Source organism: Ceratotherium simum, chromosome 4 (assembly GCF_057802395.1).
Source record: "Ceratotherium simum simum isolate JZ-2026a chromosome 4, ASM5780239v1, whole genome shotgun sequence".
Classification (NCBI taxonomy): domain Eukaryota; kingdom Metazoa; phylum Chordata; class Mammalia; order Perissodactyla; family Rhinocerotidae; genus Ceratotherium; species Ceratotherium simum.
This window is the reverse complement of record NC_141903.1, coordinates 27,536,687-27,658,188: the sequence shown is the minus strand read 5'-3', so window position 1 is coordinate 27,658,188 and position 121,502 is coordinate 27,536,687. Positions and strand designations below refer to the sequence as shown.

The 121,502-nt window shown below is 45.7% G+C and overlaps 1 protein-coding gene, 1 long non-coding RNA gene and 1 other non-coding gene across 6 annotated transcripts in view; 2 read left to right on the top strand and 1 right to left on the bottom strand.

Moving 5' to 3' along the window:
• The first annotated feature begins 14,651 nt into the window (after window positions 1-14,651).
• Window positions 14,652-67,689, top strand: ARHGEF37 (Rho guanine nucleotide exchange factor 37). Of its 4 annotated transcripts, none has more exons than XM_087429583.1 (14): window positions 14,652-14,704; window positions 30,730-30,926; window positions 32,097-32,220; window positions 40,770-40,917; window positions 47,787-47,986; window positions 49,440-49,570; window positions 50,248-50,352; window positions 52,085-52,195; window positions 52,871-53,200; window positions 55,653-55,781; window positions 58,783-58,978; window positions 60,569-60,726; window positions 60,805-60,942; window positions 64,720-67,689. In XM_087429583.1, exons 2-14 carry the CDS (start codon window positions 30,741-30,743, stop codon window positions 64,927-64,929), a joined length of 2,166 nt encoding a protein of 721 aa, XP_087285709.1. In that variant the 5' UTR covers window positions 14,652-14,704; window positions 30,730-30,740; the 3' UTR covers window positions 64,930-67,689. The 4 variants fall into 4 exon arrangements, with proteins under 4 accessions (XP_087285709.1, XP_087285710.1, XP_087285711.1 ...); XM_087429584.1 differs by lacking the exon at window positions 14,652-14,704 and adding an exon at window positions 14,746-14,911; XM_087429585.1 differs by lacking the exon at window positions 14,652-14,704 and adding an exon at window positions 14,746-14,934.
• Window positions 39,450-39,557, bottom strand: LOC147917225 (U6 spliceosomal RNA). The gene has a single exon (XR_015552111.1). It is a non-coding gene; the product is annotated as a U6 spliceosomal RNA (small nuclear RNA).
• A 34,405-nt stretch (window positions 67,690-102,094) lies between the features above and the next one.
• LOC147917224 (uncharacterized) overlaps window positions 102,095-121,502 on the top strand; it is a 37,819-nt gene continuing 18,411 nt past the window's right edge. The window contains exons 1-2 of the long non-coding RNA XR_015552076.1: window positions 102,095-102,254; window positions 103,954-104,064. This is a non-coding gene — a long non-coding RNA (uncharacterized LOC147917224). The remainder of the gene's footprint in view (window positions 102,255-103,953; window positions 104,065-121,502) is intronic.

Genomic DNA, 121,502 nt, shown 5'->3' with positions numbered 1-121,502 from the left:
TAGATGTTAGTTAGCTCAGGGCGAATCTTCCTCAGCAAAAAAAAAAAAAAAAAGATTCTAAAGATTGATAAGTTCCATATGTATGCTACCCAATGATCTTTTAATAATCGTATATATATATAAAATGTTTACTGTTCTTTTCCTTATAAAAGTGACAAATTATTCATTTGAAAAATTTACATGTCAGAAAAAAAACAAAAATCTCTTAGCAATAATCACCAAATGTTAACATTTGCTGTATATAAATGTCCAGTCTTTTTTTCTATGCATATTGTGTATGTGTGTGTATATATATATGTTGGGTGTGTGTACATCTATCAGTATTTGTATATACACATATTTAATTTTATTTCTTTTTTTTTTTAATTTTTATTTATTTATTTTTTTCCCCAAAGCCCCAGTAGATAGTTGTATGTCATAGCTGCACATCCTTCTAGTTGCTGCATGTGGGACACGGCCTCAGCATGGCCGGAGAAGCAGCGCGTCCGTGCGCACCTGGGATTCGAACCCGGGCTGCCAGCAGCGGAGCGCACGCACCTAACCACTAAGCCACGGGGCCGGCCCTAATTTTATTTCTTAAAATTTGCAACAAGTGGGGGCTGGCTTGGTGGCATAGTGGTTAAGTTTGAGCGCTCCACTTGGGCGGCCCAGGGTTTGCAGGTTTGGATCCCGGGCACTGACCTATGCACTGCTTATCAAGCCATGCTGTGGAAGGCGTCCCACGTATAAAGCAGAGGAAGGTGGCCATGGATGTTAGCCCAGGGCCAATCTTCCTCAGCAAAAAGAGGATGATTGGCAACAGATATTAGCTCAGGGCTAATCTTCCTCACCAAAAAAAAAAAAAAAAATTGCAACAAGTGGTTATAGTGCACAGTTTTGAGACCTGTTTTTTTTACTTAATGATTTGTTGGAGATATGTTTCCATATAGCTAAATAATCTTCCAAAATATCATTTTTAATGTCTGTAATATTAAATATGTATCATATTGATGGAACAACATTTAACCAGTCCCAATTGAGTATTCCTGTTATTTCAAAACTTTTGCTAGTATAAACAATGCTTTAATGAATTTAGCTGTAGCTAAATCTTTGCTCACATCCAAAATCAATTGGTTAGGATACATTTCTAGAAATGCTACTGGTCTAAAAACCCCTTGATCGTAAACAACAACTTCGAATTCTGTTTTGGTACAGTGTGTGATGATTAAAGCCATATTCATGGGCTCTCCTATCTTCTCATTTCTTAAATTTATCTTTATAAATTTAAATCCAGGGGCCGGCCCCGTGGCTTAGCGGTTAAGTGCACGCGCTCCACTACTGGCGGCCTGGGTTCAGATCCTGGCCGCACACCGACACACCGCTTCTCCGGCCATGCTGAGGCCGCGTACCACATACAGCAACTAGAAGGATGTGCAACTATGACATATAACTAACTACTGGGGCTTTGGGGAAAAAAAGGAGGAGGATTGGCAATAGATGTTAGCTCAGAGCCGGCCTTCCTTACCAAAAAAAAAGAGGAGGATTAGCACGGATGTTAGCTCAGGGCTGATCTTCCTCACAAAAAAAATAAATAAATAAATTTAAATCCTAATCTTTTCATTCTATCCTTAAAAGAGGTTGTTAGGTTTTCTTTTCTGACCAGCTGTTGTTGTAAAACCTAACAAACAATTAGAAGAGATCTTTTCTTTGCAACTTGCCTATTCTCTTCCCCACCCATTTCAAAATCTCAAGAATTTTGCAAGTTTGTGGTTTGCAAGGATGTGCTCATAGGCTTGAAAATGTCCCTTTTATGGACGCAGCTAACAAAACACATTTGTTGGCCATTAGTGAAGCAATTGTGTTCTACAGATATTTAGATTTAGTTGAAGGAGGGGGGAAAATTAGTTTCCTGTAAGAGAGAATGGAGGTCAAAGGACCCTCAAAATCAAGAATATAGTTAAGCAAGTATGAAAAACAGAGTAATCTCATATATGTTAAAATCTCCCATATTTTACATGAGCTCATGTATTTCCTCATAAGTAAATGTGTGCTCCCACAAAAACAAATGTGTGAGGTTTTAGAGATGGGGAAGAACTCAATTTGTCACTGTTTCAAAACTGAGATTAACCCAGACTTTACTACAGAAATCTTTTAAATGCTTGAATTAGGCATTTCAGTGTGCTTTGTTAAATGAGAATGTGTCCCTTTCCACCTATGTAAGTAAAATGTTGCCATCTACATTTAGAGTAGTAGAAGACCGGGAATTTTTCCTAGCTTTAAGTAAAAGCCTGTGGAAACAATACTTGAATAGTGGAAATTTATTTTATTCTTAAAAAGTGGTTTGGGGTGGGAGAGGAGAAACCAAATTATCCCTTTACTTAGGTATTTGAGGGCTAGGTTAAGTGGTTTAAGGAAACGCATCCTGACCTAAGTAGTCAGGAAATCTGAATTTTAGTTGTGACACTACCTTAAATATTTTCCCGGGCTTCAATATTGTAATCTTTTAAAAGAGAAGTCAGATTCTAAATTTCTTGCTAGCTTTAAAAATATTGTGCTACTTACTGAAGATGATTCCTATATTTTGAAGTAGAAGGAGCAAATTAACATGCTCTTTTCATTTTACAGCTTCTTAAAATTCAGAAAATACATAAAATTCTGATGGGCAGGTCTTTACCCATGCTCCTTAATACTTAATTGTTAGGAAAATCACATTCTCTAACAGTGAAACATAGCAATAGACAGTCAGAATTAGAAGCGACTCCCAAATTAGAAGAGATTGGGAAATATCTTCTTTTAAAATGTTTAAGAAAGGCAATAATTGTTTTAATTTTAGGACTAGCTCTCCCTGGAGGTGGAGGAGGGGTCTCACTTAAATGACCTCTGTAGCTCCCTTTTAGTCTAAAAAAAATCCTTGCTTAGGTTCTCATAGAGGGAAAGCTCAAAATGATTCTACTCTTTAACACAGTCTCATTCTTGGCAAGGAATGAGATTCAACAGCGAAAATCAAGCAAAGCTTGTTTCATTCCTCTTATAATAGTGTTTCCACTAGCCCCACCCCTCCCTCTCAGAGTTGTTTGAAATAATGCCTGAGGCTTTAACGCATTTGTCTGCAATGAACATTCTGTAGTATAATATTTAAATACCGGAGATATGTCCTGACGGAGGAAGTTCAAATCATATTCCATGTACTCAATGAAAACCTTACTAAGGCCAGGACTTGAAAGGCACCAATAAAAGATGAAATGCCTGAGTTTCCCCTGTTGTCTCCAATCTACCCCTATTATCTTATTCTGGCCAGTGTGTGTGACCTGGCAATATTCAGATAATCAAATTATATTTTAAAATTTCTATTTTAATCACACAACCCATTAATTCCTGGAAATGCACTATCATGCATGGCATTTGGGGATATTTGTGTTGGCTATTTTTGTTTGAAAGAATTTTATTCGTGTTTTGGAGTTTCTGCAATTTCTATGTCCCTTTCTTAGCCTCTGTTCTCTTCCTCTGCATTGTTCATTAGCAAGGGCAAGAGACTGTGCTCCCTATGACTCATTATTACTCACTACAGTAATCTACTCTTCCTTATGAAACTAAATTTGGAAGATGCTTGAGTTGCCATTCCTGAGGATAGCTGGTCCTAAGAGCACATCCTGTTAACTCTCAACTCTCCATGCTAATGCCAGGAAGCACTGACACTGATCACAGAAAATGCTGCTCACTCGGGCCTTACCAGTGTTAATTTCTCCCTTTCAGATTCTAAAGCCACCTGACTTATTTAAATCTTAGCTACCCACCGGATTTACCAGAGCTTCCTTACTTCCTGTTGGACTTTGACCCTGATCTGAACTCCTAAGACTACTTCTTATCTGTGTTCTCTAGGCTAGGCAAATGATAGACAAAAGACTCTCCTTACCTTCCAACTCCCTCTAACCTATATGAAACTCACGTATTTTTTATATTTTCTTTTGTTGCTTAGAATTTCAATTTCTGTTGACCTTCTTAGCCTATATTTTCTTGCCCCACACTCTATCATTGATTACCATAGCTTCTGCCCTAGTTGAAATAGGATATGTAAAAGCACTTTGCGTAAGCCATAAACCTCATACAAATATACCCTGCTGGTGTTATTATTAGGCAATTCAAGCCAGAGGTGACTTTCTGATCTTTCTGGTGAAGGAAGACAGGCTGTCAGCTGAAATAGGAGCTTCACAATTATTGTCCAAAACCAAAAAAAAAGAGAAGTGTAACAACTATGACACTACCACAACTGATTTCTTTATACAAATGATTCCTTTTGACAAGGTGACCACCATGGGCTTTTAAGATGTGTCACAGGAAACAGAAATCAAATATTCTAGGCTATTCTAAAGGCCTCAGAACCTTTCTTCTAATCAACTTGAAGATACTGAGTTTTCAGATGGCATCTACCCTGATTGATTTTCCCATGCTCAAGTAATAATTACTTTAAACGTTTATACAGCATTTCATATAGTATTATTCTTACCTATATTATCTTAAGTCATAAAAAAGATTTTAGGGAGGCCGCCCTGTGGCCTACTGGTTAAGTTTGGTGCACTCAGCTTCAGCGGCCTGGGTTCAGTTCCCAGGCATGGACCTACACCACTCGGTGGCCATGCTGTGGTGGCAACCCATATACAAAATAGAGGAAGATTGGCACAGATGTTAGCTCAGGGCAAATCTTCCTCAGCAAAAAAAAAAAAGAGAGATTTTATGGGGAAAGTAATTTCATTGTTTAAAATTTTTAGATAGGGCAACTGAGGCCCAGAGATCTTAGTTAACTTGCCCAAGTGCATTAAATGAGTCAGGAGTGCTTCTTGTGCTTGAACTGAGATTTTTCTGACTTCAAAGAACCTGCTTTTTCATTTCTCCAGTCCATCCATCTCAGAACTGTAAAACACTGTAGGAAAAAAACTGCTCATTTATTTCAAGATTAAGTGAAGATATAAAAACAGACATCCACTCAATAGATTTAAGGATGTGCCACCAAAGGGTATGGTCAGGAGCCCATGCAGGATCATGGTTTTCAATAATGATACCATGCTGCCATCTTGTGGATGTGCTCATTTGCTGTTGTTTTAGCTGGTTTCTGTAGCCCAGCATCATGCATGGCCAGAAATACCTAGTTGGATCTGAACGGTCAAATGTTAAATGCCCAGGAAAGGGCTGGAGTCGGGAAAGTTAGAATAACATTTGAGGGGCTAGGCAGGTGTTAGGAGATTGAGGAAACCTATGGCGCTTTCTGAACAGGATCAAGCATTGCATTGTTTCTTGTTAACAATACTTGAATGCTACGACATAAAGTCAATGCATCTTGTGTTACATAAGGGGATAAGAGAGGGAAGAAAACAAAGATATAGTCTATGTATGTTTATATTCCATATGGATAACCAGTTATTCCAGCATCACTGGTTGAAAAAACTTTCCTTTCTCCACGTCTTAGTCAGTTCAGGATGCTATAGCAAAATACCATAGATAGACTGGGTGTCTTAATGGACAGCGATTTATTTTCTCACGGTTCTGCAGGCTGGAAGTCTGAGATCGGGGGCCGGCATGGTGGAGTTCTGGTGAGAGCCCTCTCCTGGGTTGCAGACTTCCTGTGTCCTCATATGGCAGAGAGCAGTTAACGGGATATCAAGGAGAAGAATAAACATCACCCAAGGACTTTGTACCCTCTTCTGGGAAAGAGTTAGTGTGTTTTCAGTTGTATACTAGATAGTTGTATCATGATAGTTGGAAGTATGACCTTGTGATTGTCTTCATTTGGAGACTAAGTATGGTTTAAGGAGATGCTTATGGGTGCCAAGTTGACAAGGGATGGGCTTGTGATGGTTAATTTTATGCGTCAACTTGGCTGAGCTATAGTTTCTGGATAGTTGATCCAACATTATTCTAGATGTTTCTGTGAATGTGTTTTTTGGATGAGATTAACGTTTAAATAGGGGGACTTTAAGTAAAGCAGAATACCCTCCATAACATGGGTGGGTCTCATCCAATCAGTTGAAGGCCTTACTAGAACAAAGACTGCCCTCCTCCAAGCAAGAAGCAATTCTCCCAGCAGACAACCATTAGACTCAAACTGCAACTCTTCCCTGAGTCTCCAGCCTGCTGGCGTACCTGCAAATTTTGGACTGACCAAGCTTCCATAATCACATGAGCTAATTCCTTAAAATAAATCTTTCTCTCTCTCTATACACATCCTGGGTTCTCTTTCTCTGGAGAACTCCAATACACCCTCTCACTTTATTCAGGTCACCGCTAAAATGTTCTCTTCTTAGAAACACTTTTCCTGACCAGATTGTTTAAAATAGCCCCTTATGCACATCCCCTCACCAGACACAGTTACTCCTCAGCTCTTTACCCTATGTTATTTTCCTTCACAGCACTTACTAGTATCTAAAATTATATATATATATATTTTTACTCTTATATATTGACATAACCTCCTTCACTAGAACATTCACTCAATGAGACAGGAGCTTTTCCTGTCCTGTTCACTAATGTATCCCCAGCACAGTACCTGCCTCAGTAATATCTTTTGAATGACTGAATGGATTATATAGATTTGCATATGTACATATTAAGCATATGGCTCTGAAACCCGCTTTTTTTTCAGTTAACCATATATCATATCTATAACCTGGACATCTTTAAATGTCCACATCTATAGCTAAACTTTGTTCTTTTTATTGGCTGCATAGTATTCCATTGTATGGACATCCTGGAATTTATTTAGCTCCTGCTGATAGTTATTTGGGGTAGTTCTAGCTTTTCACTTTGATTTTTTTTTTTTTTTGGTGAGGAAGATTGGCCCTGAGTTAGCATGTGTTGCCAATCTTCCTCTTTCTGCTTGAGGAAGATTGTCCCTGAGCTAACATCTGTGCCAGTCTTCCTCTATTTTGTATGTGGGATGCCGCCACAGATGAGCAGTGCATAGGTCCACGCCAGGGATCCAAACCCACAAACCCCGGGCCACTGAAGTGGAGTGCACAAACTTAACCACTACGCCACCAGGCCGGACCCCTTGATTTTTTTTTTAAGTCACAATAAACAACCTTATGCATGTATCTTGGTGCACTCATGTGTGGACTTTTATAGGATAAATTAATAGAAATGAAATTTCTGAGTCAAAAAGGTTTTATCAACTTAAACTCTTACAAATTACTTACACCCTTGCCCACACAATTGCAGGTCCTTAAATGTACAGCAACAAGCCCTTGAGGCTGTATTCCAGGGTAGTGAATGCATATTGCAGGAAAGGGACTTTGTTTTTCTCACTAGACTTTTTTCTCATGCAGTTTCCAGGAAAGCATTGCACTGACAGAGGGGACTTCCAAATAGAAACCAATGAATAAAAATCAGATATTCCAATAATTCAAGCAATACTTGAAAGGGTATTGATAAACATATTAACTGTAGTTTTACTTAGTGTGTGGGGGACCAGATGAAAACACAGCAGTTGAAGGGAATTGTTCATAAGGAAGTCTAATAAAAGGCTGGCTCTCCTCTCAGCTCTATCTGAGTCCTTCTGCTCAGTCTTTTTTGCCAGCTCCCGTTTCTCTGCTTGCCCCTTGGTTGTGTTCACCAGGTCTTTGTCCTTAGCCCTCGTATTTTTATGCCCTTCCTATTTTTCCAAGGTGAACTTGTTCACTTCTATGGCTTCACGTATGATAGGTATACCAGTGACCTCCAAGTCTATATTGCCAATCCAAACTTCCCTGTCCTGGAACTTTACATCCATCTTCCCACCGGACACTGTCACTTGGATAACCCACAGGGGTCAATTAGTCCCAAACTGATCTCATTACTTTCCCCCAAGACTTTGCCCCAAACCTGTTCCTTCTCTAGGATGCCTTTTCTTTTTTTTTTTTTTTTTTTTTTTTTAAAGATTTTATTTATTTATTTTTTCCCCCCAAAGCCCCAGTAGATAGCTGTGTGTCATAGCTGCACATCCCTCTGGTTGCTGTATGTGGGACGCGGCCTCAGCATGGCCAGAGAAGCAGCGCGTCGGTGCGAGCCCGGGATCCGAACCCGGGTCGCCAGCAGTGGAGCGCGCTCACTTAACCACCAAGCCACGGGGCCGGCCCTAGGATGCCTTTTCTTTAGTGAAGGCTACCACTACCCACCTCGTTGCCCAAGACAGAAATCGCAGAGTCAGTCTAGGCCACCCATCCTCTTACATCCTGTAGGTTATCAAATTCGATAGATATTCCTTCAACATTTTACACTTACCCTCCCCTCCTCTACTTCACTATTACTACAGCCTTAACCTGAGGCCTTATTATCTCTCCCCTGGCTGAAAGCTACACCTTTCTAACTGGTCTCCCAGCTTGCAGCCTTATATCCTGCTAGGATCCATTTCCCATTTTCTGGACAGATGATCTTTCTAAAATTCAAATAATATCATGCTATCCCCATTTCTCAACGGCTCCTCCATTGCCTACAGATAAAGTTTAAATTCCTTAGCATGGCATACATGCCTTGCATGATCTGGTGCCCGCCTACCTCTCCAGTCTTATCTGTCACTGCACACTCCAATGTATATCATTCAATCCAGTTATAATGAAATGATTGCAGTTTCTGAAAAACACAAGGTGGTTGCATATTGTTATGCCTTTGCATGTAGTCCCTTCTACCTGGCATAACTTTCCATGCCTATCTATTTGGTAAGAATTCTCTCTTTAAAGACTCAGCAGGAAGAGTCACCTTATTTTTGGCTCCCCAACTTCCCTGTAGAATTGCCCACCCCCTCCCGTAGCAGATACTGTTGGCTGCCTACCCAAGAGCATCCCCTCTTGTCCTTCCTCTTTCCCAACAAGACTCCAATTTTGTTAAGGCTATATAACTATATGCTTCAGAAGGGGGCTGGCCCAATGTTGGGTCTTCATTCATCTAAGCCAGTCAGTGATTGCTTCAGGTATGGTTAGGTATGGACATGCTATTCTAGTCAATAGGATAGGAGGAAAAGTCCACTGGAGAGCTTTCTCTCTCTTTCTCTTTTTCTTTCTTTTTTTTTTTTTTGAGGAAGATTGGCCCTGCGCTAACATCTGTTGCCAGTCTCCTTCTTTTTTCTTTTTTTCTCCCCAAAGCCCCAGTACATAGTTGTGTATCATAGTTGCAGAGTTGTAGCTCTTCTATGTGGGACGCTGCCTCAGCATGGCTTGATGGGCTGTGAGTAGGTCCATGCCCAGGATCCGAACTGGCTAACCCCAGGCCACCAAAGCAGAGCACGCGAACTTAACCGCTACACTACTGGGCCAGCCCCACGGCTTACTCTCTTGAAGAGACACACAGGCAAAGATGGTCTTTTCTTCTAATGGACTTTATCGTTTCTGCACGAGTTGGATTTCTGGCACTAGAACCAAACAAAGGAGTTCTGACTAATACAAGGAGTATGGTAAAATTAAAGCAAGTTCCCCAAAACTGGGCTACAAAATCGTGATGGTCACAGGTTAAAACCAATTGCTAGGGTCGGCCCCGTGGCTTACTGGTTAAGTGTGTGCACTCCACTACTGGCGGCCCGGGGTTCGGATCCTGGGCACGCACCAACGCACCGCTTCTCCGGCCGTGCTGAGGCCGAGTCCCACATACAGCAACTAGAAGGATGTGCAACAATAACATACAACTATCTACTGGGGCTTTCGGGAAAAAAAAAGGAGGAGGATTGGCAATAGATGTTAGCTCAGAGCCTGTCTTCCTCAGCAAAAAGAGGAGGATTAGCACGGATGTTAGCTCAGGGCTGATCTTCCTCACACACACACAAAAAAACAAAAAAACCAATTGCTAGAACAGAAGCACTGACTCAGTGATGGAGTTCCAGCAAGGTAGACTTGGAGGGAACCTCCTAAGCTTCAAAGCTAAGGCTCCACATATTTCTACAGATTAAAAACAGGACTGTTCCAGAGCTCAGGGCTGAGACTGTGTGGGGAGGTTGTGGCCTTGCCTGTGGGAGGAGCGAGCTGGAAAGCCTGAAGGGAAGAGAGAACAGCTTTGTTGTTACAAGGGTTATTTTACCTGCAAAGAGCCAGGAACCCAGAGGGAAGCCACTGGAAGCCGGGAAGAGAAAGAAATAGAAGAGATACTAAGTGGTATTTCTCAATACAAATTATAAAACCAGCCCAGAGTGGGTATGACACACTGGAAGAAACGCAGGCTTTGGAGTCATCCTGCCGAGGCTGCAGTCCGGATGCTGCCACTTCCTAGCAGCCAGGCCCTGGCAAGTTTCTGAATCTTTCTAAATCTCAGGTTTCTCATTTGTAAAAAGAAGACGGTAATACTTATCTTTTAGGACTGACTAGCAGAGTATCTGGCTTATAATATGGCCCAGTAAAGCAGACACTCTTGTTATAAAAATGTTTATACTTTAGTAATGAGGTTACTACACTTGCCTGTTATCTAATGAAACTTTAATTCTGCTAAGCACATTGTGTTCAATAATTTCTTGACTTGTCTTTCTGACAACTTAATATCTCAGAAGATGGAAGAAATAATTCGCAAAACTTACATTTTCAGACTTAGTAGAATTAAAAAAAAATGATGATGGGCATCTTTGGAGAAAGCAACCACGTGAGCGACAGTATGGCATAGTAATAGATTTGGCTATGAACTTGTCACCTAGGAGCCATGTAATCTCGCACGGTTTACTTAATCTCCCTAAGCTTCAGTTTCTTCATCTATAAAATGCAAACAATATCTATTATATATGGTGATTGTCAGGATTAGAAATAACCCATGAAAAATTTCTGACGTGTATTGGGCACTCAGTAAGTAGTACCCGTTTTTATTATTACTGTAGAAATTAGAGTGGTAGATTTCACAAAGTTGAATGAAAAAAAGGTATGATTCCAAGACTGAGACTCTAAAAGAGGTAGGCAGTTTTTTTTTTTAATTTATCAGAAAAATAAATTGGATTTATTAGGCTCATGGCACTGCCTCTATTGCACTAAGTACACATTTGGCACAATTACCTCTTTCTTCTCAACCTTTCTTTGCTCGACTCTGCAATTATAAGTGATTCCAACAAGAAAGAAAAGGGGAAGCTTAGGAAGAAAATATTGGTGCGGTAAAGAAGTTCTCTGGCTAGCTAAAGTTTTAAAAGGTTGAGTAATAAGTATGACAGCCACCTCTTCTGGGTTTTGAGAGTTCAGCTAAAGTGCTGTATTAAGTGTTTTATACAGATTATACTCTTTAATTCTTGTAGTTTTTGGCCTACAAATTATGAGAAGATGACTGCATGGTGGACATTTGTCATATTCCTGGTTGCCCAGCCTCCACGTTGCCTTTATGAGTTTGGGAAACAGGCCCTTGTGTGAGCAGGGCCCTGCATCTCACTCATGGAAGCCAAACGTATCAGTTTTTCCTGATTGATGACTGCTGGGGACCCAAGCATGACTGAGTAGCTAATCCCTCCCCGACTGCGATTCTGGTGATAGGAGTCAAGAGAAGCAGGCAATGTGTAAAATTTATTCTGGTAGTGGCGGCATTCAGTGTCTGGTGGCAGTGATGGCAGCTGGGTCAGCTATGGCACCCAGTCCCCAGGGCATTGCCAGTGTCCAGCAGCAGCATCCTTCCTGTGGCAGGATTTGCTCCGTGGATCTGGCCACCCAGCCTCCCGTGTGCCTGCCTATGTTCCTAGCCTGGTTCTCCAGCCCCTCCACTCATTCTTTGAGCTCCCCAAAACTCTTTCAATAAATTCTTCTTTCTGCTTCGGCTAACCAGAATCAGTTTTTGTTGCCTGCAACCAAAAGACTCCGGCTAGTATATAGTCTTTAGGTAATACTCAACCCAAAAGAGTCAGACACTGCTGCTTTAGTACAAATATCTGGATAAAGTCATGGTCAAACTTACGACTGGTCTGGGAGCTCTGTCTGGGTTCCCTTAAGCCCATGCACCTCAGGCAAAATGTCTGCTGCCCCACCCTAAACCACCTCTTTCTCTGTCTCCCACAACTTCTTGATGCACACTCACTCATCCCCCCAGTGAATAAACACTTATTCAGCACCTACTATATACAAGGCAAAGTGCTAGGCACTGAGAGGAATCCAAACATCAATAAGCCGTTGCCCTCACAGTATACTTTTGAATTTCGAACCAGGCAAATATACTTTCTTTTCAAAAAATGAGTTTAAAAACTGCTCACTCTGTTGAGGGTAGAAGTGAAGGGAAACTTTTTATCCCTGAATTACTGTCAGTGGGGGCAAGATGATGTCCATTTCTCGGTAAATGTTCTAGAAATCAGTCCAAAAAGGCAACTGGATTCCTTTTTTTTTTTTTTTTAAAGATTTTATTTATTTTATTTTTTTCCCCCAAAGCCCCAGTAGATAGTTGTATGTCATAGCTGCACATCCTTCTAGTTGCTGTATGTGGGACTCAGCCTCAGGATGGACGGAGAAGTGGTGCCTCCATGGGCACCCGGGATCCGAACCCGGGCCACCAGCATTGCAGCGCACACACTTAACCACCAAGCCACAGGGCCAGCCCTGGATTCCTTTGTTAGAAGTTTCCAGTCGAAAACAAACAAGTAGCTCCCTAGAGCACTGAGAAAAGAATGCCTCTTCTGAAGCTGACAGCTAGATCGCTGCTCATCAGTATAGCTGTGGCTAGGATGAGAGACAGGGAATTAGTGCCAGTGCATGAGAAATTTAACTCAAGATAACTCAGAGTCCTAAAATAGAATCAAAGAAACATCACTTTCAAACGAAAACACTGTTCAGCTTGTCTCCTTTTCCTCAAATTACCAAATAAACACTTCTCCAGGGGAGTGGGGACCCTGCTACCTCTGGGACCCCTATAATACAGCAATTGCCCAGGGGTTTTGACACTTGTATCTGAAAACACAGAATACTCAATAAAAGCAAGGAAGAAGGGCATACATTAGTAATGTAAAGTAAAACAGGTAAATCAGATGATTCCACACACCGTCAGACACACACACAGATACACACACACTTTACAGGAGCAACTGAGGTGCTGAGTGCTCACAAGACCCTTATCCATAAACAGGAGGTCTGATCTAGAAGTCAGACTTGGTTTTGGGACTTCGGACAAGTCACTTAACCACTCTAGGACTCAATTTCCCTTCAGAATTCCTTCAGAATTGGAAGGAAACTTAGAGATCACATAAACCAGTCCTTAACTTTCACATGACTCTTCTTTGAAGCATCCCCAATAAACTTCTCTGCTTGAATGCTGACTTTTAGTGACAAGATGCTCACTCTCTCCAGGCAACTGATGTCACTTTTGAAATGCTCTGATTGTTAGAGAAGTTCTTCCTTACATATTTGCAACGTGTCTCCCTGTAGCTTTCCCCATGCTAGTGACCTGTCATATCGGCTAAGTCTAGTCCACCGACAGTTCTTTAAGAAAGCTCTCAACTTCGTTTGCTTTTCTTGTCTGCAGGCTCAAACCACCCCCTCCTCTTCTATTGCTTGCAATCATCACATTCAAGATACAACACCATTCTGGTCTTCACTCTATTACGGGTATAGAGTAGTGGTTAAGCATCCTGAGGCCTCAGACAGTCTGCATTTGAATACTGGTTCTGTCACTTAGTAGCTGGGTGACAGTGGGCAGGTTATTTTCATTTCTCTAGCCTCAGTTTTTCTCTCTAAAATGAAGATAATAATAATAATAAAAATAAAGAGAAGAAGCATACCTATCTCTTAGAGAAGTTGTGAATGAGATAAATGAGAAAATACAAGTAAAATGTTTAGGATAGTACCTGGCACTTAATAAGCCATATTACTGCTATCACTAATAATAACAAATAACAAACCTTAATAATGACAATGAGAATAAATGTTAGAACCAGGAGGATTTAGAAAAGTTAATCTAGTCCATTCATGAGTCCACAAATAAGGTTTGGTTGCCCTGATATGAAACTTTCCATATTCTACATAGCAATTATCACCTTCAATTGTGTAGTTCAATGTGTGACCCACCCCGAAGACGGCGGGGACCTTGTCTGTCGTGTTGACTGCCCGATACTTACTGCCTAGACCAGTGTCCCGCTCACAGTAGCGAGAGAATGGACGAATACCTTCATATCATAGAAAGGAAACCGGGGTGCAGGGAGGCTGGCAGGTTTGTCTAAAATTGCGCACAGGGCTCCCGGGAGAGCTAGGACAAGAACTCAGAGGTCCTGGGCAGCCGACACTTAGAATTAAATCAAGGTCCAGCCCTGAAGTTTGGTAATTAGGGCAGGAGCACAGATATCCAGTGATTCAGAGTCAACGTTCCCACCGGGTGGCCTACGTGCTGGCCCCTGTTTTCGGAGTGACGAGCCCGAGCAAGGAGAAGACGGCTTAATGAGAAGCCGCGGGTGGGTGGTTCCCCAGGCGCGGCGCTGACACCCGTTTGCAACGCCTCGCGCTGGCTACCGACCAGCGCTCGGCTGCTGTTGCGGCCGCCGGGCCATCCCGGCTCGGGCAGGGCCACCCCAGCCGCGGCCGACTCCCGGGAGCAGCGAGGGGAAAACAACCTGACTCCAAACAGACAATTAACAAAGGCAAGAGGCCGGGGGGGGGCCCTCGCGGCGCACGCGCGCACGCAGCGTGGGCAGAGCCGCGCCCGCCCGCGCCCTCCGTGGGAACAGCGGCGCCCGGGTGCCGGCGCGGCGCGGGTCCGGGGAGTCCGGCGCCCTTCCCGCCGGGTCTGCGCAGTCAGCGGCGGCCGAGCTCCGCGCGTGAGCGCCGGCACCTTGCGCGCGGTGAGTCCGCCCGGGCGATTGGGGCCGGCAGGATGCGGCCGGAGAGGGGCGCGGGAAAACAGCTGCCGGTCAGATCCGAAAAGGGAGACGGGGGAGCGGGGGAGCGACGACACCCGGTCCCAGGTTGCTAGTGGCTGGCTTTGTGGCTTGAGCCTTCCGGGAATGCAAGCAACCTGATCCACGTGACCCAACCGCGTCGTTTTACAGGTGGGAAACTGAGGCCCAGAGAGGTAAGCTGCTCTGGTAAAAACTAATTGGTATTCTTTGTGTCTGTTTTTATCCTACCTACTTCAGTGTAGGATTTGGGGCGACTGTTAATAAGAATCCATACATTAGAACAATGGAATAATACCAACAATGGTAAAGAATCCTTGCCAAGGAAAGTATAATTATAAATAGTCAAGGCCAGGGAAAAAGAGAACGGAAGTGTGCGGTCCCTAAGGTGAGCTGCCTTGGGCGAGGCCCTCAGAAAAGTAGTACCACAGCTGGGGCTAGGAGCCAGAACATCCGGCGCTCGCCCTAGTGCTCCCTGCATGGTGAGCCCCAGGAACTTGTGGGGAAGGAGAAGCTGACAGCCTGCCCAGGCACGGGTTCTTAGTCTTGGGATCACTGACTCCTTAGAAATCTGGGTCCCCTACCCGCAGAGGGGTTCACACACAACCTTGCATACAGTTTCAGATTTGACATGAAGCATTCCTGCTGTAGGGAACGACTGACGGCTGGCGCCCAGGCCGTTTCAGAGCAGTGTATTTGCTGCTTTGAACTCCGGTGAGGAAGTGAGTGCCTGCTGTGAGTCCACACAGCGTCCTGACGCCGCCAGCTGTGTGATCTGGGACACAGAGTGTAACCTCGCCAGGGCCCAGTTTTCTTTGTAAAATGGAGATAAGATTGTCTGCTTTGTCCTTCAGGTTATTGTCAGACTTAAGAATGGACGCTGATCCTAGTGCTGGCACGTAGTAGATGCTCAACAAAAGTGTTGGTGCACATAACCCAGTGCATCCTAACAGCTGTGCCGGTTAGGAAAGGGTGATGACCTGGAGGAAATTGGGCTGTATCTGAAATAAAATAAAACAAAAATTTAAAAATTATAAACGTGCAAATATGAAGTCAACCCTGTTCATGACGTACAACCTGGCATATACCTTGGTGATAGTAACCTAAATAAGAGTACACTTCTTTAGAATAATGTGCTACACTCGATATTTGACCCAAGGTCAAATGCTGAAAGGAGAAACTACTAGACATTCTAATGAGGACTGTTTATTGGGACTCACTTGCCTCTTTTGAATGGAGCCAGCATCTGGGTAGTTTTTAAATGAGAGGAAAGAGGAGGACATACATGGGGACCTGGGTGACACCCAGTCTTGCCTGGCAATGGAGGTTGGGCTGAGTTTCTGCCAGGGTACAGGAGTTGCTTGGCAGTTGGCTCACATCCCTCTTGGATCAGCAGCTTGCTGTGGTAAACAGTGACTTGGTTGATTCTGCTCTAGATCAAATAAACGGCTTTTTATTTAACTGATGGGGGTGTGTGTCTTTGGGGGCTGTAACTAACGCAAAATGGCATGTGTTAAGCTTGATTGTCCAAACCTATTGCTTGTTTGTTGACAGGCTTAAGAACTTTAAAATCTATGGCTCCAAAATTGTGAGGACAGGGCCTGGGCAGGCCTACTTATCTGTAAAAAGAACTGCTTTTACAAAACACTGTATTGTCTTCTTTTTCCACCATTTTAGGCCTTGCAATTAGAGCCAGGGAAATATGGCTTAGGGCAAATAGCTACTATTTAATTTAGGTTAACACACACTACCTGTCTGGTGGGTTACGTTCCTCTCCATGTTTTTATAAAGAGGAGTTTTTCCTCAGAGAGAGAGGGGGACAGGAGGAGAGAGAGAGAGAATGGCTATGTATGTGTCTGGAATTTCTCTTGCTCTCTTTCTACCTCACCCCCACTCAGTCATTTTTCAATCCAAAGTCCTTTTTATGCAAGCTTGGTGACTTTGGCAAGTTCCTTCCCTTTCTAGCTCTGTGAGGAAGTTTTTTCTGATTTGACTTTTAGGTTTCCAACTTCAGTGCCCCATGGTTATATCACAGAGCAAACATGCTGACTCTCAGGCAAAGGCCCTTCCTTATTGGAAGGCAGCCCATGCACCCCTTCCCTATGTTTTCCCTTCCAGACTCACTGCCTCATTCCTTCAACCATTCCTTAGGTGGACAGGATTAAGAGCAGAATTTCTCAAGAAATGATCTACAGACCATTTGCATCAGAATCACCAAGGAGCTTGTTAAAATGTCCCATCTCTGACCTATTGAATCAGAATATTCAAGAGGGGGGGCAGGAATTTGCATGCCTAATAAGTGCTCCTGGTGATTCTTATGCATCTTTGGTACCCATGTGTGTCCTGGGGTGGGGGTGGGGGGATGGGGATTGGTAGTGGGGAACTATTAATTCTTTATAAATTTCTGTGTTGTTTGTTTAGTTATGTAATAAATGAGTGCCTCCTTTGTAATTTAAACAAACAATAAACCCATGATGTCCAAAGAAGATATATGGGTGGCAAATAAGCACTTGAAAAGATGCTCAAGATCATTAATCATTGGGGAAATGCACATTAAAACCACAGTGAGAGATCACTTTACAGCTGGTAGGATGGCTAAAATTTAAAAAACTGACTACACCATGTGTTGACGAGGTTGTGGAGGAACTGGAACTCTTATATACTGTTATTGGGAGTGTAAAATGATACAGCCACTTTAAAAAAGTTTCACATTTTCTTTTTTTTTCCTTTATTGTGAAATTTTTGTTGTACATTATTGTTTGTCAGTCACCATATAAATGTATCCCTTCACCTCTTGTGCCCACCCCCCACCCCCCTTGCCCCTGGTAACCACCAAACAGTTCTCTCTGTCCCTGTGTTGGTTTATCTTCCACTTATGAGTGAAGTCATGTGGTGTTTGTCTTTCTCTTTCTGGCTTATTTTGCTTAACATAATACCCTCCAGGTCCATCCATGTTGTTGCAAGTGGGATGATTTTGTCTTTTTTTATGGCTGAGTAGTATTCCATTGTGTATATATACCACATCTTCTTTATCCACTCATCATTCGAGGGACACTTGGGTTGCTTCTATGTCTTGGCAATAGTGAATAATGCTGTAATGAACATAGGGTTGCATAAGCCTCTTTGGATTGTTGATTTCAGATTCACTGGATAGATAGCCAGTAGTGGGGTAGCTGGATCATAAGATATTTCTATTTTTAATTTTTTGAGGAATCTCCATACAGTTTTCCATAGAGGCTGCACCAGTTTGCATTCCTACCAGTAGTGAAGGAGGGTTCCCATTTCTCCACAGCATCTCCAGCATTCGTTATTTTTGGTTTTGGTGATTCCCATTCTAACAGGTATAAGGTGATATCTTAGTGTGGTTTTGATTTGCTTTTCCCTAATGATTAGTGATGTTGAACATCTTTTCATGTGCCTATTGGCCATCTGTATATCTTCTTTGGAGAAGTGTCTGTTCATTTCCTCTGCCTGTTTTTTGATCAGGTTGTTTGTTTTTTTGTTGTTCAGTTGTGTGAGTTCTTTATATGTTATGGAGATTAATCCCTTGTTGAATATATGGTTTGCAAATATTTTTTCCCAACTGGTGGGTTGCCTAGTCATTTTGATCCTGGTTTTGTTTGCCTTGTAGAAGCTCTTTAGTCTGATGAAGTCCCGCTTGTTTATTTTTTCTTTTGTTTCCCTTGTCCAAGTAGACATGGAATTCAAGAAGATCCATTTATGACTGATGACAAATAGTGTACTGCCTATATTTTCTTCCAGGAGTTTTATAGTTTCAGATCTCACCTTCAGATATTTGATCCATTTTGAGTTAATTTTTGTGTATGGCAAAAGGAGGAGAAAGGTGGTGGAGGTTTAGACTCAGGTGGTCTTAGAGATGGTCTACTTTCATTCTTTTGCATGTGGCTGTCCAGTTTTCCCAGCACCATTTATTGAAGAGATTTTCTCCATTGTATGCCCGTAGACGTGAGGTTTTATTTCTGGGCTTTCATTTCTGTTCCATTGATCTGTGTGTCTGTTTTTGTACCAGTACTATGCTGTTTTGATTACTATCGCTTTGTAGTATGTTTTGAAGTCAGGGATTGTGATGCCTCCAGCTTTGTTCTTTTTTCTCAGGATTGCTTTAGCTATTTGGGGTCTTTTGTTACGCCATAGGCATTTTAGTATTCTTTGTTCTATTTCCGTGAAGAATGTCCTTGGGATTCTGATTGAGATTGCATTGAGTCTGTAGATTGCTTTAGGTAGTATGGACATTTTAACTATGTTTATTCTTCCAATCCATGTGCATGGAATATTTTTCCATTTCTTTATGTCATCATTGATTTCACTCAATCATGTCTTATAGTTTTCCTTGTATAGGTCTTTCACTTCCTTGGTTAAATTTATTCCTAGATATTTTATTCTTTTTGTTGCAATTGTGAATGGGATTGTCTTCCTGAGTTCTCTTTGTGTCAGTTCGTTGTTGGCATATAGAAATGCAACTGATTTCTGTAAGTTGATTTTGTACCCTGCAACTAAAAAGTTTGACATTTTTCTTAAAAAGTTAAATATACACCTATGATGTGATCCAGACATTCCATTCCTAGGTCCAGCTTTATTATAACAGAGAAACATGAAAGAACCAATTTTGTATCCAGTGCATGGATAAACAAACTGTGGTATATCAGTACAATAGAATACTGCTCAGCATTAAAAAATAGTGAACTATTGATACATTCTACAACATGGATGTATTCTCCAAATAATTTTGCTGAAAGAAAGAAATCAGATTTTTAAAAAAGTATATACTGTATAATTCCATTTATACAAAATTCAAAGGGAGTTGCTGCTTCTTACCTGACCTCAAATTTTTGGTGGCTTCTTAGAGTTCTGTATGATCATATTAGTCTAATTCCACTTGTAATAGTGTCATTGGCAATCTGATCATCATTCTGCCCGTGTTCATCCGTGTCGTTCATTCATTAATTCAATTAATTGAGCACGTACTATGTGCTAGATCTAGAGTAGATACCAGGTGATGCGTTGACGAATAAAAGAGACATGATCTCTGCTCTTGTGGAGCTCACATGCTCTTGAATCAGCCAGTAAAACAAAGAGAATAAGAAAAATAATTATTGGGGGAAAGGAGTGGTTCTTTGGAAGGAGGTTGAGAGTCAGGGAAGACATGCCTGGGTTTTGAACAGAGAAGTAAAGCAGTCAGTTCCATGTTTTTGAGTGACCACTCCACCCTAGTGCTGTGCGTCCGGTCAGGAGGCTGTTGTACTAGTCCAGGAGAAAGGTGGTAGAGGTTTAGACTCAGGTGGTCTTAGAGATGGAAAACACCGAATCAACTGATGCATATCCTTAATAAAACAAGGCAGACCCTAGAGGTTGACACTGATCAACACTCTTTGAATTTGGTAGTTGTATCAGTTTTTAGTCCACCTTACTGTCCTATTGCCTCCCCCCACTCCCAGCCTCCATCACCACGTCTTATTCCATCACTGCATTTTATTCCTTATATGTGAGGATGTCATGAGAGATGGTCAATACCTCGCTAGTCCAGTTACACTGGCCTAGAGCGTTCCTTTGATCTGCTAATATAGTTGACTTTCAGTAAGGAAATGAGGATAGTTTGGCATGACCTGTTTTTTTTTGTTTTGTTTTGTTAACCTGTGCTGGCTCCAAGTGATCTGTTTCCTTTTCCAAGGGCTGACAGACCACGTGTTTTAATCAAGTGCCTGACACCCAACTCAGAGTGGCTTAGGCCACAGTGGGGTGGGGAATGAAAATATATTAGCTCATATAAAAAAATCCAAAGGGCATCTGTCTCCATCATGGCTGGATTGAATAATGCCATCAGGGCTCATTCTCATGGTCTCTCCATCTCTCAGCTCCATTTCTTTGGGGTTAGCTGTATTGCCACTTAGGCTCTGATGTGTAGTTCTTATTACTTATCATTATCATCATGATTAGCTGTCCTCATCATCTGCTTCAATGTGATCAGCCAAGTGTCCTTAGACAACTTCTTCATCCATCTGATCCATGGTATTGCTATTCTTTCCAGTTTAACAATAATAGTAATAGTAACAATAATAGTAACAAAAACAGCAGCTACTATTGAGAGCTTACCATGTACCAAACACTCTGTTAGACACTTTACATGGGTTATCTTATGAAACCCTATAACAACCCTATAAGGAAGGTTATATAATTATCCCAAGAAAGCCAGCCAATTGATTACAGAATCAGAATTTGAAATCAGGTTTTCTGGGTGCAGGGTCTGGGCTCCAAACCTTCACAGTGCCTCCCACAGTCACTCTTTAGGGCTAAGAAGAGAGAAGCAAAGCCATCAAATAGTGTGCCTATTTCTTACTTTTTCTGAACATGAATCTTAAAATATACTTGGCAATCGTAGTCCAGGGCAAAACTTTGGAGGTTATTCTTACAATTTTGTCAATCCCAGATCCTTCTGGGTTTTAGAGTTCTGGAAGCTCTTTGTATAGGACCCTCCCCTATCTTTATAAGCCAGGCTCATTAGCCCGGATCTCTGTGTGGCCACTCTTGTTTCTATAGGTATTTCCTCCCTTTATTCTTCAACAGAGTCTTTTACCTATCGTGATGGTTGAACTTCACCTTTGACAGCCTTCCATGAATCCTAATCTTTAGAGTTTCAGACCAGAGGTTTTACTTCCTTTTTTTTTTCCTCTTAAATGTTTAAATTGACCTTCCCCTAAAACCTGGGATGCGAGGCTAATGGATATTCAACTTTCTCTCCTTCAGAAAGAACTTTGAGATGATGGTTTCACTTGCCCTAGGCATCTGCTTACTTGTGTCTCTCCATTCAGTTCTTTCGGTTGGTCAGAATTAGGTTGGAATATCATTTCCCCTTGTTACTTCTTGTGTCTTGAAAGTGATGAAATGGTCAGGAGGTCCGTAACATTTACTTACTTAGTTCCCCTGCTTTTAGTGGAATGAAACGTGGAGGAGCAAATAACCAGCTACTTTAAATATCCTATCGTTGTTGTAGAGTCATTTTTTCTTGATCTTTATATCCTCAGAATCCAGGAAAATGCTTGGCATGATGTAGCTGCTCCAAATATTTGTTGAATGAATGTGTGAATGCCCAAATTCCTCTGTGCCAGTGTGGACAGATGAAAAGAGAATAAACTGTTTTATCCTATCCTAGAGTCAGAAGCAGTCGCTGCACAACATTCCACAGACATTTTTTTTAGCAAGTGCTAGACTGATTCTAGTTCTTAATTGCCTACCACAGGACATCAAAGAGATCTCAGAAATGAGCATGGACCAGACGATAAGGAAAACCACGTTTTCTCCAGTTTGTTCTCCAAGATAAGCCTCCTTATCAGGTCAGACCAGGAAATGGAACAAGGGCACCCAGCTTGCTCTCCCAGACTTTTAAACTGCATTTGTCCTGAGAGTGTTGCAAAGATAGTGGATAACTTAAGTTATATAATATTTTGTTTGTTTTTAACTTTTTATTTTGAAATAATTATAGATCAACCTGAAGTTGCCAGAATAGTACAGAGAGAGTCTGTGTACCCTTCACCAGCTTCCTCCAATGGTTACATCTTATTTAAATATAGCACTATATCAGAACCAGGAAGTTGGTATTAGTATAATATATGTGAATGATTGTTCTATGCCATTTTATCACCTGTGGACTTGTGTAACCACCACCTCAATTAAGATACAGATCTCTTTTATCACCACAAAGTTCTCCCTGGTGCTGTTCCTTTATGCTCACACCCACCGGCCCTCCACCCTCATCCCAAACAGGTGGCTGCTAATGTGTTCTCTGTCTCTACAAAATTGTATGTTATATCGATGAAATCACACAGTATGTAACCTTTTGAGATTGGTTTTCTTTCAGGCAGCATGACACCTTCAAGAACCATCCAAGTTGTTGCAGTGTATCAATAGTTTATTCCTTTTTATTTCTGAGTATTCAGTGATATTGCATGCACCTCAGTTTTTTTTTTTTTTTTTTTAACCATTCACCTCTTAAATTCACCTATTAAAACAACATTTTGGTTATTTCAGATTTTGGCTATTACAAATAAATTTCTATGAATATTTGTGGACAGGTTTTTTATGTGGAGGTAGGTTTTCTTTCTCTGGTGTAGATGCCCTGAGGTGTGATTGCTGGTAGGTGTATGTTTAGTTTTTAAAGAAACTGACAAACTATTCTCCAGAGTGGCTGTACCGTTTCACAGTCCCACCAACAATACATAAGAGACTCAGTTTCTCCACATCCTTGCCAGCGTTTAGTGTTATATAATATTTTTTTGTAACAGCTTTATTGAGATATAATTCATGTCATATAATTCGCCCATTTAAAGTGTACAAGTCAGGGCCGGCCCCGTGGCTTAGTGGTTAAGTGCACGCGCTCCGCTGCTGGCGGCCCGGGTTCGGATCCTGGGTGCACACCGACGCACCGCTTCTCTGGCCACGCTGAGGCCACGTCCCACATACAGCAACTAGAAGGATGTGCAGCTGTGACATACAACTATCTCCTGGGGCTTTGGGGGAAAAAAATAAATAAATAAATAAAGTGTACAAGTCAATGGTTTTTAGTATATTGCTGAGTTGTGCAACTATCACCACAATAAATTTAGAACATTTTTATCCTCCCCAAAAGAAACCCTGCACTGAATAGCCACCATACCCTAAACCCCTATCCCTTCAGCCCTGGAAACCACTAATCTACTTTCTGTTTCAAAGATTTGCCTGTTCTGGACATTTCATATAAACGGAATTATAAAATATGTGGTCCTTTCTGACTGACTTCTTTTGCTTAGCATAATGTTTTCAAGACTCATCCATGTTGTAGCACATATCAGTACTGCATTCTTTTTCATTGCCGAATAATATATAAAATTTTTAAAGAAATAAAAGTATGTTTCTTTCCATTACATGGATATAAAGTAAGAGATAACAAAATGCTGCTGTGGAGGTTTTGCGAGGCCCGCTTGGAGATCTAGCTTGCAATTAACCTAAGTGCAAATTAATGCTATTTTAAATAGTTAGTAGTTCTCGCTAAAGTATTACTTATGCTTTTTGTTTATTTAGCAACAATTCTGAGTAGTGGAACCTGAGTAGCTCTCCTGAAATCCTATCGGGATCTTTCTAGAGAAGCTGTGCACAGAGTGGTGAGTGTCAGTGATTCAGGTCAGGGGGAGGTCAGCAGACCACAGGCAGTGTTTAGGAGCTGGAATAGAGCTGTGCGTCAGGTGGATGCATTCCAGGATCTTTCTGGGCCCCTTGCCATCTGAATAACCTTGTTGTCCCCAAACACTCAGTTGACATATTATCTGATCCACAGGTCGGTGCTGATGACCTAGGACAGGAACTTCTACTGCTACTGATACATCCAAAAGGACCATTTATGTATGCAAATATGTAGTAATCACCAGTATTGTGAGGCGCAGAGGAGGACACAAGATGAATGGGTGCTCATCTTGTCTCCAAGAGCTTAGCATCTAGCCAGGGAGATGAGGCATAGCCCTAAATACCCCGAGTACATGGTTGAATGGGATGCGTTCCACTTTAAATATTAGGAAATATTTTAACCATCCAGAAGAGAATAAAGAACAATGCAGCAAATGCCCGTGTTCTTACCATCTAGCTTTGTTTAATTTTAACATTTTTGCTGTATTTGCTTCAGGTTTTGTTTTTTTTTTAAACAAATAAAACATCTCAGATACTCAGCAATACAAAGGAGGGAACTACTGATACATGCAACAACTTACGTGAATCTCCAGGGAATTATGCTGATTGAATAAAGTCAATCCCAAAAGGTCATATACTGTATGATTCATATATATGTACTGTATGATTTATATACATTCTTGAACTGACAAGATTATAGAAATAGAGAGCAGATTCCTGGTTGCCAGGGGTTAAGGATGGGATGGGGCTGGAGCCAAGTGGGTGGAAAGGCAACATGAAGGACCTTTGTGATGGAACCATTCTGTACCGTGTCTGTATCAGTGTGAATATCCGGGTTGTGATATTGTACTTTGGTTTTGCATGATGTTACCATTGGGGAAATTGGGTAAAGGGTGCATGGAACCTTTGTATTATTTCTTACAACTGCGTATGAATCTATATCTCAAAATTAAAAGCTTAACTAAAAATCCCCTCAGATGCCATTAAGTCTCCTTTGATACTCTCCCCAATTCCATTCCTCTGCCTCCCTCTCCAGAGGTTACTACTATCCTGAATTTATTGCTAATCGCTTCCATGAAAATTTTAATACCTATGCTACATATGTATATCCCTAAATAATATCTAGCATTGTTTTACATATTTTAAACTTTAAAAAAATAGTATCATGCATGCTCTATGTACCCTTCTGGGACTTGGGTTTTTTTTTTTTTTCCTCTTTACAATGTTTGCAAGGTTAGTCATGTTGATACATGAGTAAATAGTTTATTCATTTTCAGTGTTGTTCAGAATTCCACAAGTTGTTTATCCACTTTCCTTGGGACATTTAGGTTCTTTCTAATTTTCTGTTATTATCAACAGTGCTGCAGTGAACATTCTTGTCTACATTCCTTATGTATATGTGGAGAAGTTTCTTGAAGGCAGAATATATCTAGGAGTAGAACTCCTTGGCCTGACAGTGTGTGCATTTTCAGTGTTTCTAGCTATTGCCGAATTGCTCTTTAGAGTGGTTGCAACAATTTATATTATTATATCAGTATATGAGACTTCCCATTCCTCTACAGTCTCACCAACATTTTAGTTTTATATTTTGCCAATCTGATGGGCATGAAATGGTATCTCATTGTGGTTTTAATTATTCACATTTGCCTAGTTACTAGTGAATTGAGCATCTTTTCATTTGTGTATTAGCGATTTAAATTTCTTCTTTTGTTAATTACCTGTTCATACCTACATCAGCCAGCATTGGAGATAACACAGATCATTCTATTTTAACCAGAAAGGCATTTAAAAGAGGGCATTAGGTGCTTACCACATTGGTGGGGGCTGGGGTGGGTGTTGCTGGAGAAGCAAGCCACAGAATGGGCCTCTAGGAATGAGTCCCAAAGCAATATTACAGGAAAGGCCCTCCAAAGGAGCTGCTACCCTCTATAATAATCAGGGAACTGGAGAATTGGGAAGCTGCTGGCTTCAGGATTCCGTGACTTTAGCCTAATCTACTGCCAGAACTGTTGACTTCAGAACAATCCAGTACCTGCCCCATTAAATGGATACCTCAAACACCACCTCCCTTCTTACTTAGCTCAGTTCCTAATTCAGGACTCACCTAAGACCATCTGAGTGATGGGGCTGAAAACACATCTTGGAATCTTAGCTGCAAGGGAGTCTGGGAAGCTGGGTTTTATCTCTCCAGTTTTGGCATTACATCAAGACCTAATAGGAGGAGGTTAAAACTGACGTGGAATGAACCCAAATGCTGTATTTGCAACAATATCCTTTGTCTGTTTTTCTTTTTAGATTGCTTTGTTTTAATGATTCATAGAAGTTCTTTATATAGTCTAGATAGTAAACTTTTGCAGGTTACATTCATTATAAGTGTATTCTGATCTGAGGCCTCTCCGTTTTGATTGTAGAATTGTTTACAAATAGAATGTTTCAGTATAATTGTAGTCAGTTTGATCAATCTTTTTTTTTTTTTTTTTCCCCCATAGCCCCAGTAGATAGTTGTATGTCATAGCTGCACATCCTTCTAGTTGCTGTATGTGGGACACGGCCTCAGCATGGCTGGAGAAGCAGTGCTTCGGTGCGCGCCCGGGATCGAACCCGGGCCGCCAGCATCGGAGCGCGCACACTTAACTGCTAAGCCACAGGGCCGGCCCTGGTCAATCTTTATAAATCTTTTCTTTTGGGGTTTGTACATTTTATGTCTTATTGAAGAAATCTTTCTCATCTGGAGAGCATAAAAATATTTTCCTATGTTTTCTTCTAAGAATTTTAGAGTTTCATATTTAACATTTATGTCTTTAATCCATCTGGAGTTTATTTGGGGTGTGATGTGGGATTGCATTTTTTTTTTCTTCCTATATGGCAAGCTAATTATCCCATGGACCATCCTTTTCCTATTGACTTATAATGGCACTTATGTCATATATCAAGTTCTCATATTTACTATGGTCTGTTTCTGGGCTCCCTAATCTGTTCCACTGATCTGTTTGCCCTTGTGTCAATACCAAACTGCTAAATATTATGGTTTTCAAATATATCTAGATATCTGGTAGCACAGGTCCCCCTACACTGTTCTTCAGAATTGCGTTAGCTATTCTTAACCTCTTACTCTTCCTTGTGTATTTTAGAATCATTTTATTATGTTCTGCTAAAACAACAACAACCCTGTTGGGAGTTTTATTGGAATTGTGCTGAATATGTTTGGGGAGAATTTTCATCTTTGTGATATTGATTCTTCCTATCCATAAACATAGTGTATCTCTACTTGTAGTTAGTTCTTAAATGTATTTCAATAAGGTTTTATAATTTTCTTCATAAAAATCTTGAACATCTTTTGTTAAATTAAGATATTTAGGAAGGAATAAATAGTTCTTTTTTGTTATATTATTAACTCTTTTTATTATTATGCTGCTATCTTTAAGTTGCACTTTTAAATATTGTTGGCATTTAAGTTGCGCTTTTAAATATTGTTGGCATATATAGAAATATGATTTATTTTTGAATATTGATCTCCAGCAAAATTGAGGAACTCTCACTTTTTCTCATATTTAGTTTTTAGTTCACATCAAAGCTATAAAGGCATATAATTTAAAGAGATGGATAGTTCTACATTTGTTATAAGAAACAGAGACAAATAATTCTGCAGTGTTTGTTGTGAAAAACAGCCTGTCCTCTTCTCTTTCCTTCCTGCTCCAGCCACTACCAGGCAATTCCTTCTGTCATTTTTAGCTAATTATTTTAGTATTTACCTCCATATCTTTAAATAGCATGCATATACTGCTACTTCTTGAGCTTTCAGTTTAGATATTGCTTTGACTTTCCACAGTGGAAGATGAGGATTTAGCTATTTTTTACTCCTCTTTCACCGCACATGTATAGCCTTCCTATTACCCTATCCTCTCTGTATAGTTATCCATAATATTGATTAGATCACTTGCATTATGTGTGTAAATTCTGTTTATGACTGAACCAGGTAGTAACATATAACTACTTTCATCTTTTCTGCACAACTTTTTGTTCTAACAATTGTTTTGTTTTTGTTTGTTGATTTGTTTCTTTTTTTTTTTTATAATTTTTATTTATTTATTTTTCCCCCAAAGCCCCAGTAGATAGTTGTATGTCATAGTTGCACATCCTTCTAGCTGCTGTATGTGGGACGTGGCCTCAGCATGGCCGGAGAAGCAGTGCGTCGGTGTGCGCCCGGGATCCGAACCCGGGCCACCAGCAGCGGAGCACACGCACACTTAACCGCTAAGCCACGGGGCCGGCCCTGTTGGTTTGTTTCTTAGTTTCATATGTATTGTCTGTGTAATTATGCCTACGTAAACACCATATTCTCTATCAATTCAATAAATGTGTTCTCAAGATATTCTAGTACCTTCCGAAGTACTCTCATCCAGACTGTTTGCTGTCTGCCAGTAGCCAACAATCAATCCTAGGATTTCCCATCTCCTATCCTGGGGATTTCCTCGGTGCCTCTCCCATATTAGATCACTAGTTCCCTGTAGCCATGTCTTCCTCTTTCTTGATTTATTTCTCTACTTTGATGGAGCACATTCCCCCATAGTTTCCTGAGAACGTGACTATACAAGGTAAATTCTCTAGGCCTTCCAGGTTCTGCAATTTCTCCTCATCCTGTTTAGATGTTGATTTTTTTAACTTATCCTGCTTGGGACTTGTACTTCCCGAATCTAAGAATTCATATCTTTTATAAATTCTGGTCAATTCTTAGTCTTATCTCTTTAAATATTGCCTCTCCTCACCCTCTTTATTCTTGCCTTCTGGAACTCAGATTTGATACCTGGCCTTTTTTTCTTTTTTTTTTTGGTAAGGAAGATTGTCCCTGAGCTAACATCTGTGCCAATCTTCCCCCATTTTGTATATGGGACACCATCTCAGCATGGCTTGATGAGTAGTGTGTCGGTCCGTGCCTGGAATCTGAACCCACGAACCCCAGGCTGCCGAAACGGAGTGCACGAACTTAACCACTATGCCACTGGGTTGGCCCCATGGCCTTCTTATTTCAATATTCAGATCCCTTAAATTCTCTTTCATATTTTCCATGCGTTTCTCTCTTTTTGGTAGTCTGGATAATTTCTTCAGATCTATCTGTCTCTTTACTGTTTCTCTTTCCTAAATGTCTGTTTAATCTGTCCATTCAGTTTTTAATTTCAAAGACTAAAATTTTAATTTCTATAAGTTCTATTTGGTGCTTTTTAAAAATCATATAAGTCATTATTTCTTTTTATAATGTTTTTTCTTTTTCTACTTATTTTATACTTTCTATCTAATCGTTTGATTATCTGATGTTCTTGGGGTCTAATCTTGCTCTTTGTTATTTCTGATGATGCTCACTCACAGTGGAGTTCTTGTAATTTTGAATTTTAAGCTCATTTTCAGGACAAGATTATCTGTTAGAGTACCATGTAGCTTAGGTTAAGGATGTGTCCTTTTGGAGACATTTTATTTATCCTTTGCACACTTAGAGTAGCATTAGTCCAGAATTTTTTTGTTAATTTCTCAGCTTTGGGCTACTTGGACCACATGTGTATTATCAATTTGAACCTAAAACCCGGTGAAAGTAGGCCTGTTGTTATGAATTTTCAGAGGAGACTTTTTTCCTCACCCAGGACCCAAGCCAAGATAGAGAAACATCTTTGTCATCTTCTGTATGGGTAGGGGGACATTTTTTTCTGAATCACCATTTCACTGGAGTCTTGAGGTCCCCTTCTGTGAAGGAGCTTATCTCCTGTTCCTGCCTGGACACTAAGGCCCAAGTGCCTGGTTCACTGAGCTCGGCAGTGCCCTCTTCCTGCCCATCCCATCCACTTTGGCCACAGCTATATCAGGTCAGCTGCTCCTGCTCTGGTTTTCAGTGCCCTCTGTTTTGGGGCCCTGCCTGCTGATTTTCTTTACTCTCTTGCAAGCCCTACCATGCAGTGAAAAGGGAGTTTGTTGTACCTGATCCCGCATTCCCAGGTATTTTGTAGTAGGGAGATTTTTCAGGCCATCTTGTTCACAGTATTGCCATTGGTACTTTTTAAACTTAGAGATAAAGGAGAAAAGTCCATCTGGCTGGGAGGATCAGGAAAGGCCTTAGAGAAGATAAATGTCAGAGGATAGAGGCATGGGACGGGGCACAGCAGGCGCAAAAGCACAGAGGCAGAAAATGACCATGCAGGTATGCAGAAAAGCACATAACTCTCTTTCACTGGAGTGTGTCTGAGAAGAGGAAAATGGGGTTGGAGCCAGACCACGGAGCAGCAGGGAGCTATTAAAGTCTCTCAGCAGGGAATACCATGATCACAAGCTTTGTTTCAGGAAGTTTAAACTGGAAGAATGTCCAGGATGAAAGGGCGTGGGTGGCTGCAGGTGGGAGAGGGGCTTGGATTTGGAAAGATAGTCCTGGAGGCTGTGGAAATAGCCCAGGTGATAGGTAGTACATGGCCTGAATGGGGTAGTGGGGTGGAGAGGAGGGAACCACTGGGAGAGAGAGCGGGGAGAGACTCAGCTGAACCAGATAAAGAAATCTGGGTCAAGAGCTGGGGGAAGAAACAGAAGAAAAGCCAGGCAAGCACATGGTCTGAATCCTGGGAAATCAACAATTATCTGAGCTGTGTTCTACCTTTTAAGATTGTTCAGATCCTGCCCACAAATGCTGATACATAGTTCATCTCGAGTCTGTATGCAGCTAATGATGTTTTTAGGCCACTTGATGAAGAGTTGTCTTTGGATTGGAGATAGAATGTTCCAGCAGAGCTCCCAGAAGTGAGTTGGGATATGTTTGCCTTTCCCAGAACCTGCTGACATGGCCGATCATGGGGCTGATGAGCTGTCCTCCGGGACAGGGAGTCCGGACGGGGAAGGTCGGGTCTCTGCAGACAGATCGTTGCTCCATCAGAGGCTGGCCGTCAGGGAGCTCATCGACACGGAGGTCTCCTACTTGCACATGCTCCAGCTCTGTGCCTCGGACATCAGGAGCCGCCTGCAGCAGGTACCTGGGTGGGGCCACACACAGCCTGTCTTTATAGGGACACATGTGAGTTCTGCTTTCGAGACTTCACATCTGTTCCTGGTTCTGGCTTGATGGAGGGGAAGGCGTGGTGGATATGAAGTCGCCTGGACGTCAGCCCCAGTACTTCCATCTGTTGCCACACAACCTTCAGCAAGGCCTTGGAGCCTTAGTGTATTCATCTGCTAAATGGGAAGAGGAGTAATCACCTCAGAGAATTAAGTGAGGTCATGGGTAAAGTAGCCCTTTGTTAGAACAGATTGCTTAAACTGACCTACGTTCTGATTGTCTCCTGTCGGGGGTGGTGACGTGGAAAAGTCATCACTATGATGGGTTTCTATTTTAGGGTTCATTTTTTACATGTTTTTTTTTCCTGATTTCAGAAATAGTATAGCCTCTCTCTGTAAAATTCAAGCATCCCCTAGCGTGTAAGCTCCGTAAGGGGAAAGACTATTAATTCAACATATCCCTGTTCTTAACACATAAACAATGGACTTCAACTAGGGTTTCTTGAATGAATGAAATACTTAAGTAGATAACAGAAAGTAAAAGTCCTCTCATATTTTGCTTTCTAGAAATTAGGATTTTTCTCTGTAGGCACTGAACAAACAAATATAGGTTGTTACTTATTTTAACAAAATAAGAGTGTCCTCCATATATTTTTCTACAGTTAGCTTTTCCCACTTGATCCTGTGTCCAGTACATCTCTCTTTGTATATATCCTGTGTATACCCATGCATATATATAGACGTCCTGCATCCTTTTTAACAGTGGGATAGCCTAGTTAATAGGGATTAGAGGTCAGGGTATATCTCAAGATAATTGTGGTGAGGTCCAGCTTCCCACCCTTATATGACAGATGGGAAAAGTGAGAGAAGAAAAATGAGAGTTGCCAGCAGACCTGGGGGTAAAACCCCAGTTCAGCTTTCCTTTCATGCTGAGTGCTCCATCTCTTCCTCTCTTCTTGTAGAGTAATGAAAATACCTAATTTATAGAATTTCAGAGTCCTTGCAAACATTCCACAGGGATAGTCTCCCCAAGAGTGATGGGACCCTGATGGTGTGAGTGTTCTGGACTACTCTCCAAAGCTTGCAAATAAAGTCACTCTACAGAACTCCCAGCGAGCTCCCATGGCTTCTCTGTTCCTTCTAGCTGCCGCAGGGAGATCTGGATGTCCTGTTCTCAAACATCGATGATATCATAAAGGTGAACAGCAGATTTCTTCATGATCTGCAGGAGACAGCCTCCAGGGAAGAGGAACAGGTGCAGCTAATTGGTAAGCAAAAGGTGAGGCGGTTGTCTGCCTTAGATTCCCGTGGAATTGTCCTCAGCTTGTGGTCATTGCTGAACTGTCTCCAGAATTCCAGGGAAATACAGCTCAATGGGAGTCTGTCTTTGGGATCCCTGAAACACAGCACATCAGAGCTGGCAGAACCCTCAAATAATATCTAGTCCAATCCCATCACTTTACAGATGAAGAGACTGAGGCCCAGAGACAGGGAGGGACATCGTCATGGACACATAATTGGTTAGTGGCACGCCTGACTCTTTCGTCTGGGGCCCTTTTGCATTCATTCATTCAACAGGTACTCACTGAGCACCTGCAGTGTGCCAGTTTTAGCGCCCAAGGGGGGCGGTCGTCTGCCCACCGGAAGACATGCCAACAGTCAAGAGGCAAGGAGGTAGGAGAGAAAGGACTTTTTATTACAGCTTGCTAGCTAGAGGGAAGATGGCGGACTAGTGACCGAAAGAACCGTCTTACAGAACAGAGATTACAGGCCAGTTATATGGGGGCTGGTCTCTGGGTGGGGGGGGCCTCTGGTCTTAGTTCCCGATAGTCTTTTTTTTTTTACTGGATATGCATCAGAGACCGGAGCAACGCCCTATACCTTGAGCTTTCAGTTGTCATTGATGATGGCTATCAGCATAGACTCTCTGCCCGGGAGTCATCACATTCTAGGAAACTCAAGATAACAAAGTTATCAACTTATAGCAGCTGGGAGGGGCCGTAAAATCTACAGAGCATGTCTGGGTTAGTTAATCACAGGTCATTCAAAGTTACAATGTGATTTCTTTTCTACAATATGGCTTCCCGTATGTGAACCTTGTGTTGAGCCAGTATCACCAGTCTCTGTGCTGTGTGCTGGGGTCACAGCATCAACAAGAGGGTTCGAGCTTCTGTTCTTATGGATTGACAAGTTAGTGAGACAGAAGATAAATAGATAAACCAGAGAATTTTAGGTAGTAATTTGTAATTTGAAGAAAAACAATTGTAGGAACTTTTCGGTATAAGAGAAGGTCTCCTGAGGAGGGGACATTTGAGCTGAGACCTGAATGTTAGGAAGGAGCCAACTCGGAGAAGATCTGGAGGGAGTGTAGAGAGACTAGCCTTGCAAAGGTCCTGAGGCAGGCATGAACCTGGAATATTTGAAGGACAGACAGAAAGAAGGTTGATGTAGCTCCAGGGGAATTAGTGAGGGGAGAGTGCTGGGGATAAGATAGAAGAGGCAGAGAAGGACCAGACCATGCAGGACCTTCTGGGTGATGGTCAGGAGTTTGGATTTTATTCTAAGTATGATGAGAAGTGGTTGGACTGTTTTCAGCAGGAAAGAGATATGGTCTGAGTTGGGACACACTTATACTAAAAAATTATTCAGTATTTATCTGAAGTTCAAATTTAACTGAGCATCCTGTGTTTTTTCTCCCTAATTTGTCAACCCTATTCCCTGGCCTTTACAGAGTCTACAGAAAATAACCTCATCCTCTGCTCTTTGTGGCTAGCCAAAAAAGGGCACAAAGAATCCACATGGCTTTTCTTCTCCTAGGTGCAACTATGTGCTGGGTAAACACTGCTCTGGCTCCTGCCAGCTTTCTCTAGTTCTCGCCCAGCCCCCAGGCTTTGAGATGCAAGGAAGGCCTTTTTCCCAATCCCATAGCCATAGCATTTAAAAAGACTTTTGGACCTCAAGCATCACTGTCTCTAACAGACTTTTTTCCTTCCAAATGAATTAGGTCCCCTGTCCTTATGGGTGATTCCAGACACAACTCGGATGTTCACAGGAGTTCCTGCACAGGGTCGTATCACCACAAGACACCATGCTCTAGTGCAGTGCTGTCCAGTAGAAATATAATTTATATTTATAAAGCCACAATTTAGTTTAAAATTTTTGAGTAGCTGTATTAAAAAAATTAAAAAAGCAGGTGAAATTAATTTTAATGATATATTTTATTTAACCCAATGTATTCAAAATAATATTTTAACATGTAATCAATATGAAAATTATTCATGATATATTTTACTTTTTTTCTTTGTACAAAGCCTTTGAAATCCAGTCTCTTTTATGCTGATAGCACATCTTAGTTGGGATTCTCCATGTTTCAAGTGCCCAATAGGCACTTGTGGCTGTGGCTGGTGACTACTGTATTTAGACAGTGCAGGTCTAGTGGTTCAGAACAGGGGTTTTGGAGTCTGACTGGCAAGGTTCTGCCACCCACAGGCTCCTTCATGTCTCTGAGCCTCAGTTTCTGCCTCTTTAAAATGAGCATGAAAATAGTACCCATCTCCATGCCAGCTAGGACTCTGAGTGCTTCACATGTAGTGGCCCTTTTCATTCTCACAACACTGTTATGTGTTGATTATTATTATTCCCATTTTACTAAAGAAAAACCTGAGGTTCAGAGAGGTTAAATAACTTTCCTAAGGTCAAACAGCTTGACCAGACAGAGTCAGGGTTGGAACCCAGCTCTTTCAGACTCTAGAACCCTCACTCTTGACCATCCTGCCTCCCTTTCTCTTCTTCCTGACTAATCCTAGAGGTAGAGTGTTCTTTTGATACCTGGAGTAGTTTCTTTGCTGCTGTGACTTCTTTACAATCTGCGACTGTAGAAGGACAGGAGGAGAGGAAATAAGGCTTGACTTTGGTGTCCCTGGCATTTCTGCCTCTTTGGACAGCTCTGCTCTGTGGAGTTTGCCTTCCTGCGCCCTTCAGTTACTGAAACGCCCCTGCCCTGGCCATATTGCTATGACACAGTTTCTGTGGCATCAGTCGCGTCCTGCGGAAGCACCCATGTTGGGGAGAATGTGGGAGCCGCCCTAGGTCTCAAGGCTATGCCTGAGCTGTCTCTTAGCGGGATTGTCTGTGCAATTAGCTGATCTCACTATCACTCAGATTCTCCCCAGTTGCAGTTTTGGGGGATCTTTCCTGGTCACTTTCTCCCTGGCAGCTGCAGTTTTGGGGGATCTTTCCTGGCCACTTTCTCCCTAGCGCTTTCTCCCTAGCTCCCTCTCCTGAGGGAGTTCTCTCTGAGGACTGGCTGGACCAGCCCTGGGGGAGGGGTTTGGTCTTGCAGTGGTAATCTTGCCGTGAGAGTCCACGCTGATCTAGGCACCATCTGGTGCATCCCAAGGGGGGCCTGGTCCAGGCCACAGCTTCAGCAGGCAGTGGGGTCAGCTGGGCTTCCTGTGGTCCAGGGTTCCCTACCTCCCTGTTGTGGTGAATACATGTCTCTTCATCCTCACCACTTCCACCCTAGATGGATGACCACCTGTTCTTGCCTGGGTATCTGTAGTAGCCTTCTGACAGCTGTTCCTGATACCACTTTTGACCCCGGTTTAGTCTAACATGGTATAGATCTAATAGACTTTATTCTTTATTTTATTTTATTTTTTTTAGATTATAATTTTATTTATTTATTTTTTTCCCCCAAAGCCCCAGTAGATAGTTGCATGTCATAGCTGCACATCCCTCCAGTTGCTATATGTGGGACACAGCCTCAGCATGGCCGGAGAAGCGGTGTGTTGGTGCATGCCCAGGATCCAAACCTGGGCTGCCAGCAGCGGAGCGTGCACACTTAACCGCCAAGCCACGGGGCCAGCCCTAGACTTTATTCTTTAGAGAACTTTTAGGTTCACAGAAAAATTAAGTAGAAAGTACACACAGCTCCCATATACTGCCTCTCCCCCTCACAGTTTCCCCTGTTATTAACATCTTGCATTAGTGTGGTACGTTTGTTATACTTGGTGAATGAATACTGACATATTATTATTGACTAAAGTCCGTGGTGGACAGTGGGGTTCACTCTTTGTGTTGTACAGTTCTTTGGGTTTAGACCAATGTATAATATCATGTATCCACTGTTACTGTGTCACACATGTAGTTTCCCTGCTCTAAAAATCCTGTTTGCTCTGCCTGTTTACCACCCTCCAACCCCTGGAAAACACTGATCTTTTTTTTTTTTTTTTTTTTTTTTTAAAGATTTTATTTATTTATTTTTCCCCCAAAGCCCCAGTACATAGTTGTATGTCACAGCTGCACATCCTTCTAGCCGCTGTATGTGGGACGCGGCCTCAGCATGGCCAGAGAAGCAGTGCGTCGGTGCGCGCCCGGGATCCGAACCCGGGCCGCCAGCAGCGGAGCGCACGCACTTAACCGCTAAGCCACGGGGCCGGCCCAACACTGATCTTTTTACTGTCTCCATAGTTTTGCCTTCTCCAGAATGTCATATTGCTGGAATCATACAGTATGGAGCCTTTTCAGAGTGGCTCTTTTCGTCTAGTAATATGCATTTAAGGTTTCTCCATGTCTTTTCCTGGCTTGACACCTCATTTCTTTTTTTTTTTAATCACTGAATAATATTCCATTGTATGGATATAGCACAGTTTATTTATCCACTCACCTACCGAAGGACATCTTGGTTGCTTTCAAGTTTGGGCAATTATGAAGAAAGCTGCTGTAATCTTAGGGTGCAGGGCTTTTGAAAATCCTTTTTTAAACTTTTTTTGTTGTGGTAAAATATACGTAACATAGAAAATCTACAATTTTAACCATTTTAAAGTGTACAGTTCAGTGGCATTAAGTACATTCATGTTGTTGTGCCACCATCAGACTATTCATCTCCAGAACTTTTCATCGTCCGACCCTGAGAGTCTGTACCCACTCAGTAATAACCAGCCCCTGGTGATCACCATACTACTTTCTGACTCAATGGATTTGACTACTCTAGGTACTCATATAAGTAGAGTCATACAATATTTGTCCTTTTGTGTCTGGCTTATTTCACTTGGGTTCATGTCTTCAAAGTTCTTTTTAGACTTTTTATCTGGAAATAATCTTAGACTTACAGAAAAATTGCAAAAATAGTACAGAGAGCTTCTATATACCCTTCATCGAGCTTCCCCTAATTTTAACACCTTACGTATCCATAGTACAATTATCGAAACCAGGAAATTAACATCAGTGCAACACTATTAACTCTACAGACCTTATTCAAATTTTGCCAGTTTTCCTATTAATGCCCTTTTCCTGGTCCTGGACCCAATCTAGGATACCACGTTTCATTTTATTGTTGTGTTCCCGGAGTCTTCTTCAGGCTGTGACAGTTCCTCAGTCTTCCTTTGTCTTTAGTGACCATAACACTTCTGAAGTGTTCAGGTTTGTAGAATATCCCTCAATTTGAGGTTTTCAATAATAAAATTAAAATTATTTTATAAAAATTTATACAGTCATGCACCACATAATGACGTTTTAGTCAAGGAGGGACTGCATGTATGACAGTGGTCCCATAAGATTAGTATCATACAGCCTAAGTGTGCAGTAGGCTATACCATCTAGGTTTGTGTAAGTACACGCTATGATGTTCACACGACAAAATCGCCTAACGACGCATTTCTCAGAATGTATCCCCATCGTTAAGTGACGCATGACTGTATATGAAATGTATATTTTATAAACTTGTATTATAATCAAATTTTTATATTTCATAACACTTTATATGATTTATAAAATTAAAATTATTTTCATTGTTAAATTGAGGTTATACATTTTTGGCAAGAATATCGTCGTCAATGTCCTGTCCTTCTCTGTGCATCATAGCAGGGGCACATGATGTCACTATATCTTATTAGAATGATGTTAGCTCTGATAATATAGCTGAGAGGAGATGGTATCTGCTAGGTTTTCCAGTATAAGGTTACTATTTTTCTCTTTGTAATTAATAAATATTTTATGAAGAGAAACTTTATACTATGCCTATGTTCTGTTTCTTCTCAAACTTTCGTCCATTAATTTTAGCACCCATCAATGGATCTTACCCACAATAATTATTACTGGGGTTCCAATGGTAATTTTCTATTTCTCTTATTCCTTCTACACTTAATTGGAATTCTTCTATAAGCAAGAACTGTCCCTTCTCTCCCGTTCATTTCTTTAGTCGGTTATTTCTTTATATCAGTATAGACACGTGGATATTTACTTTATTATTGAGTCAGAATCCAGTTCTATCATTCTTCATTTTCTTTTGTGTGTGTGTGTGTGTGTGTGTGTGTGTGTGTGTGTGTGAGGAAGATCATCCCTGAGCTAACATCAATGCTAATCCTCCTCTTCCTGCTGAGGAAGACCGGCTCTGAGCTAACATCTATTGCCAATCCTCCTCCTTCCCGCGCCCCCCCCCCCAAAGCCCCAGTAGATAGCTGCATGTCGTAGTTGCACATCCTTCCAGTTGCTGTACGTGGGATGCAGCCTCAGCATGGCCGGACAAGCGGTGCGTCGGTGCGCACCCGGGAACTGAACCCGGGCCAGTAGTGGAGTGCGTGCACTTAACTGCTAAGCCATGGGGCCAGCCCCATTCTTCATTTTCTTGCTCAAATTTTACCAGCTTTGGCCGTTGGGAGCTCCTTCACGTTGGCTCCTATGTCCTTTCAATATGCCTCCAACAATTTTTGAGCACTTCCTTACTTTCTGACATTACAAGATGTTCTAGGCTCGTCTTGTATTTTCTCTGGCCCATCCTTGAAATCAGCCATTTCTCCTGGGGTCCCTGGTTCCTGTCTTTGGAGAACGGCATTTAGACACCAAGTTCTAGGCTCTAGGTGTGCTCATTGCTCCTGGGGTGTCATTGCTCCTAGGCCCTCTCAGCTGATAGAGCTAGCAAATATATGTATATATACTAATATACATGTATGCACATATCTACATTTCTTTCTATGTCTATCTATCAGTATTTATATATTTAAAACCATGAGTTCATACTGATACCTCCAATTCCAGACCAGCACCACAGGGTTCATTTTAGTCTTCCTCCTTTTCTTATTTGTTTCTCTGACAGGGAGAAATGGCTGTCATCTGCAATATATTTACTTGTTTGTTCAAAGTTAGTTTACGCATAAAAGTAGTTTTGGAATTACTAACGGGTAACCCCTGTGAAAAACAGTTACTTATGTTAATTTCTTCCCCACACCTTTCAGTGTGGTTATGTTATTCATTTGTAGTAGAATTAGGCTCATTCCTTATTGTTTGTATCCCAATTGGGGTTCACCCTCCACATCCTGGTTGGTCTGAATTGTATAAGTGAAACATTACCATGGTTCTGAGAGTCAGAGCTGTACAGAAAGGCACATTCAGTGAAGCATTACTCCCTTCTCATCTCTACTACCCCATCCCATTCTCTCATTCTTTCCACCCCGTTTCATTTCCCCTACAAATAACCAGTCTCATAAGTTTCAGATTTTAAAATATGAAACGCTTCACGGATTTGCATGTCGTTCTTGCGCAGGGGCCGTGCTACTCTCCTCTGTATTGTTCTAACTTTAGTGTATGTGCTGCTGAAATTGAGCACCAGAGTGATCCTTATAAAACAGAAACCAGATCATGTCACCCCTGCCCAAAACCCTCCAGTTGCTTCCTGCCACCATAAGAGTAAAATCCAAACACGTTAGCCCACCGTTCTTACTTTGAGGCTCCTCATAATCTGACTCCAGTCTCCTGTTTATTTTCTCTACTTGGTGCCCTCGCTCACTCTGCTGCAGCCACACCCGCCTTCTTACTGTTGTCCTCCTGTCCAGTGCTCAGTGGTCTTAATGCCTTTGCATTGGTGCCTCCCTCAGCCTGGTGCTGCTTTTCCCCAGACATTCCCAGGGTGGGTCCTTCCAGTGGCTGATAAACATTCACGTCCTCTTGGAGGCCTTCCCTCAGTCGATCTCCTGCCACTCTCTGACTCTTTTTCCTGCTTTGTCTTGATTCATGGTTCTCATCACTACCTGCTGTATGTAATATATTTATTTATTATCTGTCTTCCCCACTCAAATGTAAGCCCGGTGAGGCAGGGGCTTTGTTTTGATCAAAGAGCTAGGAAGAGTGCCTGGCACATAGTCAGTAAATAAGCAGCTAGTAAATATTTGGTGAAGGAAGTTTGTGTCAGGTGCTTTACATGCATTTATTTCATTTAATTCTCACAAAAGAACACTTGGAGGTGACTACAACTTTTATTCCAATCTGTAGATGGAAAAACGGAGGGTTAGAGGGGTTAAGTGCTTGCCCCAGGTTACACAACTGGGAAAGGTCGACAGGAGGTCTGGCCCTCAGTCTCTCTGACTCCAAGGCCCTGCTGTGACTGCCTGTGCTGTGTGAGAGCATGTCCTTGTCATCCAGGGGGCTTGGAGTGGTACTTGCCACACATGGTAATTGTAAGGATACAATTGTAGAGATAGAACATGAGTGTGTTTGTAAACTGTAAAGCACTGTACAAATATGAGAATTATCAATATTATTGCCATAATTATGGCTACCATTTATTAAGTACTTACAGTGAGCCAGCCTGAGCTCTACATCATTCTGTCACTTAATCCTTGCAGCAGCCTTTTGAAAGTGTGGTGAAAAAAATGGAAACTCAGGAAAATGTGGTAACTTGCCCAAGGTGACGAGGCTGGTTGAGGCTGGCAGTCACTGCAGAGCTGGAGTGCTTAGCCGTCTCCCTCACCGCCTCCCTGTCCCAAGCAAGGGGACATACAGACATGCCTTTGAGAACGCCTTGTTACTTTCTCACGGTCAGGTAACGTATTCCTGGAATTCCAAGAGGAGTTGGAGCAAGTCTACAAGGTCTACTGTGCCAGCTACGACCAGGCCTTGCTGCTGGTGGACGCTTACCGGAAGGAGCCAGAGCTGCAGCGGGAGATCCAGGGCATCGTTGAGGCAGTGGTGTGAGTAGAATGACCAGTGAGCACTCGCTCCTGCTGCCGTTGGCCCCGAGGGCAGGGGCTGTTACGGTCTCACCCCCACTTGGTGCTGCTCACGCCGCTTCAGGAGCGTCCCAGTCAGGATAGGCTGGGCTACAGAGGCGAACAACTCCAGACTCCTGATGGCTCAAACAGCAAAGGCTTATACCTTCCTTAAGCTCCATTGCAGGTTGACTTGGGCGCTTTGCATCTCCTCACTCTGGGACCCAAGCCAGCAGCAGCCACATCTGGAATATTGCCAGGAACTGTAGCAAAGGGAAAAAGAGCTCTGGAGGGTCTAATGCTGGTAATCAAATGCCCCAGTCCAGAAATGCCCCAGTCCAGAAATGCTATCCATCGCTTCTCATAATTCATTGGCCAGATCTCATCACATGGCTTCGTCCAACTACTAGGAGGCCAGGGCATGCTCTCTTGCCATGTGTCCAGAGGTGGAAAAGCAGAAACATTTGGTGAACAGCACTCATGACCACCATCGGAAGGGCGGTGAGATGGTGGGAACCACGTGCTGGGAGCTACAGTGGTGGGAAGCAGCTGTGTGTCTGGGGAGGCCTTCTACAGATGGCTCAACTCCTGCCCCATGGAACAGGACCAGAACTGCCCTGGGTGGCATCACAGCCCAGAGCTGGCACCAGTGAGTGGAAGCTCCAGGTAGAGATATGTAGAGAAATTTAATTTTTTAAACTAAAATTTTGAATGGGTAACATAGGTACGTGGCTCTACAGCTTTAAAACATCCAAATTTATGCAGTAAAAAAATCTTCCCAACCCTGTCCCTTCATCTACCCCATTACTACTCCCACCCCCAAAGTTAAGGGAACCATTTAAAATTACTTATGGATCTTTGCACTGTTCCTTTACGCATATGCAAGCAAATACAAAGGTGTACTCTTACTTTCCCACCTTGTTGATGAAAGTTTGTATTTTTTTTCGCTTACATTGTATTTTGGAGGTCTTTCCATTTCGATACATAAATGCATGATCCTTTCAATGGCTGCGTATTCTTCCACTATGTGGCTGTTCCACTGTTTATTTAACTGGTCTCTATTAATGTGTATTTGGTTTGTGTCTGTTCTTTTGATGTTACAGGCAGCGCTACAGTGATTATTCATGAACGTATATCATTTCAATCAAGTGCAAATATATCTGTTAGGTAAATTTCCAGACATGAAATTGCTAAGTCAGAGGAAGTATGTATTGATAATTTTGATAAATATTGCAAACTTTTCCTCTGTAAAGGCTATAACCAGTTTACATTCCCATGAGCAACACATGAGGATGTCAGTTTCCCCACAGCCTCACCAGCAGAGTGTGTTATTAAACTTTAGAGAATTGGCTACTGAGAGAGGTAAAAAATGGTGTCTTGATATGGTTTCACTTTGCATTTGTCTTCTTACGATTAAAATTGATCATCTTTTTGTATATTTAAGAGTCATCTGGATTTCCTTCCCTGTGAATTATTCTGCTTCTTTTCTGTTTTAAAAAGGCTTGTATCTTCCCCAGGACAAGCTCACCAAATGGAGATAGATGAAGGTCGTTTTCTGGGAATTAGAATAGTGTTGGAGGAACAGAGGTTATTATTACTATTGTTTTATCTGACTCAAACATTCCCTTTACACCCAAGAGAAAGACAGTGTGGATTTAGGTCCTTGAAGATGACATTATCTCATATGGAGCCTGCTGAGACCTCCCCTCCTCCTCTCCATTATCTTATCCTCACCCCTTAACCCTCTGAAGCCTCTTTTCCAAGTACCCGTGTCCTAGCCCCTCCCTGCCTCCAGAAAAACTACATTCATTTTCCCCTTTGATTCATCCCTTCATGCGTCTTACAAACTTAGGCTTTAGCAAGGATCACTAAATACATTTCGGATAACCGAAATGGGGGAAGCAAGATGCTAGATGTGGGACAAAAGGGAGTAGTGGAGACTGTGGCAAACCACAGCCAACAGACCCTGTATAGAGTATAGCTGCAGCCCAGCCTGAGCTGATTGTTGCTATAGTGGGTAGCTTTTGCTATATAACAAACCACCCCAAAACATAATGGCTTAAAACGAACATTTATTTAACTCACACTTCTGCATGTTAGCAGTTTAGCTGGGCTCAGTAAATGATTCTTCTAGTCCTGGCTGAGCACCTTCACATGTCTGTGATGGAGGTCAGCTTTACTCATCTTGGCTGGGCTCTCTTCTGTATCTGGGACACATGAGCTGACTCAGCTCTGGCCACTCAGTCTCTCATTGTCCTGCAGGGTAGCCCCGACTTGTTCACACGGTGGTCACCGGGTTCTGAGAGGAGACAGACAGACACATGGAAAGAAAGAGGGGGGGCGGCTAGGCCTTTGGAGGTCTCGACTTGGAATTGGCATGCTGTACCAGACTCAAGGGGTGGAGAAATAGACCCCACTTCTTGATGGGAGGAGCTTCGAAGTCATATATTTTTTTCACTTGTTTTATTGAGATCATAATGGTTTATAACATTTTGTAATTTCAGGTGTACATTATTATTTTTCAATTTTTGTATAGACAAAGCCATATTTAAAGGGTGTGGATACAGAGAGTGGAATAATTGCAGCCATTTTTTGCAAACCATCTGCCTCAGTTGCCGTAGGAATGTGAGTCCACTGTGGCCAGATGCTCTGATTTTTCAAGTGAAGCCAGAAACTTTGATGTAACATCTCCCAAGCATTAAATGCTGGCATTAGTTCAGACATGTTAGAAAGACTGTGTGGGGCTCTGGTTGGCACGCAGGCTCCTGTTTGTCATGTCCTCTGCTCTCTGGCCTTTCCCAGCCAGGCCAGTCCAGCTTTTGTCAGGGGCTTTGGTGACAGGCTGCCTGGCAGTGGATCTAGCTCCGCCCCTTCCTCACCTTGGCAGAGCCATTTCATTTCAGAACATAACAGCACCTCATGGGGACATGGACTCATTGCGCACAAGTGACAGTCAATAAATCCCAGCTATTATAGTTATCTTGGCGAGGCAGGGATTATATTTCTCTGAGACCACACTGTGGTTCTCAGCTCCGTCAGTCCTGGTGCTCCTTTTTATAACAAACATTAAATAAATTTGTTATCTTAAGATATATTCTGGGGAAAAAATACATATCTCCTACCTATATATGTAACTGGAAAAAAATCAGTATAATGGCTTAACATAACAAAAAGAAGAAATAAAAAGAAAATAATTTCTAATAAAGTAATCTATATTTCAGTGTGCAAATGCTTGGGCACCACTACGCTAGAAGATATAGTGGAGCAATTAGATGCTTGCACCTACTTATAGTAAATAAGTCTGGATTAAGGAAAGAAAAATCAGAAGCCATTCTGTATAAGAAGTACAGAAAAATGGAACAACAGAGAATGTGTGTACGCTAGAATAACAACTAGCGGTGATAACAAGCCTGACTTCCTTGTGTATAGTAAGAGAAAGGAGGAGATGACATGGTTGAAGTAGGGATAGTATCACATCCTGGGAGGCAGAGACAATGAGGACATATGAGGTTCTTGCAAGCGATCTGGGTCTTATTGATCGAAGGTAGTGTCATAATAGTTCCCAACGTTATGATATGTGACTGGCTGGAGTTGAAGTGTCACAAAAATATCTCAGTTCTTGACGTTGCAGCGTATTTCGAGGCCTTCATTCAATCTCTGAGTGCTCAGAGGGGCATATGCGACACAGACGTTTCTGCACAGTGCAGGACTCTCCTGCCTCCCTGCTCCCTGCCTGCTGAATGCCTGGAGCACCCTGGAGCCTGCGTTTCCAAAACACCTTTCATGAGGACCTCTGGTCTAGCGTTTCACCAGGAATGACATTCTTCCTGTCAGCATGACTGCTGCTCTCCTCCCCCTTGACACAGTAATTCTGGCTTTCTTGTGCTGATGATCATGGGACTGTTTCTGGAACTTGGCCACTAGAATCACCACATCTGCCATAAATGCTTCTTTCTCAGCCAGTTAGGATAAATGGCACCATCTAATTAGATTCTTTGTGATTGCAAAACGCATGCTTCCTCCTACCCTTTATGTGGGTGGGTGAGTGGGTGGGGTGTTCAGTTTATCCTGTCTCTTAAGGCAGAACTTCCCACCTGAGGGCCGAGGGGATCAAAGGTTCGTCCTTGCAGCGGGCGGGAAGTGCTGCCTTAAGTAGGAGCATTCTAATGGTGTAGCTGTCGGGGCGGGGGTGTGTGTGTGTGTGTGTGTGTGGCTGCCCTGCAGAGGCAGATCAGTCCAGCACAAAGCACTTGCGGTTCCGGAATGATGGCTGAGGCAGAGTGTTTGGAGAAGGCAAATAACTTCCTTTGTTTTTCTTTATTGGCAGTTTTTGTTTGTTTTAATTTAATTTAATTTAATTTTTATTTTTTTTCCCCCAAAGCCCCAGTAGATAGTTGCATGTCATAGCTGTACATCCTTCTAGTTGCTGTATGTGGGACACGGCCCCAGCATGGCCAGAGAAGCGGTGCGTTGGTGCGCACCCGGGATCCGAACCCGGGCCGCCAGCAGCGGAGCACGCGCACCCAACCGCTAAGCCATGGGGCCGGCCCTTTTGTTTGTTTTAAATATAAAAGTAATATATGCTTATTGAAAAAAGGAAAATTCAAACAATACACAGGTACATAAAGTAAAAAGTAAAAGTCCATTCCTTCTTGGCCTCCTGTTTCCCCATCCTTCCCTCTAGTAGTTAACATTTTCCATCCAAATTTTCTTCTGTATATTTACAGGCAGACCCGGCAGACAGACAGTCAGACAGGAAACAGACATTCCACAGGAAAGTCTAGATGGTCAGATGGATGGATAAATAGAATGAATTTTTAAAGGGGTTCCTACTATAAATCCTGTTCTAGAACTTTCTTTTTCACTTAACCATGGTCGTGAATATCTTTTCATGACAGTATGAATAGTTCTACCATGTTCTTTTTAATGAATGCATTAAACTTTCCATGGCAACTCATAGGTTTAATTGACCGTTCCCCTATTGATGGATCTTTGGGTTGTTTCCAGTTTTTTACTGTTATAAATAGAGTTGCAGAATAACTTCTACCTTTGTCCTTGCTCGCTTGAGTTGATATTTCTGAGGGTAGATTTCTGAGTAGGATTGATGAAACAAAGGGTTTGTACCTTTCGCAAATTGCCAAACTGCTCTCCAAAAAGATCCCACCAATAGATACTACCACCAGGAGAACGTAGGAGGGCCTGTTTCCCGGCACTCACCCAGCTCTGGGGATTGTCTTTCAGTTTTTGTTGCCTATCTGAAAGGCTGCAGCAAACATTTTCTCCAGATTACCTTAAAAAGGCTGTAGATGTAAGAGGCTGCTGTAATTCTGTAGTGACTCCTCGATGATTGTGGAGAAGAGCTGTGATCATCTATTTGAAGATCCCCTGCCCTCTGATTTGTGAGGTGACAGCTGTCCCCAGGAGGTAGTTGGCCCTTTCCGACGCAAAGTAAGCCCAGAGGACAGTTTTGTAAGTATCTGGCAACTGTTTCCACCTCCCCTGCCCACGGTCAGCCAAGCGCTAGAAAACCCTTGGTGAGAGCAGATGGTTGGTGTAGGTGTGTCCTGACAGATAATCCCACCCCTGCAGCTAATGAGGGGGCTCCCACCTGCTCTGCCTATTCTTAGCCTCGTGGCTGATCTTTCCTGGACATTTGGTCTGGAGATTTTTCCGTGGGAAGATGAACAAGAGGCGAGAGTGCCCTGGAGAGGGGGCCAGAGAACAGTCCTGAGCAGCGTTTGTGAGTCTTCTTGGAGGAGGGGTGCTCGGACATTGAGGTTTGAAGCCCTCTTGGGTTTCTCAGAAGATGGGTCTGGTCTTGATCAAGGCAAGACTGTTGCAGCCTCTTCTGAGATGCCATTGACTTAGGTACTCTTTCTGCAAATTCCAGACGTCATCAAGAAGGGGACTACACATAGTCATCCGTGCATCAAATGGTGCATCTGGAAGGGACCTTGACACTATTAGCTCCTGTGTTTTGTTTTATTCCTTACTTTTTTTAATGAAAATTTTCAAACCTATAGAAGAATGTAATGAACACTCCCATACCTGCTACCTGAAATTAACAGTGTTAATGTTTTGCTGTTTGCTTCATCTATTTTTATGCTAAACTATTTAAGGGAAAATACAGATATTATGACTTTTTACCCTTAAATACCTTAGATGCATCTCTAAACATTAAATTCCTGTGATTTTGAAAACTTTTCTTTTTCAAAGCAGCAGAACCATTTTATTAAATGAAATATCAGGCGGATGTCCAACATGTAGAGTTGTGCTTGGGACGTATCCAAGTGGAGATGTGAAGCAGGCAGTTGACCTTGTGCGTCTGGAGCTCTGGGCAGAAGTTGGAAGGGGCCATCTGGGTTTGGGATGTGTTTAAAGCCACGGGACTAAGTGAGGTCAGTAAGAGAGAGCGAGGAGAGGGCGGAGAGGAGGCCCCAGGGCACTCTGGCGTTGGAGAGAGGCCAGCAGAGGAGGCCAAGAGAAAGGCCTGTGGAGGATGAGAAGCGGGATGAATGACGTCTCTGGGGCCAAAAGAGCAAAGTGTTTCAAGAAAGAGGGAGTGGTCAGTTGTGTCTGCTGTTGCGGGACGAGTAAGCTGAGGGCAAAGAACTTTATACCATTGCGTTTGGTACAGACAGGGAACCAAGGCCCAGAAAGGGGAAAAGTGAGAACTAGCAGCACCCGTCTCACATCTAGACCTCACAAATTACAAATGAGGAAACTGAGGACCACAGAAGGAGGGGGACTTGCCTGAGATCACACAGTTGGCAGAGCTGGGACTAGACCCCAGGCCTTCTGGTGCCCCCAAGGATGAGCTTTACGTACCTAACACCAGCCTTCTCCCTCAGGCCGCAAGCTGGATCCTCAGGCCTCAGTTTCTTACTGGTAATCCCTCTGCAAAGGATTACCAAGTACCCATTGCTGCTGCAGAAAATCCTGGAGAACACACTCCCTGATGCCAGTGCCTACCCTGTCCTTCAGAGGGCTACCTCTGCCCTCCAGGACGTGAACACCAACATCAATGAATATAAGAGACGCAAAGAAGTGGGTAAGAACTGGGGCACTTAGGGGATAGATCGGTGAGAATGCTTCTAGTTGCAAAAAACTCATTTCAAACTAACTTCACCAATAAAGGAAATACAGTAGCTCATGTTAACACAAGTCCAGAGGTAATGTGGGCTTTAGGTGGGGTTTGATCAGGGTGCTGGTTTCATTTCCCTGTAATTCTCTTGTCTCTGCTCTTTACTGTATGTCACCTTTCTCTTCAGGCTAGCCTCCCTCTTAGTAGTAAATGTCTGTTGCTATTCCAAGACTCACATCTGCACACCACACCCTCCAGGATAAGACAGGACCTTTCTATCCTTAGCAGTAAAAATTAAATTGGAGCATCACTCTGATAGGATTCATTTGGGTCGTGTGCTCACCCTGAACCAATTACCATGGTTAGGGGAATGCCATTACCTGATTGGCTTAGGCTTGGGTTATGTACCCTTGTTTGAACCAATCACTGTGTCCAGGGGATGGGATTATATGAATTGGCTTATACCAGTCAGCACCCACTCCTTGAACTAAAGTGAGATTAGTCCTATCCAAACCACATGGCTGCTATACTGTGGAGGAGAAATGAATACCGGGGAGGCAAAGAGCTGTGTATATACCAGGGCGGGGTGGGGGGCCACAGGGAGATGGGGAACTCTACCTGTCAGGTTGTGAAAACAGAAAGATTTGGAAAATGAAGCCGTGTCCCAAGTAGACAGAAACTCAGTTGCACATTGTTATATGTGCTCAGTGAGGCATATAATAATGATAATTTAGCTAACGTTTACTAAGGGCTAGCTATGACACATTTTTTATTGATAATCTTGTTTGATCCTTACAGTAGCCCTCTGGAGTTGGCACTGTGAGCACCATTTCACAATTGGGCACAATGAGAGCTTAAGCCATCTGCTCCAGGTAGCAGAGCTGGTGAGGGGCAGAGCCAGGGTCCACACTCAGGCCTGGGGTCTTCACTCCCACACTGTACTGCATCTGGTAGTCTCGCCTTTCCTCCCCATCCAGGTCAGGAGGTGGCAGATCGGTGCAAAGCCTGAGCCAGCCGTGGGAAAGTGGTTCCAGCCTGGCCTGGCGCACACTGGCTGAGGGACCTCAGGCAGATCATCCCTGGCTGTGGTTCTTCTTTAGAAAGTACATTCTGACCCATCATCTTATGTGATTCCCCAGCAGTCCTGTGAGGTGGCTAGCCTCATTCACAGATGGGGAAACTGAGGCTCAAGAAGTGGTGACTTGCCAGCATCCAGCAGGCAGAAAGCTCCTCAGCCAGGGCTCCTGCTCGAGTGGGAGACTGAGCCCTGTGCTTTTCCTCTGCCGCCCGCCTTCTAATGGGCGTGACCCTGATGTTTGAGAAGTGGGCGCAAGCGGGTGCCTAGCCAGGTGTGTCAGGGACGCTTGCTTTCCTGGGTCAGCGTTGGTCCCCGTGGCCTCCCCCTCCTCTGTTGGTGCAGCCTCCAAGTACACCAAGGTGGAGCAGCTGACCCTGCGGGAGCGGCTGGCCCGCATCAACACGCACAGCTTCTCCAAGAAGACCACCCGGCTGAGCCAGCTGCTGAAGCAGGAGGCGGGGCTCGTGCCCAGGGTGAGCTTGGGCGGGAAGGGTCATGTCCCAGCTGTCCCAAGAGGCAAGACTGTGCAGTGGGCAGGGCGGGGGCTTAGACTCCTTGTGAAGATGAGGCTAAGGGGGTGGAGTGACTTCCCAGCATTACACAGCCAGGAAGAGGCAGAGCTGGCACCGCCACTTGATTCCGAAGAGCCAGGGTAGGGCTTTCTCCACTGCATCTGGCGCTGCTCTTTCTCTGAGTATCTCTTTATACAGATAGGAGAGCTAATCTCTGGGTCTGGGCAAGGAACCAGCCTTGAGGAGCTGCTAGTAGCAGCTCAGGTTGCTTGAGTACTTACTGTAAACCAGGTATTACTTGATCCACACAGTGAAGTAGGTGTTCTTATTACCCCATTTTGCAGATGAGAAAATGGGCCCAGAGAGGGTAAAACACTTGCCCAAGGTCACACAGCTAGGAAACAAATGAACCAGAACTCATATGCTCCTGTGTCTCATCCCATGGTCTGAATTCAAAACCACTAAGCTGCACTCACTGCCTCTAACTGTCCGCCTCAGCTCTGGGGCTGGAGGAACTGGCTCTGACGGGCTGGTCTGTTGAAAGGTGATGCCCAGTGAGGACTTAGGACAGGGGTGCGGGATGTACGTTGCCCCCATGTGGATATTCTCGGCCCTCACAAGCGTAACTGTACTCTCAGACGGAAGACAAGGAATTTGATGATTTAGAAGAGAGGTTCCACTGGGTGTCGCTGTGCGTAAACGAGATGAAGAACAATGTGGCTGCTTACCTGGATAATCTGGAGGTGAGGATCCTGCAGTTAATAATAGGTGGGGCTGGGCTGGGTTCCCAAGGCAGGAGGTACGCAGGGCTCACTGGACAAACTGGCAAAGGCACCAGCTGCAGGAGCCCAATGAAGTGGGCATCCAGTCACCAGAAGCAGGGCTACGGGCAAGCGCTCCTCAGACCCCAGATCATCTGAGTAGGGCACTGAGCTCTGAGCAGCCCATCGAGTTCTCAGAGGGTGAGGTTCTCACTAGGCAGGGTCAAAATTCACTGGGCTTAGAGTCCTCCAGAGGGACCCTGCCAGACCAGTACCTAGAGCAGGTGGCAAACTCAGGTGCCTGAAGGGGCCCGGCAGGTAATATCATTGAGTGAAGTGTGTGTGTGTGTGAGGCTGAATGTCTAACAGGCTGTTTATAAGACTTTTCAGTAGAGTTAAACTTATAATATGTGGAATTTGAATGACTGAATGAATAAAATCTAAAGGGGCAACTATTACTTGGCTCAGGGGAGTCATTCTGTGTGGGAATGTAGGCTCACTGTAGCCAGTTCTTCTGATTTTAAGGAAAAAAACTGGAAGTTCAGACTTTCAGGTGAAATCTCATGATGTGTCCACATGAGCAACTAATTAAATAAAAACATAAATGCTATACAGGCCCAAGAAAATATATTTCTACAAACTGCATTCAGCCCACGGGAACACCAGTTTGCACGCCCATCCAGCCCGTCCTTTTCCTTGTGCCAAAATCCCCCTTCATTCTTGTCATCGATGCTGACTCATTTCATCCACTCTGTCCCTTTTTATGTGGTTTTGTTGTCAGTCACATCTGTTTGTGCAGACCAGCTCGGTCAGATGATAACACGCTCTTTGGACAATGGGATTTGGGGTGGCCTTGTCGGAAGTACGCGGAAGGAGGGAGGTCGTAGTTCCACGCTCCTCTGCGTGGGGAGATCCCGCTGCTCGTTCCTGCTCCATCCTGGGCCCCCAGTGGAAGGATCTGAACAGCACAATGAACCAGAAGGGAAAGGCATTCAGAGCCGTGTCATGAGAAAGAATCGTGTGGCCTGAGAGAGAGAAACCAGAGGCACACAAGAGACACATCTGGCTTTGCAGAGTATCAGATATCTGGGAGCGTTAAGGCAGCATTTCCTCAGATGCAGCACTTGACACGACAGATACAGTGTTGACGTGGAATCCCATAGCCAGAAAGTGACTCCCTCTTTCAATCCTCCAAGACTGAGAAAAGCCTCTTTTGCTGGCATGTCTAACACAGGCAGAGCGAGCCTTCAGTAGGTAATGACATCCAGACAGAGCTTAATAACAGTGTTTGTTTTTATAGCAGTTATTCATACATGCCTATTTATGGTGATTATTACTGGTTTTCCCCTTATGGTAGTGTCATAAGGTGTTTTCTTTTCTTAATGCATTGATTTAAATAGGAACAGTTAGTTGATTTAAAGAAAAGAATTACTAGAACATATGGAACATGGACACGGCAAAAAGAAATCACAAAGGTGGTGTGCAAATGTGTGAAGTTTAGGAAGCACTGATGTTGAAAGATGTTGGTTCAGTCTAAGGAAGAACCTCCTCATCACCCAAGTTGCGCAAGGACAGAATAGGCTGTGTGCTTCCCTGTCACTGCGGGTATGCAGACAGCCTGGACAACCTCTTTGGGGCTATGGTGGAGGGGATTCAGGTGTGAGAAGGCCATGACGGGCTGTGATTGGCTGTCCCCCATTCGCCCCGGGTCCAGGCTGTCCTCCGCTTCCGGCTGCAGGAGTACGATCTGGACATCTGCGGGGGACCTGTGGTGCAGTACTGCCACCTGGTGAGAGACCTCCAGCTCCAGGCCTTCCCGGAGTTTGTGAGTGGACCTTCTCCTCTCTCCTTTCTTTGGCGGGCAGGTGGCAGAGCCTGTAGGAATAATATTTAGATGTCAGGCACTTCACACGATTGTCACATCCATAACTGCCCTGGATAGTCAGCAGGGCGGAGATTATTATCAGTGCATTTTCCTGATAAAAATAGCCCCAGCTAAAGTTTACTGAGCCTCTCTATCCGCCAGGCACCGTGCTAAGCCCTTTACATTCTTCACCTCATTTAATCCTCACAACATGGCTTACGAGGCAGATACTATTAATAGCTGCATTCTGCAGACGACAGCTTCAGGCTCAGAGATGGTGACCTCTCTGTTATTCAGGTGGTCACTGGTAAACTGGGATGTGAGCCCCAAAGACTATGCTTTTGACGCCACTCTATACAAAATCTTTTTCAAGATCTGTGCGGGGGAATGATATTAAGAAGTGACATATACTGAATACCTGTTCTGTGAGGCACTCTGCTAAGCTCCTTACATATATTGTCCCATTTTTCAGAAGGGTACATTGAGGCCCAGAAAGGTTAGATAACATGCCAGAGGCCACAGCTAGTCAGTGGGGGTGGGACTGGAGCCTAGTCGTGCCTACCTCCAGAGCCCCTTCTCCCAGTGCCTCCCTCTGCCACTTCCTTCCCCGACTCCGAAGCTCACCTGTCCCCACAGAAGCAGCGGCTCGAAGGCCTGGTGTGGCAGCCACTGTGCAGCCTGGCCAAAGCCCTGGCCGGCCCTCAGAACCTGATCAAGAAGCGTCTGGACAAACTACTGGACTTTGAGCAGGTGGAAGAGAAGCTGTTGGAGGTGGGCAGCGTGTCCTATGAGGAGGAGGCAGCCCGGCACACATACCAGGCGCTCAACTCCCTGCTGGTGACCGAGCTCCCCCAGTTTAACCAGCTGGCCGTGCAGTGGCTGGGCCAGATCCTGTGCACATTCGTGGCCCTCCAGAGGGACCTTGCACAGCAAGTGCTGCAGAGGGCGGAGGGCACCTTGGCTCAGGTAAGGCCTCTGGGACTGGGGCGCCTCTGGGGAAGAGCCAGGCAAGGCCTCATAGCCCCTTCAGCCAGCTGTTTGTGGGGGCTGGGGTGGAGTCAGGTTGGGCCTTCCAAACAGGCCATCAGTGCTTGGGAGGAGCCCTGGGACCTTCTGGATCTCTCTCAAGCCTGTTCTCCCTCCATTAATGGCATCAGAGCATGAAAAAGCAAGGACAGAACTGGGACTCCAGGCCATTCCCAGGTTCTGGGACTCAGAAGCAGAGGAGGCTATGCTGGGAAAATAACAGAGCTTGGGGCCGGTCCCTGGAGTGTATCAGGAGTTGGTGACAGAGGCAAGGTCCCTTCTATACCATCAGGAGTAAATATCTCAAGCTGGTGTTCCTGCCACTATCACTACTTCTAGCAGCTGCCTCCTCGAGAGTACTTACTGTGTACCTGTTTGGAGTACCTTCTGTGTATTCTCTCTCTTATCCTCACAATAGCCCGGTAGAGTTGGGTTCCTCCTTTCAAAAGGAAGCCGAGGCACAGACAGCTTAAGCAGCTTGCCCAGGGCCACACAGCCAATAGCAGGATTTGAACCCTGGCAGTTAAACTCCAGAGCCTGGGCTCTGAACCACGACACTCAACAGCCTGTGAAAGAGGGGCTGTCTGCTGAAAGCATAAATAAGTCACAGAGAGGTTTGGACAAACCTCCAAGTGCAAACTTTGATTTTAGAATTCTGGAGACTGGGGTTGATATAGGAAAGAGTACTCAACTGCTTTCACATCTCTCTGATATCAACATCAGAGCTGAATGGCCTGTGGGTCCAACCTCCAGAGCAATTTCAGTACTCCTCATACCACATGCTGTCTCCTGTGCTTCACGTTGCCCAGCTCAGCTTTCCTATCTTAGTTTGTTGCATGAAGATTCCTGTAAAATTTGCAGCCCCCCCACTACCTTTCCAGCCTGTAGTCCCACTCTATGCCTGTAGGCCCCACTTCCAGCACCCCACCTCTGAGTGTGACCCTAGTCCCTTTGCACAGACTCCTTCCTCAGCCTGGAATGCCCCTCCCCATTGTCTGCTATGCCTTTCACAGTGTGTAGGCAAATATGTGACGGATGAAGGAGTCTCTCCATGAAGCTCTCAGAATCCCCTTCCCCCAGGTGAGAGAACCTGTATCCCCATGCTCTATCCTCCAGCAGCCCTTGGGATGTGCTTCTGCTGAGCATTTATCAGAGCCTGCCTTCTGCTAGGGTGATGGATGAAGCTGTTTCTCCCCATTGGGGAGGGCTGGGACTGTGGGCTTCTTCTTTTAGCCCTCACAGCATTTAGTCCAGAGTTCTGTCTCAGACACTGTTTTTGAATTGAATTATGCCTGAGCCTTCTGCAGAAAGAAGCGTTTCTCTTTCCTGAAGGCAGAGGGTAAATCTGATTAGATGATTCTTTCATTCTCCCTCCGCCCTCTGGTTTTCTCTCCAGGGCTGCCAGACCCCTTTTTATTTAGAGGGGATGTGCAGGACCGGGAGTGTTAGAGGATGCCAGTAGTGGGGAGGTCAACTTTATAAAAGCAGAAAGAGGGCATTTCTTGGTTGCTCCTGTAGTATAGAATGTGAGGGCCTGTCAGTGATTGATGCCGCCTTCCTTGTCTGTGTCCCATGGCCCGTTCACCTGGACCAGTCCTGTGGAGCCTGGGAAGGGCCTGCATGGTAGAATCTCAGTCTCCCTGCATCCTGGGAGTGGACAGGGGCCTCTAAGATGGAACCAAGAGCAGTGAGTTTGGTGACAAGCAGAGAGGACACGTCTCTGTTAGCTGTGGGGTCTCTCTCACCCCTAGGTTGTCTGATGAGAATATAGGAGATGCCTAACAGCACCAAGGTCTCAGGATGGAGCATTACTCAGAACTCCGTGGCTTCCAAACCAGCTCAGACATAAAGAAGAATGTGCTGACTTGCATAAATGGGAGGCCATGAGGGATCCAGCCTCAGGCCCGTCTGCATTCAGTACCAATAATGTTGTCAGGACTCTGACTTTCACTGGCTCTGTTTCCCTCTCTGGGTTGGCTTTATTCTCAGGCAGACTTTTTCCTGCCTGAGAACTGACTCCCAATAGCTGCAAGCATTTAAGGAAGAGTGACCCTCTCGTTCCCAGCCTTCATATTCTAAATCTGATGGGAGGATTCTGATTGGCCTTGCTCGAGTCCATTGTCCAGTCCTCGGACTGATCACGTTGGCTAGGAGAAGGGATTCCATGGAGCTGGAGCTCCAGGCTGGAGCACCAGGATGGGCAATACTACTGGACCCCCTAGAGGGATGCTTTCTTAAAGGAGAGTGGGGCAGTGGGCAGACAGAAACAACAGATGACCTTCACAAAAAGGCCCGTCTTAACGTACCTGGAGCTAGAGTATGGACTGTCAGGGTCTCCCTGTCCGCTCTTGCCCAAAGAAGGCTCTGCTGATGGTGTCTGTCCCCCCGCCAGCTGCCCCACCACCACATCCCTGAGCCGGCCTTCAGGAAGCTGGTGGAGGATGCACTAGGACAGAGCAGTCACCAGCTTCACTCCTTTCAAAAGAACTTCGAGAAAGTGCAGCCACCTCCCACCATACAAGTAAGTGTCCCTCCTTCCCCACAAAGACTGTCCATCCTTCACCTGCTGGTGGGGTGAGGCCCAGTCCTTTGCCTTTTCGTCTCCCGGGGTTTCCTGTTACCCGCAGAAACATTTCCCCTTTCCCTCTCTCCTTTCTCCTGGTGAGCTGGGGGGCGGATCAGGTGGGGTTCACACCCACATACACACATGCTCTTCATGGCCAGTAAGCGTTAGAGCAGAACTGAACTCTTAGGTCAAGAATAAGAAAACCCAAACATTTTAATATTAAGTGAAATTAGACATAGTAATGGGCAAGTGGCGTTAACATCCAAAAACCTGAAACTTCAAATTATTCATCAGAATTTACCATTTCCTCACCACCTTCTCACTGAACCTGCTTCCAATACAGTCATGTGCTACATAACAGTGTTTCAGTCAACAACAGACTGCATGTACAACGGTGGTCCCTTTAGGTTAGTACCATATATCCTAGGTGTGCGGTAGGCGATACCATCTACGTTTGTGTAAGTGCACGCTATGATGTTTGCACAACGACAAAATCGCCTAACAATACATTTCTCAGCATGTAGCCCCATTGTTAAGCAATGCATGACTGTACCAGCATTCAAGATGAATAAAACGTTTGAATAAGTCACTTAGGGGCCAAGCCTGGTGGCGTAGTGGTTAAGTTCACGTGTTTCTCTTCAGTGGCCTGGGGTCCCCCACAGAGGTACTCACCACTGATCAAGCCATGCTGAGGTGGCATCCCACATAGAAGAGCTACAACTCTACAACTATAATACACAACTGTGTACTGGGGCTTTGGGAAGAAAAAAAGAAAAAAAGAAGAAGATTGGCAACAGATGTTAGCGCAGGGCCAATCTTCCTCAAAAAAAAAAAAAAGAAAAGGTCACAAATTTTTTTTTGCTGTGGAATTTTTAATTGCAAAAGACAGTATTTCAGCTGCATTATGGTTTACATAGCTTTGGCTAGCCAAATGCTTTTTTTGGTAAAGTATTTTCCTCTAAAATATAAGGAAAGGGTATCTTCCAGTCCACTTGAAGACTAGACCCAGGTCATATCTATTTTAAAAGTAACTCAAGTAGCCGGAAGGGGAAGGGGCTCCCAGAGCATGACAAAACCGGGGTGTGAGAAAACTGAACCTGTGTACTGAGTGCCATGGGAGGTGTGAAGTGAGGGGTCAGGAAACAGCTCCAAGGTTCCCCAGAAGGGAGAAGGGGGCCCGGGAGACATAGAGACAAGTAAAGGAGCCCCGCAGAGCTGGGCAGATACAGGCGGCCTTCTCGCCCAGCCAGAGTGCAGGGAATGCCAAAGACCATCAGAGATGCATGTCTGCTCCCAGGAGGGGGCTGACGCCTCCTCGGGCCACAGCTGTCCCCACTTCCTCCGCCACGCTGAGACTGCCCCAGCAGAGGTGTGGGGCATGGGTCCTCCAACTTGGGGAGAGGAAAGGAGCAGAAAATGAAGAACAGAGCAGCCACTCACATGAGTCTCGGGAACCTCCTCTCTGCTTAAAACAAAATAACATTTTTCTTATTGGAAAAGCAATCCATGCTGATTGTAGAAAAAAGAGAAAATACAGAAAAACAAAAAGAGGAAACAAACGGGAACAGCGTAATCCCAGTGTGTATGGTAAATTGGTAGGAAGAGATGAGACCCGCCTCCCCACCTCTCCCCACAGCCCACCGCCGCCACACATGTGCGCGCACACACACACCTCTCATAGATTTCTGACTTATTTGCTAAGGGTACAGAACCTGCAGAAGTGAGGTGGCCACCCAGGACAGGAGCAGTCCCAGTGATATCTTTACACGCCTCCCCCGGTCCCTCCAGGGAACTGGAGGAAGAGGCCTACCAGACCCGAGAAAGAGGGCAAGTGTTGGCTACACCACTGGCTTTTATACTCACATTGACACCACTGTTCTGAAAAAAAACTCCCCCATCTCCACACTTCTGTTTAAGGGCCTATTTAGAAACATCGGGTTCTCCTGGTTTTTGATCCTGAACCCATTCAGTGAACCCATTGGAGTAGCGGTGATGGCAGCATCTGTGCCCAGATGTCCCTGAAGGGCAGCCCTACACCCAGCACCTTCCCACCCCGAAATAACCATATAGAACATGGTAAATATGTATACACCTATCTATCTATCTATCTGTCTATCTGTCTATCTAGAAGAGATAGTATATAGTAAATCTGTATTCAACGTTTTTAGTTTCTTCTTTGTTTTACAAAAAGGAGACAATCACCCCTGAGTCCCTTCTTGTTGATGGTTTTACTGGAAGCAGTGAATGAAAAAACAAAGGCCATGCCAGGAGATTTTTGGATGAACTGAAGGTGCCACTGAATCTCTCTCCCCAGCTAGATGGCAATTTCAATCAGGGCAAAACTTGCTTCTGTGTTTCTACTACACCATTCACAAGGGTTACCATGCCTTGTAAACAGCAGGTGCTCCATAAATATTTGTGGACTGAAAACTTGTGGAATAAAAGATAGCATTCCCTCCATTCCCACGTGTGTGAGGGTCTGCATGTGTCGGCCATGTGCTGGCTGTTTAAGATGCCAGACGAGTAAGGCCAGGTGCCCGCATGGAGCTCACAGTCTTGCTTCTTGGGGTTGAAAGACCTGTGCAAGGCCTTTTCCTGGGGATAACTTAGCTTGATGCTTTGGACAGAATTTGGGGTCCAATCCTGAAGTTCTGTAACTGAGAAATTTAAGAACCTGAATTAGAATTTTAGAAAATCCCAGAAGTGTAGACTTGGGGAGGATTTTAGAGGTTAAATTAGAGGTTTCTTCTGAGATGCCGTTGGATACTAAGAGCGTGTGCTTCTCATCTAACCCAGCCGTCTGTGGTGAGACTGTTGCCCCGACTGGGATGGGCCCATCAGCAGCAGAGGTAGAGTGGGCCCAGGGCTCCTGGCTCTCAGCATGTGGGTACCCATTGGAGTGGCTTTCACACACCAACTCAAACGCCTGTGTCTGTCTCTGTCCCTCCTCCCCCAGCCGCTCCTTCCAGGGGCTGAACGCCAGGTGCAGGCTCTCCTGAGCAGGTATGGCCCGGGAAAGCTGTACCAGGTGACAAACAACATCAGCGGGGCTGGGACTCTGGACCTGACACTGCCACGGGGCCAAATTGTGGCCCTCCTTCAAAACAAGGACACCAAAGGCAACAGCGGCCGCTGGCTGGTGGACACTGGGGGTACGTGGGACTTTGTGGGCGCTTCTCCTCCCTCTGGGAAAACCACCCAGCAGGACTGGGTGGGGAGACACGGGCACTCCTGTGGGCCAGGCTGGCTGTGCAAATCCTAGATGGGAATGAGCAGAGGTGAAAATGCAGGGCTTGGGGCACAGCCGGCTTAGTGTGGTGCGTGAAATACCAAAATGAGGAATTCACTCTTTCATTGCAACATGTTATCAAGCACCTGTTTGCCAGGTGCTAGGCAAGGGACACAAGGACCCTGCCCTGGGGACCTCAGAGCCCGTTGGGGTAGACAGAGATCTATGGAGAGAACCTCAGCACCGCCCTGAAAGATGGAGATACGCAGAGCAGGGATGCTTGGATCCCAGCGGCGTGGACAGATGTCTGATGTCCAGAATGAGGGAGGTGTTATCCTGTCCCCTCTGCACTGGTCACGTCCTCAGGTGTGCTGCTCAGTTCTGGGTGCCCCAGTGTAACTGGCAGGAGGCAGGTGGCACCGTGAACCCAGCAGGAGATGGCTCAGCAGAATGTCTTCCAAAGAGGGGCATGTGACCCGCAAGATGCAGGCTACACAGGACTATTGGGAGGGGATCTACAGACAGTTTTTCCCCCTTCAGACAGTTTATTGTAATTGTTACTTAAGTATTTTAATGTGTATTAGAAAAAATATAACTAGTACGTGTACTAGTGTACTAGTATATTTTAATTGTACTAGTTATATGTACTAGTTATATTTTAATTAGAATATGATTTTATTCATATTATTGTATCATGCAAGACTAAGTTTTAAAAAGTGAGTCTATTAAAAAATTAAGAAAACTACAAATCTGGCAGAAATCATGAAAGGGCAGTCCCATAACTCGAGTTGAAAAACTGCTGGGTGGGGATTAAAGCAAGGCCCCTGGGGTCAAGAGGACCGGATTTGGACATCAGCTCCGCCGCTTTACTAACTGCGTGATCTCGGAGAGCCTACGGAGCCTCTCTGAGCTCAGTTGGCTCAGCCATAAAATGGAGAGTTAATGTGAAGGCTAGATAATCAAATGCCAATCCTGGCGCCTAGCAAGCTCTCGGGAAGTGATGGCCATTCATAACGATAGCAGCCAGAATAGCAATGGAGTAGTCGCCACATGTGAAGGAACTGGGGGCTTTTGGGGAGGAGAAAGACAATTTCTGCCTTCTGGGACGGCTGTCCTGGGACGAGGTTGCAGTCTCGCTCTGGATGCAGCCTCACTCTGGGCCACCACTAGAGGGGAAGGGGACCAGCGCTGCCAGCACCAGGAAAGCAGTTTTCACACCAATCAGAGGACAAACTTTCTATCTCTGTCAGAGCTGTTCAAAATGGAGTGGGCTGCCTCAGTAGGGAATGAGCTCCCTGTCACTGGGGGTATGCAAGCAGTAGCTAAAAACAGTGAGTGTGGGGTAGGGTAGGGGTGGATTTGTGAGGTTCCTAGATGACCTTTTCAGGTCCTTTTTAGGGCTGAGAAGCCCTGTTGGAGGCATTCACATCCATGAATTGTGGTGACTGCCTCTCCCAGCAAAAGGGATGGGGAAGGTGGTCTGCAGCCAGATAACGTTCTGCACATTCTGTAGGACACCGAGGGTACGTGCCAGCTGGGAAACTGGAGCTGTACCGTGTCGTCCCCAGGGAGGAGGAGCTCACAGGGCAGGTGGGGCCTCACCAGGACTCCCGTCGTCTAACACAAGAGCCCACCCCAGCCCCGGTCCCCTCTGTCCCCACCGTGACCCAGGTGAGTCTGGGAGAGGGGTGGGGGTCTGCCTCCCCATGGCCACCTGGAGTGGAGCTTTGATTTTCCTTCTATCTGGAGGAACCACCACCCTGTGAGGCCAGAGCCTTGATCAGTGGCCACACCAGTGCCCTGGCCAGGGGCGGGACCAGAGAAAGGAGCCTTCCATCCCTGCCACATCAACAACAGAGAGCTAACCCCTCGCTCTCCAACAGCATGGTGAGTGGGGTTCGTTCATTCACTCATTTGTCAATATTTGCCAGGCACTGTGGTAGATGAGAGAGATAATGATGAGCAAAAGTAAATCTTGGTCCTGGCCTTCCTCACATTTGTAATCTGGGGGGGGGATGGGGGTCGGTGGGTGAGGAAAACAGCAATTGATAAAATAGTCATATGAATAATTATAAAGTTATAGCAGTTAAATTAGGTTCCTGGACCCAATTTCCAACATGGGAGGGAGGTTCCCCACACCAACAAACAGTTCTCGGACACCAGCAGGGGGTCCAGGATTTCAGCTCAGTTCAACTCAATTCTGACACTATCTACCTGGAAATAGCATCAGATCCCAAAGGTTAAGGGCTCAGTCCTATAAGACTGCTCTCCTCCCCCACTTCAGATACCATTCACAAGTCCAGGCTGTTACTTGTACTTCTGACTGACTGGCTATTAGATCAGAGCTTCCCACGACCCCCTCCTTGGCTTCTATGTATTTGTTAGAGCGGCTCACAGAACTCAGAGAAGCATTTTGCATACTAGATTTCTGGTTTATTGTGAAAGGATATAACTCAGGAACAGCCAGATGGAAGAGATGCATGGGGCAAGGCATGGGGAAAGGGCAGGGAGCTTCCATGCCCTCCTCAGACGTTCCACTCTGCCAAAATCTCCACGTGTTCACCAACCTGGAAGCTCTCTGAACCCAGTCCTTTTGGGTTTTTATGGAGGCTGCATAGGCATGCAGCATGGTAGGCATGATTGATTAAATCATTGCCATTGGTGATTGAACTCAATCTCCAGCCCCTCTCCCCTCTCCAAAGGTTGGAGGATGGGATTGAAAGTTCCCATACTCTTGGGCCAGCCCTGTGGCTTAGCGGTGAAGTGCGCGCGCTCCGCTGCTGGCGGCCCGGGTTCGGATCCCGGGCGCGCACCGATGCACTGCTTCTCCGGCCATGCTGAGGCGGCGTCCCACATACAGCAACTAGAAGGATGTGCAGCTATGGCATACAACTATCTACTGGGGCTTTGGGGGAAAAATAAATAAATAAATAATATTATAAAAAAAAAAAAAAGAAAGTTCCCATACTCGGATCACACGGTTGGTTCTCCTGACAACCAGCCCCCATCCTTGTGCTTCCAAAAGTCACCTCGGTAACATAACCAAAGAGACCTTTATCTCTCTCAACACTTTGGAAATACGAAGGGTTTTGGGAGCTGAAGGCCAGGAACTATGGACAAAGGCCAAATGTGTACGAGAAATATATTTTTGTCATCTGAATGACCAATACATATTTCTTATAAGTCACAATATTGCAGCAGTGATAAGTGTCAGAGCTCTAGGTGTGGGAGGGGTTCAGGAAAGTTTTCTTCTGAGAAGAATGATGCTTTTTCTCAGATTTGAAGGGTGAGTAGGAATTAATTGGATAAAAGGGGTGTGCTGGGTTGTGGATGGGGAGAGCTCTCCAGAAAGCGTGCACAGAGAATGCAAAGGCCCAGTGACAGGGAGAGACAGGGGTCCCTGAGGAACTGAGTGAAGCCAGTGTGGCCGTGGAAGAGTGAGGGGCAGGGGGAGTGAGGTGCTGCTGGAGAGGTGGGCAGGGCCAGGCCAGCAGGGCCTTGTGGCCTTGGCAAGGGTGTCAGTCCTTCTCTTAAAAGTAATGGAAACATGTACATGCATGTTCATAGCAGCATTATTCATATTAGCCAAAAAGTGGAAATAACCCAGATGTCCATCCACTGATGAATAGATAAACAAAATGTAGCATATCCATATAATCAAGTATTCTTCAGCCATAAAAAATGAAGGGCACATACATGTAGTTAGATACGGAAGGCCAGGTATTGTATGATACTGTTTATATGAAATGTCCAGAATAGGCAAATGCATTGGAGGCAGAAAGTAGATCAGTGGTTGTCAGGGGCTGTGGGAAGGAGGAATGGGAAATGACTGCTAAAGGGTATGGGATTTCTTTTTGTGGTGATGAAGATGTTCTGGAATTAGATAGTGGTGATGGTTGCACAACCTTGTGAAAATGTTAAAAACTGAATTGTTCACTTGAAAAGGTGAATGTTATGGTATGTGAATTATATCTCAAAACAAAACAAAACAAAAGTGGCGAGGAGCCAGCCCTGATGGCCTGGTGGTTAAAGTTCGGCACGCTCCGCTTCGGTGACCTAGGTTCGCTTCCTGGTCACGGAACCACACCACCCGTCTGTCAGTTGCCGTGCTGTGGTGGTGGCTCGCATAGAAGAACCAGAAGGACTTACAGCTGGGATGTACAACCATGCACTGGGGCTTTGGGGAGGGAAGGAAAAAATAAGGAAGATTGGCAACAGATGTCAGCTCAGGGTGAATCTTGCCCTGCAAAAAATATAAAAATAAATAAATAAAAAATTTTTAAAAAGTGATGGGAAGCCATTTAAGAGTTTGGCTTTGCAGGGACGGAATCCTCAAGGTGGAAGAAGCTGAGTGGGGTCGCTGTGAGGATGGATGAGGTAGTAAAGCCGGGCTGGGCCTGTGTGAACCTCAGTGAATGGAGGCTGCACTCACGGTTACCATCAGCATAAAGGAGGAGCTTTGCAGGTGACAGAGAGGACCCAGACTGCGGGACGGGAGTCCAGAGGCACTGAGGACAGGCTCGCAGTGAATACCCATGGGATGCCTTGGGCCAGGGCAGCTGGAGGAGCCTGAACGGGGCTCCATGAGGGCTGCATAGAAGCCTGCAGGAGCTGTGGAGTACCGCTTATGGCACGCCCCCAGGAAGGCTCTCAGGCCGAGATCCTGGAGCATTAGCCAGAAGTCGTGCACCAGGTTTGGCTCCTGCTGGACATTCCCACCTATCAGCAAAGGACCTCAAGGATCCCACTAGAGGGCCTGGCCACCCTATTCGCGCCCATCCCCGACCAGTGTGGGCAGTGTCTCTGAGAACACCTCCTCCCCCCGGGGGGCTCAGGTGGGTGAGCTCAGCTGTCCATGTGCCCAGACACATCAGCTGCTTCCTCTTTGTTTGTGGGGCTGCTCAGTGGGCCTCACATGGCGTCATGCCATCCTCCTTTGCTCTTGATTGTTCCTGAGGCTTGGCCCACAGTAATAACAGTAATGGTAAAAATAATCAAAGCTGCCTGCATTTATTGAACCCTTACTGTGTACCAGACACAGGCATTCATTCATTCAATTCCCACAATTACCTGGAGAGGAGGATATCATTGCTTCCGTTTTGCAGATGGTGAAACATGAAATATTAGCCTAATAAATACCCTCCCCTCCAATTTTTGTCTCCAGTTTGATGCTTTTCCCTAAAAAATAACCAAGTCATTGAACCTCCTGTCTCTACTCCAAGCTGGGAAACTGGCCTGAGCAGATGATGCCCTTAGATCTCGGGGAGTGGGAAGGGAGAGGGTGCTGAGTCCTCTGCTCAGTGAGATGGCTGCCGTGGCCTGAGAGCGCCAGTTCTGAGGCCAGAGAGGCCTAGCTTCACTGCTGTGTGATTTTGAGTAAGTTTCTTGACTTCTCTGAGTCTCAATTTCCTTCTCTGAAAAATGAGGCAAAGAGAATAATAGAATTGTGAAAATCAAGATCAAAGTGCTGGAACAGAGCCTGCCACGTAGTAGGTAGTAGCAGAAGTAGCCGTGTCTTTAGCAGAAAGGATGTGCTTGGGAGGCAATGACTGCCCCACAACGGGGCTGAGTCAGGTGGGAGGGAACAGGATAAACAGCCTCTCTGGTTGGGTTTATCTGTCTTCCCTCCCTGACCATTTCTGTGTCGCTCCTCATGTGTTTCAGGTGGTGGCAGTGTACCCCTTTGTGGCCAGAAGCAGCCATGAAGTGAGTCTGCAGGCAGGCCAGCCGGTGACTGTCCTGGAGGCCCAGGACAAGAAGGGGAACCCGGAGTGGAGCCTTGTGGAAGTGAACGGACAGCGGGGATATGTGCCCTCCAGCTTCCTGGCCAGGGCACCAGGCCCGGCTCCGTGGGGCTGGAGTCTGCCCTCTTAGGGTGCCCTCTTTGGAGTCCATGTTGCCAAGGGATGGAGAAGGCTTAGAGATTGTGACCCCAGGAGGGAAGAGAAGCAAAGAGAAGGCAGGGGTGGAAGGGGAGATCAGGCGAGGGTGGGGTGAAGGGCAGCCAGAAGGCAGCCAAAAGAGGAGGGGGGCCTTGCAGACTGCCTGGCGTGGGTGGGCATGAAAGGCTCCAGCCAGGACCCCTCATTATGTCTGCTTAAGAAGTCGTTCCAACCTGGAGTCACACACCCTGGATGGCAGGTCAAGTTGATAAAGACTTGTCATAGCTAATGGCCAACTACTTGTGCCCCCATCCGGGCCCGCCCATAGGATGAATGCTGGATGAATGATACCTGTGTGCTGTGTGGTTGCAGGGAGGGGCACAGGAGAAGTCCAGAAATGCCTGGCCGACAGTTCCCTTCCCACATGTGTATCAGGAGATACATAGCTGACCTGGCACCTTTTATTTCTCCATGCTGGCAGCTGAGTTATCTTGGGTAGTGAACCACTGGGAGCCCTCTCTGGCGGGGGAGCGAGGGCTTGTCGGGGCAGTGGAGAGGTTCCCAGAGACTCTTGGCTGGGCCTGGGAGTGGGTGTGACCAAGTCACGGTTCTGGAATGTGTGTAGGCAAATTCAGAGGCTGTTCCAGGGAAGAAGGGACTTTGGAGGTGTGTTAGGTGGGGTGTGTGAGGCTGCTGGCGGCAGTTGTGCACTGCTGCTGTGTTCTCTGGACTAGGGGACAGAGGGGCGTGCAAATCACAGAGGAAACTGTGAAGCAGATGGCTTTAAAGGCGTGGTGGGTGGGGGAGGTTAGGTAGTGGCTTGATTTCCTGTTTCTGGAAGCAGGGGAACCTCTGGTGGTTTTAGGAGGCTGCTGAGTCCTAGAGGCAACAATGGACATGATGTCAGTTTGCTGTGGGACCTTAGACATGGGACACAACCTCAGTTTCCCATCCATAAAGACCTAACTCGCAGGGTTGTGGTGAGAATGACATGAGGCTAAGGATGTGGAAGCTCCTTGCGAATCATGAAGTGTGATATAAAGGTAAATTGCCATTGGTAGCAGGATGTGCCGGAAGTGGTCTCAGGATGGCCCCAGCATCCACCGGCCCAGGCTGCACGGGAAGCATTCCTGCTGCCATGCCCCATGCCCAGGCCCCCGGCCGACATTGTTAATCAACATGGCATCCTTCTCAATACCGCATTCTAGGTGGCCAATCTCTTGAACTTGGTGAGATCAAACCTATGGTCATCTCTTTCTGGAACCTGGAGATTGAAAAGCAGTTCCTGTTCAAGGAAGACTGACCCTTTGGGGCAGTTTTGGGAGCAGCTTCTGTTGGATCATCACCTCTAGGTTGTCACTTTGGGGTACGATAAGTTGCAAGATTCATAGAAGAGGGAAAAGGTGATCCAGCCCGATCTTTAATATGAATTACAAATTTTGGAACCAGCCCAAGTTAGAGTGTGTGTAAAAGCAGGTGGCAGTTTAGACTTTTTTCTAAGAACATCTCTGTGTTATAACTATAGTGCCTAAAGCTGTGAGCTCTGGTTTTTGGAGAGCTTTTAAGAAATATATACATGTCTGTGTCAGACAGTCCGTAACTTAGCTCCTCTGGGCTTGTGAAACCGTGAAGACCACGTAATGCAAGAGAAACTCAGTCCCCACCATCCCTTCCCAGCACCAGATTCACTGTACAAGATCCTCTTGACTCATTTTCCTTCCTCTTTCCTGCTCCGATTTCTGATACAAATAGGAAGCACTGGGGAGCGGATGATAAAATAGGGAACCCATTGGTGGGTTCCACAATGCTCATGAGAGCTTCTGTGTGCAGGAACTCGAGCTCAGGGCTTCTCAACGTGGCCTCTCCCTGCAGTCACCTGGGCAGCTTTCAGCTATGAGTGATGCCAGCATCCCACCCAGAGATTCTGATGTAATTGGTCTGGGGTGTGGCCTGGGCCTCAGGAGTTCAGGAAGGTCCCCAGGTGCTTCTAGTGTGTGGCCAGGGTTGGGGACCTCTGCCCTACCCACACAATGGTGGACGAGATAGACCTGGGGTTAGAAGTGGCCACAAGCTGTGAGCGAAGATGTGCCCGTCTGAGCTTTGTACGAGCTCCGATGTTTTAAACAGGCAGCTTTAGAGGTGGTTTGGAAGAGGACAGCCTGTTCTGTCAGGTCCCAGAATGTATATTTATTAAGTGCCATTAAAAGGGACGTGAACAAAATTGGATGTTTTTGTAGGCATAAGGGAGAAAACCGAAATACACTTGGAACCAAATCTGTCTCATGAAGGGAAAATAAAAATGGATTCAGTAGCACATGGGTTATGGTTTCTCGTAGACCAAGGGATGAGATTAAAAGTCACTGAAGGGTGAGGAAATGCATATTGAGAAGATGGAGAATGGCCTGAATTTTCTCCAGGGTACTCTGTGTAATGTGCCTTTTTTCCCCTCAAATGCCTAGAACCATTGCACTATGTCTTATTTATTTTGCTGTTGAGCTGTCACGTATTAAACTTGCTAAGATATTTACCTTTGAACCAAATGAGACTTCCAGGAGATGAAGACTGATTCACAAGTGCGCCCCTTGCTTCCTGCAATGGAGTGAGAGCTCTTTAACCCTTTTGGGCCCCAACCCAGTATTGGACGTGAGGCCGAGATCACACTCTCAAAGGAAAGAAGGCGAATTCCTGGTTAATATGACAAGCTCTAGCTTGGTGAATGACTGATGTGAACTACTGGGAATAAAGGACTTCAAAGATGAAATTGTCTCTGGAATTGGTGTGACTCTGACCGTTGGATAATCAGATGCCCCAGTGTGACATCTGTTCACTGGACGCTTGCTGTGCATAAAAATGGCACCTCATTCATTCGGATGTTCACTTAACGAGCACATTCACTTAATGCACACCTTTGGGGCCTCCCGGAGTTGGCCTTAGCTGCTGGGGATACAGTGAGAAATCAGGCAGATGGGGGCCCTGACCTCTCAGAGCCCACAGTGTGGTGAGGGAGGCAGATTAGTCACCAGTCAGTTGCAGACAGTGTGTTAGGATAGAGCAATAACAGATGCTACTGGAGCCTGGGACAGGGGCCGCCCCTGACTCAGACTGGGCGGCTAAGGAAGTCTTCCTGGAAGAAGTGGTACCCAAGCCGAGGCCCAATGGGTAACTAGGTTAGGTGAAGGTGGGACAGAGGACACATGCAAAGGCCCTCAGGTGAGAGCGAGCACCGCTCATCGGAGAACTGGAATGCTGTAGAGCTAGGAGACAGGTGCGTGAAGCGGTGGTGGGTGCAGTGAGAGAGGGCTTAGAGAGGTCAGCATGGTGAGGAGCTTTGGGTTTTATTCTGAGGGCAGTGGGGGCCACTGAAAGGTTTGAAGCATAGGAGTGACACGCCCAGGGTTGTATTTTAGGATGCAAGCCCTGGGTCATCCCAGAATCTCCCTAGGCATCTGTCACGTGTTTCAAGGAATAGATGTGCAATACATATTGCTCAGAGAAACATCCCCGAGGGGATGGGAACACTGAAGCCTGCCTCCAAGGAATCTCCTGGTCAGCTGTAGAGACGACATGAGCATTAGGCAGTTACCTGGCACCACAGGGCAGGATGCCATCAGACCCAGAGGAGGGCTATGGACCAGGCTCGTAGGTGTTCAGACAAGGGGGAGCTTTGGGGTCGCTGAGGTGGTCAGGGAGGCTTCCTGGAGGAGGTGGGGCAGGTGCTGGCCTTGTGGGATAAGTAGGATTGGGAAAGCAAAAGGGAAAGAGAGGCTGCTCAGGCCCGGGAGGCAGGTGGCGTGAAAAGTGCCCAGCACTGGGACTTAGAACACCTGAGTTCAAGGTCTACTTGAACTTAGCAAATGCACTTCTCATGATTTCTGCATGTGAAGGAGTTTGATGAGGGCCCCCAGCCTGCCCTGTGCTTGTCCTCAAAAGTACTCGCTGTAGAGTTCTGGCTTATCAAGGACCCCCTGACTCCCTCCACCAGGACCTAACTTCCAGCGAGGAAGGGTCATTTTAGGGCCTGTTGTGGTAGGGCAGACACTAAAATACCCTGGACTGGAGTTAAGGAAAGAGTGGGATTCTACTCCTGGCAACATCCAGAGGAGCTGGGATCCTGAAGAATCCATTCATTTAACCTTGCTCATCTGTTTTCTTATCGGTATGTTCTGAACTTACCTTTTCTGTTTTCTCCTCTATAAAATGGGTACAATTGTTCTCTCAGAGCGGGTGAGAGGATTAAATGAAACAATCTGCGTGAATAGTCGTGGATGACATCGGCAGCATCACTGCTGTGCAGGTAGAACATGTGAACTGTGACCACCAGGTGGCAGCAGGGCTCTACCGATTAGCTGAGGTAGGACTGGGAGGTGCCATGGGGTCAAACTGAAATGCTCAGTGGTGCTGGGCAGGTGGTGCAAATGAGAGGGAGGGCCAGGTGCAAGACATTAGGGAGTGGTGGGGACTGTGTTGGACCGAGCATACATGCTTGGTCTCAAGGAGCTTGCAGCTTCTTGGCTCCAACCCGTGCTGCCACATCAGAATGAGGGCCCAGTGGTGCCGGACATTCTGATTTTTTAAGAGAAGCCAGAAATCAGGGTTTTTGTATGTTTGTTTTATTTTTTGATGTGAAATCTATGTGGAGATTGTGCAGGCCACGACAGGCCTCCTGTTTGCATCTTCTGCCTGAGTGGGTTGACTGTCGTGGGTGGAGAATCTCCTCTGAAGAATTAGTTGGCCCTCCATATCCATGGGTTCCGCATCCGTGGATTCAACCAACCGCGGATAGAAAGGCCTACGATGGTTGCTTCTGTACTGAACACGTACAGACTTTTTTTTCTTGTCATTATTCCCTAAACAATACAACAACTATTTACATAGCACCTACACCGTATTAGGTATTATAAGTAATCCAGAGATGATTAAAGCACAAGGGAGGATGTGCATAGGTTATATGCAAATACTGCACCGTTTTATGTAAGCGATTTGAGCTCCTGGGATTTTGGTATCTGCAGGGGGCCTGGAACCAATCGCCTGGGGATACTGAGGGAAGGCTGTAGTTTCATATCTTTGTATTTCCTGTGAAATGCCTTCGTGTGTCTCCACTTTCTCACTATTTCCTTAGATCTCCGGGAAGCACTGTTTCCTTTTATGCTATTGTTACTGTCATTGTTGTCTTCAAACTTTTGTTGGAGTGTGGGCCATACTTTCTGACCCAACCCTGAAGATCTCCATAGTCCCTATCTCACAAGGTTCTTTTGAGGATTAAATGAGCTACTGATATAAATTCACTTAGCCCAGCACCCAGCTCATTAGTGCTCAGTCATCATTATTATCGGGACTTTAGAAGAGATGGCATGAAATTTGGAGGAGGGTTTGCAGGGCCTGTCTTTCTCCCTGTATATGGGATGGGGACAAGGCCTGGCCACTCCCCTATGTAGATGAAGCCCCCTGGTCCCGGCCCCTGAGGGCCTGGCTGAGGTTGGCTACAGCCCTTCCCTCAGAGACTCCTGTCACACCCCAAAGCATTCCTGGGACTTTCCCTCCTCTGCCATCCCTGATGCTGCCCACTGGGTCAGGGTGGGCAGGTTTCCATCCAGGGTAATGCTCATGGGCACGAGAGGCCCAGATTCTCCAGCCTCTCTCCAGCTGTAGGGCTTTCTCCACGGCACACAGACAAGTGGGGCATGTACTCAGACACACTGATACTGCCGGGGCAGCGACTCTGGTCCTAGGCTCAGGGCCCTTTGTAGCCAGGAACATCTTCTCGGCATGTTCCTAGGGGACCCAGCAGCTTTGGGGACCAAGGTTCCTTGCTGGAGGCTCCAGTAGCAGATTGGGGAACAAAGAGAAGAGGGCACCAGATTTGTCATCATGGGCTCTGACACAGCTGGGCTCAGGAGCACCAGCTGCCCCTGTTCAGTTAACACTGAGATCTCAGGCAGTCCCCATGTTTCCAGAACATCTCAGGGTGGCTCTGGGTTCCCCGTCTCGGGCCCATCTGCCTGTCATCAGGGGTCTGGACATCCTTAGGGCCTGTGAATGAAAAGAGAGCTCTACACAGTGGCTGCGGGTTTGGGACAGCCCTGAGCTCCAGAAGGTTGGGCCAGAGCGGGTGTGGGAGTTGCAGCCACCCCTTCTGAGCAGCTCACATCACCAGAGGTTGGTTAGTTGCTTGCTTGCTCTCACATTCATTCCCTGCCCTGCTCTGCTCATACTGCAGGGAACTCCTTCCCAGGCTCCTTTGCTCTCTGATTTCCTGGTGAGTTTGGCCAACAGGAGGCACTGGCAGGAGGGAGGAGAGGAGAACCCACGGTATTTCTCCCTCTCTCATTCAGGCAGCATCTCTGCCTGTGCTGGTCTTCTCCATGGTTCCAGCTCCCACCGGACAGCCCCTCCCTGGTGGTGTCAGGTCCTATAGGGCTGGCCTGGGTGTGCTTCCAGTTTCTGTCAGGTAGCTTCAGATCCTGGACACTAATAACACTACTTCTTCTCTAGTCCTTCCAGCCTGAGGATCGGAGTGTCTGTTTGCTGTTGTGAATCTCTGGGGTGCTTCTCAGATCTTCTTTCACCTGTGTAACCTCCTCCCAAATTATTTTATTTTTTGTGAGGAAGATCAGCCCTGAGCTAACCTCCATGCTAGTCCTCCTCTTTTTGCTGAGGAAGACCGGCTCTGAGCTAACATCTATTGCCAATCCTCCTCCTTCCCCCCCCCACCCAAAGCCCCAGTAGATAGTTGTGTGTCATAGTTGCATATCCTTCTAGTTGCCGTATGTGGGATGCGGCCTCAGCATGGCCGGACAAGCGATGTGTCGGTGCGCGCCCGGGATCCAAACCTGGGCCGCCAGCAGCGGAGCGCGCGCACTTAACCGCTAAGCCACGGGGCCGGCCCCCTCCTCCCAAATTAAATTGCTTCTGTTCAAAGGGCTTAGAGTGGTTCTCTTTCTGACTGGACAGTGACCGATATGCTATTCAGCAGCTAGGGGTGCAGGAAGGGACTGGGGCTCCCAGGTGCCTCTGCCCCTCAGGCTGCCTAGCCCTCAGAGAAGATTGGAAACATCACCAGGTCAGCTGCACCTTCCCTGGGTCAGGGGACTGTCCAGCCCTCCCCACCCATTGTTCTTGGAAGTGTCTTTAGCTGCACACAGCAGCTGAGCGGGTCACGCTCCGGGGTCAGTAGCTGTGAGAATCTGTTGAGGTGCTCCTAGTCTTGGCCAGCTAAGGCTGTTCCTGCAGGGCCCAGTGCAGACAGACGCAGAGGAGACCCAAGGGCCACTGTGTGAGAGCAGATCCAGGCTGTGGGCAGGAGGAAAAGGGCACCTCCTTCCAGCCACAGAGCCTCACGTGGGCCCTGGCTCAGGGGGCCAGTGAGCCCCAGATCAGGGAGACAGGAAGTGGGGTGGGGCTTCCGGCCAGGGAAGAGGCTGCTTGTCTTGTTTCTGGGGTCTCAGGGCTCCTGGCACATCAGCAGAGCCTCTGGCCTGGGGAAAGACCTGTGCGTTAACAGCAATCAGCGTAGCTTCTATCCACTACTCACAGGGCTGTTTGAGGCTACGTGAGGGAATCCATTTTACATGATCAACTCAGTGCTTGGCATATAGGAGCTCTAAGAGCTGCAAGCTACAAAACAAACACGAATCTCAACAGCAGCCCGTCACTGTGGACTTCATCCCATAGGCATTTCACAGGACAAGCTGATGTCGCAGTTAGGATGGCCTCTCCCCTGGGCGGCGCCAGGGCTGGGAACACAGATCCAGCTGCCAGGGCTAGGAAGAGGGTCGAGTCAGGTAAGGAACTGTGAGGTTGGGAGGGCATGGTGATCTCAGGGCACACTCCCCAGGGATGTGGGGGGAGGCAGCAGGTGTCCAGCAGGTGGTCGGTGCCCCAGGGGGACGTTTGAGGACAGGTATCTCCCAGTGTCCAGGCAGGACAGAGATCAAGGCCAGGGCAGAGAGTGGGCAGTAGGGTCCCAGTCTTTGGGTTGAGGTTCAAGTACCAGGCCCTGGGGACTCAGGGATCAGGCCCGCTTACAACATGGAAATCCTGGCAGGAGGCAGAATTGAGAGCTGGGCACAAGGTTAGGGTCCAGCTTTCAGCACAAGGGACTTCGTATTGAGCCCTGGGGGCTGCCTAGAGCTGCTTGAAACCCTCCCATCTGAGGGCAGGACTGCACCTAGGAAGCAAGGTGGGCGGGACCTGGGAGAGGTCAGGGATGACGAGGCGGTGGTGGTCAGGAGCCCAGACCTCACACTGCAAAATGTCCGAGCTCCACACTTACCAGCTGCGTGACCTCTTTGCACAAGTTACTTCATCCCTCGAAAACCTCACTTCCCTCTTTGTGGGTAAACCAGGAAATAGTCCTACCTCAAGGGATTGGGATGGCGAAATGGGATAAGGCATGGAAGCGTTTGTCACTGTATCTGGGACGTATGAGTGCTTAATAAAGGATTGATCCTTGATCACACAAGCCAATTTTGCTCCCTCCTTCCCCCACTGAGGTATTCCTTCCAAACTTTGCAGACAGCGACCCCGCACCCGAGTTTTCTCTTCTCTGGGCCAACACGCCACGTTCTTTCAACCTTTCCTCTAATGTCTGTGTTCCTGACCCTTCACCACCTCAGACTCTGAAAAATACCCCCTCACTATGTCAGCTCTTTCAAAACTGAAAGCAAGCGGATGTCTTAAGAGGCCAAAGTTATTCCCCTGGGAACCTAACTGTGACCACGTCCTCAGATACTCTCTGGTGAGTCGAGTCTGCCGTCTTGAATTACCGCGCTCTCTCAAGGCGCTTCCCCATCAGCCCAGAGCAGTTGTAGATAGCCTGCCGATGTGGCTGGTGTTTGTGAGCATACCTTCTCCCTACTTTTTTTTTTTTTTTTAATTTCTAAATATCTCAAACTCGTTTTTCATCGCCCCCTCCAAAAGCTATGGGGCAGAACAGCAAGCCTAAATGAAGACACAAACACAATGACACACACACAATTGGAAAAATCTCAACATTCATCTCCTGCCCCTTCACACCACCCCCTGGCCACCTCCCAGGCCAGAGAGTCCAAGATATGGCACTCCCCTTAGGAGTCATGTGTCCCCCACCCCCATGTGGAGAATCACAGCTTCCAGCCTAAAACACTTGGTCCAGATTTACTTTCTGTAGTTTGTATTGCAATGATAATGGGCTTGTTGTTTTTCTTAATGTATTTCAATAGGCAGTTAACATTATTTTTAATAAAATTGAATATGGAATTTGAATTATATCACTTCCTCCCACAAGAGTCTGTCACACTTCTTCACCTCCTGTAAGGTACAGAGCCAACAAATATCTAGCCTGCAACCGCGACCCCAAAGCCACTCTTCCTGCAATCTCCTCTCGGTGAATGGCATCATCATCCACTCAGTTGTTCATGCCAAAAACCTGGGATTCACTCTGATTCCTCTCTTCCTCTCAGCCCCTCACATTCAGTCCTCTGGCGAGGCCTGTCAACTTTACCTCCCAAACCTTCCTGAAATCCGTCCATTTCTCCAGGTTTCCACTACCTCCACTCCAGGCAAAGCAGCAGCATCTCTCACCTGGACCCTGCAGGGCCCTCCTGATGGTCACTCTGTTCCACTCTTGTCCTTCCCCCTCAGCTCACTGTCCATAGAGCAGAGTGATTTTTCGGAAGAGTAAATTAGAGAATGTCACCCTCTGCTTAAAACTGAACAAAACTCAAAATCCTTACTCGGACCTGAAAGGCCCCATGTGGCGGGCCCCCGCCTCCCTCCCACTGTGTCAAGCCCCCCACCATCACTGCCCTGCAGCCACGCTTGCTCGCTCTCTTTCCCTTCCTCAGGTACTCCAAGCTCGTCCCCGACGCAGGGACTCTGCACTGGCCCTCCGTTCCCTGGGATGCTCTTCTGCCAGATCTGCCCACAGCTGGCTTCCTGCCACACGGGTCAGCTCCTCAGCGATGCCTCCGCTGACCACTCCGTCTGGGTAACCTCCACTCCTCCCTGCCCGACCCCATCCCTCACTCTGCATCACCCTGTCTTACTGCCATTACCGATGGGATCTCTAGCTCTCATTTTCTTTTTTTTTTTTTAAATAATTTTATTTATTTATTTTTCCCCCAAAGCCCCAGTAGATAGTTGTATGTCATAGCTGCACATCCTTCTAGTTGCTGCATGTGGGACGCGGCCTCAGCATGGCTGAACAAGCGGTGCGTCCGTGCGTGCCCGGGATCCAAACCCGGGCCGCCAGCAGCAGGGCGCGAGCACTTAACCGCTAAGCCACGGGGCCGGCCCACTAGCTCTCATTTTCTGGTTAGTTTGTTGTCTGATTCCCCCATTGGAAAGCAGGCTCCTCAAAGGTAGGGATATTATCCCTCTTATTCAAAGCCAAATTCAAATAATCTTCTGTATTCCCAAATGGGACATGCTTGTACTGAGAAATTATTCATGGTTTATCTGAAATTCAAATGTAACTAGGTGCCCTGTATTTTAGCTAGCAAACCTACTTGAGGCCCATGGTTCCACATCTTGGGAACGTGGGCCAAGAGAATGAAGCCAGCATGTGAAGAGAAGGAGAGAAGAGAGAAAAGGAGATAACGGAAAGAGAGAGAGAGAGACACAGACAGACAGACAGACACAAGGAGGAGTGACAGAGAAAGGACAAGATAGCAATAGAGAATGAGTGAACAAGAGAGAGAGACAGAGAGGGAGAGAGTCTGCTAGAGACAGAACCAGACAAATAGAAAGAGTCACAGACACAGGTAGACGCCCTCTGAGTGTTCAAGGCCTGCAGCTCAGTGATCCAAGGTCGGCTCCACCCTTGTCCTTCCTATACTTCGTAGGCTTACAGGCACCAATAAATTCCCCTTTCACTTCAAAATAATAGCCAACCTTACTTGGGCACTTGTGTGTGCCAGGCACTGGGCCAAGCACTTTGGATGCACGATCTCATTTATGCTGTTACCTCACAATGATTCTATGAGGTGTTAGGAAGAACTGAGGAACAGAGAAGTTAAGTAATGTGCTCAAGGTCACACAGACTCCAAGCAGCAGAGCTGGGATTTGAACCCAGGCTGTCGGACGCCAGAGTGCTCGACCACTACGTGGAGTCACTGTCATTCAGAATCAAGGAGGTCCTGAGTGGCTCTCCAGTAGAGCAGATTCAGCAGAAAGACCAGCTCGACGCTGGACTGCTGACCCCAGACCTTAAGAGGCTGATGGCATCATATGTGTGATCAGGATCAAATCCAATTCCTCCTTAACCATGGTGTGACTTTGGGAAAGTTCTTCACCTTCTCTGAGCCTCGGCCTCCTCTACTGTAAAACAGAGTTGATAATAATAGGAGCTACATCATGGGGCTGCCATGGGGAATTAATTAATGTACACACACACGCACCCAAAAAGCACTTAGATCAGGTAAGCGTTTAATAAATATTTACAGACATTTTTATTATTTTCTGCTCATCACTGATGCCCAGCAAGGCATCAGATTTGGCACAAAGGAAGTGCTCATGGTACCTGGTGGTGATAAGACTGGAGAATATTAACGAGAGTCCTAACCACCGTTTATCAACACCTACTATGTACCAGGAACTGTGCTGAGCACCTTTCACACAGCTTCTCAGTCAATCCCCACAACAGCCCTGCCATGATTGTATTGTTATCCCCATTTTACAGATGAGAAAACTGAGGCTCCAAGAAGTCATGTGACAGAAAGGCCACAGAGAGAGGGCCAGAGCTAGGATCTCACCCCCAGTTTATGAAGAGAGGACACTGGATCTGTGTTTGTTGACATTAATGAAAGGTTAATGAGCGTTCCCTGAGGGAAGCGGACGGATTGCATTGAGATGTTTTCCTGTGCACTGAGTTTTGAGTTCATCCCGTTCTCTTCACAAGCTCCTTAATGTCCCTTACGGATGACCCGTGTGCACGCCTTTCCATGCACTGTTATCTCGCTAGATGGGCACAGAGTCTCATTTTATGAAGGAGGCCCAGAGAGGTTCAGGACTTGCCGAGGGCCACATTGGTCTTAGGAATAGAGCAGATTCTGAACCCAGCTTCATCTGACTCCCAGTCCAGTCTCTATCTTTTGTACCCAAACTCTGACCTACAGAGAACCCCCACAGAGCATGACATCCCTCAGCTCTCCCAAAGACACGCACTTTTCACCATCCCCACTGCCAGTGAACCCAGGTTGGGGCTCCATGAGCACTCACCTGCCATCTTGCAACAGCTTCTGACCGCATATGCTGCCTCCAGTTCCTCCCGCCTTCCCTGTGTTCTTCACAAGGCCCCCACCAAGGTCAGCTTTCAGAAATACAGATCCGAACCCAGGGCTCCTGGTCATGGCTTCACGGTCTGGCCCCTGTTTATCCCTCCCCCTCCTTGAACGCTGTGTTCTGACTGAGCTGAATCTTCCACATGGCTCTCTCTGGCCTCCTTCACACTTGCTCTTTCATCTGGGTGGTACATCCTTCCCCACTCCTCCTTCATCCCTGCTAAGTCATCCTTCAAGTTTCAGTGACATGTCACTTCCTCCAGGAAGCCTTCCTTGCTTGGTTCAGGTACTCTTCTTGGGTGTGCCTCTGCTCGGATCCTTCTCCCTCTCTGTTGAAATTGCCTTTTTACTCGAGGATCTCTCCCACCGAGTTAGCTCTGTGAGGGCAGAGGCCGTGTCTGCCTATTCGCACTGCATCCCCAGGGCCTGGCATGGTGTCTGGTATATGGTAGGTGCTCAGTGGAAAGCTGGTGAAGGAATGAGGGTTCCCTGAGGGCGTTATGTTTTATTACACAGCACCAAACTCAGTTTGCTGGCACACAGTAGGCTCCCATTACATTGTCTGTTGAATGGATGATGGATGAATAAATGAATAAATAAACAACGTGGCTCAACCGCCCCCCACCCCCATCTGATTTGTCCACCTCTCAGCTGCAGCAGTCTCTTGCAGAATGAAAGGGATCCCAACTCCTTGTTTGAATGCTGTGGGGTTTTGAGTAGAAAAAAATACTGCTCCTTCGACAAGAAGAGTTTCAGGCGACAGAGGCCTTTCCTGCTGGAGAAGGGAGGAGGGAGAGTCGGGGCCTAGCCCAGTCTCAGGATGGCCTCAATTGGCCCCGGACTGACTAATAAAGTGTGAAATTGACTTCACCCTCCACCACGTCTCCCAGCCAGTGTGTACCCGTAGCATCTCCCTCTTCTACAATGATGCAGCACTGCCGCCATCCCCTCTGTCACTGGCAGACAGGCGGATCATCACCGCCTACGCGGCCCCAGGGCCCAGCCCTCTGCAGAGCCCAGGAAGCTGTTTGGCCTCAGGCCAGGATGGGCTTTCAAAGCCAGAAGCATCTCATGTGGCATGTCTGACGCACCTTCTAAGCCAGCCGCTGGCCCCTCCCGTCCCTATTTACTGCTCTGGCACTGGCTTCTAAGGCAGGGGCGTGGGCTGGAGGGGGAAACAGCATTAGGTGAGCTCTTTCAGACTCCCCAGCCACCCCGCCCTGCCCATTGCACCAAATGCAAGGTTGGAGCGTCAGAGCGAAAGGGACCTCAGAGACCAATGAAATCGGGGAGCTCAGGGAGCCCCTGGGGGCCTTAGGGGTTGCTTGGGGGATACGGGAAGCCCCCAAACCCCTCCCTCCACCAGGGCAGGGCCATTTTTGGATCTATTTTGTTTATTTGCTTCTGTTTAAGATTTCCTAGGAAGAAAGGGATTCCATGACTCTAAGACGTCCTGAAACCAGTGATCTATCTGGTAGTCATTCCCAAAGCTGCCTGTGCATCAGAATCAGCTGAGCGACTTGGTAAGAAATACGGATTCTAAGCCCTGTAGTGTGTTTGCCTGCTCAGCACCCATTTCCTCTTCCCCTGAGGATAGCCCCTGTGTTACCTTAGAGAGCCATCCCTGGCCCGAACACAACCCATGTGGTTTGGGTGGAGACCCTGCTCACTCAGTCTCCAGGGGCAAGCATGTTCCCCAGTCCTGGCCAATAACAGACAGAGTGATCAGCCCAGGGTCAAAGCTAGGCTGGAGCAGCAGCCCCAGGATTTTGGCAGAGCTGTAGAGGAAGACATGCTCTCTTTTCTTGGAGGTCCTAGGCTGGTAGCTGTCAGCTTGGAACTGCTGGTTCAGAATGAAGCCAACACAGAGGCAAACCATGACAAGGGATGAGAGAGAGAGAGAGATAGACAGACACACCTTGTGACATGTTATGAGCACCTCGATCCAGCCAGGTCTGAAGTTTATCCCCCTGGGCTATTCTGTTACATGAGCCAATAAATTGCTATTTATTTTTTTTGCTTCAGCCAGTTTGAGTTGAGTTTCTGCTACTTGCAACTCAGAGAAAATTCTGACTAATACATAGACCTCTATCTCAGATCTATTGAATCATGATCTCCATGGATGGAGTCCAGGAATCTGGATTTTTCAAAAAGCTTCTGAGGAAATTCTGATAAAATGTCACCACTTTGTAAATCATTGTTTGGTCATCATTGAGATCCTGATCCTGATGTACAGATAAAAGTGACCCTTCCGTGAATGACCGTTATAACTGTATGTCAGGACTCTGTACATGGTCTCAATCCTCACGACAACTTGATGAAGCACAGGTTATTCTTCCCGTTTTACAGATGAAAACACCGAGGTCTAGAGAGGTGAATTAATGTGTTCAAGGGCACACAGCTAGTAAGTGATGGATCTAGGATTATGACTCTGAAGGTCATCCTCTTTCCATCATTCTACACTTCCCAGAATGGCCATGCGGTTTGCCTAGAGCCTCAACACCTGGTGTTGACAACGTCCTCTCTCTTCAGGGACCCTCTCAATAAGCAAAGCCTATTTGAGACCCTTAGTGCCCTACGGCTACAATAAGAGAAAACTCCAATGTGATTGGCCTAGACAATAAGGGAAATTTATTACAATACCTTCTAAGAAGTCCTGAAGTAGGATGGCTTCAGGGTTGGTTAATTCAGTGGGTTAGCATCATAACCAAGGGCTCAGATTCTTTCCATTTTTCTGCTCTGTCCTCCTTGAGTGTCAACTGGCCCTCAGGCTGGCTCTCTTCTTGGTTACAAGGTGGCTGCTGCACTTCCAGACACGACAACATCCAGCATAGGAGGATGGTCTGTTTCTTCTTGTGTGTTTCTTTTTATCAGTGAAGAAAATGGTTCTGAAAAGCCCCCTGCATATTATTGGTCAGAATCACATCACATGTTTACACCTAGTCCAGTGGTTGGCAAGAGGGGTGTGAGTATCGTGATGGGCTTGGACCAATCATGATTCACCCTGAGGCTGGGCTGAGTGGACACCTGAACAGTGCAGGGCTCTTCAAGAAGGAAGGAAGGGAACAAAGGGTGTTGGGTAGTGTCTGCGCATGATTCCTCTCCTGCTCCCTGGGTCTCCCTCCCTGATTCTGGGCCCAGGTTCCAGAGGCATCTCTCTTTTCATTAGGCATGATCCTTGCAGGAAGGTCAACTTTCAAAGTTCAAAATCCTCTCCATGGCTCCCTCGTCTTTTCTTCCAGTCCTCTCCCATAGCCAATAAGGCATCCTGAAGAATTGCGGGACTTTCCCTTCAACATCCAGAGGTGCCCTTCCTGGCTTTACTTCCTTTGTTCTCGGGGTTGCTGGGAGGACTGATACAGCATGTATGGTGGTGGGCATATGCTGTGGTCTGCCCATCACCCACTTCCCCTGCATCTAATTACAGAATGAACCTTGTGCCTTAGGGACCCACCCTTTCCCACTCTCAAGCCATGTGCTGTTAGCAACACTGATCCTCATGGTAGCCTCAACTCTTATGGGGTCTCTTCCCCTGCATCCTGGTGCATGTGCCTTGGGCCTGTTCAATCACCGTGTTCAATGCCTTTTGCCACAAGACTTGATTTGAGATGGACGATAAACTTAGTCTGTTCTATGATTGTCAATTCCTGGGCCTTGGGCTCAAACTCTTGCAGCAGAGAGATTCTATTTCTACTAGCGTTGTTGAGCCGCAAGATTTGAGTCTGGAGCTTTCAACAACCATTTTGCAGCTTCCTAGGAGAAAGCTAGTCTGAGAATGAAGTTAACACAGAGCCAAGGGATCAAGATACAGAGACCCTAAGGTGCTGGATCCAGCTGGGCCTGATGCCAGACAACCCTGTACATCTCAGTCACATGAGCCAATAAATTTTCCTTTCTTGGTCAACCAAGTCAGAGTTAACATTCTGCCCCTTGCAATCAAAAACAACTAATATAGCATGTACTTTTGAAAAAGCTGAACTGTGTTCTTCTTTGGCTGAGTTGTATACGTATAAAGAGGAGTAATGGGAGATCAGCTTAGGAAATTAGGCTGCAGAAAGGTGGCAGGGGGCCTTGAAGACTTTGAGATGGGCCACCTAGTCTCTGAGACCACCCGGACACAGGATCTCCTGAGACCAGGTGATACGAGGAGTTGCCAAACGGGCTAAACTTTGCCCCTGGGATCAGGGTAATGTTTTTGTAGCTACTGATAAAGCAGAATTCTTGACCTACAGCAGGACTCATGCTCCAGGCACGCTTTCACCAGGGGAGAGTTGGGTGAATTCTGCGAGTTCTGCGTAATTGAGAATGTTTGGAAGGCAGGAGCTACTGGCATTTCTCAACAGCTCCTGACGGTCAGGGATAATGAGGGAGGGGAGAGACCCAGTGCAATTGATGAGAAGATCTGGGGATACCACCAAACGGGTCCACATCCCTCTTAAATTGCCCAGAATAGGACATAGGCTGACCAGAGTAGAGGGAAGGACATCACCTTCCTCTTTTCTATAAGAACTACTTCTATTAATGCAGCCTGAGATTGCATTCACTTTGGTGGCAGCACATTATGTTCTGTGTTTAAATGGACGTCATACAAGCTGCTACGATGTCATGTCTTCCTGGTCACCTCAACTCTTCCAAACCCTCTCTCACCTTGGGAGAACTGCTTCCACTTTCCTAAACTGGGAATCAGATTCTGTCCTTCCCCAGCTACTGCTGTCCCCTGGCACACCCTCTGTGCATTCCACCGTCTTACATCGGAGGACTTCATTCGAGTGTCCGACAAAAAAAAATGTTGCCCAGGACAGCCCCAGGGACAAAGCCACCATGCCTTCTGATTTTACTTCTAATAAATCCAAAACACGAGATACATGCTTAATTATTCCATGATCTCATTTGTTCATTTACATAATCTGGTGTGCAGACATTGGTCCTGGTGCTTTACAGATAGTAACTCATTTAATCCTCAAAACAACCCATAATAACGATCGATATTCCCATTTTATAGAAAAAGAAACTGAGGCACATATGGATTAAGCCCCAGAGGCTGCACTGGCAAGACAGCTGGCAGAGGCCATCGGTAGGCAGGAAGCAGGGCAGATCTGGGGGCTTCAGTGCTGTCTACCTTGGCCTGAAGCCATCAGTCACCAAGTGCTGGAAGACCCCCTCTCCCCACCACCCCCTGGGGCCTCTCTGCCCTGATCTGCCACTGAGGTCCCGTTTTCACAAGAGACTTGCAAGAGTTGCTTGAGACTGCAACTTGCAAGAGACTGAGATGCTCTGCCTTCCAAGCCTGGAGCCAGAGCCCCAGAAAAACCCAGAGGCTGTCTTGACTTGGTCTGATCTTGCCAAGCACAGCCATTAGGGGACGGCACACCTGGTCTAAAAGAGCCTTGAGCTGCCGTTTGTGAAAACACTTCGGCTCTGGCCTGGCTGTGACTGGGAAAACGTGGAGGAAGAGCAGGGAAGGGGGGAGACAGAGAGATACAGAGCAGTGGGGCAAAAGAAGAGACAGAGAGACAGAGGGACACAGAGAGAAACACGGAGTCAGAGAGAGATGCAGACACACGCACGCACACCTACATGCGCACACACACAGAAAGATCACTTAACAGCTGTTTTTCTGAACCAGAACCCTATTTCCTAGTTCCTCAACTCTGCAGACGCAGAAAAGCCAATATTGCAGCAGAAAATCTCCCCACATTACTTATTGTTAATGACAATTTATTTATTCTGTCTTTTGTAGGTTTCTACAACCTTAATTTTATTTGAACCAATGAGCAGGCCCTGAGGTGGGCAGTGCAGAGGCAATTTACCTGAGGAGGGATGTGGGGCTCAGGGAGCTCCAGCAACTTGCTCCAGATCACACAAGTTAATGGCTAAGCTGGGACGCAGGGTCAAGACTCCCGACTCCCAGTGCAATGTGGGTCTCCTACAAACCACCCCCAGGAACAAAAGGGACACTGGAGGTCAGGGGTTTAGTTCCTCTCTTGCCTTCAATAAGTGAGCCCCTAAATTCTCTCTTTGACGAGGAAATGACAGTGACATAGTGTGTCTGAACTTGAGCAAGGCAGTGGGCAAGCAGGTGCGTGATATCCTCACAGTCATACAGGATGGAAAACTGTGAGACAGATTTAAGGACGGCTGGGTGGGTTGTAGCCAGTAGGAGATTGGTACCCAAAGGATCTTGGTGAATCAGTTTTCACGTAGAAGGATGCTATGTCACATGATTTTTGTTACTAAAATTGAATGACTTGAGTTCCCATCCCACTTCTTCTGAGAATGATTCTTTTTCCCTACTTGGAAGGTCTTCCTTCCCAGGATCACTCTCAGGGCAGTTCCTTAGTCCAAAGGGGCAATTCTAGGTCCCATCTTCTGAAGGAGAAAAACCCGGAAGCCTGATCATTAGGTATTGCGCAGTTACTGGGACTGCCGCATGAGGGCACTGTTCAAAAAGGACAGCTTGGGCCCGGTCCCGTGGCTTAGCGGTTAAGTGCGCGCGCTCTGCTGCTGGTGGCCCGGGTTCGGATCCTGGGCACGCACCGACACACCGCTTCTCCGGCCATGCTGAGGCCGCATCCCACATACAGCAACTAGAAGGATGTGAAACTATGACATACAACTATCTACTGGGGCTTTGGGGGAAAAATAAATAAAAACAACAACAACAACAAAAAAAAACATTAAAAAGGACAGCCTGGGGGCCCACCCTGGTGGCCTAGTGGTTGGGTTCAGCACGCTCTGCTTCAGTGGTTGGAGTTCGAAGGTTAGGATCTCAGATGTGACCTGCTCCACTCATCAGCCATGCTGTGGTGGCGACCCACACACAAAATAGAGGAAGACTGGCACAGATGTTAGCTCAGAGCGAATCATCCTCAAGCAAAAAGAGGAAGATTGGCAGCAGATGTTAGCTCAGGGCAAATCTTCCTCACCAAAAGAAAAAAAGGGCAGCTTGGTTGCTGAGAGGCAGTTGGCAGGAGCCTGGAAACACACTGTCAACAATACTGTAGTCCCAGCCCTAGGTGCAGTCGTTACCCATTAAACAAACCACTTTACCGATCAAGGCACATTCCATTTGGCTGGTCCTGCAGGTGTTTCTCAGAGGGATTTGGGAAAGTGAAAAGATATTTCTTACGCACACTCCATGACAGATGGCAGGGACACCCAGTGTTACAGCTCTTTACTACTCAAACACGGTTGCTTTGTTCCCCAGGTATACCAACAGTGTGCTAGGGTAGCTGGGTTGGGACCAGTTTCCAGACTCACCTACAAACTGTCCCTAGAAGCAGCAGCCCCAGGCGCCTGCTCCCTCTGGGCTCACTAGCAGGTAGCTCTCCATTTGGGGCTATACAGCACCCATTCCACTCCTAACAGCACCCCAGTTTCATCAAGGAAATTACCTCTCCCTGACTATCTTGGGGCAGAGGTAATTCTTGGCTCCATCCTCCCACTGCTATAGCCTCCTCCAGTTGAAGTCTCAGAGCCCTTCTCTACTCACCTGGGTGAATCTGTGCGGAACACGTGATCTAACATTCTCTTTCCCAGGACGTTGACTCTGGCAAGGACAAGGGAATGGTTTCTGGCCGTTCACCTTGTGGCAATCTCAGGTGTGGGTCATTGATAGCATCCTCACCTCTGTCCCTGTTAAAGGTAATGACTACTTTTTCTACTTCCTGTTTCTCGGCCCTCAGAGTTCCCTTAATTCCTGCTGACCCAAGCCTGCTCTTCTAGTCTTTCATCAATTGTGTAAGCTTCCACTGGCCTTCCAAAACCAATCCCCTTCTCTTTAGTTTCTGACGCTTGCACCAAGAAGCCTGTCTGATACAACCCCCAAGAATGAAGATCTCTTTCTCTCTCTCACTTCCAAGACTCACCCCAATTCCTTCCTCAGGAGGATAGTTTGGGCCCCCCAGAGCAAATCCTCACCTTGCCTGATGTAAATCTTCGTAGAACAAGCAAACACACGCAAAAGGATATGCTCCCCAAATGTTGTCAGCGTTAGTGCAGGGTGGTGAGATTACTGGAGGGTTTCATTTTCCCCTTTTTGCACATCTTTGTCCCCTGAAAAATCTTTGCCCGTGTCCATACATTCCATTAATGATTAAAAACAACAACGTTTAAATTTGCCCTTAAATTTAAATCTCAAAATCTCTTGCCTTGTGTAGACTCATTTCTATATTAATTTGAGGTGAACATTTCCACAGACTGGTCTAATGAAATAAGTGCATTATTATTCTTCTCTTTGGCTTTTCCCATGAGGAGTAAACAATTTTCCGAGTTCTCTCAGTGATGTGTTTTATTCTGCTACACAAATTCTCCTCTACCTAATATGTAATCTTTCACCTTTTTGTTATTGATATTTTTATAGAATGTATTTTTATGATATTCTAGGTGCTTTGAATCACAATTGTTGATCTACTTTTATTACTATTAAATTCTCAGACATATATCGGCAAAAAAAAAACCCCAACGACATTTACATGCGCGTTTGTTCAATTGCAATTAGAGAAACTGAAACGCTGAGCAAAAGGCAACATAGCCCTTTTCCATGCTGAAGGAGTGGGCCCCTGTCCCCGAGTGGGCGTCCTTGAGAAGGAGACGTGGTCAGCGTTTTGGCACTGCACTGCTGCCTGTTATCACCACACGGGAATGGGTGTATTTATTGACAGAGCCAAGGGCTGATATCCCATTGGCCTTGTTGTAGGCATGACTCAGGACAAGTCCTCGCCCCTCCTTGGCCTGCAGTTCTCCCCACATAAACAAGGAGGGGATGGGACTAAATGACCTCTAAGTGTTCTGCGCTCAGTTCTGGGGACTTTTTGAAGATCCTTGCCTGGTGGAAGCAGCATCCAGAGAGACGCTGGAATCCTGCTCTCTGGGTGGGAAGGCGCTTCAGATGTCCCACGTAGTCAGTGCTCTTTGAGCTGCGCGTGACAAAAACCCATCTCAAACTGACTTGAGCAAAAAAGAGAATTTATTGGCTCATATAACTGAAACATTTAGGTCTAGCATCAGGCCTGGCTGGATCCAGGGGATAAGAGGGTGTCATTGGGACTGGATCCCTCTTGATCTCCTCTGCTTTCCTTTGCCGGCTTCATCCTCGGGCAAGTTCTTCCCTTACAAAGGCAAGTGGTTACCAGCAGCTCCAGGCTTACCTCTTGCCAGCTCAGCACCTCTTCCCAAGTGACCTAGACCCCACTCCCAACCAATTTGATCAGGATAAGGGAAGGGATGGGGTCCACTCCTCGGTGTTTTTGAATGTTCCCTCAAGTGATTCTAATGGCCACCAAGGTTGAGAGAACCACTGGGCTCAAAGGAACCCTTGTTCTCAGCTCCTCCTAGGAGAGATAAACAAGTATGTGGGCAGTCCCTCTGCTGTGAACGGCGATTTATTAAAGAAATGACTTGGGAGGTGGCAACTCAAGCCAAGCCAAATGAAGTAACAAAGTGGGGGACATGCGACCCACCCAAATGCGTGGAGTCTGCCCCGGGAATTCCCTACCCTATGGTAAATTAATCTTTACATCCTCATAGCTGATTCACCCAAAAGGAGGAGAGCTAGAGAGAAAAAATAACAGGCACAGTTTACTGAGTGTTTACTGTATATCAGGCAATGTATTTGGCTCATTTAAATCTGACATTCTCCTGTGAGATAGGTGACATTAACTGTCAAAGATGAAGGTCAAAGGGCGAAGTAACTGGACCTCAGTGGCTTAGCCGGGATTTGAATCCAGGGCTGTCTGCTTCAAAAACCAGGGCCCTTAAGCCCTGCTCTATGCTGCCTTCTGGGAAAGGTCATGGTCTCCATTTAGGGGTAGAGGAGCTTGGGGAGGGGTTTAGAGGCGAATCCTCGGATTCTACCTGTTTTGAGGAAAGACTACTGGCCTGGAATCAGAACCTGGGCTGCACTCACAGCTCCACTCCTGATAGGCTGTGTGACCTGGTACAAGTCGCTTCCCTAGCTGGGGCCTCATTCTCCTAATCTGTATGATGGAACGGCTCTCGCTGACCCCTGAAGCTTTTTTCGGTTCTGTTGGGATGATGTTATCAGGAAGTTTCCAGCAGAAGAACCTGCTTCCCAGGACCCTAGGACCTGTCTTGAAACACTCCTGCATTCCAGCCTGCCCAGGTGTTCAAGTCATTCTGCTGGTTACTAAAGAACTGCTCCCTAGACCGGTCGAGGATTCCTGGTTTCTTCAAGGCTTAGAAGACAACACAGATCAGACAGAAGCTCTAACATTCACAACTAAATCTTGGAGAGCTAAGGTACTGGAGAATTTGGTAGGGTCTCAGAACATATTTTTATCATCTAAGACTACAAAAATCACAGTGCCTGACTCCAACATTTCTCAGTAGCTGCTGCACTCAGCTCTGTGCTGGTGGCATGGAGACACAGAGATGAGAGGATAGCGCCCTGGCACCAGAGGAGGAGAGCCACGGGTTGGGATATTGCTCTGTGGTCAACCTCGCATTGATGAGGGAAATGTAAATAAAAACAAGATGCTTTTTTGGCACCAATGAAAGGGTTAATATCCAGGGCTTCCACGCAAGTAGTGAAATGAGCACTCTTCTACACTATTAGTGGAGTGTAAATTGGTAGAGCTTTTTCAGAGGGTAATTTGTAATATCTTTAAAAATTTTAAATATGCGTATCCTTAATCCAGCAATTCCACTTCTAAGACTATCCTCAAGAAATGCTTGCTCTGCGCACAAGGAGGCAAAACAAGAATGTTCATTGCCGTGTTGTTTGTACTGGTAAAAAGTTGGAAACAGCCTAGATAGCCATCAGAGGAAGCGGCTGAACTGGGCTCCAGCTGTGCTCTGGCATACTACGCAGCATTTAACAAGCACCAAGATCTACATATAATCACGTGGAAAAAAGACCAAGATATAGAAATGAACTAAAAAAATCTCAGAAGAATATATTTGGTTAAAAACACACATGGATCACAGTGAGATACTGCCTCATACCCACTGGGATGGCTATCATGAAAAAGACAGATATTGACACAGTTTGGTGAGGCTGTGGAGAAATTGGAACCCTCATACATTGCTAGTGGGAATATAAAATGGTGCAGCCACTTTGGAAAACATTCTGGCAGTTCCTCAAACCGTTAAACATAGAATTACCATATGACCCAGCAATTCCACTCCTAGATATATAACCAAGAGAAGTGGAAACATATGTTCACACAAAAATTTGCATGTGAATGTTCATAGCAGCATTATTCATAGCCAAAAAGCAGAAACAATCCAAATGTCCATGAGCTGATAAATAGGTAAATAAAATGTGGTATAGCCATATAATAGAATATTATTCTGCAACAAAAAGAAATGAAATACTAATAATGTGCTACAACATGGATTAACCTTGAAAACTTTATACTAAGTGAAAAAAGCCAGTCACAAAAGACCACATATTTTATGATTCTATGTAAATATCCAAAATAGGAAATCCACAGAGACAGAAAGTAGATTAGTGGTTCCCTAGGGCTGAGGGGGTATGGAGGGTTGAGGGATGACAGCTAAAGAGTACAGTTTATTTTGGGGGCAATGACAATGTTCTAAAATTGATCGTGCTGGGGCTGGCCCGGTGGCGCAAGCGGTTAAGTGCGTGCGCAGGTTCGGATCCCGGGCGTGCACTGACACACCACTTGGTAAGCCACGCTGTGGCGGCGTACCATATAAAGTAGAGGAAGGTGGGCACGGATGTTAGCTCAGGGCCACTCTTCCTCAGGAAAAAAGGGGAGGATTGGCATCAGATGTTAGCTCAGGGCTAGTCCTCCTCACAACAAATAAAAATAAAATTGATCGTGCTGCCATGTGCACAGTTTTGTAAATATACTAAAAGCCATTGAATTGTACACTTAAAATGGATGGTATGTGAACTATATCTCAATAAAGCTCAAAATACACACAAATAAAGATGTACAAGTTTTTTTTTTCAATGAAACAGTTTATAATAGCAAAAGGAAATAATCTAAATACCCATCGTTAAGTGACTGGCTAGGAAATTATGCTAACTGTATTTTGGAATCATGGAATAAAATGTAATATTATGCCAAAGGTAAAAATGGGGAAGCTCTGCATGAACAGATGTGTCGTGATCTCTAAGACATACCACAAAGTGAGAAAATCAACAAAATACAGATCAATGTGTATAGCATGCTCCCTTCAGGTGAAAAAGAGGAGAAAGACTGTTCATGCATTGCATGCTTGTTTTTTTGTGTGTGTGTGTGAGGAAGATCAGTCCTGAGCTAACGTCTGTTAGCCAATCCTCCTGTTTTTGCTAAGGAAGACTAGCCCTGGGCTAACACTCCTGCCCATCTTCCTCTACTTTATATGGGACGCTGCCACAGCATGGCTTGACAAGCGGTGTGGGGGTGCACGCCCAGGATCCGAAACTGCAAACCCTGGGCCGCCGCAGCGGAGCGCGCACACCTAACTGCTGTGCCACCCGGCGGCCCTTTTTTTTTGCTTTTTAAGTTGACAACTGTAATAATTGTTTCAGGCAGGAATCAGCAATGAATGCTACAGCTAGTGAATGGAAGTGTGATGAGGAACACTACATGTACATAGTATCAAAGGATCTGCCCACGAATTCCTTTTTATATGTAATGGGAAAAGGAGTAACTTGACAATGGAGAAACCTGGTGGACACCACCTTAACCAAGTGGACGTTAACATCACCAACATGGGGACAAACTGGTATTTCCTGCCTCCTGATGTGGTGCACCAAGAAAGACACAATATCACTTTTGTGATATTTCTGCCAAAAATTCATAACCTGAATCTAATCATGAGAAAATATCAGGCAAATCCCAATTGAGGGACATTCTACAAAACAACAGGTACTCTTAAAAAACATCAAGGTCATAAAAAACCAAGAAAAACTGAGGAAGTGATCCAGATTTAAGGAGACTACAGGAACACGACAGTTAAATGCAACATGTGATCCTGGATTGAATCTTGTACCAGAAAAAAGTTGTGGGGTTTTTTTTCAATTATTTTATTGAGGTCATAACGGTTTATAACATGGTGTACTTTCAGGTGTACATTATTATTTATCAGTTTCTGTATAGACTGCATTGTGCTCACCACCAATAATCCAATTTTTATCCATCACGGTACATATGTGCCCATTTACCCCTTTCGCCCACCCTCCCACCTCCTTCTCCTCTGGTAAGAGGGCTGATCCCCCTCACAAAAATCTTCTTCTCTTTATCCATGAGTTTGTTTATCTTCCACATATGAGTGAAATCAAATGCATGCTTGTTTTTTATGTACATAGACTAGGGTCAGCAAACTATAGTCCATGAGCCTAATCCAGCCTGTCTTGGTACAGCTAGCGAGCTAGGAATGGTGTTTAGATTTTTAAATAGTTGAAAAACAATCAAAAGAAGAACAATATTTCATTACACTGAAAATGATATGAAATTCACATTTCAGTGTCCATAAATAAAGTTTTATTGGCACACAGCCACGCTCATTCATTTATGGGTTGTCTATCGCTCCTTTCTCAACACAGTGGCAGAGTTGATTAGTTGTGACAGAGACCATAAGCCCACAAAGCTTAAAATATTTATGATCTGGCCCTTTACAGACAAGGATTGCTGACTTGTGGCCTAGCTTATCTGGAAGGAAGCCCTGGAAACTGCTGACCCCTGGCCAGCTGCTCTGGGAGGGCATTGAGCAGCTGGGGGATGGGGTCGGAGGGAGACTTCACTGTGTCCTCCTTTGGACCTTTTCTTTTGTGAGGGGGATCAGCCCTGAGCTAACATCCGTGCCAATCCTCCTCTTTTTGCTGAGGAAGACTGGCCCTGGGCTAACATCTGTGCCCATCCTCCTCCACTTTATAGGGGACCCGCCACAGCATGGCCTGACAAGCGGTGCATCAGTGCGCACCCCGGATCTGAACCCGGGCCGCCAGCAGCAGAGTGTGCGCACTTAATGACTCCACCCCAGGCTGGCCCCTGGACCCATTTTTTTAATGTCAACCAACAAAAGCTATCTATTTCTACATGTGAACATATTAGGATGTACACATGTAAAAAATATTTCAACAGCTATACACCAAATGAATAACTGAGGTTACTTTGAGGGAGAGGCTGGCTGGGGAGAGTCAAGCAGCCTCAGTAGTAAATAAATTGTTGGAATATTTTACAAGGAGAATCACTTCTTGTATAACTTGTGTGGTTAAATATAAAGAATGCACACTTTCTAGAGCTGTGTGTTCCATGAGGTTGTGGGCTATGCGCGGGGACACACTGTAGCTCCTGGCACAGGGCGTGGCCCACTGCAGGCGCTAACCTAGTTATTGATGAATACAAGGGCCCACCATCTGTGCCTGGAGAGTGAAAGTGCGCTCAGAGGAGGACTGCACAGTTCAGAGGGTGCTGGGGAGGGGGAAGGGCGATAGCAGCTGAGCGGGGACGTCATCCTTTTTTTGTTGGTGAGGAAGATCAGCCCTGAGCTAACATCCATGCTAATCCTCCTCTTTTTGCTGAGGAAGACCGGCTCTGAGCTAACATCTATTGCCAATCCTCCTCCTTTTTTTTTTCCCCCAAAGCCCCAGTAGATAGTTGTATGTCATAGTTGCATATCCTTCTAGTTGCTGTATGTGGGATGTGGCCTCAGCATGGCCGGACAAGCGATGCGTCCGCGCGCCCAGGATCTGAACCCCGGGCCGCCAGGAGCGGAGCACACGCACTTAACCGCTAAGCCACGGGGCCAGCCCAGGGATGTCATCCTTAATGCCTCCCCCGCCCAAGGCTGCCAGCTTCCAGGGTCTGTGGGCACCTGGGGTGAGGAGTTCCAGCCTTCCTGCGAGCTGGAGGCATTTTAGCATCTCCCCATTCTCCTCCCCCGTTAAGACCCCGATTTTTTGTCCTTTACAGCCTGTCTTGAAGGACACTAGGAGAATCTAGCTACGGGCTTGTGCAAACCCTCTGGGATATCGTTATCTCTGTGAGGAGGACTCCTCCCACCTGCTGTCCAGGGCAGCAAGAATCCCCAGCCCAAGGACCAAGCCTGTGGTGGCTGCAGCAGAGCTACATGGATGCTCAGGTGCCCAAGTATTTGGCTCCAGGGACAGCTGGCCACAAGGGTGTCTCACACACGGACAAACTGAGAACCCCTCTTGTACTTGTCCTCATCCCTTCTTCCAGAAACGAGGCCCCTATTTTATTCAGGGAGCTCTTGATGCTTAGTCCATGCGGTTTGGATTCCAGACTGCATACATGATACAGGCCTGGCCAATCAGAACATTCCATTTCCCTGGTCACAGTGATTGGTTCAGAGATGGGGGTGTGACCCAAGCCAAGCCTATGAATGTCAGCCTCAGGATTTTGGTTGCAGCTAATGCAGAAGACGTGCTGTGTCTCTGCTGGAGTTGCTACCTGCAGAGCTATACCCAGAGCTGCTGGTTGACTTTCTCCAGGACGAAGAGCAAGCCTGCCTGAGAACAATGCTAAGACAGAAAGAAAGTAAAGCCGAGAAGTGGAGACTGGTTTCTGATGATGTTTTTTAAACTGGATTTAACTACCCCTGGCCTTTGTAGTTAAATGAACCAAAAATTTTTTTTTGCTTTGGCTGGTTTGTAGTGGCAAGAATCCATTGCCACCCAGAGTTGGCGGAACCAAGCTTCCTATCAGATTCTCTGAACATTTCATTTCCACCCTCTCTGCTGTGCGCTGGGACCCTCTCTCACCCTTTCCCAGCTGCCAGGCAGTCTGCTTGTTCAGCCTACTGGCTCTCAGGCCCCTCTCAGGTACCTAGGCCTCGTCTCCGCCTCTCAGGTGTGTTTAATCCTAGATTCCAGCCCCTGATTATCCAAGCCTGTGGCCGTTTAGCCCCGTGCCCATTTATGACTGAAATGGGGTCCAAGACACACCCGTTTTTGTTCTTTCACCTTTACTGAGCACTTCCTGTATGCCGATCTCTGTGCCAAGTGTGTTACCTGCAGAACCTCATCTACCCCTCTCCATAACCCTCTAGGGTAGGTTTTATGATTATTATTCTCATTGTCAAGAAGAGGAAGCAGCGACTTGGGGAGATGAAGTAACTGGCCTACGGTCAAACAGCTGAGCCATGTGCAGGTCGAGGCAGGGCTCGGACTGGCCGTGGAGGGAACGGCCCCCAGGGTCTGTGCTCTTGACCACCGCACCTGTGCTTCTTGCCTGAGTGAGCTGCAGGGTCACCTGGGGCACTGATGCCCATTCCAGGGCCACCTACACTGAGTGAGGACTGAGCAGGCCTGGGAGGGGATCTGGGAAGCTGCCTTTTAACAAATGCCCCCAAAGATGTTGATGCTCGAGGTCTCCAGGACCTCACCTTGAGAGGAGCCATTGTCTCTCCATCAAGGACTTTGGTCCTAGAAAGGAGTTTGGCATTCCCTGGCCTATTCTTGCAGGAGCTGAATCTCTGCCCTGGCTTAGGAATGATTACAATGCAAGACGAACTTCTTTGCTGACAAAAGGAAAACAGAGATCAAGGGTCTGTGGGACAAGCAGCTCATGCCTGGGAAGAAAACAAAAAATTAAAGAATAATATTGTGCCATTCTTCAGGGGGTGGGTTGTGAGGGTATGGACTTTAAAAGGAAGAGATATAAACCTGGGCCTTGGGGAAATTCAAATTCTATAGGCTTTCTTCATTTTTCCCTGAAAAGAAATGGCTCTCACTGCCCCCAAGAATAAAGTTCAAAGTTCTTAACGAAGCTTACAGCCCAGCATGAGCTGTTGTGCTCTCTTGACACCTGGCTTTTAGACATGCTGTTCCCTCTGCCTGGAATGCTGTCTCTTCCCTTCCCCTCCTTTGCTTAATGACTTTCTACTCATCCTTAAGGTCCCAGCATTGATGGCTCTTCCTCTGGGAAGTCTTCCCTGACCACCAAATCTGGCTTAGGTGCCCCCTCCTCAGAGTTCTGTTAGCTCCCTGCAATATATCACAATCCTAGCCTCATACTGTATTTTGTGTCTCATTCTCTCACTAGACTCTGAGGTTCCTGAAGGAAAGACTATGTCTACATTGTTCTCTATTATATTCTCAGCATCAGGCACACAATAACAATTCACTGAATGAATAAATGAATGAAGGAGGGTGTAAAGAAATCAAAACAAAAAACCATCACTTGCAGTAATCATTGTGACCGCTAGATGGCATGCCACCATGACAACCCAATTGGGATGGGCTGGGAGAGGGGGTAAAATTGAAGGATGAGCCGGTGGATGGGGTGAGGCAAGACTTCCCAGTGGGCTTCCAGTCATCTCCAGACTAACAGCCTGAGATCTTTGCAAGCCCTACTTTTGTATGTATGGAGACCTTTGCTTGGATAATTGCCTTACTCCCCATTTCCATCAAGGGTTACATCCTCATGCTGCAGATCAATGCTTTTTCAACTTCTCTAAAGTTTCTTCTGTTGCTTACCAAAGAGTTGTTTTTTGTTATTGTTATTGTTGTTGCTGTTGATTGCTTGAAATTGTTTTATAAATTGCTTTTTTAAAATTACCATTTAGAGAAGAAGGTGAACTTTTTCACTTTTAGGATCTGAGCCCCTACTGGGTCCAGTCTTCCACTCTGCAGTTTATCCAGAACTTCTATTTTCTGGCTTAAGGACTAATATGAATTTACACTTCTCTTACTCTTCCCTTCCGTCACCAACACAAGCTGGCTTATTTTTCAAGGAACCATATTTGATGGAAAGTATTTTTTTTACATTACCTCCTGAGAATTCCAGAGTATGTGACAAGTGACAACAACAAGACAATGTTGAAACGTAGCCATTGGGCAGCAGGCGGGGCTTACTTACTGGCTGTTAATATTTCCGGTACACCTGCCTGCAGTGCTGTGATTTAAATTTGGGCCCAGCAAAATGACCCATCAAAGCATGCCATGAGCGTCCTGATTCACTCACAAATAATTAAAACCAAAAATTTAAACTGAACAGTGTCAAGTATCCAGAGTATCAAGCTGGTGGCGAGCTAGTCTGTCCATAAACCCCAACCATCCACACTGTTACTATAAGGGTGGCATCATTTGGAGAATTTTTTTCTCTGGAAGGTAATGAAAACCTCATTTTGGCAGAAATTCAGTAACTTGGAGCTTTTAAGACCTCAGGAATTGGTATTAGCCTGGTGGGGTTAGTTCTTGACTACCCTGCTGCCGTTCACATGACCATGTTAACCTCTCTGTGTCTTTGCTTCCTTATCTCTCTACTGGAGGCAGCAAGACGGCCAGGCCTGGCCTGCGAGGGGGGGGTTCGAGCCTCCTGTTTGTACATATATTTGACTTGGAGCTGGTTCCAGACCAGTACAGCCACAGTAAGCAGTTACAAAGAACTCTGGTAATCTTGCTTCACCCAGCATCCCAGCTGATGCCAGTCTCTGCCCATTACAACCTTCATATCTGAACAGTTTGGGATTTAGAAACGGCCTTATTTGTAGTTCCTACAGTACAGACAGAATGACAGCCATAAAGATTGCTTTGTGGTTCCTTGAGGTGTTGATTGAAGGGTGTGGGCAACAAAAGCTGAATTAGTCAAGGGCTTTGCCCCAAGGCTGCCCAGAGTGGCACATTTGTTGTGGGGGCCAGGCTAGGATCCAGGGCTCCGAGCAGCCCAGACAGTGGCTTTGCCCTCCCCTGAGCTGTTTCCAAGTGCTGTGTGTGTGTGTGTGTGTGTGTGTGTGTGTGTGCGCGTGCATGCACGCACACATGCGTTTGGAGGGGGTCAATATGAATCATTCAGTCATAATCCTCTCTCAGTGAGCATGTTGCAGGCTGCCACAAAATGGATCCAGCAATGAACCCACTGTTATCGGCAGGGTCAGGGGTTATGGAACAAGAAGAAATGAGACCAGACCCTGGCCTCAGAGAGCCTATAGTCTAGTCAGGAATGCAGTGTCAATAAACAAAAAAGATAATGATATAACGTAAGGCTCCTTGTAATTCCAATGTTAGCTGAGGTCAAATGTCTTTTAAGGTTAAATAAAATTGGCTAGGAGCCCTAGCCCTCCTCTGTGGGAAGCCTCATGCCCTCCCAAGGTTTCCCCAGGTTCCCAGAGGCCTCTGTTCTCCCCGTGTCCTGCTCTCCCTCAGGCTGTTTTCATTCCAGGGCACCTGGAGCTATCTTTCCTTGTTTGGCCCCAAAACCCTCCCTCCAGGGACTTGAATGCAGCCAACTTTATCAATGGCTTGGCGTGGTCAATAAGACAAGCAATGGTGACTTAGATCCTGACCAGCCCCGAGACCTCCTCCCTGGCCACCCCCCTCACAGACCCTAGAACTCCATTCAGATGCTTGGCCCCCTCGCCCTTAGAGTTCACTTTTCCACCCTTGGGGGATCCCCCAGAAATGCAGTTTCCCTCCCTGTATCATTCGGAGCAATGGCTTCTCCACTTACACCTATCTCCTTGCACAAATTCAAAGTTTCATTCACTTGGCACATTCCCTAAGGAAACACCATCCACGTTTTGAATTTTGTACCATGTACAACTATTATTTATTCCCCCCAAAACCAAGTAATTTTTTTGAAACAGGCCTTCTTCTTAGGATCTCACCTTTACTGCAAAGCAAAACCGAGAGAGGATTTGTCGTTTCAGCCTGTCTCTCTTCTCCCACCAGCCTCTTTAAGGAAATAAAGTAGAGATTTATTTTTCCACTGATAGAAATTATGCCTTCCCTCTTAGAAAACAGAAGTCATTACAGTGAGTTTGAGTTTTAAATGACGTTTCCTCACTCTGCTCCATTTATAAAATGTCCCATTCACTCATTCAACAAATGAACAGATGCTATAGGAGTTCTATGGAAGGTGAATTCTTTCTGGCCTGGAGTGATCAGGGGTGGCTTCATGGGGGAGGTGGGAATTGACCTGGAACATCAAGGCTGGGAGAGGCAGAATTTAATGAGGTGAAGACAAAGGGCAGGGCAGGTAGAAAGTGGGAGTGGAGATTGATAGATATGGGGAATTAGTCACCCGCCATCCAAATAGCAAGTATTTCTATGGCTCCACAGAGTTCTGGCCCTGTGCTGGGCACTGTTCTAGACAGACACATGGACACAGGTGATTCCAACAGGTGTGAGAAATGGGAGATACAGAAGGTCATCAGAGCAGGGGGGCTGCTTCAAGGGAGACCAGGGGATGCTGCCAGGAGAGAGTGACATTTAAGCTGAGACAGGAAGAATGTGTGGGTGACGGCGAGAAGCAGTGCTTCAAGCAGAGAGAACATTGTTTATGAAATTCCTAAATCAAGGGAGAGTTTGGTAAGGAAGTGAAGAAGTCCAACATGGTGAGATCCTAGAGCTGGGGACTGGTGAGGAAGGAGGCCGGGGACATGTGTGGGCAGGATGGGCAGGGCCTCATAGATCCAAGAGGGAGGAAGAACATGCTCCTGAGGACAGTGGGAGACGTGGGGGAGTTTTTAGCAGTGAAGCAGCATGATCAGATCTAGGCTTTAGAAAGGGACCTGGGCTGGGCGTGGAGGACAGATTGAAGCGGGGAAATGGGAAGCAGAGGGAGTGTTAGGAGGGGGTTGCAGCAATACAGTGGAGCATTGATGGATGCCTGGCTAGGGCAGTGGGGGGTTTAGAGGAGAGACCCTGTGCTAGGACGTGAGTGCGCAGGGATAGAGCCTGGGGACTCAGAGCTAGGAGGCAGAGACAAGAGGACTTGCAAACAATGGCCTCCAAGCCAGGTCAGGGTGGCTCTGGGTCTGGTGCTTGGGGGAACTGCCAGGGCAAGGGAGTTGCCTCTCTTCTCCAAAAAGCAGTGCCACCCCACAGGTTTTCTCAAGGGCGAGACCAGCGCTACCGGTGGGCGGTGACCAAGATAGGCATGGCAGAGCGGGCATGCACAGAGGGAGAAAGTTCATCCCTCTCAATTCTCTCTCAGTCCTTCCAGGAGAAAGCCTCGGTTGGGAGCTAGCCTGTCTTTAACACCTCTGACACTTGCTACCTTCCCTTTTTCACAAAGAGAGGCCGGCCTTGGCCTCAGAGCCTTCAGCAGGCCCCGGCGTCTAGCCGGGATTTGATCTCATTTCCTTGCATGTATTTGTACAGCCGCCTTCCGTTTATGGTAAGTGAAACCAGATTTCCAATTAGGGCAGTGATAACAAGTTTCGTTTTTAAACAAAGGCATTTAAGCTAAGGGAAAAAGAAATAGGCCACCTTTCAAAATATATTAACTTTGGTACAGGTGGTCTCGGGATATGGCAGAAGTCAGAGGGAGGCCTTGAAGGTCGGGAAACACTGTGAGGGCAAAGGGAGCACTGGGTTTGGAGTCGTGAAACCGCGTGTAAGCACCGCTCAGCCAATGACCCACTCTGTTCTGAGAGTGGAGATGAGAACCTCTGTCCTCTTCCTCCCAGGTGTCATGAGGACCGGTTGACATCATGGAGGGGAAATGGGCTGCAGGACTCAGTTGCAGACCAGTGAGGTCTTGGGACGGTCCTTGTGTCGGGCTCACAGGAGGTGGTCTCCACCCTGACCCTTCCCCTGGGTCTCGGCTGTGAAGGTGGGAGTTAGAGCTGTGGGGTGAGATGAGTGTCATTGTATTCTGGGAACTTTCTGGCTCCTCAAAAAAATTAAGCCTGAAAAACAAATCTTTCCGAAGATAAAATATTTAAGATAAGTTGTCCAAACACTGAAATCTACTAGGTAGACTTTGCTCTCCCGAGGTGATGTCTAAAAATCAAGCCATAGGGAGGTTTTGACCGTAGTGCTGCCACTAGTGTCGTCTGAGTACAGTCCTCGGGCACTGAGGGCAGGGTGACCCGTGCATGGGTCACCAAGGGGAAGTGGCCCCTCTGCAGCTGGGGAATTGCCGCTGTTGCAAGACTGAGCACTCCGTGTCCCCCTGGCCTGGGGGCTTCCTCTTAGAAACTTTCAGTCTTGATGGTGGTGGGCGTGCTAACACCAACTCCCCGGGCCCCGCTGGCCAGAAGCTTGACTGGGCACTGGCATTGCCAGACCCAAAAATAGGGATTTCCTTTAGAGCACTTACAGTCACCATAATGGAACCCATCGCTTTGTTTCCTAGTTTACTGTCAGACGTCACCGACAAGAGGGTAAGCTGAATGAGGACAGAGCCCTGTGCTCACCTGAATTCCCAACGCCTTCCACTGGCTAGCGCTCCATAAGTAAGTGCTGAACCACCATGTGCATGGGAAGGGCCAGAAATGTGATCTTATTTTTCTGCTTCCTCACGAGGTTCCAGAAAGGCTAGTTAGAGCAGGACTGAGAAACCTGGAGTTGGGAGGGAATTAGAAATTGGCTTTTTCTTGCCTTGTGACCTCATCATCTATAAAAGGAATTAAAGAAAGAATCTTTTTTTTTTAAAGATTTTTTTTTTAAAGGTCTACTTTTTTAATTTATTTTTTTATTTTTTTTCCCCCAAAGCCCCAGGAAATAGTTGTATATCATAGCTGCACATCCTCCTAGTTGCTGTATGTGGGACGCGGCCTCAGCATGGCCGGAGAAGCGGTGCGTCGGTGCGCGGGATCTGAACCCGGGCCGCCAGCAGCAGAGCGTGCGCACTTAACCACTAAGCCACGGGGCCGGCCCAAGAAAGAATCTTTTTAAAAAGAAAGTTTAAAGAATTTAAAATTGCTCTGAATTCAAAATCTAAAGCCATATTTTACGAGCGTTGGTGTGCTTTCATCAGCTACCTAAGTCACAAAGGTGTTCCCCTTGCGGCAAGATCTAGGAAGAAGAGGGTTCCGTGTGCTTCTGTGGAATGATGAGGCTGGAAGAGAGCAGTTTGTCCTAGTTCACTCTGAGGAGGTGACTAGACTAGGTGAAGAGGGCTGACAGGAGCCTTACTTTCATACCAAACCGTCCACTGCTTTGCTGTCAACCTGGGGTCAAATCCTGGTTCTGCCGCTTGGTAGCCATGGGACCTTAGGCAAGTCACTTCACTTCCCTGAACTTTGGTTTTCTCATCCATAAAATAGTACCTGCATCATGGGGCTGTTATAAGGATTAAACAAATGGATGCATGTAAAGCCCTTAGAACAGAGGCTACCTCATAGTAGAGGCTCCATAAACATCGCCTTTAATAATTAATTTCCCTTTCTTTGATATAGTGAGCCCAATTGCAAGATTCCAAAAGCATTTTAAATTATCCTGAGGAAAAAAATGTGATTTACAGTCACTAGAAAATAAAATGTACCTACAATGATAAGATAGATTCCAAGAGACAAGTGTTGTCATCCGTGAGTTGAGGTTTTTCCTCCTACACAGTCTTGGCAACTTTCTTAAAGACATGTGGTCTCTCTTTATAAACCCTAAGCTCCCATAACTTTAGAGGCTTTATTGAAGTCAAGTGTGGGTGACTTCTGCTTCTCCCGAACAGGCAAACTGAAGAGATTCCCGAAAATGTAACAGTTATCGCTCCATTGGTTTTTCAAAAGATCAATAAATTAAAAGTAAACCACAGATTTGTAATTATTGCCTGACAACAAGGATTAGACTTTGAAATGTAATATACTGATTGTGATAATTTGCAGCAAAATCAACTTATACATAATACATTTTTCTGTCTCTAAATTAATAAAATGATTTTTGACCTAAAAAGGGATTGCACATATTTTAATTTTCCCTTACATTTTCATCCACCCTGCTCGATCTCCTCCAAATGCAGTAGAATCTTTTCCCCATGGTGTCGATATTAGAAGAAATTTTAATTTCTACTCCGGAACCCTTCCCACTTCCTCTGGGATTTGCTTCCCACGGCTACACGCACACAGGCCCATCTCCTCTTGAAAACTCAGCCTCCAGCTGGAGAAACCAAAGTCCTAGGATGTGAGGATGTTGAGGATCTGGTCTGGGGATCTTCCGGGAATGAGCTACAACCATTTCCCTATTAGAGGCACTTCCCAGGTACTGTCCTGAAACTACGAGTTGATCTCTCCTCCAGGAAGAAGGGGAGGGGGCTTGATACACAGGCCTCACTCCTTCTGCTGGTTAAAAAGCCCAAGGCTTGCTGTGGAGCTGAGTCCTAGAATTTGAATTTCCTGTGTCTGTTCTGCAGCATTAATCCTCATTTTACAGATGAGGAAAGGCTAAGGGGCAGGTACAATTACATCCTATTTTAGTATATGTGCTGCCGAAGCGAGCACTGCAGTTACATCCTATAGGCCACTCCTTTTAAAGGGTTTTGTTCTGTTTTGTTTTGAGCACCTACTGTGTGCCAGGCCCCGAGTCAGGTGCTGACGACCCAACAGCAAGCAAGACCCATCTATGTTTTCTGGAGCATGACAATCTTTATCTGTGTAATGGGAATAATAATCATGTAATAATGACCTGGCCCTTCTAAAGGGGTTGTGTGGCCATCCGATGAGCTAATGGATGTGAAAGTGTGTCATAAAATATTAAAGTACTCTATAAATATGAAGAATGATCAGGTATAGCGTGAAAGAAGATGTTAAAAAAGAAGTCTTGTCTCTGCACCATTTATTTAATGATAATAGAACCGCAGCAACCATTTACTAAGCACCTACTGTGTGCCAGCCATTTTACACGCACTCTTGTTAGCCTCACCACAGCCCCACAAGAGAGCTTTACAACCTCTTGCAGGGGGCAGGGCGTCTTGCCCTGGGTCACACGGCTAGTACGTGCTGGAGCTGGGACTGGAGCCAGCTCGGCCGGACTCTCCCGAGGGCTGTGGGGCAGGGACTGGGTATCCTGGAGGGAAGAGTCAAGTGAAGGCTGAGGTAGAATTGTGGAGGAGGAAGGGGTAGATGCGTTTCCCTCTGGATCAAGGAAGCAAAGATGAGGCCCGGGGGCTCCAGCGAACTTCTGAGAAAAGAGACAGGAACTAGCAACCAGGGACAATGACTTAAGGGTTTTGTAAGTTTCTAACCCCCTAGAACTTCCCCTTATTGGTTCTTTCACTATTCAGGCCGTTTGCCTAGAGGGAGGAGCAGTGAAATCTATCCTTCAGTCTATACATATTTATTAAGTGCCTACTCTGGTGCTAGGCAGGTCCAAAGAGATGGGCCTGGGACATCTATCTCTTCAGAGGCAGGAGGAAGAGGAGAGTTGAGGAATCCTGTCTCATACCCACTGTGGGTGAGTACAAGAACCCCACAGGACCAAGAGCATGGGGGTGGCTAGAAAGAGGAACGGAAAGCCCACGGGTCTCTAGGGCCTTCAGGGAAGAAGAAAAGGGGAACACGAGGACGTGAGTCCAATCTGGTCCTGAGCTGGGCTGGGCCAAGAAGAGAGAGGGCTTGGGCCTGTCCCTGAAGGAGGCTGTCATAGGGCTGAGCTAATGGCTTGGGCTGGGCTGTGTCCTCTGGCCCTCCAGGCCCTGAAGTTTCTCTTCCTCCTCCCTCCACCCTCCTCCTGCTCCACAGGGGCCCACCCGCATTCTCGGGGAATCATAGGCTAAAAATAAACAGTTGCCACTAGACTCTGGGCTGGGGCAATCGGTTCAACAGGGGTCTTGTGGACAGTGGGTTGGGGCTGGGCCAGAGAATGGAAGGATGACAGCTAGAGGTCCTAGGACCCCCCAATGGGTGATGCAAATAATCCCCCCACCCCCAGCCCAGCTCTCTGAGATCCAGGCCTTCTGGCCTTCAGCTCATGACCTTCTATGGCTGGGGCTGTTTGGATCCCCAGCAATGTCACTGTGCCTGCTGGAGAGATAGAGCATGTGGCAAAAAATAGCTTCACCCCCTTGCAATATTCCTACCCATAACTGGACACGGCGAGCCTTTATCAGTCCAAAGGCAGACTCCCACTGCAGCAAAGGTGCTTTTCTGGGAAGGCAGAACCCGTGACTCCTCAGCCCAGAGAGGACTTCATGGGGCTCTCATTACTGACAGCTTCGTTGGAATCCTTTGGACGGGAGTCCAGCTTTGGAGGGGGAGGCAGGGTTGGCGGTGGGCTGATGTCAACCGGCAGCACCCATCTGTCATCTAAGGAACCCTCCTGGGTCTTAGCTGTCCTCTACTCTCCGGCCTGTGTCACTGACAAAATGTGAGTCCCCTCCGAAAACACACTGGATTCAAAGAATGTCATTTCAATGGAGTCATTGCCTGGACTTTTGTCTACAGGAATTCAGCAGCTGAAAGACCCTCCCTGGCTCTGTGTTAACTCCATATTTGACTCTATAGAGACTGCACCGCCAGGGTCAGGCCCCTTGGTGCCTCTAATAACATTAATAACAACAACACTGGCTACCACGAACTGAGCACTGCTGAAGCATTTTGATCAGGACTTTATGTAACTTTATGTGGATTACCTCATTAAATCCATTTTACAAGTGGAAGAAATGAGGCACAAAGAGATTAAGTTGTCCATTTGCACACACATAGTGGGTCACGGAGCTCAGGTTTGATGGTTTACATCAGTCTGCCTCCAGATCCCATACCCTGAGCCCCTACAGGGAGCATTGCATTTCAGATGCGGGACTCTAAGAGAAAGGGCAAGGGAGGCCACAAAGCTAGTGGCAAAAGTCCCCAAAATGTTTCCCTAGAGAGCTGTCATTGTACCCTGTCCACTGCCATGATCCCAGCACCTGCTGGTCCCCACAACACATCTGAGCCAGGTTGACCTCTCAGGCCTTTGCATGTGTGACTTCCTCCTCCTCGAATGCCCTTCCCTCACCTCTGAACCTGCTCATCCTGCAGGTCTCAGCGTAACAGCCCTTTCCTTAGGGAAGCCTGGCCTGGCCAGGTGTGTTCTCATCATGCCATGTGCTTCCATTTTCTAGGCTTTAGCACAGTTGTTATTGAAATACACGTTAAAATCATTTTGTGTTTAGCCACTGTCTCTGACTGGACTGGAAGCTCCGGGAGGGCAGGAACTGCATGGATCTTGTCCACCAAGGTATTCCTATGACTTAGCACAGCGCCTGGAGTGTATTAGGTGCTCAGTAAGTATTTTTGAATGAATGAAGCAAGAACAGATGAATGAGTGAATGATTTCTTGAAACTTGACAGAATGGTCTAAACAGTGGTTGCAAATGGAGCTGGCTGAGTGGGAAGTGGCAGCCAGGGCACAGAGGGGGCGGGAGGTGGGTGGGAAGAGGCCGCCCTGAGACACAGAGCCTTGTTGGGGCTGGTGGTGGAGAGGGACAGGAAGGGACTGGCTGACCTTTAATGAACTAGCTAACCCTAGGACTCTGGCCAACTGTGGAATGCTTTGACTTGGTGAGAGGATGGGCTGGCATCCGGATGTTAACCTTTCAAGGTCATTCTCCTCAGGGCCCTCCATGTTTCCCGGAACAATCAATCAGAGTCAATCCCGCCATATGGGTTCTGAACCTTGTGAGGAAACAACTGTATAAAATTGCTTAGAAATGGTTCTGGTAGAAGCTCCTCCCAGCACTTAATTCTGGAGGATGGGGTTCCTGAGGGCTTTTGCTTTCACACATTTCTGTAATGGCTGAATTCTTCCTTCCTCTCTCCCTTCCTTCCTTTCTTTCCAACAAAAATATATTACCTTTGTATGCAGAGTAACAAAGTCTAGTTATTAAGGATGTCTTCAAATGTTTAGGGGGTGGAAGTGCCTCCTCTTTAAGACCTTTCTGGGTGCAGAGAATGAGGAAAAAGAAGGGAGGAGGGACTGCAGTGAGTGGCTGAGTTAGAATGACAATATCATTGATCACTTTTTATTTTTCTTATTTTTTAAATTAACATGCAATAAAATTGACTTTTTCGTGTGCGTTTCTATGAATTCTAATATATAAATTTGTGTAATTTGTCAAATATGTAGATTTGTGTAACCACCACCACAATCAGGATACAAATCAGTTCCACCAGCCCAGAAGCCACCTACAGTTGCCTCTCTGTGGTCACATCCTTCACCCAAACCCGTCCCTGGCAATGCTGATCTGCTGTCCATTGCTCTGGCTTTGTCTTTTCAGGAATGTCATGTAGATGAGATCGTGTAGTATGTAACCCTTTGAGACTGACTTCTTTCCGGTTCATTCAGTTGTTGCATATGTCAGTAGTTTGTACTGTTTTTTTTTTTGCTGAGTAGCTTTCTAGTAGTACGGACTTACCATGGTTTGCTTATCTATTCGCCCCTTGAGGAGGTTTGGGTTGTTTCTAGTTTTTGGCGATTATGAATACAGCTGCTATAAACATTTGTGTACAGGTTTTTTGTGTGAACGTAAGTTTTCATTTCTCCAGGATAATCACCTAGGAATGGGATCACCGAGTCACGTGTTAAGTGTAGGCTTAACTTTATAAGGAACTGCCACACTGGTTTCCAGAGTGGCTGTACCATTTTGTACTCCCACCAGCAATGTATGAGGGTTGCAGTTTCTCTGTATCTTGTCAGCACTTGGTATTGTCAGGTTTTTTAAAGCCATTCTAACAGGTGTGAGGTGATATCTCATCATGGTTTTATTTTGCATTTCCCTAATGGCTAATGCTGTTGAATATCTTTTTCATGTGCCTATTTGTCATCATGTATCCTCTTTGGTGAAGTATCTGTCAAGTTTTTGGTCCATTTCTTGGTTGAGTTGGTTGATTTCTTACTGCTGAGTTTGAAGAGTTCTTTTTATATTCTGGATACAAGCCTTTTGTCGGATATGTGATTTGCTAATGTTTTCTCCCAGACTGTAACTTGTCTCTTCATCCTCTTAACAGTGTCTTTCACAGACAAACATTTCTAATTTTGATGAAAATTTTTATCAGTTTTCTTTTATAGATGGTACTTTTGACTTTTCAGCTAAGATCTCTTTGCCTAACATGATTTTTTTAACTTTATCATTTTTTTATCTCTTTCTTTGTGCCAGCCTGGGCAGCCCACATTGCTTAATCCACTTAATCTTCACTACAATCCTATGAGGTTGGTACTATTTTTATATAACCCCATATTACAGATGAGGAAACTGAGGTACAGAGAACTTAAATAATTTGCCCAAGGCTCACCTGGCTTTCAATGGCAGAACTAGGATTCAAGTGTACGCCTCCAGGACTTCAGAATCCACCCTCTTCACTACTAGGATCAGGTTTAAACTCTGCGCATGGAATCTCTCATTGGAAAATCATCAGAGCAAAGAAACCTTCCTCTCCCTCTCCTTCCCACCTCTCCCCCATGCCCTCTCCTGACTGAGAATGAGTCTCTCCAAGGCACATTCCATTATCTGAAATTTGTTGGTTTTTTCCTATTATTTGTCTTCCTCTACATAATTTGTTTCTTCCGCACTAGAAGGTCAGCTGGTGAGAGCAAGGACTTTGCCTTTTCACCACTTTATCTCCAGCTTCTAGCCTGGTGCCTGGCACAGAGTGAGTGCTTACCAAATACATGTTAGCGGATGTTAGTGGAGGGACAGGTGGACTGATGGATGGAGGGATAAACTGCCTCAGTTGGGGAAATTCGGCTTCTCAAGCAGAAGAAAACTGCAACCTTGGATCTAATCAGGTTCTGGCTAGAAGAAATCAAAAGGCATCTTCCATATTTGTGTGCATAGACATTACATACAGCATTTGTGTTAAAAAATAGAATATATACACATATATGCTAGTATATGCCTAGAAAATCTTTGGAAGGATACACAAGAACCTGGTGTAGAACTAGGTGGCTAGGAGAGTAGGGAGAAAATAAGGCTCACCTCCCACTATATAATCTTTCATTCATTTCGCATTTTCTACCATGTGCATGTATGTGTTGCAGATGCAGAACACATATTTCTTTTTAGAATAATAATGATATAAGGTTTCTTCCCTCTGGAAGGCTGGGCAGCAGAGCAAGCCAAGACGTTAATCAGAGGAAGTAGTTCAGAAGACAATTAACACCTTCTCTCCAACTAGCAGCTTATTTGTAGGAACTGAAGCAACGTAAGTGTTAAAGCAGGAAATGTTTTACAAGGGTAGACAGGCAGGTGACATTTAGTAAGTCATCATTAATGAGCAGGGCTTATTAATTAATTTTTAAATAAAATACCTGCTCACTGCAGCCATTCAAACTTAAAGATGTATCTGAAACAAAACTAATACTCTCCAGTCCAACACCTTTGACACACTGTACTTAGAAATTTGATTTCTCTACTTTTTTCTTTGCTCAACCAAATGTTCAGGGTCATTTGGATACGCTTATTTTGTTTTCTATGAAAATGGGATCAAACCATAGATATTATTCGAGAATATTCTTTTTCCACCTTGTACGTTTTAGAGATAATTTTAAATTGGCACACATGGATCTATTTCATTTGTTTTAATAGCTACGTAATATGTAACTGTATTGATGCAATCAGGGTGTATCTTGTTATTAAAAAAATGTTGCAATGACTGTTTTTATATCTATCTATCTATCATCTATCTATCATTTATCTATATTAGTATCTATTATTGCTTTCACTTCTGAAAGTTGTCACACTTTTTTGTCATAATATTTTGGAAAATGTTTCCTAAAAGGCTATAATTTTTTTACAGCCCAACAATGAGCATGGTAGTGTTGGTTTTCTTATGCCTTGGTCAGCTGAGAACGTTACCAATATTTTTCATTTTTGCCAATATTAGGAGATATGTGGGAGCTCATTATTTAATTTTCATTTCTCTAATTATCAATGTGTTTGTTGCCCATTTTCATTTCCTCTTCTATCCACTGTTCTCATTCTTTGCCCATTTTTCCATTGGGTCGTTTGTATTTTTCCAGTTTATTTGCAGGAGCATAGCATGTTCAGCTGAGGGAGAGTAATCCTTTTTTATATGAAGTTTAAATATTTTCTCCTACATTCCCATTTATCTTTTGCCCTCGTTTGTGATGACTTTTGTTATACAGAAGTTTAAAATTTTTCTGTAATCAGATCTTTCTATTTTTCCTTTCTAGCTATTAATAACCACGGATGTTTGTGTAACCCAGTGGTTTTCATGTGCTCCTAACCTTTGGGTTTCCTGGGGATGAATGGATGTCACAGGGGGTGGGGGTGAGCTGGCTGTTGGCTGTTAGAAGCTCGCCACTGCCCCTTCCTCTGTTTTTATTGATCTTTCACATGCTGCTACCAATACCGTTGTACAGGAAGGCCTAGGCTCTGGAGCCAGAATTTTTGTGCAAAGTATTTAACCTCCCTGAGCCTTAGTTTCTTAATTTCCTCATCTAGCCATGGGGATTTAGAACAGTGCCGGCCCTGGGATTGTGGCGAGGCGTCAGTGAGTTGATACATGGAAAGCCACGCCTTAACTAGCACTTACAATGTGCCCAACACGTTGTGTGCTAGGCAATGTGCATACACGTTTTCCCACTCCGTCCCTACAACTACCTACCTGTCTGAGAGGCCAGCAGGATTATTCTTCTTTTACAGAGGAGGAAAATGAGGTCCAGGGAATTTAGGTAACTTGCCTGAAGGCACAAGAGTAGTGAGTAATGGAGCCAAGATTTGCCTGCAGTCCCTGTGTGACTTCAAAGCATTTGTTCTTCTCTTATCCACTCTCTATCCCACATTGATATTTATTGAGCACCTACTGTGTTACTGCCCGGTGCTAGGTATTGGTGACACAACAGCGAACATGACAATCCCAGTCTCTTGTTGCTTACAGTCTACTGGGTGAGGCAGTCATTAACAACCAGACAATTTCAAATTGTAGTTAAGTGCAATTATGAGCTGTGCAATGAGAGACAATAATGGTGATTGCTTTTTTAGATTGGAGATCAGGAGAGGTCTTTCTGAGGAAATTCTATTACACTTTCAACATAAAGAATGAGTAAAAACTGGCCAGTTGGAAACTGTGGCATATCCAGTGGGTGGGATCCTGGCAGAAAAAGAGCTTGGCAGGCTCCAAGAATGGAAGAGAAGTTCACTATGGTGGGAAAGCAGCCAGTGCAAGGGTAGGGTGTGAGCTTGGGAGGGAGAGGTCATGGGATGTTGGAACTTGTAAGGCCTTTGTGGGTTGAGAGAAAAGTTGGGAATTTATTCTAAAGGCAAGGGGAAGCCATGGAGCATTTAAGCAAGAGAATGCTGCAATCTGATTGTGCTTTAAAAATATCACTCTGTGAACATATGCACACCCTATGATGAAGCAATTCTACTCTTAGATAGCTACTCAACACAAATGCGTACTTATGTGCACCAAAGACAAAAATATTAACAACTGCGCTTTGTAATAGCCCCAAACTATAAACCACTCAAATGCTTCTCAGTACTTGGCTGACTAAATAATGATAAATTCAGACAAAGGAATACTATACAGCAATGAAAATGAACAATCTATAACTACACGTAATAATGTAGATGGATCTCACAAGCATAATGATAGGTGAATTAGGGCAGATATAAAGTAATAGACATTGTATTAATCCATGTATATAAAGTTCAAAAACAGGCAAAACTGATCTATGGTGTTAGAAGTCAGGATAGTGGTTATCCTGGGGGAGGGATGGCGGTGACTAGAAGGGGCACACAGGGGCTTCTGGGTTGCTGGTGATGTTCTGTCTCTTGATCTGGGTGTTGGTTGCACAGTTGTGTTCAGTTTAGGCAAACTCATCAAGCTTAACTCTCGTGATTTGTGCATAATTCTGTAGTCTGTTCCACTCTGGCTAGTGTGTGAGCTTTTTTTTTTTTTTTTTTTTTTAAAGATTTTATTTATTTATCTTTTTCTCCCCAAAGCCCCAGTAGATAGTTGTATGTCACAGCTGCACATCCTTCTAGTTGCTGTATGTGGGACGCGGCCTCAGCATAGCCAGAGAAGTGGTGTGTCGGTGCGCGCCCAGGATCCGAACCCGGGCCGCCAGCAGCGGAGCGCGAGCACTTAACCGCTAAGCCACGGGGCCAGCCCTGAGCTTTGAACTGGAAAGGGGGCAGGTGCAATCTTGAGGAGCTGAGGTAGGGCTATTGCAGAATCCAGGTGAGGGGTGGTGGTGGCGATGGAGACTTGAGAATGGATTGGAGACACATGTTGGAGAAGAGCCCACAGGGCTGGTGATGGTGGGGGGAGTGGTGGCCCATGAGTGGGGGTGGGAGAGGCACACCAGGGCTGCCTCTCCAGCTTCTAGCATGAGCACCTGGGTGGGACAAGGTGTCTGAACTAATATGGAGAAGGTGGGGGAGGAGCAGATTTGAAGAGGATGGCAGAATCCAAGGCCTCAGTTTTGGACATGTAAAATTTGAGATGTTTCCAAAAGGCAGATGGATGTACGGAGGTATAGTAAGATTTTATTCGAAAAAAAGACTTCTGCTGCTTAAGAGAAAAAAAAAATTGAAAGCCACTGTTCACCCTTTTTCCTTTTACAAAGCACTTTCAGTTCCATTATCTCATTCCATTTAATTTCATGACAAATATTCTTGTCTATATGGGAGGCATGGTGGGGGTGGGGTGGCGGGAAATGTTGCTTCTTTACGTAGAAAGTAGAGATATATTCGTGTGTATGCTCTTATGTGAACATGCTATATTTATCTATTAAAAGAGCGGGACCTGGGGCCGGCCCCGTGGCTTGGTGGTTAAGTGAGCGCGCTCCACTGCTGGCGACCCGGGTTCGGATCCCGGGCGCGCACCGACGCGCTGCTTCTCCGGCCACGCTGAGGCCGCGTCCCACATACAGCAACTAGAAGGATGGGCAGCTATGACACACAACTATCTACTGGGGCTTTGGGGGGAAAAAATAAATAAATAAAATCTTTAAAAAAAAAAAAAAAGAGCAGGACCTGGGATAGGAGCCTGGGCTGATCCGCAGAAGGCATCCGCCGTGATGAGAAGGTTGGTTGAGGCCCTGGATTTGGCTCTCACTGCGGTGGGGCTGAGCTAAGAGGTCTGAGACCCAAGTGTAATGGACAGAGAAGGTTTCAGATGGCCTTGGGCCTGCGGGACAGGCCAGAAGTGCCAGAAATATGGGCTCTGTTACCTTTTGATTCAATCTATCCCTAACTCCCCCTGAAGAACATGGATCACACCTCTCCCCTGCTGTTCCCTCCAAAGGTCCCCATTGCCATCAGGAAAGAGTTCTTTTTTTTTTTTTTTTTTTAATTTAATTTAATTTAATTTATTTATTTATTTCCCCCAAAGCCCCAGTAGATAGTTGTATGTCATCCTTCTAGTTTTTGTACGTGGGACGCGGCCTCAGCATGGCAGGAGAAGCGGTGCGTCGGTGCGCGCCCGGGATCTGAACCCTGGCCGCCAGCATCGGAGCACGCGCACTTAACTGCTAAGCCACGGGGCCGGCCCAGGAAAGAGTTCTTAGCACAGGTCACTAAGCCTGGCCTGAGGAGGGCTTACCATCTCATCTTTCACTCCTTTTACTGGATTCTCTATGTTCAAGCCAAGCAAGACTTTCTGTCTACTGAACATTCTACGTTCTTTGCTATTTCCAGGCCTTTTTGCCATCTGTTTCCTCTGCCTGGGATACTCGTTCGCTCTTCATTGGGCTTACCACTACACATCCTTCAAGTCTCAGCTTAATCCCCACTCTCTGAACAGGATGAGCCCCTGACCATTCACCCAAGGCACCCAGCACTGCCGGATAGGACCCTCACTCTTCTTCGTGGTAGGACTCATTCAGCATCCGTCTTCGTTGCCAGACTGTGAGCACCAGGGCGGCGGGGATTGTGTCTGCCTTGTCCCCTGTAACCAGGCACAGAGCACAGTGCTCGGCACAGGGACAGTTGACTGATTTGTCCCTTGACCTCCCAGACTGAGGACTGTGCCCTGCTCCCTGGCATTGGGTGCCAAACATGTCCTAACAGCCATATTCTTCCCTTGCCTCCTGGGATAAACCCTTGGGACCTAGCTGATAACCTTGAAGCTGGGAGACCTAGAGTCCACTGTGCAATCAGGGATTTGTCCTCATGTTTACAAAATCCCCTAAAAATGCTCATGACCGTGACTGACCCCATACCTACTTTTTCAACACAACACTTGCACGCAGTTTATAGGCATATTGGGGCCAAAACCCGGGCCCTCCTTCCCCTGAAGGACCAGCGAGGGTCAAACTCACTGGGGCCATCTCAGTCTGAAATAATGTAATCCTATGACTGCATCCAATGACAGTGTTGACAGTGTGGACAGCGCTACTGGAAGAGGCAATAACCACAGTGCATCAAGGCAGTCAAAAGCTGTGTCACAGAGCCATAAAAATATGAATACGTTTTATCGTAGCAATTCCACCTTGAAGAATTCTTTCTGATAAAAGAATGCATGGGAGCAAAGATGAATTTATGAGGATGTTTACTACAGCCCTGCTCATCACAGTGAAAAAATGGAAATAATCTAGATATCCAACAACAAGAGATTGGTTAAAAGTGGAAATTCAAACAATACCGAGCCACCGTTAAAAATGATGTTGTGCGTGTATATTGCTGACATGGAGTTATGTCCATGACACATGTGTGTTAGGAGCTGTTCAGTGGCAAGTGACATAAATCCATCTCAGTATGGAAAAAGCACAGGGAGGATTTGTTGGTCCATAGAATCCAAAGGAGAGCTGAACATCCAAGGTTCGGGAAGGACCACAGTGTGGCCAGAACTTCAGAACTGGAATCTGGACTCAGACACCTCCAGGACTCCCTCTCCATCGGCCATGTTTGCCCCTCACTTTCTCACTACAGACCGGCTAGTGGGGAACAAGGTTTGGGACCCAGGAAAGGGTCTACCTGAAACTATCTCTAGCCCTGAATCCAGAATCCCAAGCACGGAATATATTGGCTACCTTAGGTGAAGTGCCCAAATCAGAACCAGTCAACTGTGGGCAGGACAGCCAGGCACCGTGAATGGCCCAGCTGGGGTCAAGACCTGCCTCTGGACCAATCAACTAAGACCACGGGAGGGGTCTCCTTGACCTCACATGGGAGCTCCTGCATCACATGGAGAAGAGCATCGTCTCCCAGGAAAGGGAACTGGGCCGATTATTGCAGTTATCCTCTACCTATTGTTGAGGGAAATGGATAACAGTAAACACAGCGAGGTCCCGTTTCTGTAAAGATGTAGGCAGGGGAGCACTAGGAGGAACAAGTCTGAAAAGATATTCTAAAATTGTTAAAAGTGATTTTCTTGCAGCTGTGCTGTGATTTCTACAATGGACACTAATTATGTGTGGGATTAAAAAAATTTTTAAGAGAGAAAGCTATGCTGACTCCACACGTATTCAGAACGTTGACTCAAGAGTCTATCACTCATGACTCTCTCGTTGAGCCAGCCCATGTTGGATTTGAAACACAAATGATTCTATGAACTGCAGATGTCATTCGTGTCTTTAGTCACCTGTCCATCCAACAAGTGGGTGTTTACAGGGGCCCAATAAATGCCAGGCAGCAGTAGGTACTGGAGGTACAGTGACAGCTCAGGGCCAGAACCTGCCCTCGAGGAGCTCACAGTCTGGGGGAAGAAACGGAAGGGTGCATACCGGTTATAAGATGGTACGAGAAGCTCCAAACAGAAGTGTGAGCAGCATGCTAGGAAAATATAGACCAAAGAACAACCCATTCTCTTTAGGGGGATCTTGAAAGGTGGTCTTGAGGCATTGGGCTTTGAACTGGGCGCTGAGTGTAGAGCATGCAGTAAAGGGCTTATCAGGTGAAGGAAGCAGCACGTGCACACGTGCAGAGTTCACCAGCAGGGCCTGGAGTTGGCGGGTAGTGGGGTGTGGCAGGAAGTACGAGGGAGCAGGCAGTGAATTCCATTCACTAAGCATTTAGCGAGCATCTATTATATGTCAGGCCTTTGGCTAAGGGTTTGCTGATGAGATAGGAAAGGCATTTGGGATTAGATTCCAGAGGACCTTGAATGCCATTGTATCTTGTTTCCAATAAAACAAAATTGAGATTAAAATGTGGGTTTACCACTTCTCCTCTAGGAGAGACAAAGTCTTCCTCATCCGTGGACCCTCTCAAGTATCTTCTGCTCATGCATCTCCACATTAGGGGAAGAAGCAAGACTGGATGCGCATGGGGAGAGATGGGGTCCTAACACACTGCTTCCTAGGTTCATAATTTCACCCAAGAGCCGGGGAGATTGGGAAACAAGATATTTGGGGAATTCTCCCAGGGACTGTTATAGAAGTCGAGCTGTGCTCAAAAGGTCCTACCTGGGCTTTGCAGAGGAGGCCGAGAGCCACCATCATGGCACTACCCTCCCAGCTCTGGGGCTCTGGGGTGGCTCTGGCGAAGGGGGATCACTAACTCTGAAATGTCTTTCATGCACTAAGCCGAATGACCTTGGCCTGAATCGCTGAGGGTTATGTAAGATTAGGTAGCCACTTAGTCAAAAATAGCTCTCATGCTGACTCCAGCCCACAGAACAGCATCCAAGTGAAGGGGGCACAGATGGGCCAGAGCTGGGCACGCATGGGGAAATTCCCTCCCTGGTCCTCACCACTGGAAAATCATTTGAGAGTGTTAGATGAGACCGCAGAGCTGCTGACACGTGACGTCCTATGGTTGTCTGTTTGGCAGCAGAAAGGTGGCTGTTTTGCTGAAGCACAGAAACCAAGGGACCATAAAGACAGAAATCCAGTGCAAACATTAAAATAAAAGTGAGTAAGAAGTTGTAGCAGGCAGAAAGAGCACTGGACTAGGAGTCTTCAGATCTGCTACCACTCAAGAGCCAGCACTTTCATTTATTCATTCAACAAATACTTACTGAACAGTTGCTATGTGCCAGAGACTGTGCTACAGTGGAGACACAGGAGGTGATGACAGACACCGTTCCTACTCTCATTGAGTTTCACCATGTGGTAAACTGTCTTGTCCCCCATCCTATGGATAACTAATGTTTTCTGAGATCTTCCCTGTGCCAGGTACTTTACAAGACATTGGCATTCACATGGACAAGCCAGGCACAGTCCCTGGCCACATGTAGCCTACAGTCTAGAGGAGGAAATAGACAAAACAACAACAACAAAACCCAGACAAATGGTCTTTATAATAAAAAATTCCAATAAAGATTTGCCGAGGGCCCTTCCAGATCTAAGAGGAGAACTTCTCTATTGAATGGGACGGTTACCATCTTCTTCAAGGTTTCTGCCCAGTGAAGGAGCATGTCAGGCCCCTATCCTGTCCCTCTGGAAGTGACATAGGGGAAAAGTCCTTTGGACCCTGTGTGGGGAACGGGCGCCCCTTCCACTGCTGTTCAGAGTGGGTATTGCTCTGATGTTTTTGGAGGACAATTTGGCAACATTCATCAAAGTTTTAAAAGTATGCCTCTCTGGGGCCGGCCTGGTGGTGCAGAAGTTAATCACGCATGCTTTGGCAGGCCAGGGTTCACAGGTTCGAATCCTGGGCGTGCACCAACGCACCGCTTGTCAAGACATGCTGTAGCGGTGTCCATATAAAGTAGAGGAAGATGGGCACAGATGTTAGCCCAGGGCCAATCTTCCTCAGCGAAAAGAAGAGGATTGGCAATGGATGTTAGCTCAGGGCTGATCTTCCTCACCAAAAAAAAAAAAAAAAAGTATGCCTCTCCTTTGACCTAATAAGTTCACTTCCGGGGACTTATCTAAAGGAAATAATTGGGTAAGTGCACAAAGATGTACATTCTAATGAAGCTCAGTGCATCCTTTTTATGATAGCTAAGAATCGGAAATAAACAAGGTAGCCAATATTGAGGGATTATTGAAGTGAACTGTGGTATATCCATAAAGTGCCATAAAAGGATTAGGTAGCCCTCTATACCACTGATGTGGAAAGATGTCCATAGGTTAAGTTAAAAAATTTGGTATCAAAAATTGTGTGCAAAGAAATTAGTAGCCTTGTGCACCATTAGTGGGAATGTAAAATGGTATAGGCACTGTGGAAAACAGTATGGCGGTTCCTTCAAAAATTAAAAGAACGACCACATGATCCAGTAATCTCACTTCTGGGTATATACCCCCAAAATTAAAAAACAAGGTCTCTAATTGTACACCCGTGTCCATAGCAGCATTGTTCACAATAGATAAAACATGAAAGCAACCCAAGTGTCCATTGATGGATGAATGGATAAACGAAATGTGGTATATACATACAATGGAATATTATTTAGCCTTAAGAAGGTGGGAAATTCTGACATATGCTACAACATGGATGAACCTTGAGGACATTATTCTAAATGAAATAAGCCAGTCACAAAAAGACAAATACTGTATGATTCCACTTATATGAGTCACTTAGAATAGTCAAAATCATAAAGACAGAAAGTAGAATGGTGGTTGCCGGGGGATGGGGGTGTGGAGAATGAGGAGTTATTTTTTATGGGTATAGAGTTTCAGTTTTACAAGATGAAAAGAATTCTGGAGTTGGATGGTGGTGATGATAGCCCAACATTACAAATGTATTTAAGACCACTGAACTGTATACTTAAGATGGTAAATTTTATGTTATGTATATTTTACCACAATAAAAAAAATTGGGGAAAAATTGTGTACAATAGCACCAAAAAAGGATAAAATATTCAGAAATATATTTAATCACAAAGATATAAGACTTTCATACTGAAACTACAAAGCATTGCTGAAAGAAATTAAAGAAGACCTAAATAAATGGACATCCATGTTCATGGGTTGAAGACATAATACTCCCTAAAGCGATCTACAGGTTCAATGCAATCCCTATCAAAATCCCATAAATTCCATTTTTCAGAAGTGGAAAAGCTGATTCTGAAATTCGTATGGAATTTCAAGGAACCCCAAAGAACCAAAACAATCTTGAAAAAGAAAAACAAAGTGTGAAGACTCACACTTCCTGATTTAAAAACTTACTACAAAGCTACAGCAATGAAAATAGTGTGGTACCAGCATAAGGATAGTCTTACACATAGATCAATGGAATAGAATTGAGATCCCAGAAATAAACCTATACATCTTTGGTCAATTGGTTTTCAACAAGGGTGCTGAGACCATTCAATGGGAGAAAGAATAGAGTCTTCAACAAATGGTGCTGGGACAACTGGATATCCACATATGAAGAATGAAGTTGGACCCGTACCTCACATCATATAAAAAATTAACTCAAAATGTATAAAAGGCCTAAATATAAGAGCTAAAACTATAAAACTCTTAGAAGAAAATATAGGAGTAAGACTTCATGACCTTGAGCACAAGCAACAAAAGAAAGAATAGATAAATTGAACTTACATGCATCAAAGGACACTGCCAAGAAAGTGAAAAGAAACCCATGGAATGGAAGAAAATATTTGCGAATTGTATATCTAATAAGGGTCTTTTATTCAGAAAATATAAAGAAATTGTACAACTAAACAACAAAAAGATAAACAACCCAATTTGTAAAATGGGCAAAGGAGTTGAATAGATATTTCTCTAAAGAGTATATATGAACGATTAAGAAACACATGAAAAGACGCTCAGTGTCATTAATCATTAGTCATTAAGGAAATGTAAATCAAAACTACAATGAGATACTACTTCATACCCACCATAACACCTATAGTGAAAAAAAAAGGAAAATAACAAATGTTGGCAAGGATGTGGAGGAATTGGAACTTTCATACATTGCTGGTGGGAATCTATTTTTTTCTTTTTTTTTTGTGAGGAGGACCAGCCCTGAGCTGACATCCAATGCCAAGCCTGCTGTTTTTTGCTGAGGAAGACTGGCCCTGGGCTAACATCTGTGCCTATCTTCCTCTACTTTATATGGGACACTACCACAGCATGGCTTAACAAGTGGTGCGTCGGTGCTCACCTGGGATCCGAACCAGCGAACCCCGGGCCGCCGCAGCGGAGTGTGTGCACTTAACTGCTTGCGCCACCAGGCCGGCCCCACTGGTGGGAATCTAAAATGGCGCAGCCACTGTAGAAAAGCTTGGTGTTTCTTCAATAAGTTAAACATAGAATGACCATTTGACCCAGCAATTCCACTCTTAAGTATATACCCAAAAGAATTGAAAATAGGAGTCCTAACAAAAACTTATACATGTATATTCATAGCACCATTATTCACAATAGCCAAAAGGTGGAAACAACCCAAATGCCCCTCAACTGATGAATGGATAAACAAAATATGGTATATCCATGCAATGGAACATTATTTGGCTATAAAAAAGGGATGAAGTACTGATACATGCTACAACATGGATGAACCTTGAAAACATTATGCTCAGTGAAAGAAGTGAAACACAAAAGGCCACATACTGTATGATTCTGTTTATAGGAAATACCCAGATTAGGCAAAGCCCTAGAGACAGAAAGCAGACTAGTGGTTACCAGGGAAATAGGGAATGACTCCTTAATGTGTATGCGGTTTCCATTTGGTGTGATGAAAATTTTCTGGAACTAGATAGTGGTGATGGTTATACAACACTGTGAATATACTAAATGCCACTGAATTGTACACTTTAAAATGGTTAAAATGGTGAAAAAAATTGTACATATTCCAGAAAAATAACAGGAAAGACAGATGCTAAAATGTTAATAATGATTATTTGGGGGTAATTGTAGCAGTGACTTTTCACTCTGTCCTTTTTTTCTTTTTGTATGATATGATCATTTTACAATAAGCATATTTTGCATTAATCGGAGTGAGTAAAAGCTACAATGAGCTGTTTTCATTTTAGAAAGCAGGAAGGAAGGAAGGAAGGAGGGGGAGGGAGGACGGAGGGAAGGAGGGATGGAGGGAGGGAGGGAAGGAAGGAAGGTAGGAAGGAAGGAAAGTAGGAAGGGAGACCTTGAACTATTCCCCTCTTTGTCTCTCCCAATTACTTAGGGCTGCAGGCTTTGCTAGAGTGGCTGAGAGTTGTAAAGTTTTCTGGTCAGACACCAGGAAGGACCCTTTAGGTCAATAGGGGTGAGGTCACAGCTGACAGAACTCTTTACATGTCCTGTGGAAAGATCCCCAAGATATACTGTGTAAAAAGCCAGGTTCAGAACATAATGCCCCGATTAATGTGAACACACACACATGCACATAATTGCTACAGAATGTATTCACATACATTTGTAAATTCAAAGATACTCTGTCAAAATGAATAAAAAACAGCAAAAATGGCTTTCCCCAGGGAGGTGAACTGGGTAGCTGGGGACAGGAGAGGGAGGGAAGGAAACTGACTTTTCCCATCTCTGTACCTTTTGCATTTGGTGGCATGTATTTTCAAAAGTACGTACTTTTTTCCTGAGTACCTGCTTTAGGTCACACTTTTTTTTTTTTTTTTTGTGAGGAAGATCAGCCCTGAGCTAACATCCATGCCAACCCTCCTGTTTTTGCTGAGGAAGACTGGCTCTGAGCTAACATCTACTGCCAATCCTCCTCCTTTTTTTTCCCTTTTTCTCCCCAAAGTCCCAGTAGATAGTTGTATGTCATAGTTGCACATCCTTCTAGTTGCTGTATGTGGGACGCAGCCTCAGCATGGCCGGACAAGCGGTACGTCGGTGTGCGCCCGGGATCCAAACCCGGGCCGCCAGTAGTGGAGCATGCGTGCTTAACCGCTAAGCCACGGGGCCGGCCCCTAGGTCACACTTTCAAAGGGAAAATATATTTATAATAAAATGTATTTGTGAATAAAATACAGTTATCAGAGAAATGGTCTTTATTTTTTTACTTTTTCTTTTTTCTAAATTTTCTATAATGACATTGATGTCATTTTATGTTCAAAACATTTTATGTTCGAAAGGTCTGTAATTGACTGAGTTTTTCAACATAAAGCCTACCGATTTTAGGCCACTGGTGAAGCAGTGCTGGCCTGACCTTGACCTCCAAGCAGCCCTGGACCCTTCCCTCTGGCCCTGCTCTCTGCAGCCTCCTTGGCGCAGACCCTGGGCCCTCCCTCTCCCGCTGCCCTCAGATGGCCTGCCCCGCCTGCCAAGCCGTTCACCCAGTCCCCATCTTAAGCCTCCTTAGCCCTCAGGACTCACCGGTGGAACTAGGGCACGGCAGAGGGTAGGGTGCTTCCAGATTCCTCTCTAGAAGGGGCGTGGGGGCTGTTTTGAAGGTATGTTTGTCCAACAAACACACTGTTTTTACTTTAACAGTATGTTATAGACAAATAAAAATCAAGTTTCAAAAGAATGTTTAATTCATGTTAGGTGGAGCAAACATGAATTGCCCATTTTAAAGAAGAGGGTGTGCAGGTGTTGGGGGAGACTGATGGAGATGGAGAAGTGGGCCAGCCCCGGGACCACCCTCCCTGGCCCCCCTGGTGTGGCCACCGTGGGGTGACCTTGATGTTTGGCTGCCAGGCCTGCTTTGCAGAGGGAAGAGGGAACAAAGATCGTCCAACCTCCTGTCCAGACATGTCATCAGAAACCTTCCTGGGCTCCCCTGTGGTCTAGGACTGGAAGTTCTGGGAGGTTCTCTCCTGGGACTTGTTTTCTGAGCCTTTCTCCTTCTTGGCTTCTCTGCTGTTCCCTGCACACTTCTGAGGTGATGCTATGTCAGACCAAAGTGGGCCAGTCAGCGGCTTCCAAGGTCTGCTGGTGGCTGTGCCAGCAAAGTCCTTACTCCCCCTGGATAACTCCTCCATTGCCTAAAATCCCTCCGTTTGAGAACTATCCTTTTGCATTATCAATTCTAAATTCCTATTTAAAAACAAACAAAAAGTTCATTTTCTCCTCTGAATTATAAAAATATATAATCGTGTTAAGTAGAAAAAAGTAGAACCCCACAAGTCACAAAACATCCATACACCCAGTACCTAAAGAGAACCACTATAATATTTTGGAGTATTTCAACTCTTTAAAAATAAATCTCTGGGGCCGGCCCCGTGGCTTAGCGGTTAAGTGTGCGTGCTCTGCTGCTGGTGGCCCGGGTTTGGATCCTGGACACACACCGACGCACCGCTTGTCAGGCCATGCTGTGGCTGCGTCCCATATACAGCAACTAGAAGGATGTGCAACTATGACACACAACTATCTACTGGGGCTTTGGGGAGAAAGACGGGGGCAAAAAAAAAAGAGGAGGATTGGCAATAGATGTTAGCTCAGGGCCGGTCTTCCTCAGCAAAAAGAGGAGGATTGGCATGGATTTTAGCTCAGGGCTGATCTTCCTCACAAAAATAAAAAATAAAAAAATAAAAATAAATAAATCTCTGAGCCATTTTTATTATTATTATTACTTTGTATAGTTGTGATCATTCCATATATCAATTTGATCCCTTTTAATAAAAACCATTTCAACAGAAGCACTTTTTCGTGTTGCTATAAATCCTAGCTCTGCTGTGCTATTAACTATGTAATCTTGGGCATGTTACTTAACCTCTCTGCACCTCAGTTTCCTTACCTGCAAACTGGGGATAATACTTTACCTTACAGGGCGCCTGCAAGGATTCAATGAGATAGTGCAAGTAAAATGCAACAGCCCCATGCAATAAATGTTAGCAATTTGTCTATTGCTAGCATAGACATGGTTGATTTCCCTTTTCAGCTAGCGTGAATAATGCTACGAGGAACACCTCTGTGTCTGAAGCCTTGTCCATATTGAGGATTAATTCCTTAGGAGAGATTCCCGGAAAT

Coding starts and splice junctions, on each gene's coding strand:
- ARHGEF37 (XM_087429583.1), top strand. CDS start 30,741: ATGGCCGATCATGGGGCTGATGAGCTGTCCTCCGGGACAGGGAGTCCG. Junction 30,927..32,096: donor TCAGGAGCCGCCTGCAGCAG/GTACCTGGGTGG, acceptor TGTTCCTTCTAG/CTGCCGCAGGGAGATCTGGA. Junction 50,353..52,084: donor CTTACCTGGATAATCTGGAG/GTGAGGATCCTG, acceptor CCCCGGGTCCAG/GCTGTCCTCCGCTTCCGGCT.